The 101,401-nt window shown below is 42.2% G+C and overlaps 2 protein-coding genes and 2 pseudogenes across 2 annotated transcripts; 2 read left to right on the top strand and 2 right to left on the bottom strand.

The window, feature by feature from the left end:
* Positions 1 to 15,443: 15,443 nt before the first annotated feature.
* On the bottom strand, positions 15,444 to 101,178 carry CTPS2 (CTP synthase 2). Its single transcript, XM_037046294.1, has 17 exons — positions 100,840 to 101,178; positions 93,679 to 93,883; positions 91,010 to 91,180; positions 88,327 to 88,427; positions 81,400 to 81,516; positions 81,172 to 81,255; positions 79,755 to 79,835; positions 75,592 to 75,743; positions 71,380 to 71,512; positions 67,648 to 67,736; positions 66,580 to 66,674; positions 64,622 to 64,684; positions 64,471 to 64,514; positions 39,608 to 39,704; positions 26,328 to 26,383; positions 23,328 to 23,424; positions 15,444 to 15,621 (listed from the first exon to the last, which is right to left on the bottom strand). The coding sequence occupies exons 2-17, from the start codon at positions 93,842 to 93,844 to the stop codon at positions 15,473 to 15,475; spliced, it is 1,695 nt and encodes a 564-aa protein (XP_036902189.1). The 5' UTR covers positions 93,845 to 93,883; positions 100,840 to 101,178; the 3' UTR covers positions 15,444 to 15,472.
* Positions 50,284 to 54,114, top strand: S100G (S100 calcium binding protein G; the record flags this gene model as incomplete). The annotated part of the gene is made up of 3 exons (XM_037046348.1): positions 50,284 to 50,355; positions 50,879 to 51,022; positions 53,849 to 54,114. Coding segments are annotated over 3 exons (321 nt in total), but the record flags the coding sequence as incomplete, so codon positions are not given.
* Positions 68,340 to 70,685, top strand: LOC118987258 (mitochondrial import inner membrane translocase subunit TIM14-like; annotated as a pseudogene).
* On the bottom strand, positions 71,808 to 71,907 carry LOC118987297 (uncharacterized; annotated as a pseudogene).
* Positions 101,179 to 101,401: the final 223 nt, after the last annotated feature.

The following is a 101,401-nucleotide window of genomic DNA, read 5'->3' as shown; positions in this document are numbered from 1 at the left end:
TCTGGGGCACAAGGAATTGCACGTCCTAGCCAAAGCATAACTGACATGTTAGTCTTTTTATTTTTCTGACTAGTGAGTGGAGGTGTCCTCTTTAAGACTTTAAACGGCTTTTTAAAATCCCTATTTCCACTCCTTTGTATGTCCTTGAGCAAAGCCTTTTCCCCTTAAAAAGTCCAAGAATGCAAAAAGCCTTCAGGCTTCCAAAAGCTACAAATCCCACCAATGGCAGCATCTTGTAGCCCTCCTCCAGATTAGGAGCTACGAGAGACGTCCATGTCTAATGTGGGTGGAGCATCCTTTTTTCCTCTCCGGTATAAAGGTGAAAACACAGGGTGGGCTCTGACGTTGAGTCCCACACTTGCCACTTCCTAGTTTTGTTACCGAACTCAAAAGGTTCACTGCTTGGGGTGTTCTGTTCAAGAACAAGATGTGGTTGCCACAAAGTAGTTTTATTTATTTGCAGCAAGTAAAGGAGACAGGGGATTCATATCCAAAGTTCTGTTTCCCTGTAGGGAGGCTTAGCCATTGCTTATATACTGGTACACTACTTGGTCAATTATATTTTGGTTTCTTCTTTTCAGTTGGCTACATTTATCCAGTAGAGTTCCTGTCAAGTTCATCCTGTTTACAAAATACTGTGCTACACTTTAAAATTTAGGAAGAATAACATAGTAATATAATGGGGTGTGGAGTGGGGAGATCCCCTGAATATAACAGTGTATCCCCCCACAGCCCTTGATTGGGGAGAAGGGAAGTGGATGATACAATGTTTAAGATATTTTGTAATACCATGGCAAGCTAAAAGCTATCCCTTCCCTGAAGGGAAGATTACAGTCCAGGGCAAAGGTGTACGTGACTTTAAAAGCGTATAGTGACTCCTGACGTAGCTGGAGAGGCAGGTGTCCCTATGTCACAGGGAACTCTTGCCTTGACTAAAAATGGCAGCAGAAAGAAGATAAAAGATACTCGGGAACTGGAAAAAATGGCAGACGCTAACTCATCAGAGGAGGGGCTGGATATGAGGTCATACAGGAAGTTCTGGGCCCAGCATTTAAATAAGGTCAGGCTGAAAGAGTGAAGGAGAGAGGCCCCCATAAAGAGAAGAAGTCAGGAGTGAAGGAGAGGGTCCCCCTTGAACAGAAGAGGTTGCAGTGAGTGAGAGAGACACGGAAATGCACCACAAGGTCTGGAGGGAGGCAAGGCAGACGGTCAGACTAGAGAAGGCTGCGGCAGACCTGGCGGAGCTGCAGGGACCTGCCTACCCAAGCACAGATTCATGGGAGATGCTTGGAGCTGAACTGTGACCGGGAACGCTGAGTTGCAGACTTCTGCTTCTCTGAAGGACGTGCAGGGAAGCCACTGTCTTGGGACTGTGCCTGCCTGGGCTCCACCATGACCCAGTGGAACGGGGCACGCACGTGTTTCCCCGAACCACTGCATGGAGGCTGGGAACAGCGCACCCCAGATCCCGAAGGAGAGAGCTGCTGGGAGGGGATGGCTACTCTGAGACCCACAAGTGCACCCCCCAGAGGGCATGGAGGATCAGTCTGCACAGCCCGAGTAAGAACAGATAAGGATATGGGGGGCTCCTGGGCCTGGTTCTGGCTTATGCCTTTTGGGGAGCAAGGGAAGTGCTGGGTCTCCCGGGAGAGAAGGGCTCTGAGCGGGAGTGCTCTCAGTCCCACTGAGGTTGGAACCCTGTTAATAAAAACCTGTTTCCTTCAACTCTAACTGTTGGGTCATGGGTCGAGGTGCCATGTGGCCGAGCCCCCGTTTGCTCAGTTACACTTCTCGTCACTCCCTAAAAAGAATGTTTTAAAGGTCTAGCTATCTACAGTTAAATAAGATCAGAGCAGATCTCTCTCATGCATTCACGTGCCTCCCAAATAATAGAGGCATTCTTTTAAAAAAGTTTCTCAGTGTAGTATTTCTTACAAGACAAAATTAAAATCACCAGCAGCAAGGCATGGGAATCGCTATCCTTACAACCTCGGCTTGACTTAAAAAACTCAACATCAATGCTCTACACATGGTTCTTTGATAACAAAAGGCTTGTCGCCCTCAAGTTTGTTTGTCAAAGACTCCTGGTTCTTAATATTCCCAATATAAGAAAACATAAATTCCAAGGTACCAGGGCAAGGATACAGTAATGCCTCATACATTCCACTTTTACGCTACCTTGGGGGCAGCCATTAAACTATTTCTTCTCCCTTGACAGGAAGTGGTGGTTGGAATTAAAAAATTTTAATGGCATACTTAGGATTCCCAGCATGCATGAGTTCCTACAATACTTTCCATCAAAATCCATTTCATGTGGAAAAAAAGCATATTTTAAAACAGGTTCCCATGCACAGTTTTCCCCAAAGCATTGTTACTGCTGTACTTCCTTCCTTCTCAAAGAGCCCCTGGAAGCCATAAAGTATAAGAGCAATGGAATAAAAACTTCGTATGCTTTGAATGAGTAAATGGCAGAACACGAGGCTGACAGGGCACAAAGAGCACAGTGGTGTATATCACTATTAACTCTGTTCCTGGCTGCCACCGCATCATCAGCCTGCAGTGACCCACAATCAGTAAAAAGCACCTTTTAACCAACACTTAATGCTCGAGGGAAGGTGCACTCAAATGTGCTTTATTAGCAGAAAAAGTCTCGAGGTATGGAGTTGGAGCCAAACAAGCACAGCAGGGGCGGGGGTGGGGGGAGGTGCTGTTTTAAAGGATGTTTAAAAGGACCGGTACAAAAGAACGCAAAAGGAAATGTTTCCCGGTTCACTTTTGCTTGCAATGTAGCAGAGGGGGGAAACAGTACTTTTATACCAGTTTCAAGTTTGCAAAGCACCATCTCAACTGTTTCTCACAACAACCCTAAAGGACAAAGAGCCTGGGGCTTAGGAAGGAATGAGGAAAAATTACCCAGTAAGTGGCAAACCCAGAAATTAAATCCATAGCACTCACTCTACTCATCTACACTGTCTCCACAGAAATAAAGTACAGGGCCCAGCACAAATAATGCCCCCTTTTATTACAAACTCTTTTATTACAAAATCATAAGCAGGTAATTCTGTAGCAAGACAATATCACACTCAAGCACACCATAGGACATTTTAGGTGGAATGCGTAAATTAAAACTATAAATTATTACACCCATATTATCACCCTACCAACCACATTCAAGCAGTTCTTTCTTTTGCCAGACCCTGTATTTGCGTCAGAGATTGCAAGAATGGCCCTTGGCAACATCAATCATGCAACCCAAAGGTTAAAAAAAATTAAAAAAGCAAGGTGATTCCAAGTTTAAAATAGTGCTGGAAAATGCACGTCACATTCATGCAGGGGGAAAAGAGTATCTTACTGTCCACATCAAAGACAAAGGGCCACCCAAGGCAGGATGAGTATGGCTTAAAAGGAGGAATGCCAATCTATAATCAATGGAGGGGCCACTCCTACCTCCCAGGCACCCCACACCCTACACGTCAGCAATGATTTGGGTGGACTCAAAGAATAACAGGCTATGTCTTGGCGCTCCCCTCTCCCAAAGCACTTTAGGAATGTATATTAAGAGCCAAGAGACCAGTGTGAGTGGACACCTTCTGGGGAGATCAGGGGACTGTGAGCTCTTCCCTAGAGCATTTTATCCTGTAGTCAAGGGAAGCCACGGAGAGTTTTAAGCTCCAAGATAATGTAGGAAAACCATTCTGCTGGCAAGAGATGGATTGAGAGGAGGAAAGCCGGAAGCATAGACACCAGGTAGGCTTTGCAGTAGGCAAAAGATGAAGTAGACTGGGACTAAGGCCAAGTTAATAAAAGCATAATAATAACACTTCCCATTTCATTTCCTACCATAGACCAGGCACTGTGAAAAGTGCTTTACATTCAGTACAAAACTTAATCTTCATTACTCTCATGTGAAGTGGGTACTATTATCATCCCCGTTTTATAAGGAACCAGATGCAAAGAAGAATGAGGCCACAGTCCCACCTCCAGAGCTGAGTCCCAGGCCACGCCCCTCGCAGCATGGCAGACAATGTGAGGGGTGCAGGTGAATTCCAACACCCTGATTCTCCAGGACCTGCTGACTATAAGCAATGGAAGAGGAGGATGGGGGAATCTTAGCTCACTCAATGTCTGGGTGATGTGGATGGTAGTACCACCGGCAGGAAGACCGTGGTCTGATGTTAGTCACAACCCTGCGAGCCTGGGAGCAGCCATGGAAGAGAGAACAAGCTATAATGTGGCACTTCCCACACTGCTGGGCCTGTGTGCTTGCACATCAGTGCTCTTTCTTAGCTGGGGTCTGTATCTGAGGACTCCTAGAAGGCAGTCAGTCATAGGATGGGGGGCTTTGGGAATATGAACACCAGGCAAAGACATTCAAATGGTATGTTTGGGCAGTTTTGCAGGAAGTAAGTCCACAGCTTTCATAACATTCTTGGAAGGCAATTCGTCAGCCTCCAAATGTAGAGAACCATTATATTACCTTCAGGACAGGGAATGTGTTCTTATTCTGCTAGCATCTGATTCTCTTCTGCTCAGCACTGTGTCTGGGATAAAGTAAATGTTACTACATGTGGTGGTGCATTGAGAGAATGCCAAAGTATGCAGCTATGAAACCCGATGAGCATTATGCCACTCAGAAAAACGCACACGAGGTGTTAAGCTCAAAAGACAGGCTTTTGCAATTAATAAAGAATCTGTGATGATGCTTTGAGACTTGTATATGAATATCCCATTTTCCCACAACCTTTGGTTTAATGGTTTTGGCATCCATCGATGATATTTATTCGGCTCGCTTATTATATCAGGATTGCTTCTATGTTTTCAATTGGCCTTTAAAAAATTTCTGAGTAGCAATATGGAATTTTTAAAAATGTAATGTGCTATAATTTAATACTGCTATTGGAGTTTTTTTTTTTTGATGTTCAAATTGTCCAAAAATGAGGCCAGCAGGAGCCCTATCAAATTGACTTCTGTGACGTTATAGAAAACTTCCTCCTTGGTTGGTTACTTTTTTTTTAGCCCTGCTTTCCTTCAAATCCAGCAATACATTCCAGCCTCATCTTGTACTTTCCCTGCCCAAGTCCTGGATTCAATCATTTCTTCCAGGAGCCCTAGTTCATTTCACTGGTGGATGGTATTTTAGAAACCAAAAATGGAAGAAAATATTCCTTTACAAAAGAGCTATCATGTCACTACCTTCACCAGATGATTAACTTGGCATTATCCCCAGTGGGACAAAAAAGGGATGTTACAAGCTTTATGTTGTTTCCTAATGTGTACACAATAGCCCCAATGAACTATCCTTCCACAAATGTCTAACCTAATTCTAATCATGAGAAAACAATCAGATGAATCCAGATTCTGGTCATTTCTACAGGACAACTGGCCTAGGTTCTTTATACAAGTCAATGTTATTACAATGGAATATACTCAGCAATAAAAAAAAGATGAGGTCTTGCCATTTGTGCAAATATGGATGGACCTTGTGCTAACTGAAATAAGTCAGAAAAAGATAAATACCCTATGATTTCACTTATATGTGGAATCTAAAAAAGAAGACAAATGAATAAACAAAACAGAAACAGACCCATAGATACAGAGAACAAGCTGATGGTGGTTAGGTAGATGGGTGAAATTAACAAACAGAAAAGAATGGGAACAAGGTCAATGTTCTTAAAAACTAAACCAAAACTAAACAGGGTTGTTCATTCAGATCAAAAGAAACTAAGGAAACATAATGTAGGGGTTCAGAACAAGTCACATCAAGATATACTTCTGTGGATTATTTTAAACTAAAGGCAATAGAGACCCTACAGGCTCATGAGAAACTTTTACCTCTCTCCTAAAGAATTTAAATTAGGAGCACGGACTAGATGAAAGAAGCTGAAGAGATAAGCCAAACAATATATATGTATAACCCAGAGTCACAGATAACAGTGGGGTGACAGCCAGAGAGAAACGAGGGTGGGAGTTGAAAAGAGGGAGGCAAAGAGGGGAAAATGGGAATATGTGTAAGAGTGTCCACAGAAAAAATAAATAAGTAGATGAAAAAGTATGTAAATTAGGGCCCTGGCCCATAATAATAGTTATCATCAGAAAAAAAATTTTATGGCCTATCTGTATGTCAGGGTAAACTTCTAATTCCTGAATAAATGCTCTTCTTATCATCCTGCAATGACCTTCCTTTTCTGTGAAGCCCCAGGTACCTTAAGTCATCCCTGGCGAAAAATGTCATATATGCACAGTTTCCCTTTCTGTATCTGAACTTCTCATGTATGTGGAGTTGCTGACTCTCTCAAGTATGTAGAATTCCCATAAATATATAGAGATTTGTCCAGAAAGTATCCAGCCACGCACTATGAAAAATAGAGACATTTCTTGCAGAAGATAAAGATGCAGGGAACATTGCACATAGAACAATGACGCCTCAGCCCCCTTCAAAGTAGGCACCTTGGGACCTCACACAGTTCCCCCAATCACCATCAGCTGCCCCACTGTATGTTCTTGAATCTCATTGATGATCTGAAATCTCGTCCCTTTCAAAGGTGATTTTAGTTTAAGGAAAAGTCAGAAGTCACAGGGTACCAAATCTGGCCTGTAAGGGGGCTAAGTCACCTGGGTGATATCATGTTTCACCAAAAAACTCTGCACGAGATGTGATGCATGAGTGGGCATGTTGTCATGATGAAGCTGTCAATCACCAGTTGCCCATAGCTGTGGCCTTCTGAATCATCTGAATAGTTTCCACGGAGGAATGTTGAAGCTTAACACAAAATTTGGTGCCGATTTGTTGCTCTACTCACTTAGTCATTTTGAATGCAACGGCCACACAGTACACATGCTCACTCAATGGCATCTACCTCCCCCACTAACTACTACAGTGAAAATAGCAAAATGAACCCTGAATGAAACATTATTTTTATTTTTTAATATATTTTATTGATTATGCCATTACAGTTGTCCCATTCCCCCTTCACTCCCCTCCACCCTGCACACCCCTCCCCCACCATTCCCCCCCTTTCGTTTATGTCCATGTGTCACAAGTTCTTTAGATTCTGCATTTCCCATAGTATTCCTGCCCTCCCCCTGTCTATTTTCTACCTACCATCTATGCTACTTATTTTCTGTACCTTCTCCCCCCTTTTCCTCCTCCCACTCCCCTGTTGCTAACCCTCCATGTGATCTCCATTTCTATGGTTCCACTCCTGATCTAGCTGTCCTCTTCGTTTGCTTTTGTTTTAGGTGTGGTTGTTAATAACTGTGAGTTTGCTGTCCTTTCATTGTTCCTATTTTTTATCTTCTTTTTCTTAGATAAGTCCCTTTAACATTTCATATAATAAGGACTTGGTGATGATGAACTCCTTGAACTTGACCTTATCTGACAAGCACTTTATCTGTCCTTCCATTCTAAATGAAAGCTTTGCTGGATAGAGCAACCTTGGCTGTAGGTCTTTGGATTTCATGACTTGGAATACTTCTTTCCAGCCTCTTCTTGCCTATAAGGTCTCTTTTGAGAAATCTGCTGACAGTTTGATGGGAACTCCTTTGTAGGTGACTGTCCCCTTATCTCTTGCTGCTTCTAGAATTCTCACCTTCATTTTAATCTTGGGTAATGCAATTATGATGTGCCTTGGTGTGTTCCTCCTTGGGTCCAACTTCTTTGGGACTCTCTGAGCGTCCTGGATTTCCTGGAAGTCTGTTTCCTTTGCCAGACTGGGGAAGTTCTCCTTTATTATTTGTTCAAAGAAGTTTTCCACTTGTGGCTGTTCCTCTTCCCCTTCTCGTACCCCTATAATTCGGATGTTGGAACGTTTAAAGATGTCCTGGAGGTTCCTAAGCCTCTCCTCATTTTTTTGAATTCTCATTTCTTCATTCCTTCCTGGTGGGATGTTTTGTTCTTCCTTCTGGTCCACTCCCTTGATTTGAGTCCCAGTTTCCTTTCCATCACTATTGGTTTCCTGTGCATTTCCCTTCATTTCAATAAGTTTAGCCTTCATATATTACTCTAATTTGTGGCTAAAATCAACCAATTCTGTGAGCATCCTGATCACCAGTATTTTGAACTGTGCATCTGAAAGGCTGGCTATTTCTTCGTCACTTAGAATTATAGGATCTGGGGCTTTGAGCTGTTCTTGAGTCATCATGTTTTGTCTGTTCACACCTGTTCCGTGTGAGGGGCGGAGCCCTAGGTGTTCTCCAGGGCAGGGCAACCCAGTCACTGGGTTGTGACACTGTATGTGGGGGTGGGGTCAGAGAGGGGAAAAAAATGGTGCTTTGCTCTGCTCCACTCTCTTTCAGGTTTCTGTCCCCTCTGCGGCTTCCCACAGCAAATTGGGCCCCTCTGGTGCTGGTTCCCAGGTGTGTGGGACTGTGTACTCTCCAGGACCCTGTGGGTCTCTCCAATGAACTCTCTGTGGGCCTGGGAGCCTCTCCCGGCCCCTTGACCCCAAGAAAGTCTTTTCAGTTGGTGCTTTCAGGCTCTAATTCCCGTTGCTGGGGCCCTAGCCTGAGCTGTCTGCCTTACTGTTTGCTCCTTCACTTGGTTTATCTGCGTGTGAATGTGTGACCATAGTCGGCCAGCCGCCCTACGCCCTCACTGGGTCCGCCGTCGCCACCCCACTCCTGGGATCCACCAACCGCCTCCGCCTCCACTCCTGGGTCGGTGGGACTGGAGGGTCTTTCCAGCCCGGTTCCTGCTCCGCTGCTGACTCCGCTCCTCTTACCCTTCTGGCTAAGTGGTTTGTTGTTGTTGGACTTCCATACAGTTCAACTTTCAGTGTTTTGGCTGCATTTTTGTTTCTAAAACTTAGCTGTCTTTAAATTTAGTTGTGGGAGTGGGCACAGTGTTTCTACCTACGCCTCCATCTTGGCCGGAAGTCCAAAAGACCTATATTTTTTATTTTTAAAAAAGCTAAAAAAGACATGTCAGGTAAATGGATAGATTTAAATATGAACTGGATATTAAATGATGCCATTGAATGAATGTTAATTTTCTTATTCTGATAATGATATTGCATTTATGTAAGAAAATGTCTTTAATTTTAGAAAATGGGTGATAAGTATTTAGGGGTGAAGTGCTACAATGTTTTGTAACTTAATATAAGTGGTCCAGAAATAAATTTCTACACATATGCACAGAGAAGCAAATGTGGTAAAGTGGTAACAATTAACGAATCTAGGTGAAAGATATAAAACTGTTCATTTTACTATTTCATCTTTTCCCTAACTTTGAAAGTTTTCAAAATAAAAGAGTTGAAAAATATATATACACACATACACTCACTATTATGATTGCAACTGTTAAGAGTAATATATGCATATAGAATAAAGACTGGAAGGGAATACTCAAAAAATGAGTACAGTTACTGTGTTAAGCTGGTGGGTTTATGAGTCCTCTTTTTTAAGATTTTATTTATTTATCTTTAGAGGGGAAGGGGAGGAGAGAGGGAGCGAAATATCAATGTATGGTTGTCTCCCATGCGTCCCCTGCTGGGAACTGGCCTGAAACCCAGGCATATGGCCTGACTGGGAATTGAACTGCAGTTATTTGGTTTGCAGGCCTGTGCTCAATCCACCAAGCTACACCAGCCAGGGCTGGGTCCTCTTTTAAAAAATATTTAGCCCTGGCTGGTGTAGCTCAGTGGATTGAGCTCGGGCCTGCGAACCACACGATCAAGGTTCGATTCCCAGTCAGGGCACATGCCTGGGTTGCAGGCCAGTTCCCAGCAGGGGACACACGAGAGGCAACCATACATTGGTATTTCTTTCCTTCTCTCCTTCCCTTCCTCTCTAAAGATAAATAAATAAAATCTTAAAAAATACATATATATTTTATTAGAGAGAGAGGAAGGGAGAGAGAAAGAAAAGGAGAGAAACATTGATGTGGGAAAGAAACATTCATTGGTTGCCTCTTGTATGCGCCCAGATCAGGAAGTGAACCTGCAACGCAGCCATGTGCCTTGACAGGACAACACCCAGCCAAGCCACACCATTTAGAGCAATGAGTCTTCATTTTCTAAGCTTTCTGCAATGTTACAGCTAGAATTCAACAGAAATACAATCTTCCCAGGCTGGAAGCCAGCACGTCGCTTAAAAGATAAATCCAAATAGTCACCAAAGAGATGGCAGACACAATGGTGAATGAAACGGGTGCCTTCTCTCCCTGACTGCTGCCAGGATTCAAAGTTAAAGTTGAACGAGAAGGGCAAGCACTAAGGAGAAAATGAGGTTAGATCCCAGGAGCACACAAGAAATCAGGAAATGGAACTGGCTCTGGTTATGTACTTCCTCTAAGGACCCTTTGGTTATAAAGTACTTTCAACTTCTCAGTGGAGTCTGAAATGATCAAGCAAATAGAAGTAACTTCCCTCCCATTGTTTCTGCACCAGTCTGCCTCCTGATTCAGCACAAAAAGACAATTTCTCTGCACAAGAGAGAGTATACAGTGGGTGGAATTCAAGATCCTAAAATATAGGATAAAATGCTACTCAGATGTCTTAAGATGTCAATTTTATGCTTTAAACACATTTCCCCAAACAGCTGCATTTCTGTGAACTACTGACTAAACCCCATGTAAGTTCTTGCTATCCGACATAGCACGAGTGCCATCTGAGCTAGGGAGTTTCTCTGTGATCTGACAAAGGGGCATGATAAATGCCAGCACTACAAAAACTGGAAGTTGTTACTAAACTTGGTGTGTGGCGATTGTGCCTAAGAAGCTTGCAGGGCAGTCCCAAACGCACATGTGCTGGAAAACAACCTCTGCATTTCAGCCTCTGATCCCTCTTTGGTTTCCAGCCGCTTAAAATGGAATTCTGGACAGGGATTATGTGCTTGTTTCTAGACACTAAACAACTCACAATTACAAGCACCTTTTATTACATGGTGGGGCAAAAGTAGGTTTACAGTTGTTAGTATGGACAATAATAAAATAATTAATAAATAATACAAAAATAAACTCTGTTTTGTGTACTCACAACTGTAAGCCTCCTTTTGCCACACCTTGCATATTTAGTATGACTCCTACAATGTTTTTCTTACAATTACATGAAATTGTCTCATTCCATTACATCAGAGGCTAGCAGGGCCATGCAAATTTGTGTTTACATTTTATACATGAGGCAAATTATGTTTAGACGCCAGGGGAGAGAAATCAACAAAGAATCACAATGATTTCTTTAATGGACCATAATTTCCCACTGGGTTTAGTTAGCCTAGAAATAGTTTCTTCGATTCGTGCAAAAGAGTTAACATAGCATCGCCCTGGCTGGCATAGCTCAGTGGATTAAGTACGGGCCTTCGAACCAAAGGATCGTGGTTCAATTTCCAGTCAGGGCACATACCAGGGTTGCAGGCCAGTTCCCAGGAGGGGATACACAAGAGGCAATCATACATTGATATTTCTCTCCCTCTCTCCTTCCCTTCCGCTCTAAAGATAAATGAATAAAAAATTTTTAAAAAGAGTTAACATAGCAGGCCTGAGCCTGTTATCTCTAGAGGGTTCTGCTTGTAGGGGAACTGGGGAACTTGGCTTTCAGAATGTTCTCTCCATTACGAACTGATAAGGTCATTTCTCTGGGCCTCAGCTATCTATACAAACAATGTGATTTGTGGTAAACATTTGCTTTCTTTTGGGGAGTCTGGAATTTGAGTCGTTGCTAGGAAGAGAAAGGCTATGTGACTAGCTCCCAGTAAAAACTCTGAACTCGGAGTCTCAAATGGGCTTCTCTGGGCACGTACATCACACATAGGTTGCTGCATTTTCACTGCTAGAGGGACAGTGAGCTCTGTGTGATATGTCGCAGGAGACAGGAGAACAGAGGAAACCTACAAACAGATTTCTCCAAGACTTCACTTACACCTTTTTCCTTTACTGATCCAGCTGTGTATGCTTACTCCATCACTGTAATAAATTTTAGCTGTGAGCACAACTGTATTCTGATTCCTCCTAGTGAATCATCGAATATAGTCCTGGGTGACCTCCAAAACCCAGACTCTTAGTTTGATTTTGCATATAACTTTTGATTGGCTTGTTAGCCTAAAAACTAGTATCCTGAAACCATTATGCATCTTGAACAGATTGCTAAAGTCTAAAACTAGGTGGAATCCTTTTAATAATTGCTGGCATTCTACACATAGGGGAGTAGCTGAAAATTTAGCTCACCAAGCCTAGATCCCAAAACGAGATGTGTAGTGCAACTTCCCAGGCACTAAAACATAAATGTTCTCCACAAGGCAGAATGCAGAGGTTATATAGCTCAGGTGGATTTGCTCAAAAGCAAGGATTGTTACATTCTGGGCTTTAAAGATGTTGGCTGCACAGGTGCCATGCAGTTAAATATCATCAGCCAATTTCTGGGAAAGGAAGTCATTATTCTAGAGTTCATATTCCTTGTCACATTTGTTTAGGGTTTATAATAGACGGTAATCTTCTTTGACAGAAATACAGTCCGAGCTCAGCTCCCATTAGAGCCTGGCCATCAAAGCCATCATTTGCTGTTCAATGCTCACTAATGCTGCGAAGTTGGGCACAGAGGAGTTGAAGTGCAAGGTTCCTCTGCCATCCTGGTGTCTGTCACTGGATTAACTCATGGTCACCAATCTTAGCTGAAAAAAACCCTGGCAAGGTATGTCAAGATTAGACTAGACTGCCCTGGTTGGTGTAGCTCAGTGGATTGAGCGCAGGCCTGTGAACCAAAGGATCATGGTTCGATTCCCAGTCAGGGCACATGCCTGGGTTGCGGGCCTGTTCCCAGCAGGGGACCCATGAGAGGCAACCATACATTGATATTTCTCTCCCTGTCTCCTTCCCTTCCCCTCTGAAGATAAATAAATAAAATGACAATCTGTCTCTGACTGTCTCTGACAGTCGTGGAGGTGTGTTAGTCAGTTGTAATTCCAATATCAGCATTGAAGTTCTGTTAAAAGCTTTTCCTTCTCTCCAAGACATACTGTGTTTTGCTCAGGAGTCACTAGCAAGCAGTCAGTCACTTTTCTCAGAGACTACCAGTGAGCTTTACAAAGAGATCACACCAGCCCCATGTGGGAATCAGCAAGCCGGCCAGCACACAGGTTGCAGGCCCCACACCCAGATACCATTCCTTTATTAGTTGATGCTGGCAAACAATCAAATAATTAAGCATGAATTATTACATGTGAGTTATTTCTCCCAGCCATCTAACTTGCTCCACCGTTACCCTCCTTTCACGTGCGATCACTGAAATAGTGTAGAGAGTAAAGTGGCTGAGAAGGGTCACAACACACATTCAACTTGGGAACACGCTGCCATCTCCAATCTGCTGCAGAAGCCGTGTAGCCTCGGAACACAGGAAGCAGCCTGCTCCTCACAGCAGGCCAGACTCCAGCTCCATGGGGCACAGCATGAAAACGAGCGCACCGGTTCAAGAGTGCAGGCGGTGATCATTAATGCAGTAAAGACGCCTGACATGCAAAGTATATAAAGCTGTTCCCATATGAACACATAGTTAAACAAAATGCTAGGGAAATGTTAGCTACTCTTAGCAGGTGATGTCGAAAATAAGCGGGCTTGTGTAACATGGGCACACACATACACACCAAGCGCCAATCCCAGGAGTCCTCAATTGCAGTATCATGAGGATTGTGTGCTAGGATGAGGGTCATCAATGGCAATCTTCTAAATAACACATATTCAGTTGTTAGGATACTAACCCTAGGTATGGTGCACTAACTTAGGTATAGTCTATGATTCTGGTTGGTTCCTTCCACTTTCACAATTATTACATGTAATATTCTTGGATGAGAAAAAGTAAAATATTAATTCTGCCCAAATTAATATTTAAATGTAAAAAAATTTTAATGAAAATCCGTAAGGGATTTTTAAAATCAAATGTGATTTATAGAATCATTGTACAATTTATCTGGAAGAGCAGCAAAATAACTCTTTAAAAATGTTAACTAGCCCTGGCTGGTATAGCTCAGTGGATTGAGCGCGGGCCTGTGAACCACACAATCACGGTTCGATTCCCAGTCAGGGCCCATGCCTGGGTTGCAGGCCAGTTCCCAGCAGGGGAACTCACAAGAGGCAACCAGACATTGATATTTCTCTCCTTCCCTTCCCCTCTAAAGATAAAACAATAAAATCTTAAAAAAATGTTAAATAATGATGAGAGTAGGGTATATAAGGGCTTGATTTACAATAATGCTATGGTAATGAAAAGGGTTGTAAGGGTTTGGAAATAAGAGGTGAAATCATTAATGAAACAACACAAAAAAAATCCTTGCAACTAATTTAAATTACTCAACTTACTAATGATTGAGGCGGAGGTGGTGGGGAGGGGAGCCAGATTTCTACCTCACACACTACACTGAAAATAAAGTTAACATAGATTACAGTTTTAAACTACTATTTAAAATTTGAAACCATAAAAGTGCTAGTGAAAAAAGTGGGTTATTATTTATACAATCTTTTGGTAAGGAAAGACTTTACACATGATATTAAAGGCAGAATTCATAAAAGTAAAAGATTTGCCTATATAAATAAAGAACGGCCCTGGCTGCTGTAGCCCAGTGGTTTGAGTGCAGGCCTGGGAACCATACGATCGTGGTTTGATTCCCAGTCAGGGCACATGCCTGGGTTGTGGGCCAGTTCCCAGAGGGGGACTCACGAGAGGCAACCACACATTGATATTTCTCTCATTCTCTCCTTCCTTTCCCCTCTAAAGATAAATAAATAAAATCTTTAAAAAAATAAAAAACGGATACATAAATAAGAAGTACATGAAGTTCTTATTTAAAAGTCTTTAGCCCTGGCTAGTGTAGCTCAGTGAACTGAGCACGGGCCTGTGAACCATGCGATTGCGGTTCGATTCCCAGTCAGGGCACATGCCTGGGTTGCAGGCCAGTCCCCAGCAGGGGACACACGAGAAGCAACCATACATTGACATTTCTCTCCTTCCCTTCCCCTCTAAAGATAAATAAATAAAATCTTTAAAAAAAATAAAACTCTTTAAAGGAAATAAAAACTACCATTGACAACTTAGAAGAAAACAAAATCACTTTGAAAAAACATTTGCAACCTAACAAAGGGTTAATGTCCTTTATATATAAAGAGCTTAGCAATCATTATGAAAAAGGATATGATAGCAAAAGAAAAGGTGGGGCAAAGTATATGAACAGGCAATTCATAAAACAAAGAACCAATAAAATACTCATATAGATTTATTAATCAAAGAATCCACAAAACAAAATCCTATTTTTTACTAATCATAATAACAAAAAAATTCTAAAATAATGCCCATCATTAGCATGATTTGGAAAACCAACAGATTACTGTTGTAGATATGATTAAATCATTTTTATTAAGAGAAAAAGTCACAATTGTTAAGAAGGAAAAATGATTTTTCACTTTACAAAGAAAGCCTACAATGATATTAAATTTCATTAGAAACCCCAGGTATTGATAACTGCATGTTGGGTCATAAGAGCAGGAAGCTGTTTACCTGGAGGACAGTTTGCATCCCTGTTGGAGGAAGGCATTCAGGTTCCCAGTTGCTGCAAGTAAGAGTCCCAGGTATGGAGGGGAAGGCTTCATCGGCCTAGAAGAAAACTCAGGATGGAATTGGACACCAACAAAATAGGGGTGATCTGAAATGAGAACAACCATAATATGATTGAAGCAAACCCGAAAAATACTTGGAAGGTCTTATCTTTGAATCAGAAACTCACTCAATGGTGAGATGGGTTATTTAACTTTTTATCATCATAGCCAGTTACTTTCATAGTCCATCTTCACAGGAGAATTTCAAATCGCAAAATGTATCTTACTTCATAAGAAATTCAACATTTTATTTGTGGAAGGTGGTGTTAAATGAGCAACATTAAGCACAAAATTTTCGATGGGAAGATGAATTCTGCTTTCCCAATATCTTCCTGCTTTATGAAGGCCATTCATAGATTGTCCTTGGGCCCATTTCCACAGTATCCCTCACACTTTACTAACTACAGGTCATTCTTTCTTTTAGATGGCTTCAGACCATTTTCTACAAGGTCTCCTTTCCCAAGGTAAGGGTCCTTCGGGAATGCAGCTTTAAGTTGGGTATTAATCATAGGCAGCACCATGAAACTGAACTTGTAGCTCAGCCTACACCAGTAACTTATCCCTTGTGATGAACAGTCTATGAGTGATAAAATGATGGCCTTTCAACATGTTCACGGTGGTTATGGCTCAAGGTGGCAAGAGTCCAAAATTTTTTAAAACTTTTTCTTCCTTGTACTTTTCTGTATTGTGTGAGGCTTTACAAGGAGCATATATTACTGGGAGAGGAGGGAAATTAAGCTATTTTCATATTGAGAGTTGTGAGAATCCCCTATATGAGCAACTCAAGTTCTCCTAGATGTAACAAGAGTAAAAAACTAGCTTTTCCCCACTATTTTAAAAATATATATATTTTATTGATTATGTCCTTACAGTTGTCCCATTTTCCCCCCTTTATTCCCCTCTGCCCTGCACACCCCCTCCCACCTGCATTCCCCCCTTTCAGTTTATATCCATGGGTCATACATGTAAGTTCTTTGGCTTCTACATTTCCTAGACTATTCTTAACTTCCCCCTGTCTATTTCCTAACTATTTATGTTACTTATTCTCTGTACCTTTTCCCCCTCTCTCCCCCTCCCACTCCTCCACTGATAACCCTCCATGTTATCTCCATTTCTGTGGTTCTGTTCCTGTTGTAGTTATTTGCTTAGTTTGCTTTTGTTTGTTTTTTTTTAACTTTCAGAAAGAGGGAAAGGGAAGGAGAGAGGGAGAGAAATATCACTGTATGGTTGCCTCTCATGTGTTCCCCACTGGGAACTAGCCTGCAACCTAGGTATGTGCCCTGACTGGGAATCAAACCGCGATCCTTTGCTTCACAGGCCTGCGCTCTATCCACTGAGCTACATCAGCAAGGGTGGGTTGTTTTTTTTTTAAGGTTTGGTTGTTAATAACTCTGCATTTGCTGTCATTTCACTGTTCTTATTTTTAATTTCCTTCTTTTTCTTAGGTAAGTCCCTTTAATATTTCATATAATAAGAGCTGGGTGATGATGAACTCCTTTAACTTGACCTTATCTAGGAAGCACTTTATCTGCCCTTCCATTCTAAATGACAGCTTTGCTGGATAGAGTAATTTTGGATGTGGGCCCTTGCCTTTCATGACTTGGAATATTTCTTTCCAGCCCCTTGCCTCTAGGGTTTCTTTTGAGAAATCAGCTGACAGTCTTACAGGAACTCCTTTGTAGGTAACTGTCTCCTTTTCTCTTCCTGCTTTTAAGATTCTCTTTTTATCTTTAATCTTGGGTAAAACATAATTATGATGTGCCTTGGTGTGTTTCTCCTTGGGTCCAACCTCTTTGGAACTCTGTGAGCTTCCTAGACTTGTTGAAAGTCTATTTTCTTTGCTAGATTGGGAAAATTCTCCTTCATTATTTTTTCAAATAAGTTTTCAGTTTCTTCCTCTTCTCCTTCAGGCACCCCTATGATTTGGATGTTGGAGTGTTTAAAGATGTCCTGGAGGTTCCTAAGTCTCTCCTCATTTTTGTTTCTTCATTCTGTTCTCATTAAATGTTTCTTTCTTCCTTTTGCTCCACACTGTTGATTTGAGTCCCGGTTTCCTTCCCATCACTGTTGGTTCCCTGTATATTTTGCTTTATTTCACTTTAGGTAGCCTTCATTTGTTCCTTCATTTTGTGACTGAGCTCAATCAGTTTTGTTAGCATCCTGATTACCAGTATTTTGAACTGGGCATCTGATAGGTTGGCTATCTCTCCGTCGCTTAGTTGTATTTTTTCTGGTGCTTTGATCTGTTCTTTCATTTGGGCCATTTTTTTCCTCTCAGCACATCTGTTACATTAAGGGGCGGAGCCTTAGGTATTCACCAGGGCAGGGCAACATGTCGCTGGGTTGTGACGCTGTATGTGGGGGTGGGGTCAGAGAAGGAACAATGGCGCTTGCTCTGCTCTCTGCTAGATTTCAGTCACTTCCCCTGCTACCCACAAGCAAAATGGGCCCTTCTGGTGCTGGTTCCCAGGTGGGTGGGCTTGTGTACATTCTAGGACCCTGTGGGTCTCTCCAATCAACTCTCCTGTGAGACTGGGAGTTTCTCCCACTGACGTCTCAACACCCACAGGTTCTTTCAGTCAGAGGTTTGAGGCTTTATTTCCCTCACTAGAACCCTGGGATGCACGGTCTGTCTCACTCCCCAGTTGTTCCTCTCGGATTATCTGCACGCCAATGTGAGACCGTCTGCTCCACCAGTTGCTGCCTTGCTGAGAGTCCTCTCCATCCTGCTGCCCATCTCCGCTCCTCCTACTGGTCTGTGAGTGTTTCTTCTTTAACTCCTTGGTAGTTGGACTTCCATACAGTTCAATTTTCTGTCAGTTCTGTGTTTTTTTTGTTTTTAAATTTGTTGTTGTCCTTCTTTTGATTGTGCGAGGAGGCACAGTGTGTCTACCTATGTCTCCATCTTGGCCGGAAGTCCCCCACTACTTTTAAGAGGAATACACTGTTTTGTAATGGTAAGAATTAAGTGGGCCACATTTCCAAATCTGAGTAGAAATTTTATAGGATTAAAAATTTCTCTTCCCAATTGGAACTCTCAAAAACTACATTTTTCCCATATTAAAAGGAAACTCCTAATTAGAGATTGGCCAGCTCTTTAATCCCATAATTGCGATAGTACAGAGTACGGTAAGTGTTCTTTATTTCCTTCTTTAAAAAATCATTTATATATATTATATATATATATCAAAGTGAAGATGATAAAACGAGTTTTGTAGAGCGAAGTAAATGCAACTTTAAAGCTTTCAGAGAGATGCTTTACCAAATAATCTAAAAATCTAGTATGACATTCAGAATAACAAATCCCCATCACTTATCTCTAGAGACCCTAACCTACTTGTACAGTGGTGAGTACATGACGATTAATTGGAAATGTCCACTCTTCTAAGGTTATTTAAAGCTTTACTCTAGAAAGTGGTAGCCCATAGCCGTATGTGGTCTATTTAAATTCATTCAAACTAATAGAGTCTGCTCCAATACTCAATAGCCTCATATGGTTAGCGGCTATCATATTGAACAGGACAAAACTTTCTATCATTGCAAGTTCTATTGTACAGTTCTTTTTTTTAAAGATTTTATTTATTTATCTCTAGAGAAGAAAGGAAGGAGAGAAACATCAATGTATGGTTGCCTCTCGTGAGTCCCCTGCTGGGAACTGGCCTGCAACCCAGGCATGTGCCCTGACTGGGAATCGAACGCGATCGTGTGGTTCACAGGCCCGTGCTCAATCCACTGAGCTACACCAGCCAGGGCCTATTGTACAGTTCTGAGTCCAGAAAAACCCAGTATAGAAATCCTCTACTTCACATCTAGGAAGAAACCTCCTTTAATTAGAGGGACAGTCAGGAATGAAAGCTTGATGAGAGGAACGCCACCTTCTCTCAAGAATGTGTCCCCTGAAGAAAAGTAGGAGAAAAATCACCCACACTTAGAAAAGGAACTAAGCAATGTAGCTTTAAATTTGAGATGCGATAAATCTTACAGCAGAGCAGCTAGTGATGTCTGTGAAAGAAGCAGATCGTTATTGTGCTTTTGTATCACGATAGACAGAAGCCGAGCAATGGATCATGTCATTGTCAGGGACAAAAATGTTTAAATGAATGCATCATTGCTTTGAATCCCTTTATCAAAAAAACCCTATGCTAATATGAGCAAAGAGACTATAAAGTTTTTATTTTGATGATGTTCTATCAGTCAGATAAAGTCTTTTACATAATACTCTAAATTGCTTTGAACCAAATTCTGGCATTGTACTAATCTCAAGCTTTATTGTTCCTCTTAGAATTGCTTTAGTGATATAGGGATTAGTGGATATGCTTCTAAGTGGTAGCTAAGATTCAAATCTTCTGGGGAATTTTTCGTTGTGTGTGTGTGTGTGTGTGTGTGAGAAACAAGTGTTATGGCTCCTTGACCTTTAATATGCTTATAAATACACAGCCTGACAATTTTACAAACATGTGGATTCAGTAGGTCTGGGTTGGGAACTGAGGTATTTCTTTATTATATTAAATATTATACTATATTATTCTATTACATATAATAATTTTTAAAATATATTTTCCCTTAACATTTATCACCCTTATCTCCCCTCCCCCCACAATCCCCACACTGTTGTTCATGTCCACGAGTCCCTTGTCCTTTTTGCTCAATCCTTCCATTCCTCCAACCCTCCCCAGAGCTGTCAGCCTGCTCTGTATCTATGAGTCTGTTTCTATTTTGCTTGTTAGTTCAGTTTGTCCATTAGATTCCACATATGAGGGAAATCATACAGTATTTGTCTCTGACTGGCTTATTTCACTTAGTATAATGTTCTCCAGGTCCATCCATATTGTTGCAAAGGATATGGTATCATTCTTTTTTTACAGGCAAGTAATATTCCATTGCGTAAATGTACCGTGGTTGTTTTATCCAGAATTCTCCTTAATAAAATGAATTTCCTGTGGTCAGCTTTTAAAAAGTGCAAGGTTTTGCCCTGGCTGGTGTAGCTCAGTGGATTGGGCACGGGCCTGTGAAGCAAAGGATCGCCAGTTTGATTCCCAGTCAGGGCACATGCCTGGGTTGCGGGCCAGGTCCCCCGTAGGGGACACATGAGAGGCAACCACACATTGATGTTTCTCTCCCACTCTTTCTCCTTCCCATACCCTCTCTCTAAAAATAAATAAATAAAATATTTAAAAATTGCAAGGTTTTATAGCAGCTGGCTCTCATTTCTTTGCAACCCACGTGAAATTTGAAAGTGTCAATGGGCATCTAAAACCTTATAAAGAAAGAGGCTTCTAACATTTGCTGACAATAATGAGAAACAGAAGAATTAACAGAGAATAGGTACTTGAACCAAGTAAACAAATAGTAATCTCATTAAGAAAGTCTCCATCCTCTCACTAACTTGCCAGTGATCCACACTTAACAATTCTAAATGATGGACATTTCCATCAGGAAAGCTATAAGAAATATATTCTCATTCTAATTCAAAAGTTTAACATAGACTGATCATCTTAAGTGGAAGGTCCGATGAAAATAAAGGAACAATAAAATCCCACAGGGGTGGTGGCAGAAGGAGGCAATGACTTGGTTTGGCTCCAGCCAGTCCAGGCACTAGCTGGATAGCCCCAGGCAGTTTATTTCACCTCTTTGCACACTGAGCCTCCTTTTTGGGAATAGCATCTCCTGCCTTATAAGTTACTAAGGCATGCAGGAATCCCTAGCAGGGGGTCTAGTGAGAAGCATCTAATGAGATACACTCAATGCCCATTCCTTTCCTTCTTTCAGGGTCCAGGTAACATGCTACTATGTTCCTTTTCCAACTTCAATTCTCTTCCCTGCTCGGGACTCCTGAATCAGTACCTGAACAGATTAGACACAGAAAAGGGACAGAGTAAAGGAATTTGAAGCAGTGGACAGTGACATGGGCTAAGATGGAGAAAGAAGAAAAGTTAGAAGAGGAATAAGCAGTCCAGGTTATCTGGAGCCTAAAGGATATAGGTTGAAAAGGTACCTTCTAGATAATGATGCTCCTATTTGTAGGGTATCCTATACATACTAAGCATTCAATAAATGAGAGTGGTTTATCCAATAACTTAGTGTCACATACATGGCATCGTCAGAGCCCTGTCCTCCTTATGAGTCACCACACCACATCCTAGGACTAGGGTGACAGGAATGGGAACGCAATCCCAACGTGATCTTTCCAGAGACCAAATCGACGGGACTTGACAACTGATTACAAGTTGGGAGTACGAAGGGGAAAAAGAGCTAAATAAGTCCAATTTCAAGCATGATGGCCTGGAACAGTGGTTTTCAATCAGGGGTGCATGTGTGCCTCAGGGGCATTTGGCAATGTCTGGAGTTGTTCTTGAGTGTTGTGCTTGGAGGGCAGGGCAGGCAGTGCTACGGGCACCCAGTGGGTAGAGACCAGGGATGCTGGCAAATTTCCTGCAGTGCTCAGCATGGCACCCACTGTAAAGAATTACCCTGAGCCAAATGTCAGAGATGGCGAGGATGAGAAACCCTGAACAAGGAGACTGATGGAACCTTAATGGAAATGGTCGAGAGGAAGAACTAGTTCAGAAAGCAGGTAAATTTAGTTTCAAATAAGTTCAGTTTGAAATCCTAGGAAAATAATCACATAGATAAACAGGTGAAACAGGCACCGGAAAAGGTTAAACTCAAGTTAGTTAAATGAAGTGTACATGTGTGGGTCTAGAACAGGGGTTGGGCAAACATTTCTGTAAAGAGCCAAATAGGAAATAATGTTAAGCGTTGGGAACCAGAAAGTCTCCCAACTATTCACCACTGCCACTGTAGCAGAGTAACCACACACAGCACATAAATTGTACTCCAATAAAACTACTTATGGATACTAAAATGTCATATAATTTTTACATTTTACAATCTTATAATGTACTTTTGAGCCATTTTAAAATGTAAAAGCCATTCCTAGATCATGACCAGTACCAAAATAGTCAGCAGGCTGAATCTGGGCCACCCGTCAAAGTCTGCCAACCCCTGGGCTAAAATGTCAAGAGAGCTGGGACCAGCTGTAAGGATGGGCTTATCCTGTCTTTGAAGCATTGAGTGAGAACACTGTCCTCTGCCTTGTCAATAACACATGTATAGTTGTGCCGATGTTCCCGAAAGGGTGCCCCAGCCCAGCCACAAACAACTTCATCAGTGATCTGCCTCAACTGAAGTCCAGTGCCTTTGCGCTGTGTTCGGTCTCACTAAGAACTCTGAGATCGGGGACTGGCCCACACTTGACCATGCAGCATGAGCAATAGGAAAAGGATGACACCAGCTGGGGAGCCAGGTCCCACACACAACAGATGTCAACACCAGTCACCAATACTGACAGGGCTTTGGGCCATTGTCCCTGAAAGGAGAGACAAGGCAGAGTGCTACTCAACAGTGGGCTGCTGCCCTTCCCAGCGTGCCTAACCTAGACGCTGGCAACGGGAGAAGGGGGCAGGAATGGTAAGGAAGCGTACCATTGGTACAACTGGTAGAGCAATGCATCATGTTATAGTAGGGTCAAACTAATAGGCCCACAATTATTAGGGTTACCAGCAATCTGTTTTCTCACATACTTTATATTTAGTACACATTACTTATAATTAGTTGCATAGCTATTTCAAAGGAGAGAGGAAAAGAAAGAGACCAAACAAAATGGGTCTCAAGTTATAGCTTCGTATGTCTACAGTCAACAAAAAGATGTTAGCTCAACACAGAAATTGTCACAAATGAAGCGCTCACTTACTTGCCAGTTCAATGATTTCCATCCGCTCCCCATCAACATCCTGACCCACAAAACTCAAGTCACTCTGCTCAAACCGATCAATCAGGTTAGGGTTCACCTGCAGGAACAAGAAATTAAATGTCTTTGGGCAGCAGAGCAATACAGACATATCACCTTAGTAAAAGGCCCTCTCCCAACAGGGCGAGTTTTCCATTTCAGAGATGCTCTAACTTGTATTTAATGTCTATATTCAACCCCTAAAGCCGATTTTTAAGTTCATGATGAATCTGAGAAATAGTCTAGTCACAGCTCTTAAATTTGGAAGACTACCTTCTTTCACCCAAGATAAGATTCATAAGGTGGGACTGTGACACAGACATTTTGACTTTGGACATTGAGATCAGCTGTTTATAGCCATTCCCATATTTGTGTCTTGCTTTGAGTTAAGTATAAAATTAACTGTCTATCCCCAAATCACAAATCTGCTTGAAGATTGAAACAATCTTATTTACCTTGTGACTAACCCCAATGCTTTCTTTACCTATAGTTACATAAAACCCCTAAAAAGAAGCTTAAAGCAAGTTTTCTACTAAAATACTGCTTATAGCCCTGGCTGGCATGGCTCAGTGGATTGAGAGCCAGCTTGTGAACCAAAGGGTCACCAGTTCGATTCCCAGTCAGGGCTCATGCCTGAGTTGTAGGCCAGGTCCCCAGTGTGGGGCGTGTGAGAGGCAACCACACATTGATGTTTCTCTCCCTCTCTTTCTCCCTTCCTCCTTCTAAAAATGAATAAATAAAACCTTAAAAAATACTGCTTATAGATGACAATTCAATGACCTTGCTCATGGCCCTTTCCCTCATTCATCTCATCACTAGCTTTTCCCCAAACTTTTCAGCCTCTCCTTCACGAAAAGCACTTCCTCCCCTAAAACCAAAGTAGGGTCCCACATCCTTCTCAATCTTAACCACATACGCTTTTATTTTCTTTTTTAATATTAGGCTAATTCTCAAATCTGTAAACTTTTTTCTTTATTAAACAGCTTCATTGAGATACAATTCATATGCCTTACAATTCACCCATTAAAACTGTACAACTCAGTGGTTTTTACTATATTCACATAGGATACAACCATCCCCACAATCAAAGTATACCCTGCACTTTTTAACCATCATCTTCCCCATCTCATCATCCATCAGCCCTAGCAACCACTAATCGACATTCTTTCTCTTTAGATTTGCTTATTCTGGGCAATTCATGTTAATGGAATCACACAGTATGTTCTTTTGTGACTGGTTTCTTTCACTTAGCATGTTTTCTAGGTTCATCTATGTTGTAGTATGTACCAACATTTCATCTCTCTTTTTTTAAAAGATTTTATTTATTTATCTTTAGAGGGGAAGGGAAGGAGAGAAGGAGAGAAATATCAATGTATGGTTGCCTCTCGTGCGTCCCCTGCTGGGAAGTAGCCTGCAACCCAGGCATGTGCCCTGACTGGGAATCAAACTGCGATCCTTTGGTTCGCAGGCCCGCGCTCAATCCACTGAGCTACACCAGCCAGGGCCATGTTATCTCTTTTTATTGTCAAATAATATTCCATTGTATGGATATACCACATTTTATTTGTCCTTTATTAGTTGATGGAGATTTTTGTTGTTTCCACTTTTTGGCTATTATGAATGATGCTGCCATACCATTTGTGTACAAGTTTTTTTGTGGATGTATGTTTTTATTTCTCTTGGTTAATTTCACAGAAGCGGAATTGCTAGGTTGTATAGTAAGTCTATGTTCAACCTTTTGAGGAACTGTCAGACTCTTTTCCAAAGCTGCTCCACCATTTTCCATTCCCACCAGCAATGTATGAGAATTCCAATTACTCTTCATCCTCACCAACACTAGTTATTATTCATCTTTTGATTATAGCCATCCTAATACATGTGAAGGGGTATCTCTTTGTGGTTTTGATTTGCATTTCCCTGGTGATGAATGATGTCTATCTAGATCCTTTGCCATTATTTATTCTTAAGTTCTAAGAATTCTTTTTTTAATATTTTATTCATTTATCTTTAGAGGGGAAGGGAAGGAGAGAGGAAGTGAAACATCAGTGTATGGTTGCTTCTCGTGCATCCCCTGCTGGGAACTGGCCCCTGCCGGGAACTGGCCTGCAACCCAGGCATGTGCCCTGACTGGGAATCAAACCATGATCGTCTGGTTCACAGGCCCACGCTCAATCCACTGAGCTACACCAGCCAGGGCTTTCTAAGAATTCTTTATATAGTCTAGATACAAGTGGCTTGCCTGATGCATTATTTAATCTATAATTATTTGTATTTGTTATCTGATGTTTTGTCCTCTCTGATTAGAATGTAAGCTCCCCAATAGGAGAAAGACCATGTGTGTCTTTGCTACTTTCACTGTCATTGCATATTTTTTAAGGGTTTTATTTATTTATTTTTAGACAGAGGGGAAAGGTGGAAGAAAGAGAAGGAAACATCAGTATGCGGTTGCCTCTCATGTGCCCTGTACTGGGGACCTAGCCTGCAACCCAGGCATGTGCCCTGACTGGGAATCGAACCGCAATTGTTTGGTTCGCAGGCCCGTGCTCAATCCACTGAGCTACACCAGCCAGGGCTTGTCATTGCATATTATATACAAAATAAGTATGAAGGAATGGATGACCAGACTACTGTGTACATGGTAGTTCTTACACCTTCTGGCCACCACTTAGACAAAGCAGTTCCATAGTTCTTGCCCCACTTGTTAGGGCCAGTTCCTGATGGAAATAAAACCAAAAATGGCTGGTACTCAGCAAATTATTTTCTATTGTTGGTAGCCTACTCAGCATCAATTCCCACCAGTCCTCCCTCAAAACAGAACCCTGGGCTTGATCTGGTATCTACTCTACACCCACACAGCCCATGGGACTCCATCTCCCCTACTCTTTTCCAGGGGCCCACTTATAATCACTGGGGTTCCTTGCACTAAACATCTGTATTCCACAGTAATTCAGTGTGAAAGCATACCTCATATCGATGTCTGTGTCTTTCTTCCACAAAAGGAACATCACCATACAGTTTCCCTGTAATGATTCAAGAGTGAGATTAATATTGGAGTAATCGGCTTTGGAACCATACCCATGGCATACGTGTGGGGAAAGTCTCTTTGATTTCTATCAGAGGCCTAAAAAGAAACTAGACTCCAGTTAGTAATCTAGGTTTTTTCTCTTATAATACGGGACAGCAATGGCTTCTTTGAAACCCTGCAGCAATTCTCGAGTAAGCCGTCACATGGACTGCAGCAGATGTGCCCTCCTTTTACGCACCTACCTGCAGGACTCAAAGGCCGAGTAACAGCCACACCATTGCTTCTATGCAGATTCATAACAAGGTTCATTTTACAAAAGAAAAAATAAAACCAAAGGAAGAGAAATGAAACAAACAAACAAAAAACTTGTCCAAAGCCCTGCCATGCTGGTAGTGTTACCGAACAAGGGTGGGGGGGCGGGGGGCAGTACTTGGCCCACCGAGGGATGCCCCAAACTGCTTCAGAAAACAGGGGCCCCTCCCAAGGACGGTATACTAATATCTATTGGGCTCTTCTGTCGGCCGCCAATTGGAAAGACATCTCTCAATGCCAGAGATTTGTGAAAAGGAAACAAAATGTTTATTGAATGCTATTCAAGCCTAATGCCTTCCTTAAAATATTAAAGTCTTTAAGGGTATACACCTACACACACACACACACACACACACACACACACACACACACACACACACAGCGCTCCCTTCTCCTACTGTCCCAACTCCAGGCACCGTAAATCAGGAAAAGAGCACACATTCGTTTTTCAGGTTGCTGGCACGTGAGCTGTGTCGCCTGCCTGTCCAGGCAGGATCTCCAATTAATCCAAAGTCATGTGGCACCTTTCACTGGCAAGAGTTCTTTGTACCAAGTTCCAGTCAAAGTCTCTCCTGGTTTCCAGGCCACTCAGCCAAAGGGAGCACGCCAAAGCCGCGTGGGCCTCTTCTACCAAAGCCGCACTCCACCAAAAGCGCACCTTTCTTCTTCACCTGGCCGCAGGGATCTCCATTCTGGCAAAGCTGCGTGGTTTTCCCTTTCACCTGGCCAAGAGGGGGTCTGCACTCTGCTGAAACCGCGTGGCTCTCCCCGTCATGGTTACAAGGTTCTACATCTTTCCAAAACAGCATGGCTCTCCCCCTCACCTGGCCAAGAGGGGGTTCCTCACTCTGCTAAAGCCACATGCCTCTCTCGCAGGCACTCTCTCAGAGAAGCAGCCCCCAATTCCATCCTGGGTAGCCGCCACTCACTTCTCCCTGGCCCAAAACTTGGCCACAGCTATTTAACATATCTATGAAACCAGTTAAAGGTTATAGATATGTTAAAAGACCATTCCAGAGGTTAGCTGCAAAACTGTTGCTATGCAAAACAGCTCTCAATGGCCCTGCTCCATTTGTCCCTTCCCCCAACTGACACTTGTGGGGGGGTGATGGTGGTGAGGACATCTTAATATTTCCTCCAATATTCCTGTACACTTTGAGTTCTGGACACCATTCCAAATCTTTTCTGGGCCCCCCCTTGGCTGCACCCTGTATCAGTAGCACAGAACGGCTTTGAGCCCAGGTCTTCTCCCAACCAGGCCCCATGCTTTTCCCACTACATACTTTCACACGGTACTAGCCACACTGCTTCACACACCACCTTAAAAATATGCTTGTACTTTGCCTTGGCCAGGTGGCTCAGTTGGTTGGAGCGTCAACCCATACACCAAAAGGTTACATTTTTGATTCCCAGTCAGGGCACATCCCTAGATTGTGGGTTCGATCCCTAGATTGTGGGTTCGATCCCCAGTCAGGGCACATATGGGAGACAACCAATTGATGTTTCTTTCTCTGTGTGTCCCTTTCTCTAAAAAAATCAACAAAAACATATCCTTGGGTGAGGATTTAAAATACATATGTGCCTGTCCTTTGACTCTAAAATTCAACCTCTAAGAATTTACCCCAGAAACAAGGACAAAGATGTAAGCACAAATATGCTCACTGCTGCGTTGCTTAACAGAAAACAACTGGAAACAAGCCGAGCATTGGGAATAAAGGACTGCTGGATTAAATGAACATGTTTATGCCAAGGTTCTTAACTAGGAGTGTGTGGCTGAGAGTCACATGTGGGGCTTATTGAACATGCGTCTCTTGCCCTGGCTGGTGTGGCTCAGTGGGTTGAGCATCAGCCTGCAAACCAAAGGGTCGCTGGTTGGATTACGGGTCTAGAGCACATGACTGGGTTGCAGGCCAGGTTCCTGGTGGGAGGCGCACAGGAGGCAACCACACATTAATATTTCTCTCCCTCTCTCTTTCTCCCATTCTTTCCCTCTGTCTAAAAATAAATAAAATCTAAAAAAAAAAAAAAACATGTCTCTCTCCCTCTCTCTGCATGTGCTGCAGCATCTTGGGCGTGACCTATTTTGGCAATAGGCATGGCAATCAGTGGGATGGCCAGTGACCACAGTGTCAAGTCCATCATCGGACACCTATCAGGAACAGGCCCTACTGGAGCAGGTGGACAAGCAGGATAGCCTGAGTGCTCAGTGGGTTATAGCACAGGGACAGTAGGAGGGGCCAAGGACAATTCCCTCAGCAACAGTCCTCAGGATGCAGACCCCAGGCACACTGCCAGGGGACAAAAGGACCTGCCAGTAGTGCTGGAACACATCGTCAAACCCCAGCAGAATTGGGAGAGTGGTGCTCAATTCAATAGGCAGGAGACAGCACACCCTCTCCCAGATGTCATGAAGCTGGGGAACAGGATGTTTCTACTAAGAGAGACCAAATGTCTGGTGTCTGGTTTGAGATTTTGACTTGCAAATTGGTTGTATTCTCATATGACTAGTATGCTCAATTACCATGACTGAACTTCTATTTGCAATTCTGTCCGTATAGATTGAGCTCCCTGGTGATGATGTTAATGGCAGTGAGTATTTAGGTATGTGTTTTAGGAAATAAAACCAGGAATAGTGGGGGCAGGAAGCTCCTTTGAGAGAACTCCAGCATGCCACGGAAAGGGGAGTCATTTGAGACAGAGCCTTGGTACTCAAACTATCAGTTCATAAAAACTAAAGGAAAAATAAACCATAATAGCACGGCAATGCCCAGCTGGAAAAAGTGGAAGCACATCTGTCATCATGAAGTTATAGAAAAAAGCAGCTGATAGATTTGGACCTGATTTTGAGAGGACTCCGACTCCCTTATGACCTCTGACTGTGACTGACCTTTTCTCCCCTAGGCCAAAATTTCTTCTCTGTTTCCTTCATTACAACAGATGACTTAGCAAGTTCAATAACAGAGCCCGCCAATATTAACAGAGACGGTGAGGGAAATGGGAAAAATCTACAACTTACGATATAAGAAATTAAACTTCAAGTCATTAGGACTAGCATGATATCATGTGAACTTTGAAACTGCATGACCTACGCCTTGCTGTCTGGCTTAAGGCAAATGCTGTGTTTGCTAAGATATCTCAGGTGACAGAAGAGGGAGGAGGTACAGTGGCTCTGAAGTCAGACTGCCTGGCTTTAAATTCCACTATACCACCCTGGCTGGCATAGCCCAGTGGATTGAGCACAGGCTGCAAACTGAAGGGTCCTAGGTTCAATTCCCAGTCAGAGCACATGCCTGGATTGTGGGCCAGGTCCCCCAGTAGGAGGCACATGAGAGGCAACCACACATGGATGTTTCTCTCCTTCTCTTCCCCTCTCTCTAAACGTGAGTAAATAAAATCTTTTTTTAAGGTGAAAAATTTATTTTTTAAAAAAGTTAAACCATTTAAAATAAATAGATAGATAAATAAATAAATAAATTTCACCACACCACCTAATGGATGTGTGGCTTGGGCAAAGGACTTTACCTCTCTGCCTCAGCTTCCTCGTCTGTAAACTGGGGGTTATGATAGTCTCTAGTTCATAAGGCTGTTGGAAGCATTAAATACAGTAAATGAAAATATGTGAAGTGCTAGAACAGTAAGTAAACCATGAGATTGCTATTGTTATCTCTACACTATGAAATCCAAACAGAAGAAGTGAAGCTCTACAAGACAACAGACAACATAGGGACCTATCACCACAATTCTTGAGACAAGTGCCTAGCCCATAAGTAGGTACTCAATAAATGTTTGTTGAACAAATGAAGCATTTATATATATATATTACATGGTATATAATGAAACATGTTTTCAGGCCTTTGGAAATGTTACTTTCTGCATTCAAAATCTATTTTGATCACTTATAAATCTGTAAAGAATGAACTTACAGCCCTGGCTGGTGTAGCTCAGTGGATTGAGCTCGGGCCTGCGAACCACACGATCGAGGTTCGATTCCCAGTCAGGGCACAAGCCTGGGTTGCAGGCCGGTTCCCCACAGGGGACACATGAGGGGCAACCGTACATTGATGTTTCTCTCCCTCTCGCCTTCCCTTCCTCTCTAAAGATAAATAAATAAAATATTTATTAAAAAAAAGAATGAACTTACAAAATTAATCCATCCCTTGTCCAATGGGGGAAAAAATAAAGTTTCCTTTAAAACCTTATGCTGAGAATCAACTCAGAATGTTACCACTTCAGTTTTATTTGAAAACATCTTAAAAAACAAAATAAAACAAAGAATGCTCCTTCCAGGACTCTGGTACCAGGGATTCTGATTTGGTTACTCTCAGGAGAGTGCCAGGTGTGTGGGTTTTTACAGAGCTCCAGGAGTGACTCCCCCACGCATTCCTGGTGAGGAACCACCGATCTACATTGTCACCAAATGTGGTCTATAGGAGGACGACAATCAGGCAAGGTGCTAGGTACTGTTGAGTGGAGAATGTATCTCTGTGTGTAGGAAAAAGACTGAGGGGTAAAACATCATGTTCTTATGAGTGGTTCTTCAGATGGATTTATTGAGTACACCTGCTGTGCTATAATCCTAGGCACTGGGTCTTCCTTTCTGTCCTAGTCTTTTGGGAGACAAAATAAAATGCAACAGATATTAACTGCACATACACTCAATGTTCACTTAAGAAGCAACTGTCAGCAAAGCTTTGGAGACAGACAAGTGATAGAGGTCTTAGGACCCATGAAATACTGCCAATGTAGGCAGCAAGGCACCAATAATGTACATAACAGGGTTATCAGAAATAATAACTTTGCTAAACTCCACCACTTCTCTCTCAAATGTGCTACTGGATAGATTCTGTCTCATACATAATACGTCTTTAACTCATTAATGGTCCTGCCCACCCCCACCTCTGTGTTAGTAATTCTGGCAATTGAATCTGATTTATTCCTCCTTTTCAGAGTCAAAATTTTCCCTCCAAAAAGTTATACAGGCTAAAAGATAGAAGTAATCCAAATGTCCTTGGCAGATGACAATCCCAAGAGGCGGCCTAGGATACAGATTTTCGATATATCTGGCTTACACAGTCTTGGCAGATAAACATTTTAAATTTTTCAATAAGTTGCCAACATTTAAAAATCAGGAGATCTCCCAATGTCCAAATTCTCTTGAATATTGGCAATGGTGAATCCACAGTGCCAACTATCATGTAGCAGTTATACCTTTGATGGGACAAGAGCTTGTCCATTTGTCCTAGTCACCACTACTCTGTATTGCCTCTCTAACCCTGATGGTAGCTGCCACTGATTGTTGAGCTTAAGCTATGGCACTTTTCCTGTTTGGATGTTTGACACATTTGCATTCCCTACCTGGTCCTATTGGCCCAGCTGCTCAGTCCAATATGCATTCAGTGCTTTTTTCTCACCTCAAGCCAAGCACACGGTTCCATCATGGATTTCAGAAGCCAAGGGTGGGGTCTTCACTTTCTGTACCCTCTTTTCTCCTCCCACAAGACCCTCCTCTTGAAACCTGAGGAACCCCCTCTCAGGCTTTCAGCACAAGAAAGCTTTCAACTCTGCAAGCTCTTTGAGTTTGCCATTCCCTTGTTTGATTAAGGTCCAGCCATTCGGTATAATGAGGTGTTCAAGAATTCAGGCCATGAAATCAGCTCAGTGAGTTTTTAAGAAGTGACTTAACCTTCCTAAGATTCCCTTTTGTCATGCAAAATGAAGCTGGGTCCTACACAACGTCTTAATCACTGGTGCTTAGAAAGTGCATCCAGGCTAGCCACTGTTTTCTCTCTCTTCATTTATTACTTTGGAACTTTGTTTATCATTCTTTTAATTTTTATAAAATAACTTACTCCATAGAAGTATCCTAACTCCTCCTCTTTCCTTAATTTTATGTTTCATAATCTGTTTTTATCTTAATTTTCCAGTATTAAAAATGCTAATTTTCTTCTTTAAAAATGTTAGTCCTTGCCTTTAACTCTACATTGCAGTGTCACCTTCTTTTTCATCATTTGTTTCCCCCCCACCATTTAGTATTTTTATTCCATTTTTAACATCACTTTTCTTAGATTTTCTGTAATCTTCTAGTCCATATTAGCACATGTGGAGCAAGGAGAGCAAAGCTGAGGAACTGGAGAGAACCTGCAAGACAAAGGACCTGTCTTGCTCCCCCTGTCCTCGGGCTCAGTCCCTTCCCCCTCCTTCTGCCCTAGATGGACCCCATTCTTAATACTAGGTGACTAACCAAAGTTGACCTTGAGCGTTGGGAGATTCACAAGTCCATACAATAAAGCCTTCACACTATGACCCTAACAGCCACACGAGAATAGTGGTTTTTCTCTGCCAAGCACTGTTCTAAGGCTTCACGTGTATGACTGATTTAACCCTCACAAGAAGGTCACAAGGCAGGTGCTATTCTGATGTCCATTTCACAGATGCAGAAACTGAGATGTACTAGGTAAGGCCTCTCTGATGGGCAGTGTGGTCCCAGGGGCTGGGCTGTCAACCTCCCCACTAGTTCTGCTGGCCAAAGTGCTCAGAATAGTGTGGGTCCAGTGAGGGGGACGTAAATGCCATCTGTTGTTATGACTAAAAGAGCTATGTCTCAGACCAATGAACTGCTGTATTAACAAATAACAGCTTAGCAAATGATTTCCCCAGCAAAAGGCAGGAGGAAGCAGGGGAGAGAGCCACCTGCAGCGTGGCCCGTCCATGGGGAGACGGGGAGGCCCGCCAGCTGGCACGCTCCTATCACAAGACCCCACTACGCTTCTTTCAAATTTGTGTCTCAGCATGACAGATTACTGTGGCACAGACTTTCAGCACCCCTAAAATCCCTGGAGACCTCTTTTAAACTGTTCTGTAAATCACCTCATTAACCCAGCTAAGGCTTCTTGCAAAGCATGATTTTTTCCCCTTAAATTCCCAAGAATGCAATCACACCAGGAACTAGAAGCTGTTTTTCTCTATCAATGCTTTGATAAGACATAGGAAAGCAAAAATGATTTTTCTAGCTCGGGAAAATGTGTCTCCCCTTATCCTCTTCCCTTCGAATTTGAGATTGAACCACTCTGAATTTCTGATACCATGAATTTTACCCAGCTCCTTAACACCAGGATTCATTCAGTACCTTCTCAATTGGCCTCTTTCCTCCATTTTCTCAGAACAAAACCCTTTGGCCTTACAGTAAAGCAGAACCAAGAGTTGAGTCAAAGCCCTTCTCCTCCTTAGGAGGAAATGGAAAGAAGAACCCCCCCAAATTAAGTCTTTTCCTAAAGTATCCCATTTCCACCCGCTCCACTGGCCTCCTGCACCCTAGACTCTGCCACACTGCCTGTGGCATCACCCAGAGGAGCTCTCCCCAGCTGCCTCTGCCAGGTGACGTCTGCCAGCATCCAGTCAATTCTCACTGTCCCCATGTCAGCAGATGAGGGTCATCATCTCAGAACTCTGAATGGGAAATCACCAGGACCTGGTCCCCAGTTGTGTATGGTGACCTGCAGGGGGTTCTGATTCCTTCCAGTGTGCCTTGGTAGGACATCCTCCACTGGTCTGGACACCCTTTGAGGGCAAATGGCATCCACTCACTTTTAACGATGCTCCTCCTGCCCTGCCCAGCACAGTGTTCAGAGGCTGGCCCTTTCCCTCTTACGCCTCCCAGGGCACTTGGGGCTCCTCTGTACCCTTCCACCCCTGTTTCTCATAAGGCAAGGGCACCCTAATCATTTGGGTGCTGATTTAGAGAGCAGACTTACACAAATTGCATATAGAATTCAGACTGCTTTAAATTGGGTTTACTCTTGCATTCCTACCAGCGCACACACACAGGAGTGTGCTACATTCAAACATGTTACCTGGCTGGTCCAAAAAAACACGTTCTTTGTGGTAGGGGGCACTTCGCTTCCATTCCAGAGCAAGTCTTGGCAACATGTCTGGGACCTAACCAAAAAATTTAAGCCTGGAGCCTGCAAGTGTAACACTTTGGAAACACATCAAACAAGTTGTCAGCTATTCCCTGAATGAGCTCTGAACCTTGTCTGAATTGCTTTGTATTTTATCTTCTCATCCCTCATGCTCAGCTGAGCCAGAGGCAAAATGATAAAGTTTACTTTGCAATCTTAAAACCCTCTAATAACATGTTCCTCAGTACTCTCCCTCCCCTCTCACCTGATCCTGACCCCCTCCATCTCTAGCCACGCCTCATTCTAGATTTTTCACCGTTCAAAACACCCCATTTAATGCTTCCCTGCTCTGTGCCATTTCTCCCTCCTTTTCAAAAGTCATCTAATGAGTTAATCAACCAAGTAAAGGTGTCACTATAAGGAGAAAAGTCCTACCCTTTACATTCCCAGCTAAAATGTGGGGTTTTGTTTTCAGATTGAGGTGTAATTTACATGCAATAAAATATACAGATCTGAAAGGTAAAGTGTTGGGAAAATGTAACAATCACAAAATGTGTGTTTTGCAAGTTACATTTTGGAAAGTGATTGTAATGGTGGGCTTTGAAGCCAGGGCAGTTACCCTGCCTGTTCCTGTTCAGTCCTTGCGCTAAGAATGGTGTTTGCACTTTTATGTGATTGAAAAAAATAAAAAATAATAATATTTCATTATACATAAAGGTTTATTGAAACACAGCATCGCTCCTCCATTAACATATTTACCTGTGGCTGCTTTTACACTCCAAGAGCAGAGTCAAGTAGTTGTGACAGAAATATTGACTCTGGCTGTTTACAGATACCTGGTTTAGACCATTTAGGCAACAGAGTTTGGGCAGGTAAATCACACCTTCCCCGCGTTTAAGTGCTTGTGGAGACTTCAGGCACGGGCAGTATACACACAAGTAAATCATATTTGAGGGGGATGGTAGTTTCTGCTTTGTAGCAATGAAGAGAAATGCAAAATAAAGTACAATAACAAAGGGCCTTTTTTGTTGTTGTTCACAGAGCAAGAAAAACCATAGATATAGTAGCAAAAAAGACTAGAGAAAGAAAAAACACTACAGTACAGTTAACGTCATCATGAACTGGTTCACCTCTTGTTTCAAACAATCTGGCAGAAGTATTAGTCATAAAAGTGTTCCTACCCTTTGACCTCAGAGTCCGGCTCCAGGAAATTTACCCCAAGGAAATAACAAAAGTATATAAACTCTGTGTCAAGATGTTCCTTCCCATCAGCCCTTTTCTAACAAAATGCAGGGAACAACCCGAAATGTGTAACAATAGGAAATCAATTGGTAGATTATGGTTCTTCAACTCAATTAAAAATATGCCCAAATAATAGACATGAAAACAAGATACACGAAAAAGTAATGCTGCAATAAAAGATTGTATAAAAACTAAGCATGATAGGTAAAGTCTGGGAAAGGCCATGAATATGCAATTAATACTTCGGAGAAGGGGCAGAGATATAGTTTGGGAAAATATCACACATATGGTCATTAGTCCTTTTATGAGAAAAAGCCTTTGTAGACCAAGACCACACACACACACACACACACACACACACACACAGAGTATGGGAGTGAGTCTCTGGGAACACATTTCCTAGAAATAGAACAAATGATGATTAACAGGACTCTTATCCAAATCAGTTTATTCCTATACCTCCACTTCAGAAAACTCAAATTCAGCTCACCAAGTTGTACACATTAAATATGTACCACTTTTTATATGTCAACCTTTCCTCAATAAAGTGGTTAAAAAAGAATAAAAATCAAATTCACAGTTTTCACAACCTCTAAGGAATGAACAGGTGACTAAAGAGAAAAGAGGAATTGTCCTTGATGAATGTAAAAATTAGAATCACTCTAGTAATCCAGCTACTGTGTCTATCAACATCTTTGGTCCTATTTCAAAGTATGCTCTCTAAAAAAAAAAAGCCTCTTGACTGTCCTGTTTTTCCATTTAATCTAGAGCACTGCAATCCCTGGCCTATAAATCACATATAAATAAAGAATGAATAGCATCAAAATGCTTTTCATCAAAACAATAAGTTATTGTCACAGGCAGTGTGGCCAAATGTATTTCATTCCTACCATTCTTGCAGAAATGTGCTGACTGGGAAAAAAGTCTGCAAAATAAATGGGCTGACTAGAGAAAAACAAATCCTACAAAAGAAATGTACTGTCTCGGGGGAAAAGATAAACTCCTACAAAAGAAATATGGCAAGTAGGAAAAAAACCCACAAATCACTATACCATGTATATCACATATATATGATATGTGTCATATATATGTCATATTTTTATGACGGTCAACAGAGCCAAGCACAGTGGTCCTAAGCTTATCTTATATTTCTGATACAACCTTTCTGGGAGACCTCACCCAGGTGGGGGGGCAAAACTTCATGCCTGCTGGGGGCTGTGGTGGTTTCATATACACAAGCCTTTGCACGCTATGAATCATAATTTGAACTTAAAATAGGCCTGGAAATGACCAAAATGTCAAACAACTGACACATGGGTAAACAGAATGTGATATGCCCATGTGATGGAATATTATTCTGACATAAAAGGGAATGAAGTACTGATACATGCTACTGTGTGGATGTACCCTGAAAATATTATGCAAAATGAAAGAAGCCAAACAAGCACCACATATCATATGGTTCCACTTATATGAAACGTCCAGAATAGGCAACTTTAGAGATAGTAGATTCATGGTTGCTTAGGGCTACACAGGTAATAGTGATAGTTAAAAGGAATGAGGCTTCGTCTGGAGGTGACAAAGACATTCACCCGTTGACCATGATGACAGCTGCACAACTGTGAAATCAGTAAAAAACAGTAAATTGTGCACCTTTAACAGATGAATTGTATGGTCTATAAATTAAATCTCAATAAAGCTGTTTAAAAGATTTTCCAGGCGGGCGAAAGATATTAGGCAACAAGCTTTGGTGTTGTGTTTAAAATTCATGAAAACCATCAATATGACTTTTATATTTCCTATAAAAAAAAAACAAACCCTGCCTTGGCTGGTGTAGCTCAGTGGATTGAGCGCAGGCCTATGAACCAAAGGGTTGCTGGTTCGATTCCCAGTCAGGGCTCATGCCTGGGTTGAGGGCCAGTTCCTGGCAGGAGACCCATGAGAGGCAACCATACATTGATGTTTCTGTCCCTCTCTCCTTCCCTTCCCCTATAAAGATACAGAAATAAAATCTTTTAAAAAGTTATTTTTAAAAACCCTAAATTACTCTTATTTCCATCAAGACAGATAAATATCTTGAACTCATGCTCTTTTCAAAGTTTTTTTATTGATTGATTTTAAAGAGACAGGGGAAAGTAAGGGGGAGAAAGAGAGACAGAGAAACAGAGACAGACACTGACTTGTTGTTCCAGTAACTGATGCATCACTGGTTGTTTCCTCTATATGCCCTGACTGGGGATCAAACCCACAACTTTGGTGTACTGGGACAATGTTCCAAAAACTGAACTACCTGGCCAAGGCAAATACACACTTTGCTTTAAAAGCTTAATACAATTATTACTGAATCTTTTACAGCAGATGCACATTTGTTTATTTATTTATTTACTTATTTATTTATATTGATTTGAGAGAGAAGATGAGAGGAAGGGTACAAGGAGGGAGGGGGGAGAGAGAGAGAGAGTGGAATATCAATTTGTTGTTCTACTTATTGATGCATTCATTGGTGGCTTCTTGTATGTGTCCTGACTAGGGATCGAACCCACTACATTGGCATATCAGGACGGCGCTCTAACGGACTGAACTACCTGGCCAGGGCACAGAAGATGCAATCTGAAAACATTAAATTTCCAACTTTTTTTTTTTGGTCACTGAGGCAACCATTTGGACAAAGTTTCAAACTATTGGAAAACATCTGAAAGCCACAAAGAGAAAAAATTCTTATGTTCTTAAAGAAAAAAATCACTTAGGGAACAACGGTTTCTTATCCAGAAGAAAGAGGGGAAAGGTGTACACTTCAAAACTTTTCTCTTTTCAATTTCATTCTTGCTAGGAAGCTTTATATTCTTTGAAAGCTATTTATTATCCTTAAAGGAGAAACTCATATTTCTGATATAATTCTTCCTGGAGTTAAAAGGGCATTTTTCTAGGTCCTCTTAAAACTTCACAGGAATGATGCTGGACAGCCCCGATACGGCTCCCTCCTCTGCAGACAGCCCCTCCGCTATGTCACATGACCCGTTTCATCCTACTCTTTCCACTTGTTTTGAGGCTCCGGGGAGGGCAGGGCTGGTATCTGTCCTGGTCACTACTATGCCTGCAGAATCCAGCCCAGTGCATAAGGTGCACAGTAGGTTCTCAAGATATATTTATTATATTGAATTAACCGCTTTGGGTTTCTTTTTTTACATTAAGTTATTATCATAAAATATGTTGATCTATGGGCCAAATTTCACAGAAACTAGAGTAATTTTATCAGGAGTGAAAGATCAGCAAATACCAGACCAGGAGATCAGCAATGATGACATCATATTTTCCTCTCCCAATGCTGCAGCTACTGAGGGGACAGAGAAATAGACTTCTGAGACATAACTGTCCTCATCGTCAAGAAGTTCCTAAATTAGTGGCTAAAACCAGTTAGAGACGAAACAGCTAAACAGGGAGCAGGTTTCAATGTAGTGGAGAGAAGAGTGGATTTGAAAGAAGCAAACCGAGTTGGAATCAGGGCTCTCCCAGTGGAAGGTCATGTCCAAGAGCATGTGTCAATCACGAAACAGCCCACTAGACAGGATATCATGGAGATCAGATGAGAAGGGGTGTCCACATGTGTTCTACCAACCCTACTAGAGACAAGAATTGGGAAGCAGAAAGAGCAGCCAGGTTAGGGGCAAATAGGTGAGAGGAAGTCTTCTGAGAGAAGCAGGAGATGGGGAAGGGCCAAGGCAAATGACACCCGATGTCTCGTAAAACAAATGATCTGAGAAACTTACGTAATATTGAATTTTCGGTTTTGAAAACAGTTCTTCTTATTCCCAGCCTCATTGTTCCTCCCAAATTGCCAGGGTTGTGTTCCGGCATATCAATCACCTTAGAAAACAAAACAGGTGTGGTTTTGTCATCTGGTAGAAATGTAATTTCCCAAATTTCAATCTTTACTTCTAGAGGAATGGTCATTGGGTAAGGATCTTCCCTAAACCATAAAATCTGATACTCCTTCCAGTTTTCTCATTCGGATACATGCATACTTTATACGGGCCTCCCAGTATGTTTTCCTTTTGTGGCTGTTTCTCATCTTTCATTTAAATCACTTGTGAAAAATGTATGAGGGGTGTCTTCATGACCTTCCTCACTTCATTACTCAACCTGTCAGTTCTGGGCAGTGTTCACACTTCAAGTCCTGGGAGTCTGGAGTCTTCTACTTTGGTATTCATGTCCCTCCCATAATAACCACCTTCTCCCACTGCCCACTTCATTCCCTAAAGATTTTCCATAAGCAAATCTGTCAATCTTTGTGGAAAAGTATGCCAAAAGTATTTATTTGTAGAAAACCATTAGAAGTTAAAAAAAAAAAAGGTAATGTCATCCATTCTGGTACATTCTATGTCAGACACCTAAGTGTGACCCTGGATGTCTCCCTCTTCCCCATCCCTCATATCCAATCTGTCAAGTCCTATCACTCTCCCCACTTCAGATTTATTGCTCTGACCACTACCCAAACCACAGCCCCTCCCCCAGGCTACAGCTAGAGCTTGCTGACTGGCTGCTGTATAATCACAGGGCCCGAGTCCCACCCTGCGTGCCACAGGCAGAGTAGTTGTGGTATTTCTCCTACTTGAAATCCTTGACTGCATGGTATGAGGCCAGTCTATCCCTCCAGCCTCACTCCCCATCGCTCTCCCCTCACACCCCGAGCTCTGGTCTCCATGGCCTTCTTTCAGGTCCTGCTGCCATGGGAACATGGCACATGCTGTTTCCTCTGCCCGGAACATCTTCTCCCACCCCCTTACCCCTTTTCCTAAATCACACCATCCTCAACCTTGAGAAGTTAGCTCTGCTAGCCAATATGAGCTTTTATAGGCGCTGATATTCCCAGGCAACATAGTCTAGTCAGGGTCCTCTCTCTGTGCCAGACCCGTCGCTGCACAGATACCAGTTTGGGTCTGTGGACTGCTCTGTCTGTGTGCTAGACGGTAAATCTCTGCGAGCTGGGGCACGCTGCTTTTCCTTCCCGTTGCATTCCCAGCCCCTCGCATATATGGAACTAGGATATGGTATTTACTAAATGAACGCACGAACAAATGAGTGAACGAACTCAGACCAAATCACTTCAGACTTATTCTTATGATTACTTCACAGAAATTCAGAAACACGTGTTTTTATGAAAAGCCTGGTCTCATTAGTCATGGCTGTTTTCTCAGTTCTGTTCACTACGATCTCACAGTTTTGTTTCATCTATATTTTATGTTGTTAGAACAGACTACAGTTGGGTGAGTTAACTTGTTCTAATGGAATTGTTCAGGCTTCTCTCTCATAAAAACCTTTCTTTCTGGTCTGCCCCCCCCCCATTCCCTAATTGCTATATATTGCTCTATAAGATGCCTTGGCAAATGAAATTGCCTGAGATAAAATTTTTCCAAGAACTTATCTGATCTTATCAATGCCCCAGAAGAATTTTCCGAGCACTGTGCCCCAATTATGCTCTAAAAGTCACGGAGGAGAAGGGGTGGGGGAAAAAACTTGATTACACCCCTCGCTAAATGAAGTGCTCAGTTCTGAAGTGCTCTTGGCCTTGGCATCCCTTTCCTATCTTTTCTGGTTGATTAATTATGCCTAGATTAAGTATTACTGAAGTGAGGTGACAGAGGGCATTCACTTCCAGTTTGCAAATGCCCAGCCCCTTATGTGTTTTCTAGAAAAGGGCAGATAAGACTGGACTACCTGCCACAAACTTGTAAGAAGTCCTAAGTTTATCCACAGCCTCAATTTCCAATTACATTTGAGAAAACTTGAACAATCTAGGAAGACCACAGTGATAAGCTCCCCCTGGTTTCTTCTTATAATTTACTGTGATTTTTTCAGTCCACTCTTACTTACTGTGTCAGGTCCATCTACCCAGACAGAGCCTTTGAATGTAGTTTGTTCAGTTATCAACACATTTAGTACTCAAGAAATGTTCTAATATGAGCCATTGAGAATAAGTCAAATGATTCAGGAAGCCTGGCTTACTGCTTACTTGGGATGAACTTGACAAAGACCTCAAGACCAGAACATATTTCCAAAATTAAAGTGGGGCAGGGGAGAGAAGGAAAATGCAGTGGACACAGGGCTTGTCCAAGGACATGAACTACTCGTCCAACATAAGGGAAAGTCTGGAAATTCCTGTCAGAGCAATATGAGAATATTATTTAGAAACAGTGAGGCAAGTATCAGAGAAAACAGCTGGAAAAGTTAAGGGTGGCAGAGCGGATGTGAGGATTACTGAATTTTTTTTTATTAAAGACCTTATGGAACTGTAGGCTTTTTAAACTTTGTACATAGTATTATTTTAATAAAAATACAAATTTAAGGCCTAAATAGTGAAATGTATTACTTATACCTTCCACTAGAGTATTAGTTCACAATATACCTGCTCTTTTCAGAAGCAATACACATGACCTTCTCCTGAAACGATCGCACAGAGGGAAATCCTAGGTTGTAACAGCCATGGAGACCCTCGGACTAAAACACACTAGCACGGAAACCAGTGGAGAAGGCAAAGAAAATGTTAGAGAAAAGATGGGGAAGCAAGTAGAAGTAACTTTCCAACTTTAATAATGCCCTGAACGTCAGCAAAAGGAGAAAAGCAGAGTGAGAACTGACAGGGGAGTTGGCCACTCTCTCTGGCCTGGCTTAGGAGGCCTCGTCTGGGGTTGCCCATTGGCAGTCAGTCAAAGAACATCCAAGCAAGGCACAAGCTGATGAAATCCAAAAACTCAAGAAAGAGAAGGTTCAACAAAATAGAGAAACACTGCATTTCTGGCCAAGCCTGGCCCACCCAGCTGCCTTGCGGAGTTACTAGGCAATTCTACAAGCTCTAAGATGACAACATGACAGCCTTGTGGGTTATTAGCAACCTGCTTGAGCAACAAAATTAAGAAAAACATCTTTGTTCCTGGCAATCCTTCTCCCAAAATCCTGAAAGACAGAAGAATATCATAGTTTCAAAATGTATCTTTTATTATTATTCAGGTGGTGAAAGAAAAGAACCTCAAATATGCTAATTTTAATACCAGCATTTCTAAAATCCCCGAGATCTTGGATCTAAGAAAAAAATGTCTCTTGCATTGCAAAATAATTGCCTCAGCCTGCCTAAGTAAACACTGGCTGATGTCTGGTCCCTGCTACAGATATGTCCTTTCTCGGAGCCAAGTTATATAGCATAAGAAAAAAAAAGGATCAATAAGTAACGAATATCGGTGGTGATAAAGCTTTCAGAGATGTGAAAGTACCACACGAGGATAAGTATGAACTAATTAACCTTTACCAAAGTTTCTGCAGCCCGTAATAAAAGTGTAATGGGTTCAAGACTTCATGAGTGCCAGGCATCTTAAACAACAAAGTCTAGGGAAGTCAGGTTCTCTTATCAAAGATGAAATTCCTGAATGGCAGTGAGGGAGGGAGCATAAGCCCTCTGACAGAGCCCTGTCAAGGCCAGCTTCCCTTACGTCCCTTGCCTTTGGACATTTCATTTGGGGTACTGGCGGAGCCTACACTGAGTAGACCATTTCTAGTCTCTCAGGCAACCCACGGTGATTCTCTCCCACCTTATAGTATATTGCTTTACAAAGATTCCCCAAATCATTCCTTTCTCACTGTCCACTAGTTTTCTCTGTTCATTTTTTTAAGACTGGTCCTCATTTTGATTGTCTGAGTGATCATCAACTTGAGTGTAAACCAATCCGATATCAATATGATGTTGAATAATACTGTGTCCCGCTGCCAGCTACAGCAGCCTCCCGTGGCGGCAGATCAAATCTAAACTCTAACGTGGCACTCAGGTTCCACCTCATTCAGGAACTGTCTAGCTATGCTCTCCCCATGCATTCGTTTTTTTCCAATTTATCTTTTTATGATTTATTTATTTTTAATTACAATTTACATTCAAAATTATTTTATAGTAGTTTCAGGTATGCAACATAGTCGTTAGACAATCATACACTTTACAAAGTGTTCCCCCTCATGTTTCCAGTACCCACCTGACACCCCCACGTATTCTAACCTGGGGTTTCTATCTCAGCCAAACAAGGCCATTGCCAATGGCCCCTCCGCTCCCCTCCCTACAATCTCACTATGTACATATATAGGCTAATAAATAGGTCAGGTGTTGGGACAGCACAGAGTCCACAGTAAAAATCAGCCTTTAGTAAGAGTGGACTGTGATGAAGAGGCTTCTGGGAACTCAACCCCAGGGCAGCACAGGCTGAACGTGGAAAAGGAGGCAAGCTCTGCCACAGGGCACAGGAAGGCAGGCAAGGGAAAGGATGCCCCTTTTCAGGGCAGCTGCACTATAGTCAGCATCTCTGCTAAACCTCAGGATCAGGGACAGGAGGAATCCACGGGTAGCATTTCACACCCATTGGTTTTTTCGGAGCCTAGATACTGCCCGTGTACCCTTTTCCTGAAGGTGCTTCTCCATGCACTGCCTGCTGTGGACTTGGTGTTGAATAACATACCTATGGAGGCCTGTGGTGCCCAGAGCTTCTAAAATAAGTTACTCTTGCCTTTCCTAGGAAAACTTAAGACTGTCCAAAGATCAAACAATTGAACAGTGAGGTGTTAAGTAACCTTTGCCTCTCCATTTTTCCATTACCAACCTTGCGCCTGTCATTTTTTCCCCTCCTCTGGTTTCAAAACTCACTCTTTTGAACACACCCTGTATTTATCACCCGTCTCCATGTATTTTTAGTTAATGTTTCATGACAATATCTATTGGTGGATTTTGTGTTTCCCACTGCAGCTTTACTGTCACACCTGCGTCTACAGGTAAAGGGAAAAATAAGAGATGAGAGACGTGACTGGCAGAGGGGAGCAACTGAAAATTAAAGAATACCCGCAGGTTGTTTTTCAAGTTCCCTGGTGTTTACTACAAGCCTAACTTCTGACAACAAGCAGCATCAGGCCTGTTTTAATTAGAGGTCTTCCCTTGAAATGAGAGCTTTGTAGCCTAAAACACTGTTAACCAATACTCTTCCAAACGTTTTTCTTAGAGTTAATTTTATATGTGCACAGGTCATTATGACATGTGTTTTATGTATAACATATGTTATCTGTCATATAATACATAGTTATTAAAATCATATAGTTACATATCATAGTTATTATGCTCATATATAGTTATTAAAATCATTTATTCAATATAAATTTAAGAAATATAACAACTGCCATGCTGATTTTAGCTCACAAGTGGTAATTTGAGAGAGCAGATACTATAAGATGCTATTTCATCAATTGGGGAATTTGAATACGGGCTGCGATCATGGCACTGTGGTTGGTAGGACAATGACCTTGTTCTTAGGGGATGCTGAGGCACTTTCGTGGGGAACTGTTGCGACGTCTGTAACTAATTCTCAAATGGCTCGGGATTGGGGGTGTCCATCCATAGAAAGAGAAAGCAAATGTGGAAATGTTAATGATTAGTAAATCTAGGTGAAAGGTGGAATGGTGTTCATTGACTAGTTTTGCAACTTTTCTATAGACTTAAATTTTTAAAAAAACTCTTAGAGGAAAAAGATATTTCTTGTTACGAACGTTCAACAAAAGCCTACTTCCTCTCAGGTAAAACAAAGCATAAATATAAAAAAACACACAAAACTCTAAAATCATGATTAAAATTCATTATCAAAATAGAATATTTTTTCTTTTTTTATTAAATACTTTTGAATTTTATTGTTGCTCAATTACAGTTGTCTGCATTTACCCCCACCCCTCCCTACCCCCCCAGCCCTCCCCACCTCCTTCCCATTTCCACCCTCCATTGTTTTTGCCCATGTGTCCTTTATACTTGTTACTATAAAATATCAGAATAATTTTCTGTAAAATTTTACAACTAAAACAAAATGCCTGTCTTTACTTAAAGAAGGGCCTTAATCTGTAGTCCATACTGTTGCATACCAAAGTCAAATAATCTGCAATGAAAGCAAGAATAATTTATACAAGACAGCAAAGATGCACAGAACGATAAACACTCAGGATTGGCAGGAAACTTTTAAGGAACTCTGTAAGATTTCACATTCATTCTTCAAGGTAAATAAGTCCCCAGCATTTTAGAACTAAAAAGCATCAGAAATACAGTCCAATAGTTCAATCCTCAATTTCTAGGTAATATAATAAAGGGTCAGAGAAAATTATGTAAGCATAGAAGTGCACAAGTGTTTAAAAGATGTAAGTGCTTTTAAAGTTGATCTGGAACCACTGTTTGTGAGTTGCAATCAGTATTAGATCAATGTCCCCTGGAAATGTCCTAGTTCTTTCAGGTAACGCTTCCAAAAGGAAATAAATTTAGTTTCCAATTTCAAATCCTGGCAGTTCCAAAAGTTTGAAGCATTTCCAATTGAATAAAAGTAAGTCAAGTGTGTTCCCAAGTTTCTAGAATGATTAACAAAATATATTTAGTGAGGAAAAGAGTAATAAATAAAAAGCAGATATGGGAACAACAAATTAAAAAGTTGAAAAGCCCTCGGGCTAACTGCTTGCGTCTGAAATCAAGCTTCTACTTTTTTCACTCACAAGGCTTTATTCAAAACCTGTTAAGAGTGTTTTTGGTTTGTTCAAAGGCCTTGCTTGTCTGTCTACTATTGTTTGTCTGTGAGTCCTCGATTTGGCCCAGCAGCCTGATGTCTTCAGGATCAGGTTCTCTTTGGAGACTAGCTGGCTTTTGCTCAATTCCCTTTGGAACAGGGGCCATTTCTACTGAAATTAGTGAGCTGCTGGTTGAGTATTAGACAAGACTGTCTCACTGAAAAAGTACCACTCAGCCTACACACAGCCAGGCTCTTCAGAGAGCAGGTCATTTCCTAGAACTGTGTTTTTAAGCCTTCAGCCTGATCCTTCTATGATCAGACTCTTCTAGAGCAAGGATGGCCAATTTCTACCCTGCAGGTTGTTTGAGCTGTTGTAGACTGCTTTGGGCCCCTTGCTCTAGAGAAAAGTCTCTGAAAAACGCAATCTCGGTTATTTAATATTTTAAAACCATCTCTCCTCCAGGGACTTTAACACTTTTCATGCACATATTTAATTAAATGAACAGATCTGACCAACAGTAATTCAGAAAATCAGTGGCTACTTCGGAGAACTTCTGAGAGTCCCAAACTTCATTTTCTTCAAACCAAACTGGACAATAACAGCACTAAAATTGGCAAAGCAGAGGGGAATGTCTATTTTGAATGGTGTTTTGAGGCTTCCAAACAGGACCAAGAATCTGAAGTTGCCTTTTGGCAAAACAAAGTTTTAGAATTAACAGAAGTTACTGAACATTTAAAGAGATACAAATGGCTTCCCACATGTTCTTCATCTACATTGCTGTCTTGCCCTTCCCCTCCACTCCACTGTCTCAGGATCTGTCTCTGGGTACCCTATTCTATGAATACTTTGCCATAGGCTTCTTCTCCAGCATCTCAAGCCCTTTTTCTCTGATTCCTTTATTGCAAGCTCCACCTCTGATACCGTGTTGCCTTCACTACCGGCTTCTACACCCCCAGTTCACCTCTGGTGCCATCTTTCCCTGAATTCTCTCCAACTCCTTCCTCCTCAACTAATCAGGACAATTTAAAGTTAAGCACTCTGGAGGTCCTAACAAACCTCAAGTTTCATATGTTCCCTAGAGTTAAGACTTTCTCCTAAGGTAACTGAGGATCCTCCCAAATGTGCTAAGGAATTTGATATTGTTATTCAGACCTATTATCCTGGATTTTCTGATTTATGTCAGCTAATTCATGACAGTTGGTGAAGGCTAGGCTCAACATTGGATGAGAATTGCCCAATGGGAACATCCTGAAAGATTTAGAAAAACAAGCCTCTAATTTTGAGGTAAGAAACTAGAGAGCTCACTAGAGAACACGGAGCAATTCCTAAGGCTTTCCCAAAGCCTGTTGGTGGTAGCAAAATTCAGCCTTGTTCACAAGTCTGATGAGTCTGTTCATGACTACTATAATCGACTAAAGGTCATTTTAAAGGAAAATTCTGGCCTTCCTTCAGATGTTGATTTTACTTAGGTAACCTTTAACTTCATTGTTTGTTAATGGGTTGAACCAAGACGTTTTTCTTTTAGTTAAGAGGACCAGGATGGAATGGGAGACCATGTCCACCCTAGACTCAGTTAATTTCGTTAAATCAGCTTGGTTGTACCCTAGCTGGGCCACCTAGAAGTGACTGCCATGATTTTTAACTTTCAGCCTTGGCAAATGAAAGCCCCTATACCAAACAAAAAGATTCCAAGTGTCCGCCATTTTTGCAAAGAGCCAGGATGTTGGAAAAGGGATCATCGCAAGTTTAAATGCTTCAGGTGCCCTCAGCCTTGTAATCAGTCTTCTACCCAGCCTTCCAAGATCCTCCTAATCCTCAGTGATGGGGCTCTAAGAAACTACAGGGGCTTTTTCCAATCCTCCCTCTTAATCAGTTTGGATCGGCTCGGAGAAACTTTTCTTCAAATTGGCGATGAATCTCTCTTAGGACAAAACTCCCATGCGTTTTACTAAAAAATGGCAGTCCTGACCTCATTTTATAGGAAGAATGGGAGAACACAGCCTTTAGCAGGGGTATCCAACCTTTTGGCATCTCTGTGCTACACTAGAAGAAGACTTGTCTTGGGCCACACATTCGACACAGCGACACGTAATCACAAAAAAACAATCTCATAATGTTTTACGTAAGTTTACAATTGTGTTGGGCTGCATTCACAGCCATCCTGGCTGCATGTCGCCCACAGGCCACAGGTGGGACACCCCTGCTTTAAAGCCTTAAAGAAGCTTTTAATAAACCCACCCGCTCTTGGGCATCCCAAATATCAGATCCCCCCTTTTCTCTTGGTATATGAAAAGAAAGGGAATGCACTTGCGATACTCACCCAAAAAACATGGGGACCACCATAGACCCCTAGGATGCTATAGTCAGCAACTGGACCCTGCATATCCCCTTTGCCTCAGAGCCATTACTGCCATTGAGGGCATGGTTGCAGGATCCCCTCTAACCATCTTTGTTCCCATGCAATAGAAGCCCTCCTGAGTCCTCCTCATATCCATCTTTTGGTTAGTCACCTTACTTCCTATGAAATCCTTCTGCTAATTGCTCTTCACACAACTCTTCTGCATTGGAATAACCTTAATCCAGCCACTCTTCTCCCTCCTGAGACCAATGAAGCCCCTCATAATTGCTTCATACTGACAGATCACCTCCTGTGTCCATGTCGTGGTTTGTAGAAAACTCCTCCAGGTTAAGCTGTCTTCTCACAGTTTACAGATGGTTCATGTTTTGGAAATAAAAATGGAAAGTACTGTACTAATTATGCCATTGAAGTCACTGAGGCATTTTTACCTTTGGCTACTTGAGCCCAGCAGGCTGAATTGTATGCTTTCACTCGGGCCTGCATTTCAGCCAAGGGCAAAAGTGCCAGCATTTCTACTGAAGTCCATAGGTTTCTGGAGTAGTTCATGACTTTGGAAAGTTATGGAAATAATGTGGCTTTCTTACTTCCAATGGAAATAAAACTAAAAATGGCCCTCGTGTTCAGGAACTATTAGATGCCTATACTTTTACTTGACACTTTAGCTATATTAAGATCCCAGGGCATTCTAAACTTGACTCTCTGGAAGCTAAAGGAAATCACCTTGCTGACACTTCTGCAAGGAATGCTGCCCTCAAAGGCATCAGCAGCGGCCAAACTCCTGTCATGGTCCAAAGGGACATTCCCACAGCTGACAATTTAGAAAAATTGGTAGAGAAGCCCAACAATTGGTTTCAGAAGTTTAAAAAAACCAAGATTGGAAATCTAATAATTACTGGTTTGACAAAAGAGAAAGCTCTGGTTCAGACCAAAAAACAACCCATTCCTAGCAGAGACTCTAAAGTTTCTACTCGTAACTACTGTACATGTATTAGACTATTAGCCACTGGAAAAAAATGATAGCAATTTTGAATCAGTATTCATAGGGAAATATTAATAAGGTTGTGAAAGGTGCCTACCTTACTTGATGTACATGTCAAAAGTATAACCCAGGGAAGTCTGTCTGCACTGTCCTTGGACATTTTAAATTGCCTAATGGGCCATTTGAGATGTGGTGCATAGATTTATACAGCTTCCCCCATCTCATGGATATAAATATGTTTTAGTCATGGTCTATGCTTTCTCACTAGACTGAAACTTTCCCTTGTAGACAGGTTACTGCCTCCTGGTGGATAAAGTAGTTAGAGAAGATTATCCTTACCCAGGAATTCCTCTTGACCTAGGAACCCACTGTACGGGTCAGGTGCTTCAACGAGTCTGTACCGGTTGGCCAGTTTTACAACACCCTTAATTAGGAGGTTCATGCGGTCTTAAGGTTGGATTTCAAAAACCATTAATAATTACCTTTAAATGGCAAACGAAGGGAAAATTTCATCATCAGGGTGGTGTGTCCATCTGTGCAGACTATAAAAGTCGCATGATCTGCTCAGCTCTCCATACACCTGTTTTATTCTCCCAGCTGCCTTGCTGCTTGGCGACCAGGTAAGTGTGCTTTTAGTACTATCTGGAGCTCTTTCTGCTACCTTTCAGAATGCTGTGAATGATAATGGTCTAGAGAGAAGGTGGGCTTGTGCTATCTAGAGTATATTGCCTGTAACTTAGAGACTAGAAGCTGTGGTCAGATTTCTTCCACAGCCCAGCCTACAGAGTACAGAGCAGGCGCATAAGCAGTGAAGAATGTCATAATTGCTAATTAAAGTGTTCGGCTTCAGGATTATCTCTTAATAAATGTACTCTAAGGACAGACATTTAACATACTGTCTAAGATTGTTGTTAAAACATGTTTCCAGGCACCGGTGCGGTTCCCACAGTTCCCACACCATTTCTTCTCCTTCCCTTCTTTTATGGCCCCAAACCCCAGTCATCCCCAGTCCACAGCGTTTTCTTTACTATTCCCCACCTGTGCCAAGGAAACAGCCCAATAGCACTGAACTCCTGCTGGCAATCATCAGTTTAAAACGCCACTTCAGCTTTTTGGTAAGTTCATTTCTTTTTCAACCTACAGAACACCAAAATAAGTGCAAAAATGTCTTCCCAAGAACTGAAGAGCCTTTTTGAAAAATACGCAGCCAAAGAAGGTGATCCGAACCAGCTGTCGAAGGAGGAGCTGAGGCTGCTGATTCAGAACGAATTCCCCACTCTACTAAAAGTGAGTGCACAACTGCAGAGCCCCCTGAACCGGGCCTGTGAGGGGAGGAGAGGTGAGAGGAAAGGACCCAGGAATAGGCTACGGTTGGTGATGCTGATCAGAGCTCCGTCTGGGGCTGAGTGCACAGCAGCCAAGGCACAGGTGTTACTTGAGGGACAGCACTTAATGTGTGCTTTCCATCCCTGGTTGCAGACCACACTTAATATGGCAAACTCCCAGAAAGCAGGGGCCCAGGCTCCTCTCGCCCCCAGCCTTAGCACAGAACTCTCCAGACTAGCCATACTAAACGGAAGCAGGGATGGCACTTGTACCAAGGTAGGCCTGGAAGATGCACAGGTTGCCACACAAAGTCACCTTCAGCCTGGATTCAGCCTGTCCGTGTCAAGCTTTAGGAAAACAGGAAATTAATATCAGTTGACTTTGGATGCGCTTCATCATTATAGGCAATATCTCTCAATAAGACCAATGTTTACTTGGCAGTCTGTTAAAAAAAAAAAACGCTTCCAGCTGACACTCGGAAGCCATCTTCAGAATGGAAGGGCTACAGTTGGTACATCAAACTTGGTTACTTATTAGCTGTAACTGCAGAAGAAAGCATTTGCTTTCCAGGTTTTAACCAAAAATGTCCATTCTGCCAATATGACATGTGAAAAGGTTTTTGGTTTTAGTTGAGACAGCTTCTATTTTGGTAGAAAAAAAGAAAACCAGCGGAATTCAATGACCTTATAATCCAATATCTTCTTGTTTTCTTCTGGTTAATATATAAAGAACTTTACAAAACAGTTAAAGGCACTAGTGGAAAAAAGAGTTTTTAATTAAAAATTAAAAGAAAGGTTTTGGAGAAAAAAATAAATGCTAAAAAAATATATCCTTAATTGTTTCCAAAAGGAGCCAAAATAATATAAAGGAATATAATAATAAAAGAAAGAAAAAGAATCATCTTACAGGAGAGTCTAGGCAATCTTAAAAGTTGTTTTAAAAGGTAAGACTGGTAGAATTTTCTAAATTTATCTATATTGTATGTATTTCCTATAAAAAGCACATATGACTTTTATAATTTGGATAGGGGTAGGAATACTAATGGTAAGTTTTGAAAAATCTACTTACCAAGTCATGCGCCTGATTATATTTCCATAAGGATTACTAAGGTTTCCAAGCTACGCTCTTTCCATCCTCCCCTTGTATGCTTTAGAATCTAGTACAGACTTCAGGAAGAGAGCATTTGGTAATTATTAAACAGGTACTGGACAACTAACCTACAGTTTGTTCTTTAGATTGTGGCAAAGTGCCACATGTCTTTGCAGGAACATTAAGGGTTAAAACATATCTTAATACAGAGATCTGTTGCACTACAGTGCGGACAGAGTTAACACTACTGAACTGTACACTTAAAAATGGTTAAGATGCTTAATGTTATGTTACATGTTCTTTACCACTGTTAAAAAAATTGGGGGGGAGCTGACGTGTAAACCACACTGTTATTTTTTTTTAAGCCACACCGTTATTTCAAGAGGTTTCCTAAGTAGTATTTTGCTACAGATAGACTCCTACCTGAAAGTCAGAGCTGTAACATCTCTAAGATTTGGGTTTCACAGCAGAGACAAACATTAACTCTGTTTAAGACACTACGGGAATATCCGTAGTCAAAGGGAGTCAAGCTGCGCGTGAGCTGATGTAACATCTCTAGAGGCGGGCTCTCCAAGCATGGCGGGGCTTGGACCAGCAACATCAACTTTGTCTGAGAACAGAATACAGATTCTCGGGCTCCACTCCAGGCCAGGTGAATCAGAAACTCTGGGGGTGGAAACATCAATCCATATTTACCAAGGTCAGCGAGCCCATCTGGTGATTCTGATGTGTGCCACAGTGTGAGCACCACTGATCCAAAGGCATCCTGCCTAGCACAGAGGTGGGCTGCAGCCCAGGGTTTGGCAAAAGCTACAGTAGTTGCTGGTTAAAGAGTTGGGCTCTGGAGTCCACATTTGAACCCCAAGTCCTCTACTTACCAGCTGTCAGCCCCAGAGTAAGTCAGCAGCTGTCTCAGACCCTCAGTTTCCTCATCTGTAAAGTGAATCTCCCCCACAGGGTAGTTGGGAGGATTGCACAAGCCACCAAACAAAAGTCCTTGGCACAGTACCAGCCAGCAGCAAGCCATGCATAGGTGTGCTGTCTCAATTATATGCTGCCCAGCTCTGGAGGCAGACACAGAACCAGCTCCCAGGAAACCTTGAGGCAGGGGTCCTCAACTGTGTGTAGGCTGTGGGTCCCTCACAAGTCCACTGAAGCCCTCGGACTCCTCAAAAGAATGGTTTTAGGCCTGACTGGTGTAGCTCAGTGGATTGAGCATGGGCCTGTGAACCACACGACCGCAGTTCGATTCCCAGTCAGGCCACATGCCTGGGTTGCAGGCCAGTTCCCAGCAGGGGACTCACAGGAAGCAACCATACATTGATATTTCTCTCCTTCCCTGCCTCTCTAAAGACAAATAAATAAAATCTTTAAAAAAAAAAGAATGGTTTTAGAGGCATAAAGGAAAATACTTAGGATTACTAGAAGACCAATTATATTAAAATTCAGGTTATCAATATTAAAATAATAAACATACGTTATAGAAAATAAAAATGGTAGCCTGTTCTGTAACATGGAGCAATATTAGAGCTACAGTTGGTTTTTCCACGTCTAACTATCAGCAGCATGTGATCGAAGGCTCAGCCGCCTTCTTGGAGGTGGACACAGGTGCCTCTGATTTCAGAGAATGTGTCAGCAGTACACAACTGATTCATTTTCTCTCTTCTGCCCATCCCATCCTTTTTTGTCTAACACCAGGGTCCAAACACCCTAGAGGACCTCTTTAAAGAACTGGACAAGAATGGAGACGGAGAAGTCAGTTTCGAAGAATTCCAGGAGTTACTGAAGAAGATATCCCAGTGAAAGAACAAGCAAAAAGGATATCATTCCGCTCACCAAGAAAAGAGCACCTGGGAGGGGCCATACTCTACCTGGAGTCCCCAGCGTCTCTGTTTAAGCCTTCCCAATCATAATGATCTGGCAGTGATATCCAATTATTGCTAATAAAGAAATTCTTAAACATGCCTGACCTTGTAAAGTACTGACCTTCATAGTTTAATAGATTTGAAAGTAACCTTAGTCTGATGCATCGAATTTTATAGATTAAAAAAAAAAGTCCAAAATAATTCCACAATCTTAACCAACACTACAAAGGTGGTGTCAGAGATGCGGAAAGAATTCTGAAGTGCCAATCCAACTTCCTCACCCCACTCTTCCACCAGAATAACCCTGTCTGTGCTCTCGTTCCCTGACTACGTAGTACTCACTCAACTCTGGTCAATGGCTAGTGAGAAACAGACTTCAAAGAACAGACACTTGTCTTTAAAGTCATCTCCCAGCATGCGCCATGCTTTTTTGATTCACTGACCCTCTCGTGGAGTAGAAGGGAATACAGAACTAACACTCAGTTTCTGCTCCATCACCAAGGGGATGGCCTTGGTGTTGGTATGTGGTGTATAAAATAAAAGGGATGGGAAGACACAGTCTCTTCCCAGCTCTGGCATCCTGTGCTGCTAGGACACTGGTGTCTGAGAAACAGCTTCTCCTCAAGTTCCCCATGCATGAGTCCAGCGGGTGGGGGGGGGAGGGGAAAAGAGTATGGGAGAAGCATTTAACTGGAAAAAAAAAGAAAACTGACTTCTAACTCTTCCACCTAGAAACAAAGGAGATTTTTATACACGGTGAGGGAATGTTTAAATACAATATGGATCATTCTAATTCAACACACACGTATTCTCATGGCATCAAAAGCCTTAAACATTTCTAATCACTAATTATATTCCACTGTAGGGATGCCCCATAATAGTCTTAACGATTTCCCCACTGTGGGGCATTTAGATTATTGCCATTTCTGATTTTTCTAAATAATGTCATAATGAGTACCTGCTCATATCTCTGTCAACAAATCAGATTTCCCTAGGAGAATTTCTGGGAAGTAAATGTCTGAGTCAGAGGGTATGAATATTTTTATGGTTTGTGAAACAGACCACCTAACTGATTTTCCAAAAGGTTATATTGATTCTTATTTCTACAAACAGGCAGGAGAACGACAGCTTCGCTCCCTAGACTGCATTAGCCAGTCTCATTTTAACAACTTTCTTAGTCACAATAATGCATATCTTTTTTTCATTTCTGGTTTTAATAGGAACCTCCTACTATTTTCCCCACTGAGTTTACCGTTAGGTACTGTTAGATACTGATTTGTAGAAGATACTCTTTGTCTCACTTAAGAAGTGCCCCCCTCGACCCTTGTCGGGAAGCTCAGTTGGTTAGAGCATCATCCTGATACACCGAGGTTGTGGGTTGGATCTACAGTCAGAGCACATACAAGAAACAACCAATGAATGAAATGCATCAATAAGTGGCCAACAAATCAATGTCTCTCTCTCTCTCTCTCTCTCTGTGTCTCTCTCTCTCCCCAACCCTCCCCCATCTCTAAAATCAATAAATAAAAATTTTTAAAAAAGAAGTACACTTTCCTTCTTAGTCTGGTATGAGATTGTGAGCACCAAGGTTTAGATACTGTAGACTGCCTATTGAGCATCTGTGGAAATATGAAGGTTTCTTCCTTCTGTTTGATCAATTTAATTCCTCAGACACACTATCCAGTCACAATTGATTAATCCTTAATGCTTTTAAATTAGGCACTCTAATAGTTTATTTAAGGTTTTTACATCTTTAGTAATAATCTACATTACAGTTGGGGGTTTTACTTTTTATTGCATGTGCTTTGCTGAATTCTAATATCTAGGTCATACTAGCTTCCCATTGTAGCCTAGGTTCTAATCTCATTCAGCCCCTTGCAGAGTAAATATGCATGACCTCTTCCAACTCCAACATATACATACACAGCACCTACTATGGGCAAAGCATTATACAAGATGCCTTAGAGCTCTGCCTGGTGTGGTTCAGTGGATTGAGTGCTGGCCTGTGAACCAAAGGGTCACTGGTTCGATTCCCAATCAGGGCACATGCCTGGGCTGTGGGCCAGGTTCCCAGTTGGGGGTATGCTAGAGGCAACCACACGTTGATGTTTCTCTCCCTCTCTTTCTCCTTACTTTCCCCTCTGTCTAAAAATAAATGAATAAAATATTTTTTCTAGAGTTTTTGAAAAAAAATTTAAAGATTTTATTTATTTATCTTTAGAGGGGAAGGGAAGGAGGGAAGGAAATAGAGATGTATGGTTGCCTCTGGTGCGTCCCCTGCTGGGAACTGGCCTGCAACCCAGGCATGTGCCCTGGGTTGGGAATCAAACCGCAATCCTTTGGTTCACAGGCCCGCGCTCAATCCACTGAGCTACACCAGCCAGGGCTAAATAAAATCTTTAAAAAAATAAAAGTGTTTTTTAAAAAGATGCCTTAAAGATACCCATTTCCATTTCCATTTCCATCTGCCTCTCAGATCCTAAGTCAGTAAGTCTGGGATCAGATCAGGAAAGGCTGAATGGAAGAGACAGTATTTCAACTTGGATTTGTAGGAAGAACCTTGAAGGGAAGTTGCAGGGAAGGGGAGCCTGGGCATTCAAAAGGAGAGAAAACACCCCAAATAAACACATGATAGCCAAGTGCAAGGCAGTTTAGGTAACATACACATTCCATTTTGGGTGTACAGCCAGCTGTGGTGAATAAAGAGGGCACACTGGCTTCAGATCATGAGAGTCTTTGGTTGCCAAGCTAAACGAAGGTCTACCTTGGCATTTATATCAGGTGCAATATCCTGGCCACTATATCAAGTGGTAATTGGCTTTAAATTAACTAAAATTAAATAAAATTAAAAATTCAGTTCCTCAGCCAAGCTAGCTACATTTCAAGTGCTCTATAGCCCCACATGGGTAGTGATTACCAGGCTGGATGGCACAGACACAGAACGCACTGCCATAGCAGAAAGTTCTAGTTGACCATGCTGGTAGCATTAATGAATGTGTAATACATTGTAATACACTATGTTTTTTTAAAGATTTTATTTATTTGTTTTTAAAGAGAGAGGGAGGGAGGGAGGGAGAAAGAGGGAGGAAACATTGATGTGGGGTTTCCTCTCATGTACCCCACCTGGGGACCTAGCCCACCCAGGCATGTGCCCTGGCTGGGAATCGAACTGGTTTGAAGGCCAGTACTTAATCCACTGAGTCACATCAGCCAGGGCTATAATACATTATGTTTAGAACTGTACTTAAGTGGAAAAGCTCCAAACGCACAGTGGCTTTTTTCTTCTTAATAATCTCTTTCCACTAGCATCCTGTTATTTCTACCGCAAAAAAGAAACCTTTCAAGGGATTGAAATATCTATTCCTAAGGCATTTCCTATTGAGCTCAAGGTATAAAAGCTTTAAAACACATTAGCTTTGAAGTACTCATCTAGTCATTTATTTGTTGTTAAAATCATGGACTACTCTGTGATTCACTAACAGGGCTTACTCCTAGCCCTGCTGTTACTTTTCGAAAAGTAGACTTGGGTCAGAGGCGGGTCGGGAGGTGTGGGGTGGGGTGGGGGGTCTGGTGGAAAAGATGCCCTAGCCATTAGACAGTGGGCATCATGACTGGAAGAATTTTTCTTTCTCCAGATAGAGAGCAGTTACTATGGCCAACAGCCTGATATCAACTCTGAACCTATCATACCCACAGAGACAGAATTAAGTGACTATTAGGATCCCAGACTGGTCCACAAAAGGCTATTTTATGCAAAGTATAGCTGTCTTCTTGATGGCTGCTTTTATGGGAAAAGTTCCTTAGCCCAAACTAAGCTCCAAATGACTTCTATAAGGTCGTTTTTGAGTTGGGAGATGTTTACTACAATGTTCTAAATGCAAAGCAGTCTTCAAAATAATAAAAGTTGCCTACAGCCCTGGCTGGTGTAGTTCAGTGGATTGAATGCGGACCTGCAAACCAAGGAATTGCGGTTCGGTTCCCAGTCAGGGCACATGCCTGGGTTGCAGGCCGGTTCCCAGCAGGGGACCCATGAGAGGCAACCATACATTGATACTTACTTCTCTCCTTCCCTTCCCCTCTAAAGATAAATAAATAAAAAATCTAAAAAAAAAAGTTGCCTACAAAGTTACTCTAAGGCCTGGCTGGTGTAGCTCAGCGGATTGAGCGCGGGCCTGTGAACCAAACAACCGCAGTTCAATTTCCAGTCAGGGCACGTGCCTGGGTTGCAGGCCAGTTCCCAGCAGGGGATGCACAAGAGGCAACCATACATTGATATTTCTCTCCCTCTCTCCTTCTCTTCTCCTCTAAAGATAAATAAATAAAATCTTTAAAAAAGAAGTTACTCTAAGTAGCTGTCTAGGTTTTTTCTCAATACTTGTTAATTTGCTTTCCATGTGAAGCTGTTGAAAAATAACACGGAAAAAGAAAATATTTCAAACAGGGCTTCAGCTAAAGGTAGGAAAATGTAATGCATTAATTATGTTTAATGAATAACACACATTACCCTTCGCCTGAGTTGACTTTTAATCATTTGTGACTGTTTCACAAATCTGTTGTGTCAGATATAAAATTAATTCTGACTTTGAAAATCCCAGGATCAAAAAGGTGTAAAAGAAGTCATATGTATGATAAATAACTAAAGGTGAAATAATATCAAATAGTGCAGTCTCAAATTTCCATTTGCATCTGCTTAAAATACTTTGAATTTCTCACTTTTCTTTCCCAACACCACCATCCATATGTACATGTATGTGTTGATATCTCTGAAGGCGGAACATGGGTTCTGTTTTCAGGATGTTATATCTTATGTAAATTCAGATTTTTAAACTCACTGTTTTCAATAAACAGAAAAAGAAATGCTAAAAATTCAGCATGTCCACATACCTAAACATTAGATTGACATTATTTTCCGATGTCTCAAAGGCCAAAGATATTCTAATATACAGTCCACAATACTATGAACTATCCTGTACTTAAACTGGAGAGGTGTAAAGCCAAATTCAAGGTCAAGGGTATCGGCAGCAGCCACGTGATTGATAAGGAATCAGAATGCAAGTCAGCTACAGCTTTGACCCTGGTAAGCATTATCTAGAAGGCAGGTAGAGCTAATTTGAAGCAGGCCAAAACAATCAAACTTGCTATAGAACCCTAAATGTCTGCAAAGTCCCAAAGCCTTCTATTTCACTTTGTGGATTAAACAGAGAAGTGACACAATAAAATAAATTTTATTCCCACTCTCCTAATACTCTCAGACTTGGAAAGAGTTGAGCTTTATTCTTAAAGGAAAATCTATTTCTCCTTTTTGTGTGTGTCAGAGATACCTCCTCTGAGATATCTATCCTGGGTGCCAGTGTCTCGAATGATTTCATAAGCACCCATAGACTAATCATGCCTGCCAAAGGTGGGTCATGATGGTCCATGAAGGGGATCAGAATTTAACACCCCAAAATATGTCTCTTTCACATAAAAATTAGTGTAAGCTGATTACTTTAAGAAAACAGCAGACACAAAAGCTCTGAAAACTGAGTACAAGTTACCCTTTTGTAAGAGACATTTACATTTATAAGAGAAATGTCTATTTGTAAGGGTGTCTTCCTCCCTATACCAAGGAGAGGCAGTGACTGTAAATCTCCAGAAACTCTTACCAAAGGAGAAGGAGGAAGACTTAAATCTGCATAACAACCTTACCCTTGTTTTCTTCTTTTCCCATCACCTCCCAACAAGGGAGGTGTTTTTAGCTAGAGAGGGTATTTAAGGTCATAGCTTGGGCCATTTCAGGGAGTTACACCGTTTCCCTGGGTCTCTCCCATGTACCCAGGAGGCATACATGCTACTAAACTTTGTATTTCTCCTGTAAATCTGTCTTTGATTACAGGGAGGGAATCTCAGCCAAGAACTTAAAAGAATACAGGAAAAATTATTTTTCCTCCACCATACCCATGTAGCAAATACACCTAAAGGAGGCTCCTGGTTTCCAAATTACTGACTTTTTTAGCAAGAAGGACCAGTATGGCCATTACCACTGTAAGTCATTGTTACTTGCTCAAGTTCAAGTGATTCCCCAGGCTTCCTGGTGTTTGCTGCCTGCTGATTCTATCACCTTGGTCTTTTTCTCTAATAAGCCTTCTCACCATCATCACAAATGCTGGCATTAAGGCTATTTTTCTCCAACAAACTGATTGCAGGCTATAAAGATGTTCGGCAGCAATTAGGTTTTATTGTTCTCATCTCACTTATGAGTGTAGAAGCTTTCAAAATGGAAAATGCACATATCTTCTGCCTTAGCAATTCCCCTCTTAGGAATTCATCCCACAGAAGTGTGTATGTGTGGGTGCCAGGACATGTGTATATGGTTACTAATTTCCAGCATGATTTAACATAGCAAAATAATAGGTACAACCTAAAAATTCATCAGTACTAGATGGGTTAAATAAAGAATGATGCAGACAGTGGGAAAAGCGTGTAGAAGATCCCCGTGTATTGATGTGGAGCGATTAGCACAAAAAAGGGAGAAGAAACAATGTCTCAAGCATGTTAGCATATGTATTTGTTAAAAAGGAAACACATACCCATACACAAGTGTGGGTACGTGGGTATACACACACAACCAGTAAAGGACAGTCAGCAAAGAATGTTACCAAAGCTAAGAAACAGTGGCACCTACTGGTAAAATCACTTCCTATCCCAAAGTATTATCATAAAAGACAAAACGCGTGATTTGCCTATACAGCTATTTCAGCCATTTGTCAGAAAATATGTTTATTTTAAAGCCTCATAAGGAACTGTTCATTAGTATTAGGTCTTCTAAGCATAAGACTTAAGAGGAACATCTGGCTGGGAAGCTATGGTTCATTACGGTCTCATCTGCAAGCTATAAAAGGAGTAAGGTGCCCTGGTTGGTGTGGCTCAGTGGATTGAGCACTGGACTGTGAAGCAAAGGGTTGCCAGTTCAATTCCTTGTCAGGGCACCTGCCTGGGTCATGGGCCAGATCCCCAGTGAGGGGCATGTGAGGGGCAACCACACACTGATGTTCCTCTCCCTCTCGCCCTCCCTTCCTCTCTCTCTCTAGAAATAAATCAGTAAAATCTTTATTTTATTTTATTTTTAAAAATATTTTATTAATTTATTTTTTAGAGAGAGGGAATGGGAAGGAGAAAGAGTGGGAGAGAGACATCAATGTGTGGTTGCCTCTCATGAGTCCCCTGCTGGGAACTGGCCTGCAACCCAGGCATGTGCCCTGACTGGGAATCGAACCGGCAACCCTTTGCTTCACAGGCCTGCGCTCAATCCACTGAGCTACACCAGCCAGGGCTATTTTGTAAAAAAAGAGTATCTGTATATCCATCCATAGAGTGATCTCCAGCATATAGCATTAAATTTAAAAAACAAGGTAAAAAATGTGCAGAGTATGTTACCACCTATTGAAGATGGGGAGGGGTGTCACAAGTAAACATACAGGTTTACTTATATTTTAAAAATGGAGAGATAACCCCCTCCAAAAATAAGAATTAATGGCTGCCGTACGGGAAGGGAGGGAATAGGCTAGAAGGGAGAGAAATATAACTGGATTTCCGTAAATCAGTGGTTCTCAATAGGGGCTACTCTGCCTGTGCCCCCAGGGGATGTTTGGCGAAATCTGGAAGCTTTTTTAGTGTCACCATTGGCTGTTGGGAGACTTGTACTATTAACATCTAGTAGGTAGAAGCCAAGGAGGCTACTGAACATCCTACGGTGCACAGGACAGTCCCCACCACAAGAATTACCCGGTCCAAAATGTCAATAGTGCAAATTGTATATCTAATAAGAAACTTGTGTCTAGACTATGCAAAGAACACTTAAGAGACAAATAACCTGACTTAAAAATGGGCAAGGGGTCTGAATACACATTTCTCCAAAGATGATATAGAAATGATCAGTAAGTACATGAAAAGATGCTGAACATCTTAAGCCATCAAGGAAACTCAAATCAAAGCCACAGCAAGATGCAACTTTATGTCCACTAGGGTGGCTATAATAAAAAAGACAGACAATAACAAGTGTTAAAGATGTGGAGAAATTGAAGCCTTCATATACTGCTGATGGGGATGTAAAATATTGCAGCCACTTTTGAAAACAGTCTGGCAGTTCCTCAAAAAAAGTTAAGTGTACAGTCACCATATGATCCACGATTCCACTTTGGGGTGTATATACTCACGTGAACTGAAAGCACGTGTTCACACAACAACTTGTACACAATGTTCACAGCAGGATTATTCATAATAGTCAAAAAGAGGAAACAATCCAAATGGCCAACAATGAATGAATTTATTAATAAAATGTGGTATATCTATACAATGGAATATTATTGAGCAATAAAAAGAAACAAAGTACTGATAGATGCTATAACATAGACAGATCCAGACATCTTACACAAAATGAAAAAACTCACTCATGAAAGGCCACATATTCTATTATTCTATTCACATGAAACATCCAGAATAAACAAACCCATAGATACAGAAAATAGATTAATGGTGCCTAGGGCTGGAGTGGGGGGGGTGGAGTAGGTGACTTGGGGGTGTCACCTAAAGGGTATGGAGTTTCTTTCAGGGTAGTGAAAATAGTTCAAACTCTATTGTGATGATGGTTGCACAGATCTGTGAATATGCTAAAAGCCACTGAATTATACATTTCAAATGACTCAATTTTACGAAATGCGAATTATATCCCAATAGAACTGTTTTACAAACCAATTACAGTGGTGAGGTGTGCACTGTGATAGAGGTAGACACAGGTACTGTAGGGTTCAGAATGAGTCACCCTAGATATGCCTCAGCAGTAGGCAGATTGTTTGGAGCTACAGGCCACTGAGATCCTGCAGGCTGCAGAGAAACTTCTGCCGTCACCCTGTTAACGACCTGGAAGAATTTGAACTTGGGCCCTTGCCCATTAGAGAGTATCAGAGACAACCTTTCTTTCTTGATCTATCTATAAGACAGAGCAGACTACTAATTACTAACCATCAACTCTGCACATTGTCCTGACAATGACCAACCTTTCCCCTGAAGCCATAAGGTGCCTTAGTTAAGCACAGGATGCCATATACAGGATCCAGCAAAAGTAATGCCTGCTTGTGTGTGGTTGGTAGGGTAAATAATACGTGCGTGATAATTTGTAGTTTTAATTTGAACATTTCACCTAAAATGTCATGTGGTGTGCCTGAGTGTGATATTGTTATGTTACAGAAGCACATGCTTATGGTTGTGTAAACAACCAGGGGCGGTATTTATGCCCCACCCCATATGCCTTGCTTGCCTTTTCTGTCTGTGAACTTCTTGTGTGTGTAGAGATTCTTACTTTCTCATGTATGTGGGGTTCCCATAGATAAGTATGCATTTTTTTCTTGTTAATCTGTCTCATGTTGAAGTAATTATTAGACCAGCTGAAAGCACTTACAGGGAAGAAGAAAATCTCTTCCTTTCCCACAGCACAAAAGGCGGAAGCTGGGAAAGAAAGGAGGCCGGGAAAGCCTTCTCAGGATGAACAGGAAGTTGTCTGTCGTTGGGTATGTTTTTTTTTAAATATTTTTATTTACTTATTTATTTTAGAGAGAGGGGACAGGAAGGAGGAAGAGTGGGAGAGAAACATCAATGTGTGGTTGCCTCTCATGGGTCCCCCACTGGGGACCTGGCCTGCAACCCAGGCATGTGCCCTGACTGGGAATCAAACCGGCGACGTTTTGCTTCACAGGCCCGTGCTCAATCCACTGAGCTACACCAGCCAGGGCTATGGTTTATTTTTTTTAATGAAATTTTTCACTGGTTTCACTGAGATCCTAGAGGGAAGGAGGTTTCAGAAGGGGAACATCTCAGGTGTAGGGAATCTCAAGATATATCCAAAAAAAAACTTGTCCAGATTGTCCAAACATAACCCAAAGTGTGGGAGGAATGGCAATGTCAGAGATCGAATTAGCAAAGTGGCAGGTGACAGAGCACACCAGACTTCACTCCTCGCCAAGACTCTCGACCTGAATATTTTACGGGAAAAGGAATCAGGGGAAGATGAGGAGCAGCAGAACAGCTGTCACTTGTGTTTTAAAAAGACAGATGACCACCCATGTGGAAAGTAGACAGACAGGGATGAGGCTAGGGACAGGGCAGCCCATTTATTTATATTAGCTGTTATAAATTGTTGTCACAGTCAATTGAATCGTTTCCTAAACATTAAGCTTGAAAACCGCTGCAAAGAGAAACCAGGCCAGGATTGTGTCTTTCTTCAAAACATAGCTGACAAGATGGACTATTGAAAACAAAGCAGTTGGATGTAAATAATAATAATAATAAAAAGCATACATAATTTTGAATATCCTGACAGCACAATGAAAAAAATTATAATAATAGCCCCTTATGAGTTTAGGCAAGAGCCACAAATGAAATGACAATGACCCAACCCAGAAAGAGAAACTAGCCACTTACCAGAGGCACACGGGCATTTGGCTCAAATTCTGTGGAATCTGCATCTGAAGGTTAAGAAACGAAGTCAGTAATTCACCAACATTGCTGGAAAATGTTTTAAGTAAAGAGATTTTTTAAAAATACAAGGTGAGTAGATAAATCTCAAACTTACCTTTCAAGTTCAGGCAGTTCCTCGCAAACTCTATCACTGCCAGTTGCATCCCAAGGCAAACTCCTATTTTGAAAAGCACGTATATAAAGCAAATGAACATATTTTGTATTTCTTCATATGTTCCGTTCATTTGTTTGCTATCTGTCTCCTCCATCTACAATGCAGGCTCTGAGAGAGCAAGACTTTGCCTGTTGGGCTCACTGTTGTACCCTGTACACTCAGAACATCTGTGGCAGAGGCAGGGGAGGAGGTTAGATGACTCGAACTTTAGGAGGAAAGAATTCAAGGTCAGAAAAGAGCAGGAAAGCACAGGTCCTGTTCCAAAAGGCACATCTACCTCCCTCCAAATTTGTCTCCAGAGGCATACACGGTCTTGTCCCGGAGCACCTGAGTCCTTCAGGGAATATCTAAGACACCCAGTCAAGAGGGAGACTGCACACTCCCCTTCTCAGTTTCACAGCCTTAATTACCGGCTTTGCCCGAGGGCAGCCTCAGGCTGGCGGGTGGGCTGGGATCTGAGGAGCACTCACAGGGAGGCCGGGGAACCCAGAAGAGCCCTGTAATTTCACTGCAGGAAAATGGCAGCAGCTGGGGGAGTTGGCATCTCCACTGTGGGCCTGAGCACGGGGGAGACAAGGGCAGGGAGATGCACACTGAACCGAGAGTTCAAAAAGGAGGAAGAGGCCTGTGTAGCCCTAAGCCCGTTGCCACAGGGATGCACCTTTCGCCCATCCCCACATTCACTTTGGCCCACCAATTTCTCTCACTAAACAAATGCCGAGGAGCAGTCCACGAGGCATATCCAAGGTACACAAGGGATTCAAAGGAGAGAGCAATCGATATACCAGGCATGCCAGAACAAGTCAGTAAGCATGAAACAGCTGAGTGCTTGGGGGGGGGGGGGGCACTTCAGAAAGTTCCATATGGCTAGGACATAAAAAGATGCGGTGTTAAAGAGAAAGCTAAACGTTGAGAACTGTTCTATACAGGGAGAATTGTCTGAAGAGCACTAACCACCCTCAGACGGAAAGCAAACAAGATTACTTCAAAAGAAAACAATGGCCCAGAAGAGCTTCGAAGTGTAAAACAAAACGAGGTATCAAGGCAACTACTCCTGGCTTCCCTTTGAAAATGGATCCCAGTGGAGAACTTCTAGGAAGCTAACCAAAGAGCAGGCAGTGGGGAAAATGAATAGTCCGCTGATAGTAAAAGGTACCCAAGCCTGTCCGCTCGGTCTGCAAACCTACCAATACGTCCAAGGACTGTGTGAAACAGTCTCTCCTCACTCCCTTCTCCTGCCTGAATCCCTGCCTGCGGGGCTGCCTTTGTCCCATCAAGAATGCATTTCATCTGGGTTCACTGGCCCAGAAGCCATGCTCTGCAATTTGAACAAAAGCATTAAAAAGATCCAGTTTCACCAAATTTGAACAGAGCTCTTCTTGCAATGTTGGACAGTCTTTCTGTATTATCTTTTCTAGAAGGAGCATATACATTTCAACTTCGTCATTTTGTAATTCTGATTAGAAAGAACATGGCGGGGTTCTGCTGAATGGTTCTCTGTGTGAAGTGGTGAAAAGATGGATTTGGGGAGCACTTGGAGAAGGGCAGGGCAGGTATAGACAGCCACTTCTCCCAGCCTCTTGCTACCAACCAGAGCAGTAAGTTCTCCAAACACTTTCTATAAAGGGCCAGATAGTAAAGATTAGGCTATAAGGTCTCAAACTCTGACACTGTACCACAAAAGCTGCCATAGACAATATACAATTTGTGCCCAAGCCACAAGCTGGGTATAGTCCCCAGGATACAGTGTGCTGACTGTGGTAGCAGACGATTTGGTGCCTGAACACTGAAATCTGACGTCCCACCTTTCACAATAATAAACCCTATTAAGTGTTACCCTTACTAGGTACCAAATAGCGAATAAACTCATAGTTAGGATCCATAAACATGAGTTTTACCCAGAAAAGGAATCTTCTTTGCCCTCGCCCAAGAAATCGCCTGGAGTTTCCCCAATGTTCCTCTGATTCCGAAGCCTCCTGGCACCAGAACACCACTGCAATCAACACAAGATGAGAGTGAATTTGACATTATTTCTATGTTGAAAAATCCTCAGCCTTTCATCCTTACTGATCCCCAATCCAACGCTAGAGCCTATGCCTGGGCTCTCTATTCAGAATTGATTACATGACCTGACAGCCCAAACTTTCTTCTTGAAATCCTCCCAATGTAGGAAGAAGCTGCAACAATTTCTCACAGCTGACCTCGATATATATACGTTTGATAGGTCCTTGTGGCAGGAACATAGTGACTGAGAAACTCAATTCAATGATAAATGCCACTAAATTATCTGAATACAAATAGGTTGTTTTTTACACTTGATCTTAGCCAAACGGCCAAGAAGGGATACGGAAACTGTTTTTTTTTTAAAGCACTATTATAAAAAATGTTAGGATCTCTCACATCATCAGAGTCAGTCTGGTAAAATCAGCCTGAGAATTCAATTGCTAATTAAGTGAGGCATATGAAAATCTCCTTGTTGGAAGATTCATTTGAGACGTTCTAGACGCTCATTTGCCCAGACCAGGAGGGTCATGCCACCCTCACAATACACTGCTACCCCCAAAAGTTCTGTTTTATCATTTATGAAATAAAAATAAAAATGAAATAATGTGGAGAAGAAAACATAACCAAGAGAGAAGGGTTGTCATCCTTGCACCTTAACTTTCTGTAAGATACATCTTTGCATCTTTCAGCACAATCAATGCACTTTCTCTCTGATATTAGGATCCCTATTGTCTCCAGAAGAAAAACAGTTTCATCGCACGTGCCGCTGACAGGAACACAGCACACCGCAACATAAATGCGCTGTGAGTGTGGCACAACTACCCGTGCGCTGTGAGTGCGGCACAAGTACTCCAGGCTACCTTTGAAAATGCACAAAAATTAATCATTGGGGTCAATCAAAGCATTACAGAAAAAGCACAATGGCATCCTCCTAACTGGCGTGGAAGGGCCCCAGGACTCACTCAGCCTTGCACAGCTTCTGCCACGCTTCGTGGAATTTCACGGGGTCCTCAGTTTCCGTGGTGTGTTCCAGATCAATGGAGTCTATGTACTAAAAACACCCAACAGATTAGAGGCACATTTAAGAAAAATAAATACTGAAATACTAGAACTATCTAACACTATGACAAAGGTATTCGATAGCTGCTTATTAAACAAAACTGTATGGGTCACTTGGGAGAGAAAAGCATGATCTCTGTCTTGGAGCTCTTATCATCTTTTAGAAAGAGTATAGCCCTGGCTGATGTAGCTCAGTGGGTTGAGCGCAGGCTGCGAATCAAAGGGTCGCTGGTTCGATTCCCAGTCAGGGCACATGCTTGGGTTGCGGGCCACGTCCCCCATGGAGGTCACGTGAGAGGCAACCATACAATGATGTTTCTGTCTCTTTCTCCCTCCCATCCCCTCTCTCTAAAAAGAATTTAAAAACATAATTTTAAAAAAGAAAGATTACAAAAGCAGCAACAAATAGCCACTTATTGTGGCTAATGGCTGGGACAACTGTGGCTAATGGCCACAAAAAGTAGGGAAGAGAATACTGCAGAAGGAACCAGGAGCCGCACCGAGTCTATACCTGGACACTGGAGGAAAGAGGGGAGGCAGCGTCACCAGGGAAGACTGCTGGTGAGGTGACGTCCAAAAAGCTAAGCCCTCCACGATGAGCAGAAGCAAGATGAGCATGCGTGTGCCTGTTGGGAAGCAGGTGGGAAAGTGTGCAGAAGACAAAATGGACAAGGCAGGGGCGAGGAAACAGTGTAAGAAACCTCGGAGGAAAAGAGAAAGTGGTGACCACTGTGGGACCCTCAAAAGAGGCTCCACCCAGCCAGAGAAGTTTACAGTTGATACCACTGAAAGGTCTTAAGGCAGGGTCACCAGGAACAAGGAGAACAGAGAGAGACTTTAGAACAGGGGTGTCAAACTCATTTTCACGGGGGGGCCACATCAGCCTCGCTGTTGCCTTCAAAGGGCCGGATGTACTTTTAGGACTGTATCCATGTAACTGCTCCTTAACTAGGGGCAAGGAGCTCAGAACTGCTGCTGGGTAGAAACAAGGTGCCGGGCCAAATAAAACAAGGTGGAGGGCCGGATTCGGCCCATGGGCCTTGTATTTGCCACTTGTGCTTTCGAAGAGTCATTCTGGGACAATGTGGGAAATGGAAGGAGGACTGGAAAGCAGTCAGGAAGTCACGCAATAGGCCCAACAAGGAAAACACAACAGACTGGGCTTAAAAAGAATATGCCAGGACTATGACTCAAATAGTACTGAGCAGAGGCTAATGTCAATGAATTCTACGAAATGAAAATTCATATGTACATAACAGTTCCCACAAATCTATACTATTTTCACATTTCTTTTGTAGAAATTACTACCTAATTGTATCTTAAAGATACAACATTTTTTGCCCTGGCTGGTGTAGCTCAGTGGATTGAGTGCGGGCCTGTGAACCACACGATCACGGTTCGATTTCCAGTCAGGGCACATGCCTGGGTTGCAGGCCAGTTCCCAGCAGGGGACTCACGAGAGGCAACCATAACATTGATATTTCTCTCCTTCTCTCCTTCCCTTCCCCTCTAAGGATAAATAAATAAATAAATATTTTAAAAAAGATAAACAAATAAAATCTTAAAAAAAAAGATACAACATTTTAAAGGCCTTACAAATTTTGCATCGTAACAATTTTTCTAACGGACCTTCCCCGTGTTGCTTTCTCTTTTTTGCGAGGGGGTGGAAGTCTTAGAAAAATGGGAAGGACAGGAAGTGAAATAGTCCTTGGAAAATCCAACATACAAAGTAGTTAGAAAAGAAGGAGGCTACAGGAGGTGAGAGAGAGGTTGTAGGTCCTAAGCTTGTTCTAAGCGGCAGTTACTAATTTTGTGGACATAAAAATGTATTTTTTAAATCAGTATAGAAAGGTTTTACCATTTAAATCTAGATAATAAAGTTCCCTTGAGCCATTATATATCCATGCAGAATATCATTCAATATAAATATTTATATAGAGAGAAAAGTCTAGAAAGATATGCATCACACTGGGAATGACAAATGCAAGAGAGAAGTGGGATCTCAGGGAGGAGGAACCTGGTGCTTTCTGCATTTTACATGATACTTTTAAAATTTTTCTACACCGAGCAGGTAGTACTTCTATATCTTACTTGCACAAAGAATATACTCAAACTATAACTCCTCGGCTATCACATAACACTGATTTTAAAAGAGAAAGGAACCTCTTTGCCAGATATCACTTCTTGAAGTTACAAAAGACAACACAGCATTTTAAAAATCTGGATTCGATTCCAATGCTAAAGGGGAAAAACATTCTATTAGTTTCTTGTGAGGCAAACACAATGCACTTAAACGAGCACGAAGTATATTCAGCCCTGGATATGCAGAGCCTGATTTCAGAAACTGTGCCTTAAACCTGTAGGCAGAACATTGTTCACATGGCTATTGGTGGGACTGCTGTGTTTTCTGGGGGTGCCAGTGTCTCGGCGGTTTGTCCCTGTTAGTGGTGGCCGCCTTGCTTTCTGGTAGAGGCATGAAGTTGGTGGCTGCGGCTTCTTGGGCTGGGGTGACCTGTGCTCTCGGTGAAGGCAGGGAAGCCAAGTGGAGCCACAGCCAGCACAGGGTGAGCAGCTGGATAGACCGTTGCTGCTGCAGGATTTGCAGGCCATTATGTTTTGCAAGCCACGAAGCACATGGAACCTCAAGTCAAACAAGTTTTTCAAAGTCTGCCAAAATCTGCCTCCAGGGATGGCTATTTCACAGGCAGGTCTGAACCCAAAATGACAGAACGGAAAGCAGCATTAATACTAGGTCTGGGGGAAAAAAGCTAGGTCTAGGCCCTACTGCCAATAAAAGAAAAATAAGAGATGATCATAGATAAATTTTGCTTTTAAATCCCCCAAAGGAGCATCCCCTTGTATAGCAGGTAGAATCAATGAAGCTAAAGATTTATGAGAAGGTCAAGCTAAAAAACCAAAGACCATGTATGAAGAATTTTAAGGTATTAGTTGTATATATAAGTACTAGCTTTTTATAAAATGTCCCGAAGCTACAGATTTTAAAAATGATTTAGCACAAACTAAGTCAAAGAGTTGGCATAAGTTTCTTGTTTAACTTTGAGGCTTTTAAATCAGATTCTTGAATAGGTGGAGATTAATGCTCAGTAATTATGGATAAATACACACCATTTGAATGGAAATGTTGCTCATTACTCATCAAGCAAATAATTTGCTACTTACTTCAAGGCAAAGTGAATGTGAAAGTCTCTGCTTTCAAGGAACCCCAATCTAATGGGAGACTAAGAAACTGGTAATTAAAACACAATGTGACAAATACGATGGGATTAGCATAGGTTCTTATAGTAGACTCATCTCGTTGGGAAGAAAGATTGTCAAGGTACAGATAGCTGGCTTAGGTGCTTGGAACTGTTCGTTTAAAAGTGAATTTAGTCACAACTTTGACCTAAAAAAATTGGTGTAGATATGTATATATCACTGACAGAATTCAGATTTCATACATTAAAAACTTGATTTTAAAAACTGGTTAAGGGTGGAAAGGCCTGCTTATAAGGTTGGCCCTCAGTTGGCATCTAGAAACTTGGATTTGGGCATCTTTCGATGCAATCTACGTCTCTGAAACACAAGCTACCAGGGGTAAATGACTGAAATACCCAGACGAGCAGGCGGGGACTCACCATCAGATTCAACTTGTGGTTGATGGCCAAGGCTGAGTGTTCCAGGGCTTTGAAAACAGAGGCATAGCAGTCCCTCAGCTTGGTGTATTTGCCCACCAGGGCTATGGAGCACGTTTTCTGTAACCTTTCATACCTGGGAGGGAAGACAAGCTTAAGGTTATACGTATTTAACACAATGCCACGAATGATGACAGCCACTGTTCTCATGCCAAAGCACTGTTCATATATACAGTAGCTCTTTTTCTTCTGAGTGTATCTCATCTCCACTCCCCTTTGCAAATTCAGACCTTTACCTCCTCCCCTTTTATGTGTTTATTGTCACCAATGATCCCTATTTATACCGTGAGTTCATTTTCAACTTGCAGTAGCTAGTGTCTTCTTCTCTATTTTTAATGTTATTACCGCCTTTAACCTTTATGTGATATTTTAAAAGTATGGCACGCTTCACGAATTTGCTTGTCATCCTTGTGCAGGGGCCTCCTCTGTATCACTCCAGTTTTTTAGTAGATGTGCTGCCGAAGCAAGCACTCAAGGCACTTTTCAAAACCTTAGAAACAGACAAGCCTTGAACTTGATGGACTTGATTCCGATTTCTACCCCACCTCCAAAGAACTCAAAGCTGTATGTGGACAGGTTTTAAAATCATAAGAAATCCCAGCATTGGCTTACATGAGCAGGCACAGATCTAAATCAGAGAAAAAGTTAAAAGCATTAAAAATATAAAAAGCTGTTCCAACCTCATAAATATAAGCTGTTCTTAAATTCATTTTTAAGGTGACATCATATAAAAAAGTCATTCTGAGTGTCAACAGGAAACATCCCAATATTAACCATATAAGGTGACATTATATAAGAAAACACATTCAAAGTGTCTACATTAAAAATTGTTACACCTATATAATTTTATTAACCAATGTCACCCCAATAAATTCAATAAAAATTTTTTTTAAATTGCTACATCCCCAGCTGGCCCACAAAAGCCAGATTACTCGTGGCATGCCTGAAGAATGATGCTAAGAGAACTACTTAAAATGTTACTAGGCATTTAGATCATTTTTATGGGAAAATTCCATTCTACATAAGACACTCAATCACATTTTACTATTAGAGACACAATCTTTACTGTTGCTTTTGTCAAGAAATCTGTTCAAAGAACATGAAAAATGTCTGGTCTGATACTCGGTATGTGGAAATGTCATCTTGAGGCTGAAGATATTTCAGGGCTTGGAAGCAAAGCCTTCCTCCAACACCTCAGAACAAAAATGTTACCATGATGAGGAATATGCCTCATTCAGATGAACATCTGCAAGGAATACGAGAGCAACACGATGGTGAACAGGCAAGAGGGAAAAAACGCACAAGTAGCAAAGAAGTCAAAACCAGCAGGAAAGGTGACTTTCTAGGCAGGTGACTAAAGTACCTAAGAGAAGCCTGCGAAACCTTTCTTTCTCTTGCTACTTCATTTTATGTTGCTCTAGAGATTGCACAGCTGCCCTTGCTTCGACCCTGCTCTACAGAAATGACGCAGGTAACAAAGCCAGTTGGTATCAAGCCAAGATTCCAAGAGACGGCAGAGGGAGATGCTTCCTGTCCCAGCCACATTTGAGCATAGCACTTGGTTGAGCCCTCGCCCCCATTCTCACTCCTACATTGAGGGAGGGAAATCAGCTCTGTTCCCTGGAAGGAAGCAGAACTGGAGTCCACACTGCCAGTTCCTCCTTTTCGCTCACTCACGTCTGGCCTTCCCAGGAGTGGAGGAGTCACTCGGCAGCCAGGTACGTCAGGTAAGTCCCCTGGGTCACACCAACCAGGGAGGAAGGCCACTGTCCAGGAAGGTATCCTGAGCCCACCCTTGTGGTACCCTCTTTCCCTGTTGGACCTGCAGGCCGGGCTCACAGAGCACTGCCCAGAGCAGCCAAGCCTCTACCTCACAGTCTTTGAACCACCACCTGGGTTTGAGGCAGGCTGCTGACACTGCTATGAGCTGCTGGTGGGAAGCAGATCTGGGGTCCGCTTGGAAGGCCCCGCCCCCACAGGCAAGCCCCCCTTACTTGACCGAGAGGCAGTGTTGGCCCCACTTTGGGCCTCAGGTTCCAAGCAAGTTCTCCTATTTGTTCAATAAGGGACCCCTAACTTCTGAGCAGCACTGGACCCCCATGATCAAAGCTGCCTTTTGACCTCTCTTTGCCTCCTCGTATCTCTCTACAGGCTGTACTGAAGGGACAGGGGCTGAAGAATGAACACTCCAAACCACCATAAACCAACATCACGCTAACATGATGCAGACGGAGCGATGCTGCTCAGTATCCCCCCAGAACCTATGAATGTGACCATATTTGGAAAATGAGTCTTTGCAGATGCAATTAAATTAAAGATCTCAAGATGAGATCATCCTAGATTAGGACGGGCCTTAAATTCAAAGATAAGAATGCTTACAAAAGAAGAGAAGGAGAGGCCAGGCTGGTGTGGCTCAGTGGATTGAGTGCCAGCTTGCGAACCAAGGGTCACTTGTTTGATTCCCACTCTAGGGCATATGCCTGGGTTGCAGGCCAGGTCCCCAGCTGGGGACACGAGAGAGGCAACCCCACACTGATGTTTCTCTCTCTCTCTCTCTCCCTCTGTCTAAAAAATAAAATCAATAAAATATTTAAAGACAAGGAGAGAAGACACAGAGAAGTCCATGTAATGACAGAGGTTGGAGTGATGCGGCCAAAAGCCAAGAAATGCCAAGGACTGCTGGCAGCCCCACGAAGCTAGAAGTGATACAAGAAACAGATGCTCCCTATGAGCCTCCAGAAGGAACCAACCCTACTGATGCCTTGACTTTAAACTTCTCCACACCTGTGAGAGAAGAAATTTCTGCTGTTTCAAGCCACCCAATTTGTGGTACTTTGTAGCAGCAGCCAAAGGAATCTGATATAAAAACCAAATGCTGGCTTTAAAAAGCACAGAGGCATCAAGTACAATTTAGAGCCATTTCCAATAAAAAGAGTTAAAATATTAAAATGTCTCATACTTAAAGAGGATCAGCCAGGAGGTACTCAGAAAATTCCTACAAAGTGGCTGATTCCTCAAGCATTCGGGAAGACAGGGGCGTAACTTAGCATCATTCATCAGAATACCTAAGCTCAAAAACTGTACTTCATTCCTGATTCTACTTGACCCAAAAATCGAAAACACTTTTTATATTTTTAAGTGAAATGGCAAGGGAACTTCTGTCTACTACTTATTTACCAAGGTCAGTAATTTTGTCACCGTCCTATAATTTTAATTATTGTTATCAACATCAGTAATCAATACTTAGTGTCTGATTCAATGTTAAGGCCTTATGTCTCTCATAATTACCACGATGTGGGTAGTAGCACCCCCCTGTTATATCTGGATGGGAGAACAAGCCCAGAGACATTAAGTAATCTGCTCAAGCAAGGTTTGAATCCATGGTGCTTGATGCCAAAACCTATATTTTTAAAAATTGAGATATAATTGACATACAGCATATTACTTTTATGGGTTCTACATCATTCAACATGTGTAGATATTGCTAAATGATCACCTCAAGTCTAGTTAACATCCATCACCACATATAGCTACAAATTGCTTTTTCTTGTGAAGAGAACACCAGAGCCTCCATTTATAACTGCTGTACCTCCCGCCGCTCGCTAAGTTGCATTAGAAGCCGGGCAGCCCAGACTTGACCTTCCATGTGACTTCAAATGAGACAAACCTTGCTGAAATGTTTATGACTGTCTTAAAGTTAAAACCTATCAGGGGTTTTTTAAATGATGCTGAGAGTTAAAAAATGCAGGATGGAACAATAACAATATAGCCAAAACATTCTAAATGATTTTCTTTAGGAAATTGTTAACCAAGTCTTCAAAACAAACAAAAAAGGTAGAAGAGGGTATGGGGGGATAAATGGTGATGGAAAAAGATAAAATATAATAAAATATTAAAAATAATAAGCAAAGCAAAACAAGACAAAAACCATGATATTTAAAACTGTTCAAAATATTCAGAAACTAGAAATAAAGTAATAAGTATATCAAAATGCTTCCAAGGCCCCAGAAATCTTCAAAGGATACAGCAAAACATGCTAACAATGCCCTACAACTCGAGAAATGGCCATACAAAAACATACACATGCAGAAAGCCAAATGCCACATACAACCCCAAGAATTATGAAAGATTACATGAGTGATTCCTTTCACGTACCTGTCAGCCATGTTTCTCCACTTGAAAAGCAAATTATTTGCAGAATCACCAATAGGCAAATCCAATCTCTCTTTAAAATATTTAACAATGCCTTGTTCTTCCAGAAGCACAGGCACTCGGTATGTGGAAGAAACATCATGGATACATATCACCTGGTTGATGATAAAAACACCACAGTTAAGTGGAATGACTCTCATATGCCATAGAATGAGTTCAAGAATAAGTCAGTTGAGAGTCTGGCAGTTCATTTATACTAATAGAAGAAAACCAAGAGCCCAACCACCTAAACAAGAGGCAGAATTAGCACAAGGTTAGTTCCATCTAATTACAAAATGCTTTGAATTCATTATTCTACCTCTGGAACCATGGATGCTGTGGTAGAATTAAATATATATATATATATATATTCCCAATTCCTGATAGAGCTTCAGAAACCTTTGGAATTTTCTGAGGGACAGAGGGTATCTTTGTTATGCCAAAGAGGTGACTCAGGGTGGCCCCTAGATTGCTTCGGGATGGGAGTTACAGGAGAAACCAACCGAGCCATTACAGGGCTGGAACTTTTTCAGCCACCTGACCTCCAGGGAGGGGACAGTGCAGGGCACGGTGGGGAGGGGGACTTAGAGACTGAGTTCAATCACGTGACCAATGACTTAATCATGCTTATGTAATGCAACCCCAATAATCTGAAGACTGAGGGGAGCATCCTGGTTGGTGAATACACAGGTGTGCAGGAGGGCAGCTCACCTTGACTCCATGGAGATAAGAGCTCTTGCACTCAGGACCCTCCTAGACCTTGCCCTATGCATCTCGTCATCTGGCTGTTCATTTGCACCCTTTATAATAAAACAGTAATCATAAATACAGCACTTTCCTAAGTTCTATGAGTTGTTCTAGAAAATTCTCAACAGTGAAAAGATTGTGGGAAGCCCCACATTTGTAACCAGCCAGGCAGAACTGTGGGTGTCTGGGGGACATTGGAAACTGGCGGTTGGTGCCTGAAGTGACCGCACTCTTGGAAAGGACTGAGCCCATAAACCTATGGAGTCTGACTCTCATTCTGGGTAGTTAGTGTCAGAGCTGAAACGCAGGACCCCCAGCTGGTATCAGAGAATTGGTGTTGGAACATGGCTGCTTCTCTGTATGTCAGTATGGAGCCACAGGGCCCGAGGCACCATTTTCTAAGTCTAGATTAAAGCAGTAGCATTAAATACATACCCCTTGTCTCCTGCATGTGGTTATGCAGTTTGTTCAGTCATTTGTTGCTGTTGCCCCTGCTATCGTTTCTTTTGTCCTTTCCCTTCTTTTGAGTAAATTTCCAAGCCCACATTGGACACAGTCAAATTAATTACACCTGCTAGAGGAGACCAGCTCCTTTACCAGGTGGTGTGGTTGTTTTTCATACTTCCCTTGACAAGCTTTCACCACCCTCTTGAGTACATCCAAGAAGCGCCTGGCAGGCATTTGAGGATCTGCCATATCCTACAGAAATGCCAAGAAACGTTCTGCCAACAACATGTATGCAGTTTTCCCAAATCCACAGCTATCCAACCAGGGGTTCCTAAGCTGTTTGGACTTCATCGACTTGATACTTAATAATAGGGAGAATAGCCCTGGCTGGCGTGGCTCAGTGCATTGAGTGCCAGCCTGTGAACTAAAGGGTTGCTGGTTCAATTCCCAGTCAGGGCACATGGCTGGGTTTCAGGCTGGGTCCCTGCATGGGGGTGCACGAAAGGCAACCAAACATTGCTGTTTCTCTCCCTCTCTTTCTCCCTCCCTTCCCTTTTCTGTGAAAATAAATAAATAAAAATGTTTAAAAAAAAAGAATAGTGAGAATATTGTGCCCCACTTGTGCATTAACCAACACAATTGAAAGTGCCGAGCCCTGGCTGGTATAGCTCAGTGGATTGAGCACGGGCCTATGAAGCAAAGGGTCGCTGGTTCGATTCCCAGTCAGGGCACATGCCTGGGTTGCAGGCCACTTCCCAGCAGGGGACACATGAGAGGCAACCATACATCGATGTTTCTCTCACACTCTTTCTCCTTCCTGTCCCCTCTCTCTAGAAATAAATAAAATATTTAAAAAAGAAAGTGCCGAGATGCCACTGATAGGAGACTCTGTCTCACAATAACTATTTAAAACTAAATCCCTGCACAACCACAGCTCCCACAAGTGGAAAGCATGGAGTTATTTACTCAGCGTCCACGCCAGAGCGAGATGTTTTTCAAATGTCAGAGTAATGGGCCACATCCACAGAGCTGCCTCCGATTCTCCATGCTGTCCTCAGCAACCCCAATGAGAAAAACTTTACATGCAAATTCACCGGTAACTATGAAAAAGTAGTATGAACTCATATCACAAAAAAAGCAATGGGCTGAAAAAATGGCTAATAAACTGGACTGTGGACTGATGGGACAGAGCATTCTTCAGAATCTATAGTGACACAGAAAATAGACTCCATGTGGTAGAAAGTTTGGACGAAATCTGTTCTCAGAGCTGAGAACAAAAAAGGGGGCTCTGGAATTCGGACGAGCTCAGCAATGGAAAGTAGCCTCACAGGATGATGTGACTGCAAATTCCTAACCAGGCAGGTCTTGGTGGGTAATCACTTCAGGCCCATTACCTTCCCTAGCAAAAGGTTTATCTTTGCCTTAAGCCAGCCCTGTCCATCCTTCTTCCGCATCTAAGTTAAGCACCTTCAAAATGCCAGAGTAACCCTCTTTTTTGGACTTCTCAGAGGTATCGCCACCCTCAGGCACTCATAAAGTCTTGTTAACTACCCTGTAATCCAATCCCCACCTTGCTTTCTCCCACCTTCATGTCATCTTTCTTACATCCCCTCAATTCCGAATATAGAAAAGCAACTGCAAAACTGTCATTTTCCAGAGCATTTGAGATCTTGCTTCTTGGCATTCGCCCGTTTGGCTCAAATAAACTCAGGTTTGGAGGTTCTAACATCAACAAACCTCTCAGCAACCCAACTCTATAAGCTGTATTCTACTTCTACTTAGGAAACCAGGTGATATTTGTTTAATAGACACGAGAAATACCATTTACCAATAGGAAGAGTACAAAAAAAAACCAACAACAACAATTGGACAAAATCAAAATGGCTCGGCGACATACAAACTTGAGAGAGACCTTTAAACTGTAATGACGGTTTTCAGAACAGATCAGACTTATGCACTGACCCTGCAGCATTTGGCAGGAGGTTCTTCAGTCAGACTGTCCCCTGAGATACAGAAATCTGATTACGTGGTTTTTAGGCTTCAGAGAATTCAGAGCTTATCTGAAGAAAACAAAAGGTTTCTGCTAAACCTCACCCTTTTCCTGAGCTCTGGTTATATCACTTTTTAAATTATGGCCAACTCTGATCCCTTGAGCTTGAACTTTACTGTAAACAAGAGACAGAGATAAGAACATGCTAGAAAGAAGAAAAGCTAACTCTCAGACACCCAGGTGGAAAGTCTGGCAGGACAGAGGACCTGAGCCCAAATCAAGTTACAATTTCTGCACCAACAAATGGAACTGAGGCTGCTGATGTAATCAGAAGTGGTAGCAGGTACAAAGGAGAAATCGAAGTGAAAGGAGTCTGTGTCCTGGAAAGACAAGATCAAGTGATGATAAGCAGGCGTGGTTCTCTCTCTAGAGGTTTGACTCAGAGTTAAAAAGCCCACCTGGCCCTGGCTGGTGTGGCTCAGTTGGTTGGAGCATCATCCCATAAGCCAAGGGGTCCCAGGTTCGATTCCTGGTTAGGGCATGTGCCTGGGCTGCAGGTTTGGTCCCCAGTTGGGGTGCATGTGAGTGGCAACTGATCCATATTTCTTTCTCACATCGATATTTCTCTCCCCCCTCTCACTCACCCTCCCTTCCCCTCTTTCTAAACTCAATGCAATGTCCCCAGGTGGGAATAAAATATAAAATAAATTAAAAGCCCACCTGGTTTTGTGCCTATAACTTAAAGAGTGATTATGCAAAGAAACATGCACTCTATCTAAGGAATCAGGAGTCTCAAGATTGCTCACTTAAATGCAAGCGAGCCATGGTTGGATATGAATTTTCATAAATGCTGTGAAAAGTAATATGATAATTTAAGAGGTGTAAAACATTGGCATCAGCAGAAGTGCCTGCAAAGCAATAAAAGTTAAAGAGCAGCACTAACCTGTTCAGGGTTCACATGACAAAACATGGAAATCTTTTCCTTCACAGCCATTTCGATGGGCGTTGAACTCCGGCAGACGATCTGTCAAAGTCAGTTATGCACAGGTCAGCAAGCGGGAATCAACTGTCCGCGCCACCATTCGTTTTCAGAAGGATGTGAGATAAATTTCTTTTTGCTACAACAGACTTGACCAAATAAGTACGTGCTCATTCCGGGTATTCCATTGGCCTTTTAGAAACTGGTCTGAGCAATAAAATAAGTAAGTACAATCACACTCAACACTACTCTACCCGAAGTGATTTGAAATGTAAAGGCATGGCTATAGATAAATGTAAACAGTGGATGGTACCGTGTTTCAATAAAACTTTATTCACAATTTTAAAAGCTTAAAAAATGTATTTACAGCTCTGGCTGGTGTAGCTCAGTGGATTGAGTGCTGGCCTTCGAACCAGAAGATTTCAGGTTTGATTCCCAGTCCAGGCACATGCCTGGGTTGTGGGCCAGTGGGGGGCATGCGAGGGGCAGCAACAACACGTTAGTGTTTCTCTCCCTCTCTTTCTCCCTCCCTCCCCCTCTGTCTAAAAATAAAATAAATAGAATCTTTTAAAAAATATTTTACTTATTTATCTTTAGAGGGGAAGGGAAGGAGAGAAATATCAATGTATGGTTGCCTCTTTTGAGTCCCCTGCTGGGAACTGGCCTGCAACCCAGACATGTGCCCTGACTGGGAATCAAACCACAATCGTGTGGTTCGCAGGCCCATGCTCAATCCACTGAGCTACACCATCCAGGGCAAATAAAATCTTTTTTAAAATGTATTTACATGAGCACAAGCCTGCGAACCAGAGGATCGCGGTTCGATTCCCAGTCAGGGCACATGCCTGGGTTGCAGGCTGGTTCCCTGCAGGCCAACTCCCAGCAGGGGACACACAAAAGGCAACCATACATTGATGTTTCTCTCCCTCTCCCCTTCCCCTCTAAAGGTAAACGAATAAATAAAATTTAAAAAAATGTATTTACAGGCAACAGGCCTGCAGGCCCTTACTCGCTGGCCCCTGATCTAGACTAAGGGCAATAACTGGATTACCTGCTACGCATAACAGCAGTGACAGCCCATCCTAGCAGAGTCACAGGAAAATCTCCAAGGTCCCACCTCATTCTCAAGGACCCAGGAACAATACAAAATGGCAGGACATTACACGTGCCCAGCTGTCAGGGTGGCAAATCAAAGGAGGGCTTGGAGAAGAACCAGTGGCCAATTCAGAAATGTGTAAAGTGACACTTGAGGATGAGGGAAGACCCTTCCCTGGCTTAATGTCATCAGAACCATTTGAGAACCAGAAAGGACTTAGTTGATGTTATAGATTAAGAAAAGGAGGTCCTCTTGCAAGAAACTCATCCATTCTCTTCAACTCACCAGATCAGGAGACAGACCCAACCCTCTCAGCGCACGAACACTGTTCTGCGTGGGTTTGGTTTTTTGTTCTCCAGTAGCACTGGGCTGAAAAGAAATGGGTTACTCTTAGTATGTTGGGCAGTTAGCTCTCCTGGCTGGTGAATGGAGCCCTAGCTAAAATGCAGAATAAACAGAATATCATAGGAAGACTTATAGAAGTTGCTGACAGTACTTATCTGAAAAGCTCACCTGTGGGACAAGGCTAACATGGATGTTACAGAAATTCTCTCTTTTTGCTTTAAACTGAAATTGTCTGAATGCTTCCACAAACGGCATTCCTTCAATGTCTCCGATGGTGCCACCCAGCTGGGAAAAAAAGACACAAGTGATCTTCCACGTTACACAGACTAATAGAAAAAGTCTTAAAAAGCCAAGCCAAAGTTCGATGGTTGCACAAGAACAGACATTTCTGACTATCCTAAGATCACTGAATTGTACCCTTAAAACAAGCAAGATTTATGATATGTAAATTAAATGAAAGACAAAAGCAATGTACATTTTAAAGGGAGATGAAGCAAAGGGAAGAGAAAATGGAGACTAGGAAGGAAAATAATAAGGGTCGAAGTGTAACACAGTCAGGTAAACAGGAAAGAAAGTAAGCAGAGCCTCAAGAAGAAGCAAGAAAGCAAGGGTGAGGAGGGCTTCCAGGATGATCTGACTGCTTTGTTTATAAGATCACTTTGCTTGTTGTGTGGAGATATGGACTAAATGAAGCAAATGGCTCATGTTACCATTGATTCACTTGGATTTTACAGACTAGTAAATTCCCATACCCGCCCCCAATGGGGGATCGTTATAAGGCTCTCAATCTTTCATTTCATTAAGACTGAAAATGTTGTCCTGGATGGTGTGGCTCAGTGGACTGAGTGCCAGCCCTCGAACCAAAGGGCCACTGGTTCGATTCCCAGTCAGGGCACATGCCTGGGTTGCGGGCCAGGTCCCCAGTAGGGGGCGTGAGAGAGGTAACTACACATTGATGTTTCTCTCCCTTTCTTTCTCCCTCCCCTCCCTTCTTTCTAAAAATAGGTAAATAAAATCTTGAAAAAAAAAGACTGAAAATGTTAAAAAAAAATAAAATGCAGGCTTTAAAAAAAGAGAAGGTAAGTCATAAGTAGATAAAAAGATTCAGAATATAAAGGCGCCTGGCTCTGCCTTGTGTGAAATAGTGAGCATTCTCTCTCTCCATGAGCCAAGGAACAAACACATGTCCACAGACACACACCTGCAGACATCTGAACAGTTCCTTGTAATGGTGGTTCTACTAGAATTAAATCACTACTATTAAAATATGCTAGCTTTCTGAAACAAGCAGTACCAAAAGTCCCGGCAACTATAATCCTTTGATAAATGGTAACTTAATTTACAATGTGCTTCCAAAGGTTACTTAAGCATTTTACTTTAGACCGGGATAAAATTCACCTTAACCCATTCATCCTTATCATATTTAAATACTTAAAGACTATCACATGGATTTTTAAATTAATTCTCTAGCATTTGAGCACCTACTACATGCTCAACACTATGAATGAGGGGCTGGAAGAATTTAAGAGAAGGTGCTCCCAAGGAGCTCATAATTTAGCAAGGGAAATAGAACAGAACTAAAGAATAAGAACCGGGAGTAAAACCTAAGTACTAGGTGGAATGATCTGGGTGTTGAGCAGGAAGAGATCACCATGAGCTCAACCCCAGAATTCACCATCTTCTCTGGCTTCAGCTACCTGACTGGGTCCAGAATCTGCTTCCAGCCCTGACCTCTCTTCTCAGCACCACTGAGTTATGTAGCCAGCTTGTACTTGACATCTTGGATGGATCGATAATCACCCAAATTTACCACATCCCAAATTGAACTCCTGATCCACCATCTCTGGGCCTCTTTCTGTGGGTACTTCCTCATCTCGGCAAACAGCATCTCCTCCCACTAACTGGGTCAAGCTAGAAACCTGGAAATCACCCTCAGGTCCCCGCTTTTCCCACCCAATACAGTTCATTTGGTCATCACTGCAAAAATTCCTGACACAGCTCTCCACTGCTACCATCCTAGACACTCAAGCCCACACCATCTTTTGCCAGGATTGCTGCAATAATCTAAACCAGAGAGTGGAAAACCATGGCCTACTGCCTGTCTTTATATATAAGTTTTATTGGCACACAGCTGTGCCCATTTATTTACATATCACTTATGGATGTGTTCGCACTACAATAACAGAGTTAAGAAGTTGTGACAGAGTCTCCCCCAACAGCAAAGCTAAACGATCTAAATGTACTTACCGTTTGGCTCTTTACAGAAAAAGCTGATTGATTTACAATCCTTTTTTTGTTTGTTTTAAAGATTTTATTCATTTATTTTCAGAAAGAGGGGAAGGGAGGGAGAAAGTGGGAGAAAAACATCAATGCGCAAGAGAAACATCTATCAGTTGCCTCTCGTATACCCACAACCAGGGACCAAATCAATAAGCCAGGCATGCGCCCTGACGGGGAATTGAACAGGCAACATTTCGGTTTGCAGGATTATACCCAACCCACTAAGCCACACCAGGCAGGGAGATCCCCAATCTTAATGGCTCACAACTTCCATCTCTCCTGTCCTACAGTCAAACCACTTGTCACACACCAGCAGAATGACCTTTTAAAAATTCCAAATATGTCTTCCCCTTGCTTGTACCCTTCAGTAACCTACTGCTTCACTAAAAACAAAACTGAGCCCTGGCTGGTGTAGCTCAGTGGATTGAGCACGGGCCTGCGAACCACATGATCGCGGTTTGATTCCCAGTCAGGGCACATGCCTGGGTTGCAGGCCAGTTCCCAGCAGGGGACACATGAGAGGCAACCATACATTGATATCTCTCTCCCTCTCTCCTTCCCTTCCCCTCTAAAGATAAATAAATAAAATCTTTTTTAAAACCCCCCAAAACTCCTGTATACTGTCAACGAAAGGTCCTGTGTGATTTGGCTATTGCACAGGTCTCTAATCTCATCTCATGTCACCACCTCCCTACTCCCCCACCTCCATCTCTTGCTCTCTGCGCTTCAGCCCCACTGGCCTCTCAGAGGGGCTGGCTCTTCCTTCCTGCCCTGCCCATTCTCCATCTAAAGCTAGTGCCCTTTTATCTTTCAGCCCAGGGAGCTGTGTCCCCCTCAGAAAGCCTGACCTTGACCACCTGTCCAAAGCAGCCTCCCTCCCACTGTCCCCTATCACAGCACCCTGTCTGTGCTCTTCCTGATGCCTCAGTACAAGCTACCATTATTTTATTTGAGTCCTGGTTTCCGGTCGCTCTATCCCATTAGGCTGTAAGCCCCACAGGAGCAGGGACGTGCCTGCCGTATCTCCAGCACAAGCCCAATGCCCTACATGCAGCACTCAAGGCTTAGGTTAGTGGTGAGGACAAGACAGAAGTTCTCAAAGTTCTACAGAATTCTTGTACCTCTTTCCATAATTACAATGGAATCAAACTAAGAAGTCTCAGGATATCATTGCTATAGATAACAAAACATAATTAAAATTCAAGCTTCCTGGGTATGGAACACACAGAAATATATGACCGTTCTGTAAAAGAATGACTATTTTAATCACAAAAATCCAAGAAATATCACATGCAGTCAGGAAACTGGAGCGGGGGGTGGGAGAGGAGGGGAGGAGTGTAAATGCTCACTGACTACAATGCAGCAGAATCTAATGGGGAAAATTGGGGAGGGGAGAGAAGAGATCTGCATTAAACTGTAAGGAGGCATCTTTGGTTTTTTCATGGGAATGTACGGGGAGTCCACAGGGAATCCAGAAAGGGAAGCAAAACTCTAAACACTATCTGCTTCTGCCCCCACATGGCCGACAGTGGTACTGTATTTTCTCTGCCGGTTTGGAAAGTCCAGTTACTGCTCTGGTTCCCATTATCATGGTGACCAGAACTTTCAGTATTATTACTAGAATAGCCCTAAGTCAACTGTTGCCCTACACCACAGGGGAAAGAGCACCCATAACAATATTTGAAAATCTTTTCAAAGTTTAAATTGAAGCCGTAGCAAATGTATGACATGTGTAATGTCCATTTTACTTTTAAGGTGTCTTCTGTTCTCTGAAAGAAAAAGAAAGGCAGGACAGAAGCCAGGAGCCTTTTGTTCCTTTAAGCCAGGCATAGGTTATTTCAGGTTCGTGCTTGGACACCCTGTGCTAACATGAACAAAGTCTGTCTGCTCCCCTGGTCTGAGAAGTCAAGGCCTCACTGCACAAAAGGCTTCTCCACACACTGAAAACTAAAAATACGCTTTGGTGGTCCTTTGGAAACTTAAATCATGCACAGACACAAATGTTGGGCACAACTTAAACCTAAAAGGGTATCTGACCTAGTGTCCAATAAGCAAATATAAACATCAGGGTTGTATAGAGAAGAAACGGTTTTTCTAGGGACCCGTTAGTACAGTTGCTCTGTTTCCATGAAATTAAATATTGAGTCCTGGCTGGTGTGGCCCAGTGGACTGAGCGCCGGTCTGCAAACCGAAGGGTCATCAGTTTGATTCCCAGTCAGGGCACACGCCTGGGTTGCATGCCAGGTCCCGGTTTGGGGTGCACCAGAGGCAACCACACATTGATGTTTCTCTCCCTCTCTTTCTCTGTCCTTCTCCCTCTCTCTAAATGTAAATAAAATCTTGCTTTAAGAAAAAGAAGCAAGTCTAATTATGCAGGTATGTTCAATTTGTAAAACTTCGTCAAGCTATACATCTACATGTACACTTCTCTGTGTTTATGCTACACTACAACTTTAAAAAATTATAAAGGGCCCTGGCTGGTGTCGCTCAGTGGATTGAGCGGGGGCCTGCAAATCAGACGATTGCAGTTTGATTCCCAGTCAGGGCACATGCCTGGGTTGCAGGCCAGTTCCCAGCAGGGGACTCACGAGAGGCAACCGTACATTGATATTTCTCTCCTTCTCTCCTTCCTTTCCTCTCTAAAGATAAATAAATAAAATCTTTTAGAAAATTATAAAGGAATCATTTCCTCTGTCCTCATAGACTCGGAAGGAAGAAATACCAAGGGAGAAATAATTTTGTACAGCATATTTACATATTTATATTGTTTATCAGCCATACTATTACACTCGTACAATACAGTTAATACAGGATAATATGGCACATTATGTTAAGTTTATCAGCTCTACTATTAGCAAAATGGATCTTGTACATAGCATGTCAGATAACACTAACATTATTGTGTTAGCAGATCTCTATCTGCTAACACTGATAATGCTGACAACAGCGACAGCTAACTTATGTTTATTGAGCACTTCCTACATGCCAGACAGTGTCAAATGCTTTATCTTAATTGCATTTAATCATCACAACAACCCTACTATTATCATCTTATTATTATTAATACAATATTACATTATTATTGCATTGTTATAGATGACGACATTGAAGTTTTGAGAAGTAATTTGCCAGAAGTCACATAGGTCACTTAATAATAACTAATAGGCCCTGGCTGGTGTAGCTCAGTGGATTGAGCGCGGGCCTGCGAACCAGAGGATCGTGGTTCGATTCCCAGTCAGGGCACATGCCTGGGTTGTAGTCCAGTTCCCTGCAGGCCAACTCCCAGCAGGGGATGCACAAAAGGCAACCATACATTGATGTTTCTCTCCCTCTCTCCTTCCCCTCTAAAGATAAATAAATAAAAAATAAATAAAAAATAATAATAACTAATAATTTTTGAGCACATACTATAGGTCTGACACTATTCTAAAGACTAAGTATATTGACTTATGCAACCGTCAAAACAGTGAGTTAAGTAGTATAATTATCCTGACTTAGCAGATGAGTTCATTGAGGCACAGAGAACTTAAGTAAACTTGTCCAAAGTTGCCCAGCTGGTTAGTGACTCAGCTGAGCTATGAATGCATGCAGTCTGGCTCCAGACTGGAACAGCTGACCTGTATACCACTCAGGGGTGACAGCAGAACATTGAATTTGAGCAGCCTGACTCTAGAAACTATGCTATTCATTATTCTGCTGTCCTGACTGGAAATTAGACCAACTAACATTTCAGTAAGGAGTACCTGGATGTCATTCTCACTCCCAACAATGACAGGAGGGAAGCAGTGAATAAATGGCAAGTTCAAATACAGGAGCAGCAAAAGTAGGTTTATAATTGTTCATATGGGAAATGACATAATAATTAGTAAGTAATAATACAAGAATAAACTCTGGTCCTGAATGGTGTGGGTCAGTGGATTGTGTGCTGGCCTGCAGACCAAAGGGTTGCCAGTTCAATCCCCAGTCAAGGCGCATGCCTGGGTTATAGCAGGGGGCATGTGAGAGGCAGCCACACATTGATGTTTCTCTCTCTCTCTCTCTTTCTCTCTCCCTTCCCCTCTCTCTAAAGATAAATAAATAAAATCTTTTTTTAGAAGAAAGTGTATTTCACACACTCACAGCTATAACCCTACTTTTGCCCCATCCTGTATTATGTTCTTTCCTTTTTAAAAATATTTTATTTATTTATCTTTAGAAAGGAAGGGAAGGAGAGAAATATCAATGTATGGTTGCCTCTCATGGGTCCCCTGCTGGGAACTGGCCTGCAACTCAGGCATATGCCCTGACTGGGAATCAAACCACGATCCTTTGGTTCGCAGGCCCACACTCAATCCACTGAGCTACACCAGCCAGGGCTATGTTCTTTCTTTAAACAGCTAATACCTCCAAGTCACCTCTGCCATCAGACTTTCCTAACTTCTAACTTCATCTTTCTCTACTGCTAATGCATTTTGCAAATACTCAAATAGCACTCACTAGAATGCATTCTATTGTGTGGAAACAGGGAGGTCTGCAAGCTCCTCAAGGCCAGAAACTGCCCGTCCCAGGCTTGGCATATGGGAGGCCCTAACACTGACTTTATGAGCAGCTGATGTTTCCTAATGCAGGTTGCTGCACACCCACCCCAGGAGTACTCACCCTGTTTAATGCCAATCTTGCCCACTGACTTGTGACCACAAGGGCAGGGATCATCTATTCCTAGCACAGTGCCTGGCACACAGGAGACCATATTCACATATTTGTTGAGTGAATAAAGATCAGATGCTTAAAGAACCCAGAAGGATATAAATTTATAAAGAAAACTTCCATGCTTACCTCAATAACACATATCTGGGGTTCCTCCTTATGACCATCCACAGGCACCATGGCTTGATTCATAACCCACTCCTGGACAGCATCAGTAATGTGAGGGACAACTGTAGAAAGAAGTAATTAGCACAAAAGTGTATTTCATATTCTCTGCAGCAGAAAGAAAGAAGGCACTCCTACCCTTTGCAACAGCATGGATGGAACTGGAAAGCATTACGCTAAGTGAAATAAGCCAGGCGGTGAAAGACAAATACCACATGGTCTCACCTTTAACAGGAACCTAAACAACAAAACAAACAAGCAAGCAAGCAAAATATAACCAAAGACACTGAAATAGAGAACAGGTTGACAGTGACCAGAGGGGAGGGGGGAGGGAATTTCAGGGGAAAAGGGTGAAGGGTTTGCACAAACAAGTATAAAGGACACTTGGACAATAATGGAGGGGAGGTGGAAAGGGGAGGGAGGTAGGGAAGGCTAGGGCATTGGGCTGGGGTTGGGGGGAAGGCAGAAAACTGTACTTGAACAACAATTTAAATCAATAAAAAGAAAAAGAATGCCCTGGCTGGCATAGCTCAGTGGATTGAGCACGGGCCTGCGAACCACACTATTGCGGTTCAATTCCCCGTCAGGGCACATGCCTGGGTTGCAGGCCAGTTCTCAGCAGGGGACTCACGAGAGGCAACCATACATTGATATTTCTCTCCTTCCCTTCCCCTCTAAATATAAATAAATAAAATTTTTTTAAAAAAGAAAAAGAAAAGTGTATTTCATGGTCCTGAAAAGGGAATGTATCAGAGTCTTTATATGTCCCAAATTCTGGCAAATTAGACAAACATCAGTTCTAATGCTATCACCTTCCTTCACTGAAATTAACACTGCAGGAGAAGTATAGGTTTAGACATTTAAATGTTATGCCTTTTCCCTTGAAACCAAGCAACCCCACCAAACAAGAAATAGAAAGCAGAAATACCACCTTCGATGCAACTAGAAAACAACTGTAATGCCAACAAAAAACTGCAAGGAGGACTGCCTAGGCTGCTGAATGCTAGACTCCACAGGAAAGAAGGATGCAGAGTGGCCACGCAGAGTGGCCACGCAAAGTGGCAGGATCCTGAAGAGCCTCGGCAGTCCACCACCCAGCGGGGAGGGAGCCACTCGAGAGGGTATAGATGAGGTCTGCCTGCTGACAAGGGGCCTGAAACTGCTAAAGTCAGATAAAGAGGACAAAAAAGTGACATCTCTGCAACTGGGTGAGGCCCTGGAGTCCCCTGAGTAGTGAGCAGGCCTACAGTTGGGGATCTCAAATGAAGAGACAAAAAAGTGACATCCACGGAGGTGGTCCAGCCACCTAACCTGATGTGGCTGCAAGAGGTCGGAACCTTGGCCTTCCGGAAACTGAGGCAAAGGTGCATCCATCACCAGCCCTCCCTCATAGCTGCAGAGCCCACAAGGCAAGAGGAAGTCATTTTTGCTGGGTGTAGTTTTGGAAGAACCCACTGGGCATGCCCAGCCCACCCCTTTCTGGGAGGATGAGGCCCATAGGGTTTTGCCTCCTCACCAGCAGCCCAGGGATAAGGATTCAGGACCCAGGTTTGGGGTCTTGCCCTCTCCTCCATTGTTGGGACATGAGAGTTATGAGCCAGGAGCTCACCCTCCTGCAGGTTTTCCCCAAACCTCCACTTGGGGAGAAAACTGTTAAAAAGCACGCTTGTACTGGAGATCTACGCCACACCGTCCAGTTTGGGCAATAACATAGCTGATCTTTTGATCTCCATCTGTCCTATTCCTGTACCTGTTTCTCAGCTGGCTTCAACTTGAAAGTGATTTAAAGGGGACACAAAATTACCACCCTTACCCTGCCATATAGGAACGTATGAATAAAAAACTTAAGAAGTTCCGGGGCGGGGGGATCTCTTCTAAGACAAAAGAGAACCATACCACCCAGGGAAAGGGTTGGTGAAAAAAGGTCAGAGCATGCTACCTGCCACTCCAATTCAATCCCCAGTCCCTCCCCAGCGCTGTCTTCCTTCAAAGGGAAGTAATCACCATGCATGCAAAGATACAAGAAAAAAGGAGAAAAAAAAGAACACATTAAATAAAAGACAGACAAAAAGCACATCAAAAACAAAAACAAACAAAAAACCCTACACCCCATTCAGGTAAAAAAGATGAATAAATGGTTCTCTATAGATTTTTTTAAATTTTTATTTATTTTTTATCTTTAGAGGGAAAGGAGAGAGGGAGAGAAACATCAATGTATGGTTGCCTTTCGTGCATCCCCTGCTGGGAGTTGGCCTGCAGGGAACCGGCCTGCAACCCAGACATGTGCCCTGACTGGGAATCGAACTGCGATCCTCTGGTTCGCAGGCCTGTGCTCAATCCACTGAGCTATACCAGCCAAGACTGGTTCTCTATAGATTTTATAAATAAAAGCTAGAGAGAGAGAGAGAGAGTTGGACTAAGTGAAACAATGGCATTAGTGAAAAAGAAAAAGAGACTGATGAAAATAAATCAGGGACACACAGGATGAACCTGAAATCTTTAAGGGAAATGAAAATGAAAAAAACACAGGTTTCAAAAGCATTAGAACTTGTAGGTGGTGCAGGGACCCCCTCCCTGTCTCATCTATCTTGAGCAGGGTGTGAGTGCTGAGCTCACAGGGCTCCCTAATGTTTGTGGAGTGCAATACCTTGTACTGTTTTCCCCAGGTAATCACCACGCCTCTCCTTATTAATCACATGCTGATATATCTTCCCAGTGGTGATGTTGTTGTCCTTATAAAGATTAATATCCAAGAACCTTTCATAATTTCCAAGGTCTAAATCAACTTCTCCACCATCATTTAAGACAAACACTTCACCTAGAATAAAAAGAATGTAAAATTTTCAAATTTGCTTCTAGCAGATTATTTTTCAAAGATGGACACATTGTATTAAAAAGCTGCTAAGAGACTTACTTACAACCTATATTCTATCATTTCATGATTTTGATGAGAAAATCTAACAATTCAGTTATATCCTTGAAAATGCATGCAAAAAATTCTGGTATCCTATTATGGCATTTTTAAAAATATTTTATTTATTTATTTTTAGAGAGAGGGGAAGGGAAGGAGAAAGAGTGGGAGGGAAACATCAGTGTGTGGCTCCCTCTCACATGTCCCTTACTGGGGACCTGGCCTGCAACCCAGGCATGTTCCCTGACTGGGAATTGAACCAGTAACCCTTTGCTCCACAGGCCCATGCTCAATCCACTGAGCTACACCAGCCAGGGCGTATTACAGTATTGTTTTTAAACACTTACTGAAATTCTGTCTTCACCAATTGGCTTTCCAAACTCACCATATACCACATGAGAAAAGGGACTTTAAAACTGCAATTTTAGCCATGGCTGGTGTGTCTCAGTGGATTGAGCACCCGCCTGCGAACCAAAGGGTCGCCAGTTCGATTTCCAGTCAGGGCATATGCCTGGATTGCAGGCCAGCTCCCTGGTGGGGGCCTCGTGAGAGGCAACCACACACTGATGTTTCTCTCTCTCTTTCTCCCTCCCTTCCCCTCTCTCTAAAAATAAATAAGTAAAATATTTTTTAAAAAAGGATAATGTTCAGCAAGGGCATAAAGAATTGGGCCTTCTTCTTATACACTGTTGACGAGGATGTAAATTAGTACAGATGCACAAGCCTTATCAGAAAATTTTGAGACAAGATGAAAAATTGGAATTTGGATTTTTAAAAAAATTATTTACTTTTAGAGAAAGGGGAAGGGAAGGAGAAAGCATGGGAGAGAAACATCACTGTGTGGTTGCCTCCCATGTGTCCCCCACTGGGAACTGGCCTGCAACCCTGGCATGTGCCCTGACTGGGAATCGAACCAGCGACCCCCTGCACCACAGGCCCACACTCAATCCACTGAGCCACACAAAGCCAGGGCAGAATTTGGATTTTTTCTGATTATAGAAAGGTAATATAGAATGCTTTCATATATTATAAAATACCCCCAAAGCAACCCATAATTGAACACATTCCAAGTGGAATACAGACTAGAAATAGGCACAGCTTTATAAAGATGTTTTGATTTTCAAAACTTTTGGAAACAGACTATAAATATCCACAAACTTAAGAAGAATTTTAAATTCTCAGAACTTTTTGGATTTCAGAGCTGTACATAAATAATCCTGAACATAAAAACCTTTGGCAATATGCATTATGTGTCAAAAGCTGGAAAAATATACCTAACCATCAAATAAGAAATTCTGCACATAGGCATTTCTGTTTAAAAATAAACTGATTAATTTCAAAGATTTCCATCACGGTACTGTTTAATATATCAATATATTGAAAATTATTTCCTATTATTGTTCTGATTCTGTGCAGCTTTTAAGAGTATAGACTATAGCCCTGGCTGGTGTGGCTCAGTGGATTGAGCACGGGCCTGTGAAGCAAAGTGTTGCTGGTTCGATTCCCAGTCAGGGCACATGCCTGGGTTGCAGGCCAGGTTCCCTGGTGTAGGGAGCACAAGAGGCAACCACACATTGATGTTTCTCTCCCTCTCTTTCTCCCTCCTTTCCTCCCTCTCTAAAATAAATAAATAAAATCTTTTTAAAAAGTATAGAATATATAAAAATGTCCACAGTATATTAAGTTTTAGAAATTAGATTTAAAATAATGTGACTGTAAGATTCAATTCACTTGAATTTCAAAAAGCAGCAAAATTAATCTAGTGTTAGAAGACAGGAGAGCAGTTACCCTGGCAGTTTGAGGACAAAGAAAAATTTTGTTTATCGATCTGGGGTCTGGTTACACAGTATGTTCATTTCATCAAGCAAAACATTTATGATTTATGTACTTTCCTGTGTGTATGTAAATTTTTTTAAAAGAAAGCATGTAAAGGCTAGTGCTTTTTAAAAAAATAATTACTATACACATTGAAATGTCCACATTAATAATAGGCACTCCAAAAAAAGGAAAATTTTCTTCATGCCATTCTATATTGTCAATGTAATTGTCAATATATACCATATTGTCAATGTAATTGTCAATATATACTATATTGTCTAAATGCTTCTCTTAACAAGGAAGTATTAAGAGAAATCTATTACATTTATGATAAAATAAAACAAAACATAATCCATACTGCAAAAGCTACAGTGAAAATGGTTTCCTCACACAGTTTTCCAAAAAGGTGGACTGATTTGGAACAGCATCAGCAATCTGAACAATGTATCAATGACCATGAGAACATTCACATATTCATAACACATGATCCAGCAACTCTACTTTTGGAATTCTCTCCTAAAGAAATTACCCAACATAAAACCAAGAAATGCAATTTAACCAAGAAAGGAAACGGTTCTCTTTCATACCGTGCTCATAAGGTGAAAAAGTGCCGGCATCAATGTTGATATAGGGGTCAATTTTGATGGCCGTAACTCGGAGTCCCCATGATTTTAGAATTGTCCCAATGCTGCTCGCAATGATCCCCTTCCCAATGCTTGAGATGACCCCACCAGTGACCAGGATGTACTTCATTGGCAAAGGAATGGTTGGGTGCCAGCACCCAGATAGAATCTGAAAAAAATAAAATTAAGAGTCAGGGAAGAGAAATATTTTCTCAAACCAGTAGAGCAGAGAATGTGTTGTTGTTAAACCAGAATTTCAAAAGCACACTGCATTTTTCTATCTAAACTAAATATTGATATTTGAAACTTTTGAAACAGTCTTATCTTTTAGATTTTTAATTTTTGTCAATATGCAGGAAGCTGTGGCTATTTTCTTCAAGAAGAGGGGCTGGCTCCATTGCCCTGATTTTCCATTTACCCCCAACTTTATCATATGACAAACTTCATTATGACAAAAACGTCTCTGGAATTCAGAAGCATAGTAAAATTTACAAGCAATCAGGCGCTGTTGTCATACCTGTACAAGCTGTGCTTGGGCAAGTTACTAATCCATTCTGTGCCTGTTTCTTCATTTGTGAAATGGAGTAAAAATACCAGTCCCTTAAAATATTATTCAGCACTAAAAAGAAATGAGCTGTCAAGCCATGAAAAGGCATGGAAGAAATTTAACACATATTACTAAGTAAAAGAAGCCAATCTGAAAAGGCTACACACTGTGGGATTCCAACCATGTGACACTTCGGAAAAGGCAAAACTATGGAGTTAGTAAATATATCAGTGGTTGCCAGGGGATGGGGGCAGGGAGAGATGAATACATGGGGCACAGAGGATTTTTAGGGCAGTGAAAATACTCTGTACGATACTACAGTGGTGCATATGTATCATTATACATTTCTCCAAACCCACAGAACGTACAATATCAGGAGCAAACTCTAATGTAACCATGGACTTTGGATGATAAGACTGTGTCAACATAAGTTCATTGATTGTAATAAACGCATCACCCTGGTTTGGGATGTTGATAATGGGAAACACTGTGCTTGTGGGACAGAGTGTCTATGGGAACTCAGTATTTTATGCTCAGTTTTGCTGCAAAGCTAAAATTGCTCTAAAAAGTAAAGTCTATTTTTTTTTTTAGAAAACCAATATTCACGTATGCCAACATTGAAAAAAAATCTCCTAAGTAGTCCTGAGGTTTAACTGAGTGAAGGTATAGATCAGAGGTCAGCAAACCAGGGCCCACTGGCCACATCTGGCTCTCTTGTCTATTTTTGTATGGTCCCCAAGCTAAGAATGTTTTTTACATTTTAAATGATTCAGAAAAGGTCAAAATAGGATTTCATGACACACTAAAATTGTATGAAACTCAAACTTCAGTGTCCATAAATCAGGTTTTATTAGCACATAGCCACACCCATTCGTTTACATATTATGGTATCTCTGTGAACTTTCTACAGTGGCATAGCTGAGTAGCGGTGATAACAGAGACCTCTGGCCCACAACGCCTGAGATATTTACTGTCTGGCCTTTCACAGAAAATGTTTACTGATGCCTGGTGTGGAGGTGGTCAAAATCAATCCTTATACTCCCTTGTTCAACATAGTACTAGAAGTTTTAGCCACAGCAATCAGACAAGAAGAAGAAATAAAAGGCATCCAAATTGGAAAGGAGGAAGTAACACTATCATTATTTGCAGATCACATGACACTGTACATAGAGAATCCCAAAGATTCCACCAAGAAACTACTTAAACTGATAAATGAATTCAGCAAAGTAGCAGGATACAAAATGAATATCCAGAAATCAGTTGCATTTTATATGCCAATAATAAGCTAAAAGAAAGAAAAATTAAGAAAACAATTCCATTTACAATTGCTTCAAAAAGAATCAAGTACCATCCTGGCTAGTGTGTCTCAGTGTATTCAGTGTTGGCCTGCGAACCAAAAGGTTGCTAGTTTGATATCCAGCCAGGGCGCATGCCTAGGTCTCAGACCAGGTCCCCAGTGGGGGTCATGTGAGAGGCAACCACACATTAATGTTTCTCTCCTCTCTTTGTCTTTCCCTTCCCCTCTCTCTAAGAAGAAATGAATAAAATCTTTTTTAAAAAAAGAATAAAATACCTAGGAATAGACCTAACCAAGGATGTAAAAGACCCATACTTGGAAAATTATAAGACACTGAAGTTATAGAAGATACGAATATGTGGAAGCACATACCATGTTCATGGATAGGAAGAATTAGCATCATTAAAATGTCCATACTACCCATAGCAATCCATAGATTCAACAAAATTCCTATCAAGATTCCAGTGACATATTTCCCAGAACTAGAACAAATATTTCAAAAATTTATGTGGAACCACAAAAGGCCCTGCATAGCTACAGCAATCCTGAGAAAGAAGAACAACGTTGGAAGAATCATGCTACTCAATATCAAACTATAGTGAAAGGCCATAGTAATCAAAACAGCATGGTACTGGCATAAAAACAGACACATAGATCAATGGAACAGAACAGAGAGCCCAGAAGTAAACCCACACCTTTATAGTCAATTAATATTCAACAGAGGAAGCAACCACATTCACTGGGCTAGAGTTAGTTTATTCAATAAATGGCACTGGGAAAATTGGACAGATGTGTGCAGAAAAATGAAACTAGACCACTGTCTTATACCACACACAAGAATAAATTCAGAATGGGTCAAAGACTTAAACATTAGACCCAAAACCATAAAACTCCTAGAAGAAAATATAGGCAGCAAAATCTCAGACATTGCTCGTAGCAATTTTTTTTATCAGATATATCTCTCTAGGCAAGGGAAACCAAGGAAAAAATAAATAAATGAGACTATGTTAAAATCAACTCCTACATTAACAGATAGTAAGAACTTAAGAAGGTTAGCTATTAACATCACTATTTTTTATATTAACATCATTTTAAAATTTTTTACATACAGGTTTCAGGTACACAATTTTATAACACTTAACATCCCTATTAATAATAATAAATGTATCCTCCTTAACTAACTGAACACTGAACACTGAACCTTTGACATTACCTATCAGTTTTACCGTGAAGAAATATCCAAGCAGGAAAAAAAATATTATGGCATAAAAATTTTTATTTGAATTTTCTGTGGCTGTTTAATTTAAAGTCTTTTGTTTAAGAGGCAGACAGGGAGCCCAATAGCTACTTGGTTTTCTTCACTTTGAGTACCACTGTTTTTCCCTTGAACCTGTGCCTTCGCCCTTGCCATTTCACCAGCCACGTGAAAGTCTTAACAGCATGATTTTTGTAGTCATGGATAACAGGTAAATGGGCCACTGAGTAAGACCACTAACACAAAATTACAACTGCAAAAAGAGAGAGAGAGAGAGTAAAAGCTAATATCTATAAATTCCACTTTCTAATGTAATTCACAACTTTTTAAGTACATGGAAATTAAGTACAAATGCAATCAGGTAGGAACAATTTCAATTGCCAGTTTATCTTATTTGTCCATGCTCCTCAAAGGAAAGCCCATTCTGATTTTGTGGTTTCCTCTGTTTATCATTCATAGACAACTATTGCAACTTAAAGGTGTTATATTATGTCACTTCTGAGCTGTGAGCTTAATTTGAACTAGTTGACCATGGCCAGGGCAAGTAAACTGAAGCCATCCACAATATACATGTCCCATCCCAAATGGCTTCCCTGAGTCCTTTGGGCCTGCCTATCAATACACAATACAGTTGATCTCCTTCAATGCCGCCTTGTCATCCACTCACCAAGCTAGATTTAGCTTAAAAGATCCTCAATCCAAACCCAGAACACAGATCCAAAATGTTTGGGAATGTTCATCTCTTCCCACTCCTTCTGGCCCAGGTAGTTACTATAGTGGTCATTTTTTCCACAGCCTTTCCTTACCCATCCCACTGGTGATTTCTTCTTTCATGATAAGCGTCCCTCCTCTGTAGTCAGAGAGCCTGGATTCAAATGCCAGCTCTGTCATTTACTGCTATGACCCTAATCAACCTCTTCAACTTTTCTAAACCTTGATTTCTCTACATATGTAGTACACAGAGATCATATAGTACCTGTCATATAGGAGTGTGTGGGCATTTACAAGTGAGCGCCCAAGTTAGCTGTTACCATTTTCCAGAACCATCTCCTCACTGATTCAATCAGCTCACAAATGTTTACTGAATGTCAATTATACTGAATGTCTTTATACATGCTTGACATGTTCCCAGGTTTGGGGTTATGGGGGTGAACAAAAAGTCAAGGTCAAAAAGCCAAGGTCCCTGTCCTCTTAGACTTCACTTTTCCTGTGCTATTAAGAGGCAAATAAGTGGTGCAGCAATTGTACCTTATTAGAGCACTGTCACGCTATTAAGATGATTTCCCATTTGTAAAAGTTAGCAAAACAAAAAAATACCCCCAAAAATGCCATAGAAAACTGGACTGTATTCATGGGAAGTCATATTATGTGCTTGTCAAAAAGTCTAAGAATTTCTAAATAAATAAAAAGGACCCCAACTGGTGTAGCTCAGTGGATTGAGTGTGGGTTGCAAACCAGAGGGTCGCCAGTTCAATTCCCAGTCAGGACACATTCCTGGGCTGTGGGCCAGGTCCCCAGTATGGGGTGCGAGAGAGGCAACCACACATTGATAGTTCTCTCCTCCTCTTTCTACTTCTCTTCCCCTCTCTGTAAAAATAAAATACAATCTTAAGAAAAAAGAAAAAGTCTAAGAATTTTTAATATAAGATATGCTTATGTTAACCCTGGCAGGGTAGCTTAGTTGGTCAGATGTACCAAGAATGTGGATTTGATCTCCAGTGAGGGCACATATAAGAATTAACCAATAAGTGGAACAACAAATTGATGTTTCTCTCTCTCTCTCAAGTCAATGTTTAAAAGATATGCTTATGTTAAAACAAAAGAGTGGGATATGGGCCCTGGCCAGGTAGCTCAATTAGTTAGAGGATCATCCCAATCCACCGAGATTGTGGGTTCAATCCGAGTCAGGGCACATACAAGAAACAACAATGTGAGCGCGGGCCTGTGAACCAGAGGATCGCGGTTCGATTCCCAGCCAGGGCACATGCCTGGGTTGCAGGCCAGTTCCCTGCAGGCCAACTCCCAGCAGGGGATGCACGAAAGGCAACCATACATTGATGTCTCTCTCCCTCTCTCCTTCCCATCTAAAGATAAATAAATAAATCAATAAAATCTTAAAAAAAAAAGAAAGAAACAACAATGAAGGCAGAAATTAGTGGAACAACAAATCAATGTTTCTCTCTTGCTACAGGCAATAAATAAAATTAAATTTAAAAAGGGTGTGATTTAAAATTGAACATAATATTGTCTCACTTATTGCTTTTTTAAATTAAGACTGGTCAAGCCCTGGCTGATGTGGCTTCGTGGGTTGAGTGCTGGCTTGTGAACCAGAGGGTCGAGGATTTGATGCCCAGTCAGTGAGCCAGGTCTCAGTAGTGGGCAGGTGAGATGGAACCACACATTGATGTTTCTGTCTCTCTCTTTCTCCCTCTCTTCCCCTCTAAAAATAAATAAATAAAATATCCTTTAAAAAAAAAGACTGGTCAAAAGCACACCAAAATGTTAAATTTTAATGTATTTAGGTGGTTGGAGTGTAGGCAATTACAAGTTTTCTATATTTTCAAAAGCACAAAATACCTCTTTAAAGCACATTAGATATTTTACAAAGTCCTTCTTGAAAATGTCACTAAATACCAAAGGGACATCTAGTCTTTTTTTTACCTCTGTTAAGGTAACAAGTTAATTTGCAGCAAAGTTTTAAAACGGCAGGAAAAGGCAGGCTCTTCTGGCTACTTCCTTGAATCCAGATGATTTTTTTCCCTTGTGAAGACAACGTTTCATTTACTCTCATATGCAGTGAGCAGAACCAATTGTCTGTAAAATGAGAGTGTGCAGGGCTGCCCTGCCTGCTGTCCAACAAAAACAATACACGAGCCACCTGTATGGTCTTGACTTCTCTAGTAGCCATATTTAAAAAGAAACGGATGAAGTTAATTTTAAAAATCTTATGTAACCCAATATATTCGAAATATTTTCATTTTAACACATAATCGCTACAAAAAATTTATTAGTGAAATAGCCTACATCGTCTTTTTTTTTTTTAACTGTCTTCCCAAATCAGGTGTGCCTACTCACAGCACATCTCAGCTGGGACTCTCCCCATTTCCAGTGCTCAAGAGCCTCATGTGGCAAGTGACTGCCACACTGGACAGTGCAGGCCCAAAGCAACCGAAAACATCAGAAGCACGGAGAGAGATACCTCGTCGATGACGACCATGCAAAACGTGATATTAGAAACAAGAGTACTTACTGAATGATCCCATTTTATGAAGTTCTGGAATAGGCAAAACTAAACTATGATAGAAATCGAGGGAGTTGTGGGGGGGGGCGTGTGGATTATGTGGAAGGGACGCGAGGGAACTTTCTGGAGTAATGGAAATGGTCTATTCGTGTGTCGGGCCAGCGGTTCCACGGGTTAAAATTTGTCAGGCCCCGATCTGCATATGTAAAGGGGGGCATTTTATAGCACGTAAATGATACATCACATTTGTAAAAATTGTTGCAAAAAGGAAGCTATATTGTAGCAGCAGCATACTTAGGCACCGTGTGCCCCAAAGAGCTTATCTGGGGAAAACGCGAGGGTAGTTGTTTAAGGAGTGCACGGCCCGAGGAGGGGACAGAAAGGGCACTTCACTCCGCGCGGGGCTTCACTTCCGCCAACGCCATCTCGGGGCTCTCGGGGCTCCCGAGGCCCGGGAGAAACGGGGCGGGAAGAAGCGCACTCCGGAGACACCACACTACCCACCCCGGATCCCGGCCGCCGCAGGACGGGATTCGACCACACTGGGCACCCTCACAGCGGCCCCAGCCCCGCAACCCCTGGGTCTGCATGCGCTTGGTGCGGGGATGCGCCTGGTCGCCAGCCCCTCTTGGACTGGGCGCCAGCGCCATCGAAGAGAGGACAAAGGCTCCCGGCCTCAGGCGCGCGCCGGGGGTGGCGGCGCGGGTGGGGAGGTTCTGGGGACTCGGGGTGGTCGGGGCCCGGAGGTCCGGGGGGTCCGGTGCAGGGCCGGGCGGAGGATTTACCTGCTCTGTGGTGGTGGCGCACGGAGGGTGGCTGGTGGGTACGGCGGGCTCCGCCCCGTGGCCGGCCAGCGCTCACCTGTCCGGCTGGGTAGGGGGCCGCCGCTAGGGGTGTCCCAGAGTCTCCCCCGGGTCCTTCCCACCGCCGTTGCAGGCCTCGGGGTGCGCGGCGTCCCCTTCGCCCACCTTTCCCTCTCCTCCCGCCTCCTGTCCCGCTGACTCACGGTAGTGAGCTTGGGGTTTGGACCCAGGTTTGTGCAATGCAACAAAACCAGCCCCTAAAAAGTGACTCCTCGGGCACAGACAGCTTCCCGTCACTCTCCGCCCTAGAGGCACTTGGCCCCAGGCCTCGCTTGGCCGCAGGACTGCTCCTCCCCTCCTCCGCTCATGTAGCAAAAAAGCCTTCGGAGACCCAGGTGAACACCACATCCACACCGAGCCTAGGCCACTCCAGACTCCGAGCCCCTTGTGTGGGTCCTCCCGTCTTGTTCCCGCCCTGCCTCAAACGTTTGTGCGTCCCCATGCACTCCAAGAACTGCAGAAGGGGAGCGCCGAGGAGAAGACC

Source organism: Sturnira hondurensis, unplaced genomic scaffold (assembly GCF_014824575.4).
Source record: "Sturnira hondurensis isolate 20B ecotype Veracruz unplaced genomic scaffold, ASM1482457v3 Scaffold0005220, whole genome shotgun sequence".
Taxonomy (NCBI): domain Eukaryota; kingdom Metazoa; phylum Chordata; class Mammalia; order Chiroptera; family Phyllostomidae; genus Sturnira; species Sturnira hondurensis.
This window is presented reverse-complemented; position numbering and strand designations above follow the sequence as displayed.

Bases quoted from the DNA above. Each gene is read 5' to 3' on its own strand.
- CTPS2 (XM_037046294.1), bottom strand. From the start codon at position 93,844: ATGAAGTACATCCTGGTCACTGGTGGGGTCATCTCAAGCATTGGGAAG. The intron at 81,256-81,399 runs GTGAGCTTTTCA...ATTTCTTTTCAG, and splicing joins ATGTTAGCCTTGTCCCACAG to CCCAGTGCTACTGGAGAACA. The intron at 39,705-64,470 runs GTAAGTGGCTAG...TTGTTTTCTAAG, and splicing joins CAAATGCCCGTGTGCCTCTG to GTGATTGATATGCCGGAACA.